Here is a 144,179-nt window from a genome sequence, read left to right as displayed (position 1 = left end):
TTTATTTAAAAAACGTCAGCGCCATGCGCAGCGATTTGGCAGTTTATTTAGAAGGACTAGTCCATCTATGTTCTAAAAAGAGGAGGGGGGAGACGAAAAATTAATGTATGCTGTCTGAAAGCCACTGTAAGCGTGAACAATCAATTAAGACCTGAAATGGTTTATCAAATCTTTCCAATGATTGCTAAGCCAGAATCCATCTTCTCGGTTGAAATTGTCTCTGTGCTTGTATATGTGGATAGCCTCATGAACGAATCTCTCATGGTAGCCAGATGGCTTACAAAGAACCTCTGTCTTGGAAAAGTCAATGTCATGTGAGCCTACTGAATTATAACAATGATCTGCCACGGCCGAGGTGTTGGTCCTACCGTGTTTAAGGTCTGCTTTGTGTTCACGAATGCGGCCCGAGACATGGCGTTTGGTTTCTCCAATGTAACTACTACCACAGAGGCAACTTAGTTTGTAGACACCAGGGTACTGTATGTCCGGAATCACATCTTTTACAGACGGAACCAGATCACGGATTTTACGTAATGTGTTGAAACGGACCTGGATCTTGTGTTTATTCAAGATTTTGGAGATCTTTTTTGTGATCCCCGCAATGTAGGGTAAAGTGATGGTTTTGAAAGGCTCCTCAAGAGGGTCCTTCATGGTTTGAGTGATAGCTTTGCGGATTGTATAGTCGGAGTAACCATTAGCCTTAAGAGCTTGGTGTATGTGCTTGAGTTCACTGCCTATGTGTTCCTGGTCGGATATGCATTGGGCTCTATGATACAGAGTCTTGATGAGATAATTCTTCTGTGATGGATGGTGGTGGGAATCCGGTTTCAGATAAGCATCCGTATGGGTAGCTTTCCTGTAGACAGAGTGGCTCATTGAACCATCAGGTCTCTTTTTAATTAGGACATCCAAAAAAGGTAGCTTGCCATCTTTTTCGACTTCCATGGTAAATCTGATGGCTGTTGTATGGAATTGATGTGGTCGAAGAATTGGTCTAGAGCAGGCCGGCCATGTGGCCAGATGACAAAAGTGTCATCCACGTACCTCTTGCATAAGGTTGGGCGCAGAGTGGCAGTCTGGATGGCGTCAGTCTCAAATTTCTCCATGAAAATGTTAGCTATAACCGGAGATAGGGGGGAGCCCATTGGGGTGCCCTCAGTTTGTTTGTAGAAAGTTCCATTCCAAGTGAAGTATGTATTGGTTAAACAGTGTCTCACCAGGGGGGTACCTCAGTGTTTAGTCCTTGATGAACCAAGTCTTCAATGATTGCGATGGTGTCAGGTACAGGAACCTTGGTGAATAAGGAAACTACATCAAAACTGACAAGCAGGTCGTCTGGGGACAGGGAAATACCCTTGATTGTCGATACCAGGTGAGTAGAATTTTGTACCGCAGAGGTGGTTTTTCCAGTGAAAGGACGCAGGATTTCAGACAAAAAACGAGCCAGTTTGTAGGTGGGGGAGTTGATAGTAGAGACGATGGGACGAAGGGGTGTATCTACTTTATGTATTTTTGGTAAGCCGTATAATCTTGGTGGCCTGGCAGCAGAAGGTTTCAACGAAAACTGTTTAGATTGATCAATTAATGCGGTTGAATCAGAAATTATTTTGTTGGTTTGTGTGACGAGGCTGTTGGTGGGATTTCTTTATTTTTGTATAACTACCATCGTCGAGTAATTCTTTAATTTAGTTTTTGTATTCTATTTTATCATGATGACAGTAGCATTGCCCTTGTCAGCTGAGAGAACTACAATATCATCCCTCTTTTTTAATTTATATAATTCAAAACGCTCATTTTTGCTGAGGTTGCTAGCTGGCATATTAGCGCTTTTGAGGGTTGCAGCGATTTCAGATCTTGCTACGTCTGCAGCGATGTGACCCAGGCCCCTGAGAGCAACGTCTACTTGGGCAATTATATCATTAACTGGTATGTGTTTAGGTGTGACTGCAAAGTTTAGACCTTTAGCTAAAACGGATTTCAGACCATCGGAAATAGAACTGTTACTGCGATTAATTACGACTTTGTTAACGTCTAACTTTTTGGTGTGTGGGTCCGGTCTTTTGTTGAAGAGGAGGTTAAATTTGGAAATCAGGTCCTTACATTTGGTCGACATAGTAGCAGCTGAAGAGGCAGTCATATTGTCTACATGTTCCCAATCCGATGTGGACATTGTTGCCGTCAATGATAAGTGTGATTTGTAGAGTGTCTTGTCTAACTGATCTAGTTCGGTGCGTGTAAGTCTGATTTTTTCTGAGATAAGAGCTAAGCTAGTTTTGAAAAGAATTCGTTTCGCATTAGAAGAAGTTACAGCAGCAGAGGTCAGTGTAAATGCGATTGGTATTACCCCAGAGTCGCGGCATCTCTTCAGAAAGGTGAGAGACTCGATCAGCTGAGCCTTCTTATCCCGGAGTTTGTTGAAGGATCTTAAAGTTATGTGAAAACCCTTCCCGTAGAGGCGGTTAAATTTTGATTTAAAGCTTTCGTGACTGCAGTAATTCATATTCTGAGCTCTTTCGGTAAAGTCACGTTGAAGGGAAACAATAAAATAATAAAATATATTAAAAAAAATTCTCACGACGTTTCGACCATAACACAAACGGTCGTCATCAGGTGTGTCGGTTTGCATAAATGTATTTATTTTTAAGCGGTCTATTTATTTATTTATTTAGAAAAAACGTCAGCACCACGCGCAGCGATTTGACAGTTAATTTAGAAGGACTAGTCCATCTATGTTCTGAAAAGAGGAGGGGGGAGACGAAAAATTAATGTATGCTGTCTGAAAGCCACTGTAAGCGTGAACAATCAATTAAGACCTGAAATGGTTTATCAAATCTTTCCAATGATTGCTAAGCCAGAATCCATCTTCTCGGTTGAAATTGTCTCTGTGCTTGTATATGTGGATAGCCTCATGAACGAATCTCTCATGGTAGCCAGATGGCTTACAAAGAACCTCTGTCTTGGAAAAGTCAATGTCATGTGAGCCTACTGAATTATAACAATGATCTGCCACGGCCGAGGTGTTGGTCCTACCGTGTTTAAGGTCTGCTTTGTGTTCACGAATGCGGTCCGAGACATGGCGTTTGGTTTCTCCAATGTAACTACTACCACAGAGGCAACTTAGTTTGTAGACACCAGGGTACTGTATGTCCGGAATCACATCTTTTACAGACGGAACCAGATCACGGATTTTATGTAATGTGTTGAAACGGACCTGGATCTTGTGTTTATTCAAGATTTTGGAGATCTTTTTTGTGATCCCCGCAATGTAGGGTAAAGTGATGGTTTTGAAAGGCTCCTCAAGAGGGTCCTTCTTCATGGTTTGAGTGATAGCTTTGCGGATTGTATAGTCGGAGTAACCATTAGCCTTAAGAGCTTGGTGTACGTGCTTGAGTTCACTGCCTATGTGTTCCTGGTCGGATATGCATTGGGCTCTATGATACAGAGTCTTGATGAGATAATTCTTCTGTGATGGATGGTGGTGGGAATCCGGTTTCAGATAAGCATCCGTATGGGTAGCTTTCCTGTAGACAGAGTGGCTCATTGAACCATCAGGTCTCTTTTTAATTAGGACATCCAAAAAAGGTAGCTTGCCATCTTTTTCGACTTCCATAGTAAATCTGATGGCTGGGTGTATGGAATTGATGTGGTCGAAGAATTGGTCTAGAGCAGGCCGGCCATGTGGCCAGATGACAAAAGTGTCATCCACGTACCTCTTCCACAAGGTTGAGCGCAGAGTGGCAGTCTGGATGGCGTCAGTCTCAAATTTCTCCATGAAAATGTTAGCTATGACCGGAGATTGTTCACGCTTACAGTGGCTTTCAGACAGCATACATTCATTTTTCGTCTCCCCCCTCCTCTTTTCAGAACATAGATGGACTAGTCCTTCTAAATAAACTGCGAAATCGCTGCGCGTGGCGCTGACGTTTTTTATAAATAAATAAATACACCGTTTAAAAATAAATAAATGTATGCAAACCGACACACCTGATGGCAAATGGTCGAAACGTCGTGAGAATTTTTATTGTTTTATATATATTTTATTGTTTCCCTTCAACGTGACTTTACCGAAAGAGCTAAGAATATGAATTACTGCAGTCACGAAAGCTTTAAATCAAAATTTAAAATACAATCCCTCTAGTGCAGTGTTCTTTATTGCAAGGCCCGTGGGCCACATGTGACCCCCCCCCCCATAATCATCGTGTTTTCAAACCCCCAATGGTTTCAAATGCGTGGCGGCCCTCACACCGATGATGTCTTATCGGCGAAAGTGACCCCCCTCTCGTGCCTGCCCACGAGATGATTTCATCCCTGCATCGACGCCCCGGGCATCCTTTCGGACACGTTCCCTCCTTTGACTGCCACCCTGTTGTTAGTCTCGACCACCGGCCACCCATCGTCCCTTCTGGTGAAGTGTCGTGCCCAATGGCCGGTGCCCACTCACAATTTATTAACAGTCTATGCGGTGTCTCTGACCTGCGTACAGTATATGTTCTCTGATCCATGTTCGGGCAGGCACAAACACTGCCAACTGGGTGAATAATCCGGAGTAAGAAATGAACGCATCGTAAATTGCAAAACGTATAAATAAACGCGCTTTAGTCAAATCGCCGCACATCCGTGAACAAAGTGGGAATTTACGAGAAGTTGCGACTAACCTGGAAGCGTGGTGTGACCATGGGTCACGGACAACTTCCACACCACCCGTTGCTTTATGAGCTCTGTGCAAGCTTCGGTACACAAGTGCAGCAGCAATTACATAGAGCAGCTGCGGTGACATCTTGACAGCAAGGCCAATGTTTGTGCATAGTTACCTAATGAAAGAATAACATGTTTATATTTGAGCTTTTTTCCCACTTTGTGTGGTTTTTTTTTGGTGTGTTATCCGCGTGCCACACGCGAGCACGAGGCGCTGCGCCCAACGTGCGTGGGCATATTGCTGGCCTGGCGTTCCATTCCTGAGGGAGGTTCACTTTGCAAGAGGTAAAGGCGCAGCCCTGCCATTGCTTGCTCACACCACTGCTGACACAAGGGAAGGGCCGTAGAAAGCCCCGCCCGAGGGAATTCCGCCGTTCTCGTCCACGCAAATGAGGAGTTTTGGAAGAGGTTGGGGTATCCACACTTTACCCCATCACGACCTGCTTATCGACTGTGGTGAACCCATTTACAATTGCTAGGTGGACAGCGGCGGTAAGGGGGCGTGGTGGATAGTTAAGGAACTTGCATAATTGCTGCAAATGCCGCTCCGGAAGATTGAACCAACCACCTCTAAATTGCAAGTTCAGTGTGCTAACCATTATGTAATTCTCACATCGTGAACGCCAAAACAAATACGTGATGATGAAATTCGATTTTTTTATTTATTGTATGTTGCTATCAGATTGTTTAAATCCGTGACCACCAATTACTATACACACCTGCTCTTATTTGCATATGTAAGTAAGTACATTTATAAGCGCGCAAATCTTATAACCCAGGTTATCACGATTATGCATAGCTCTTGATGTCCTCAAATCGCTGCTCGCCTGAAAAGCCACGTCAGTCTCGCACACATACAAAGACAAGGATCCTCCACGTAGCGCAGGCAGGCTGTTTAGGCGAGTGCCGTTCGCAAGTACACAAAGAGGTGGGAGCGTGCCAATGTTTACTTACAGCTTCGGGTACTCGTTTAGAGTCAGGTGAGGCCCAAGTCAGGTGAGGCCCAAGATCAGCTCACTAATGTTGGCCGTGAGCGTAAATCGAAGTTGGGTTGCTAGGTTCCGTAGCGCGATGCACTCACCTCAACACACGTATACCCTTTCACACAAACACGTTTCATCGCAGCTTGCATTACTCGGCCGTAAACGTTCACTTCGTGCAATGCAACTTGAATGTTATATGGAAGATGCATTTCACCGTATCTCAGGACCAAAGAGTGAGATCCATTGTTATATCGTGGAAAAGGACAGCATAGCCTTGAAAAAAAAAGTTTAACTGTGGAAAATGTATTATCTGTGAGTCAGCGAAACTGGTGTTTCTGCATTTTGACATCGTGTGCGTCCATCCCAGATGTAAAAAGCAGGTATTTGAAGTTTCTTGCTAATGACATCGTTTTCTTTCACTTTGCTGGATGACTTTTCTTGGTATTTGTGCCTGCATAGATGAGTGAGATAGCAGCGTTGATAGAATTCAATATTGTGCTTTGGAGTTTTTTTCTAATGTGGAATTGGTGGAATACTGAAAAAGATCTATATTTTCCACTGTTTACCAATGAAAAGCTGTAGAGTGCATTTACTCCCACTATGTGATAGAGTGCACTGTGAACCTGGTGACTTCTGCGCTTTAATGGCGAATGAAATCTAAACAGATGGCCAAACACCAATACCTGACAAAGCATGGGGAGCAGGGCCATATTATATAAAGAGCTTACGAAAAAAATATTACCATGTTTTTTTAATTGTATGATAAGTGGTTAAGCTTAAACTATATTAAAACAATATGGTGATTGCCATGCAGTCATCCTATCAGAACATTGAATATGTTCTAATTGAAAATGAACAAGATCCTTTTAAATCTGCGTCATCCGATATGATAATCATAGTAAAAAAAATGTTGAAGAAATGTTCGCTTATAATATGTTTAGGCTTACCTTGTTTATTTTCTCAACAATTTCAAATTAAATCTGTGGCGCACAGCGTGCTCCCATCGAATTAGGGCACAGACTAAATAATGAACGTATCAGTAACGACATCTGTCCAGCGGCTGGATAAAGTACGCGCGAAACAAGCGGAGTGACAGCGGCGGTAGTAACATGGGGCAGCAGTACCAAGTGTAGAAAGTTATCACTGAAGCCTTACGTAACAAAAGTGCCTAGGACCTACAAGAAACTTAATCCGGCCCTGATGGGGAGGACCTCATATAGCAAATAATTGACAAAGGGCTGTACATTATTATTGTAGGAGGTGGTGGAGGGGTTAAAGGGACTTGATGTGTCCGTGACTCCCACTCATCATGTTGACATACTATGTGCATTTACCTGTTAATTTAGTTCAAACTGTGGTTCAATTGTGCTATCGGCATCTTGTAACGAGATGTGCATTTCAATTCGGGAGTCTCAAAAAGGGGCGCATTGCTGTTCGTCAGAGAAGACAGCCAAAAGATGGAGCCACTGAACCACCTGCTGAGCCGAGTTAATGACTGACATTCGTATGCATGCAGAGAATACACGTTGCATTAATTAATTCGTAGAGCTGGAAGAAATACAATTAAGTGAAAAAATCCAATTTAGTTTGACGTTTTTTCCCCATACAATCATTGGTAAGCAGGCTGAAGCTATCAGCAACTCTGCAATTAAGAGCCCAGTTTAATTACACGTGGCTGAAATCTCGATTTTCATGCTGGATCAGCAAATCAAACAAAATCTTAAGAGCCCCATGCAGCTCCAGATGCATAGGATTTCTACATATGTACAGTGAGTCACTTCTGTGACACTATTTTTTGGAGGCAACAACGCTTATTCTACATTATATATCTTACACAATGTTTACACACGGGATAACTAATTACGGGTCAGAGCAGCCAACATGCTGACTGACCCACGACGCCGGAGACGGAGACGTAGCACCTCGGGTTCCATTCCACCTGTAGACAACCCTGATTCAGCCTCGGGGCTTCCCTTTTATGCCCCTCAGCGTGGCCTGGCTCTGCTCTCAGCCACGCCCCCTTCTAGAACCTTCCAGGAGGTCCTGGGTCGACGTCCACATGCCACCTGCCCGGCTCCACCCTTAACCATGCCACCTCCTGGAACCCTCCAGAAGGTCTTGGGCCATGCTCCCTGTGTCCCCTCGGTCACCTTTGCCAGCCGGCCGGGGTGACGTGTCCCCACATGCCCCTCTCCGTCAGCAGCCAGCACCACACCCCCTATTGACCCACTACGTGGCATTACCTGCTGTGCTGGCGGGATAGCTGCTATAACATGCTCTGTAGGACTCATATGCACCTCTCTGCCAGCAGCCAGCACCACGCATCCTAGCGACCCACTGCGTGGGTTATTACATGCTGCGCTGACTGCGATCCCTATATTTTCTTATTCTATTGTACCCAGCGCTACGTGCCGTAGTGATCCATTCTGTCACTACATATGTGTAAAAAAGCAATGCATCAAATATTAGCTCAAATGCATATCCTCATAAATGTAACACTCTAATTGATGTAGCATAGGCGAGTTATCGCTCTCATCTCAGTGCTATCTGCATCTCTCTTTTCTGCATCGAGAATCATCTTTATTTTTTTGTCTATATTTCTCTTATCTTATTCGAAGTTGTCTATATCACTAGGATTTTATAGTTTGAAAGTGGGGGGTGGGGTGGGGGCACCCCAAAAAAATTATGCTCGGCCCACCAATGGGCTAGCACCGTAACTGCTCAGGGAGCTAATCGGGTTCATTCACGTGATTTTAGGCCCCAAAAGCCACCAAACGACATGCTGTGGTGTATGATTGTGATGAGTTTCAAATTACACTCGGATCCAAAAAAACCTGGTTCCGCATATATGTGTTTGGAGTTATGTGTCCTGCAGTGACGATCTCATCCGACCATTTTAAGCCAATTTAAATTGTAAAGACTGCAATCATTTTTGACAACCTACGAGTCAAATAGGTGTTTTGTATCATCGCGATAATGTGTTCCTATTTGTGGTTCTTACCATTAATCTCTCACTCTTCAAATACTCTTCAAAATTGGTAATTATCCTTTTTCCAATTCGGTGGCATTCTTAGCAATTTCATACGATGCGAAAATATGCAGCCGTGTAGGTATTAACTCACTATATGTTTTTAGTTATTTGCCAGGTAAGACTGTTGGGTCACCGCAGTACCCTGGGGAGATGATACAGATGTTCAGCGCAAATGGTAATCATTCTGTCACTCAGACTAACATTTTGGCCGGGTCTTAAATTTATGCCACAAGCTGATCACCAGGCACTTGTCTCAGGGGCGACGGGAGACTTGGCTGTTCCAAAGAATCCCCCAAACTGTCGCCAACCACACCTTGCAAGGGAATTTGGAACACCCGTGCAAGATTGCTAGACCTGACCAAATTGGTGTTGGGGTCTGGGTCATTGCTTGTTATGGGTCTACTTTGGTTCTGATTATTTGCTATAGTTAAGTGTACCCAACTTCCACAATGTTAGTATGGCTGCTTTAACCTTTGTTGGAACACAGTCTCGATTGTTAAAAAGATTGCTTTTAGACCTCCCCACCAGACACAAAACATTTCCTTTTTTAAATGTCACAGTTGTGCGTTTAATCTTACAAGTAGCCCCATAATGTGTACCATACTATAAGTTTCCAAGCCCTTATCCAAGTTTCCAACTTTCTGATTTTCTTTTGTCGTCAAGAGAGTTAACCCAGGTTTGTACATTGTACGTACAACTTGCATACGATGTATTTCTCCATTACACATTTGACCGATGAAATATAAAAAAGAGAGTCAAATTATATGACCGTGGGATACTGTATGTGTTTTTTGTTTATTTCTAACTGCTATGGATACAGCATGAAAAAATCGTCTACAACCCCTTGATTCACATGAAAATGTAGCCTCTGGCTTGTCTCCCTTTCAGCTACTTGTGAAAGAGAACGTGGAGATAATAGGTGCGTTTGTCAGCTCGTGGTGAATTCCCATTGCATGTTGCCCCCAAAGGGAATGTAACATTATTCAAAGCATTATGTCGCGATATGTTTGTTTATAGGGATTTAATTGGCATACAAATGGCATAAAAAAATCTTACGACTGCATGCCAGGATGCATGTCACTAAATGTTATATTTTTGGCGGGTTTTTTAACAATGTGTAATGATCATCGTTTATATATACACGTATAATAGAGGTGACAGTGAGTAGGCAGTTTTCATCTATCTCCCACATCAGTGACGAATGATGCCTGAGGTCATCTGGAGCCCCCCCCCACTTCTCCAACTCACGCTGAGCAGCTTTGGGTGAAGTATGGCCAAACATGACGACACAGCTTAGGGAAGGCTTCACCCACCATTGCATAGCCCAAAGAATGAAAATATGATTTTCACATTGCTTTTCATTATGTATACATGCTCTCTCTTCCCCCCCCCCCCATTACACACACTCCCCCCCCCTACATTCTATTATTCTTAGTGATCACAGAAGGATCGGCACGTTAATAAGAATTTGCTGTGGATTTATTAATGTTTGCAAGGCTGCATCATGCGCAGATATAACGGTATGGTTGTCGGTCTGATCACAGTCTGCACGGTTCTCGTTTAAAAAATCCGTATGGCGGTGGGTTGAACGACACATTTATATTCACGCAATCTACCTCGATTATGGGTCATAAACATTGTATGTAGATGCTGTTTCAATCTAATTTTTGTATTGACGCTTGGCTGGAAAGAGACAGTGAGGGTAAATAAGATATGCGGGGTGTTCTTCATTGCTTCTTCATCTAAACTACAGCCATGGCCATGGCTAGAGGGTGGAGACCACCGGCAGTGTCGGTGTGTTCCGGACCCCTGTGATCTCCCTTCTTCCTGTGCCAAGCCTGTGGCCTGGAACCTGCAACAACATTCAGTATCGGCTGGCAGAAGCGATTGCGACCACACCAAAACGGAACATCGATGCGGACTTTCTGGACTACATTGAGTAAATCCAAACCAGGGGCTGTCTCTGGCGGCGAAAACAATGGACGTGTTTAAATTAAACAGTTGTATGTGGTCCCAAAACAAAAGCTCGCAAGCCTTTTGCTTATTGGTGCTTGCTTACATTCCGTCGTGAACGTCATGCCTGTCGCGTGGTCTCGATGCGAAATGGAATTTTTCGTCGTGCTTTTTTTTTCAATTGGTGAGTCACTGCAAGCTATTTGCTTTACCGATGCGTCTTCTAAATGAAATATTCCGTCAAACATTTCACGTTTTCAGTGACCGCTGCTTGTTCATTGTTAATTGCTGAAATTCAAACACTGCCAGTGGTCTGTCATTCATGATTAATTTCTGGAATTTGAAAGATGCACCAGCGGCAGGGATGATGGTGTATGGAGACACTATGTTCCAAGATGAAAAACGAATGAGCGTGTGTCATACAACAAAAAACTGGTTTGCTGTTGAATAAGCATGAATTCCTGCAAGGCTTCATCTGTGACGTCTGTGGCAGCAGTGAGCACACTTTGGAGCAAATGACAAGTCAAATGCTATTGGTGGGCGAATAAGACATTGAACAATCACCGGCTGTATATTGGTTTTCAAAGTTAGGTTTTATGGCTTAATTGTCTTGGAATATTAGGAGGGACACAAAAAGTATTTTCAAATCAATGTTTTTCCATTGCGTCTTATTTCACGATAGCTGTAGAGTATTGTTATATATGCATACCTCTCAACCCCTTATCAGTGCCTACATTATTACAGACCAATTCAGACCTTAATGGTCACCCCTTGCCATTATAAATCTCAACGTTCATTCTACAAAGTCCCATCACAAGGGAGAAATACAAACAAAGAGGCAAAAAGTAAAATTCCCGTATTGAAACGGCTATACGCCGTATGGACCTGAAAGCTCAATTTCCCTGTACAAGAATACGGGTAAACCGTGTGGGTTGACGAGTGTGTGTATATGTGCTGCTACTATTGGCATTGCTGTTCGAAGAGGCAACCCTGACACGTGCAGTACCAATTAAAGCTTCAAAGGAGAACAAACATTCAAGGAAAATCCCGATATTTCCTGGAAATTAGACGTTAATTACACTTAAAATTGCATTTCTACTTCCAGCACTTTGCACGAATGCATAAGAAATGCAAGACTAGGAATGAGTGCAATTGTTCCGTATGCAGTGCTGTACTTGATTATGTTCACTCGAGGCTTTTTGTTATAAAGTCATTACTACAAATTGTACAGGTGTAGTGTCAAAGGAGCGGGAGACAGGATTCTTGAGGAGGCACCTTCTTTATGTAACACTTTCAGGTTCACTGGTTTCGCTTCTCCCAAGTCGTATAGCCTAGCCTAGACACAACCCTGACTGTGTTACACTGACGGCGCCGACCGAGACAGCCAACAACTATCCGGCTGCGCATTTGTCTAGCGAAGACGGCAGCGACGAAGGCGGTGAAGGCGACAGTGACGACGAGACGAATCCACTCCCAGAACCGGCAGCCGCGAGCTCTCACTCTCTGCTGCTTTTATTTTACTCTGTGCGGCCTGGCTCCGCCCTAGCCGCGCCTCCCTTCTCGAACCCACTAGCGGGTTCCAGGGGCTTCCAGAAGGGGTCTCTGTGACCCTTGACCCCAGTTCCTCCGCCCTGCCGACACACCCGCGTAAGTGGTCCCTGGCGTGTGTACGTCCACCGCAGTTGCCGTTGCTGGATAACAGATGGCGCTATTACACTGCACAGGTAACAGCTCATTTAAAAATACATTTAGAAATGTAACGAAAGGTTTGCATATCCTGACAGTTCTGACCTTCCCTTTACTTACGAAAACATGTTTTTTTTTGTAAATGGAAAAACATGAGGTTTCTACACATATTCTACACAATATATTTAAAGGGTGTTAATAACACGTTGAAGTCAGAGGTCGCGTAGTAGCAGGTAATGGTGCAGCCCTGCAAGTTCTTCCAAATGGCACAGCTCAGAGAAGGGCTTCCAAGAGAGGGAGCACTTAAAAAGCCCCATTTAGAAGGTATTTTGGCCTAATTAAAAGAGGCGAGAGTCTTAAATGAGGTAGGAGTACCCATACTTTAGTGCACCATACGCGACTTTACCGAGTGATTAAATGTGCCATACCAGTTTATACTGCTGGGTGGACAGAGGCTTGGGGGAGTTCTGAAAAAAATATCCATTATTCAACTACAGTGCCAGGACATTGCACCCACCGATCACTTGGGTTGACAGTGTGCGAGCCATTACACTATGGCAGCATCCTTATACATGTTGCAATTGAATGTTGTCATGTTTTATTTTAAACACGATGACTTATGAGCGTGGAATAATATTGCATCAGCCCTTATCTTGTCATTCCTTCCGTTGCTGTCAAGTTTAATTCCGCAAGCTGAATCACTTATTGTAAATCACAAATGTAAAAATTCTGGACATTCACAATTCTCGATGCTATATAGCGACTATCCCGGGGGTGGCTCCGTGAGGCTGGTAATATTATGTGCTCCATGTGTGACACAATGCTATCATGATGTGTGAAATGAGTGTGGTTTTATAGCTGACATCTTTACTTTTACAATTATTTTCGCACATTTAATTATAGGTGTGATTTTCGAATAAAACTGCTGTTCTCACTTTTTTTATTAAAATATGTTATCGCCTAAAATCTCTGTACCACAGACGTTTTTTAAATTATTTTAATCCATGGTCTGTCTTCTCTAACCTTGTAAATATATTTACATCCCTACGTTAATAATAATTTAGATTTATGTGTAAGGTGCCTTTCACTAATGTCTCAAGGCGCCTAATATATGAGAATCTCTTTGTACACACCGCTCTGTGCGTGTTCAGCTGTAGGGAATGGGTTGAGCAGAGTTCGTCCATCGGAAGATCCCCGTGTGGTAGGTTAAATGGTGGGTACTCCCGACCCCTTCCAAGACGTCTGACCATTGGTAGTCTGTGCTCCAATTGAGAAACAGCAACACCACACAAAGTTGCTCCTCAAGCGCTTACTTGGCTAGCAGACCTCGACATTGGCATTTAGCTCCTGAACATATTTCGATAAGCAAAAATCGTGAAGCGTGGAAGGGTAGGTCAATATCCTCTTAGAGTTGCGCTCTAGAGCTTAATCTCGTTAAAAAAAAGCTCCATCTCCAGCGGTGGCATTGAGCAAGTACTTGCAGGGTAGCACCTCAAGCTTTTTTACTGTTCGTAGGGAAATGATTTTCCACCCTCTGAAATACATGGTGTTTGAAAAGGATTGACCCGATTTGAAATCGCTATATCTCTGCAACCATGAACTGCCCATGAATGAAACTCTTACCACTTGAAAGGGCGGGGCATAGAGTTTCAAATGATTACCCCTAGCCTCAGTCAATCGCAAGACGCACTGCCTTAACGTTGGATAGGTCGCACGGAACCCCAAGACTTGGCGCTACACTCTTGGCCCCCAAGATCCCCAGACATCACCACACCCTGCGACTTTTTCTTGTGGGGATATGTCAAAGACCCGTGGTGTTTTTGTGCCACCATTAGCGACTAATCTGGATGACCTAAAAAAACCAGACTCACGGCAGCGGTGGCTTCAGTGGAAGAAGACACTTTAAGAAGCGTTTGGGACGAATTCAACTATCGTCTCGATGTTGTCCGTACAGCAGGTGGAGGGCACATAGAGCATTTATAAAATGGTTAGTAAAACTTAATAACTCATTAAACCGTTTGTAACTTTCGTGTAATTGTAACATGTTGCCATCGTGAAATATACTGCTTTGAAATTGGGTCAATTTTTTTTAAACACCCTGTATGTATCTGGGTGCCCTAGTGCTACGCAATCCACCCAGACATCGTCGAATTTGACCAACCAAAATACATATCGGTACAGTTTTCAAGTTTAAAGTTTGTTTAAATTAACCGGGTGATAACGCAAGAGACGAGCATCGTCTAATTTAGCGAGGGCGACCGTGGTTACCAAGCTGGTGAAATCAATAGCATGCAAACAAAGTAAAACCAGCGGATAGACATGAGGACAAGTGCAGCCAAAACGTCTGTCTCACGCGGTCAGGTACATATGTGTAAGTAAAGCATGTCATGTATTTTGTCAATGCAAGTCAACGTTCTTGACGGGCCTGTTACGTGGAGATAACCTTTCTTGGTTTGCTTGTGTTTTTTGCATTTTTGCGGGGAAAATATGTTCAAAGTGGACCTCATTGGTTCCACGAAACCACACAAGTACATTGACGCATGGGATCAAGAGCATATGGCACTTATCTCTTGTGGCCGCAGCATTTCTCTCCGACTTACACAAAGCAAGCGAGTGCCTCTCTCGTGCAGCTGCAGCTTGAACTGAACTCCGTTACCTTGGTGATGCGTTTGTCATGCCTAGCTGAATGAAGCGCACCTTCCGGAAGGGCCTCGTCGTCTATATCGTCACCTCGCACAGCTGTCATCCATCTTGGGGCCCACGTGCGCGATGCCCTGATTTTGTTGTTGCGTTTCTCCTTGGACGTACCACCGCTCGACCCCCTTTCATATAAACCTGTACACGGGACACAATGCCCCCCCCCGCGCCTCAATTTCCTTCCTAGTCAAGGGCTCATCTTGAAACAGAAAAGGCTGCCACACATGGCGTTAATAATTAATCAGTCCCAAGAGCGAGTGGTTCTGTTGCCATCTCTTGGCTGGTAGAAAAGGTGTGAAGTGTCAGGGAAAAGTAAAAACATTTAAATGTGCTTCATTGTGAAAATTAAGCAAATGTTAAAGTACATTTGTCGATTACTGAGTGTAAAATATCGTTTGTATGCTATTTATGGAGGTGGTACAAATGTTGAAATGTGTTTTCATACACCGGTTAGTTATTATTGCTTTTGTTGTCGGCTTTTAATTTCTCACTGCTAGACAAATTGCCACCCCAATTTGATTACATGCAGATATTTTCTTAGTCGCTCCTGTACAGTAAGCAGCCTCTGAACGCTTTGATGGCATCTCAATGCCACCTCTTCCGCTATCTTGCTCTGCTTCTATTGTCTTCCCTCCGTATCACCCTGCACGGTAGTTAATGTTGCCTCTCATCTCTCGTCAGTTGTACTCACTAACCCTCCTGCCCATTTACGTGTGATTGCTTTAAGAATCGCATCGGTGACTTCCTGCTCTTTTTGTAAGGCGAAAAATTCCTACGCCTACCTCTTCGACTTGCTCCGAACATACTTCTCTCCAGAGATCACACAGCTGAGTAGCGATGGAAAAATTACGAATATCAAAGGGCAGGCGTACAAGCCATCATTCTCCGTGACTCAATCTTACGGACTCACTCATAGGTGAGATAGATTGTGTATGTTTGCTAAATTTGTTGGTGTGGAAAATGTAGAAAACTAATAGATTCGGAGGCTTTAATGCATTTATCTCCAAAGGGACGCTGGTGATTTATTGGAGGTGTTTGTAAAATTTTGGAATTTCTGATTATAGCATAGGTGTGGTATTGCTTTTTACCATCACTTTTACAATTTGATGTGTTACAGCCTATATGCTTGAAAGAAAGAAAAGGCACGCACAAAAAGACAACGCGTCAATGTTACTACGCAGGTGTTCATGATTGTGCTGCATAGCTCTCGATAAAGTTGAATTTAGTTCCTGAAGAAGCTCGCAGCACATGGAGCGAAACATCGGGCATCATGCGGAACAACGTGAAGTGTAAACCGTACGATGCATTGATGTTGTATAAGTGTCAAAGCTAAAATGTATTACGGTCATAAATGGGCCATTGGTGCATATTTCGTTAACATATTGCAGAGGGAGAAAATATATTGTTACAGCAACATACCGCATGTTAAATTGCAATACATACAAACGATTACAAATTTAAACTATTTTATTGAATTCGAGTTTTTTAGCCATAGACCTGCTTTGCAAATGACGAAATGTGCAGTGGACACCTTCGGACTATCTGCAGATGGATCGTGATAACGACAATGATGAGATCTGTTTTGCAAATTGTAAAAAATTCCGACAACACATTCATTGGGAAATACAAATGAATAAAAAATCATTCTAATCCAGCAGTGGAATGTCCCTGGTAAGAGAGCCGTATCATATTCTTTCTCTGGGGTGGTGACACGGCCTAGCATTGGCACGATCACTGTTGTTGCAGAGGTTCACGGTTCAATTCCAGCGACCTCCCTGATTATTACCGTGGGTGTAATCACCATTATGTATACCGTCCGCTTCCCAGTGGACATTACAGATCCCCCGATGTCATTAATAAAAGTAAGTCATTGTGTGCTAGCATCAGGGTCCAATTTCGAAAATGACCAGCAATCTAGATCTGAAGTTTTCGTGACTGCAATGATCTATACGCTTTGGTTCTTTCGGTAAAGTCACGTAGGTATAAAATTAAATAAAATAAAAATTAAATCACGACGTTTCGGGCACAACACAAGCGTCCGTCATCAGGTGGAGACAACCACAGCAAGACACTTGCTGAATAAAAATAAATTAAAGCACGACGTGATTTAATTTATTTTATTTTATTCCTACATGACTTTACCGAAAGAACCAAAGAGTAATGACCAGCAAATTACTCAATCGGGATTATATACTGTAGAGCAATCATCACCCCCTACGAATGCCCGCTTACAGGCCAGATGCTGTGTCACCTTGTGCTCACAGGGACAGCTGCCACCGGGGATGCCGTTTCAAACGTGAGAGATGAGATGGAAATTACTCTGAGACACCCCAGCGTAGAGGACGGCGCTATGTCAAAAACAAATCATCTTACTCAGAAAAGAAACACACACACAGGCCATCTTCGCACATAGGCAGAACCTCTTCCCAAACATCTGGCCAGTGTGCAGGAGTAGGCAAAATACTCTGTATAGAGGGCTCTCTAGAGCTCCCTGAAGGGGAGAGAGGCCCTTCCGCAAATAGTGGCACAAGGAAGCAACTGCAGGGCTGTAACTTTACCTTCACGCCCTCAATGTATTCAAATATATTGCGCATTAACTTTTGCATGTGTAGTGACTGTGAATGTCACTGTGTGGTGCCGGGCTTGCGAGGCCACGGCGGATAATATGTTGTCATGTGCAGCCTGGTTACTGGGCGTAGTAGCAGCCCTAGCGGGGATTGGGTGAGCGCTTGTTAGCACAGAGGCACCACATACAGTGTGCGGTGCGGGCTCCCGGTGAGGGAGCGAGAGAGAGTGTCAGCCAGCCAGGGTTACGCTGGGGCATGTTACGCTGGTTGACCTGCCGACACGTGACCGGATGATATTGGAGGGGGGCCACCGGTGGACGGGGGCCGCTGGGCGGTCACGTGGCATATAGGAGCTCTCGGGAGCCTTCGGGAAAGAGCTCGAGAGATCTAGAAGGTGGGCGGGGCGAGGGGCGGAGCCAGCCCCAGCCCGGGCCGATATAACGGGGGCCCCGTGAGGGTCTCGGGGTTCTTCGGGTTGTTGGTGAAGAAGAGCCACGTTGGGTTGAAGAAGCCTCTAGCCACGCGGTCCAGGACCCAGCTCATGGTCCGGACCGGGATAGCGGAACCGTGTCTAGTTCTGCCGTAGCGTGGTTAGATGGGCGTTCAACACCCAAGTGTAGATTACGTTATGTTCTGTTGAGTTGATGTAATAAATAGTGTTGCTCCCAAGACAATGTCTGCGACTCAGTTCGACGCACTACACATGTACTCAGCGGACTTGATCTCATAGGCAGTCTCAAAGTTTTAACTGAATGGATTATGCGATGTTTACATAAAAAATAACTACATAAATACCTTGAAACCTGTATCTGCTTCACTAAGAACGCACGTGTAAATTAGACCAAGGCTACACGCAGATAACATTATAGGCTGAATGGGGGGCACGAGCATAAGTATGTTCTTAAAGTGTGCGCATTATACTATATGCAATGACTTAGTTGTATAACACGCTATTCAAAGACAATAGTTTGTTCACCATGTTTGTGCTTTCATAGTTTACTGTTATATTAAATTGTATAACCTGCACGCCATTTTAAATTTGACCTTGCCTTGACTTCCTGAAATTAATTTTGCATGCTGAATTTGCATCTCTTCATGGCTGTAAAAGGCCATTTTCACGGTTATTCCCGTAATAGTAAAAATGCTACCAGCCACATTCCCATGATGTTATTTTTTTTAAACCAACTCATGCAAATGTGTAAAATTGCTCAGTGAAAAGTGAAAACTGTCCTATTTGTGGCTGTAGAAAGTATACCGGGATTGAATGTAATGTTGAAATTGTTAAACGGCTTTTGTGGCTTTAAAATATAATATATCTACATCAATTTTAACATTGTTATTATTTATGGGGAGAAAAATGTTGAGTTTAAGTGACGTCATGTATTTCTTACAGTTCACATTCTCTGGCTTATGACAAATGAAGAGGGGTTAATTGATATTGCATATGATTGTTCCGACCATAAACAGATTTTTTTACATTTCTGAAATGACAAAACAAAACCTGTGTGTGTGTATATATATAAAAGAGTGTGTTCCTTGTTGACCACAGCTGTAATTTCAAACAATCACAGAATCAGAATCAGACTCTTTATTTAGAATTGAGGCAGCTGATGAGCTATCAAGCTCTTTTTCGCAGATGTCCAGTACATAGGGGCGGATCTTGCAGGTTTACAGCAACAAACAGTACATAAACTTTATAGGAGTGCAAAATAGAGAAAGGCTAAGCTAGTCACGAGAAAAATACATACACATAATTAAAGTATATAAGCACAAATAGCATAAGCACATATACATGTGCTTATATACATATACATGTGTTTATGCTACATACATGTGCTTATTTGCCGGTTTTCAACACAAAATGCAAGCTTGGGAAAGGCAGCAAAAACAACAGTCCCAGACCACACCAAGACAACAACAAACATTTAAATTGAACTATGGATACACAGGTAAGCATCAAAGTTACACATCACATTTGCAAATTGCACCGTGAGCTTATTAAATTCAGCCTGTGGTCTCAGTGGAACAGTAAAGCGGTTCACAATCAGAAAGTTGTGCGTTAAAATGCTGGTGGGGTGGGGGTTGGTTGACTCAGCCCATCAATCTTCCAGGGTCGATAAAGTGAGTACCACTTTGTGAAGAAGTCAATAGTGGTTGCCCTATGGATAAACTCGTCCCCGTCATACGAATGTGTAATTTACACCGCTCGCTCAGGGGTGTAAACAGGAGCTGACCACTGCCTCAATGCTCATTTGAGCAGAGAATCGTTTAACTTGTATAAGAAACTAAAATAATGGAATGTAATGTATGCATTTTTCCTCTGAACCAATCTGAGCCGACTTTGTTCGTAGGCTACTAAAAAATTTTTTGCAAACACATTACTTGTTAGCTTCAGAATTGGCACAAAGAGCATACATTAATCAATAAATTATGTTTTTACTAACCGTGGTACGTCGATAAAGGGGCAGTGGCATATTTGAGGCAACTACCGTGAGCGCTTCAATATTCAGCATGAAGGGTTTTGTTTGGGTGTTTTTTTTGTTGTTCAAACAGCCCGAATCATTCCACGCTGACCGTAGCCGCATCAGGATGAACAACAGTGACCCCGTGTGGCTTTTGGGAGCACTGACAGCATGACGAGAACTGGAGGGGCCAAGTTGCTGTTAGCGAGCACCGATGAAGGCTGCTAAAGGCACGGCACACGAAGGAGTGGGTGGCCAACACCACTCTCGGAGTGACAAACTTGACACACCGCACTCGGGACTCATTTGAGGCTGAGTCGACCTAGAGGAGGCCCAGGACCGGTTCAGATAATCGTACCGCTCCAATCACCCGCTCACGTAAACGTGTGTGCATGGACCGTACATATCGCACAATACAACCATGAATAGAATATGAGATCAGCTGATTGCCTGGCAAGTCGTATCTGCTTCGCTTCATGGCGATAATTGTCGATCAATTTTCCCGAGCGAATTCCAAACACGTCAAAAATCATTGATTAACCTGCAATCGACCGAGGGGAGGCCCAGGACCGGTTCAGATAATCGTCATTGATGTTGTCCGTGAGCAGGAATCGAACTTGCGTCGCCGTGTTCGTTGCGCAGGGCGGTAACACGCTACACGACCGCTCCCCATGATGATCGGTACACACTCGGGCTGAACGATTAATCGATTACAAATCGAAATCGCAATTTGAAACAATGCGATTAACAAATCGCAAAGGCTGCGATTTTTTGCGATTTCAAAAGTCCTATTACTTTCTTATTGGAAGTTTATTTAATTTAACAATTGTTCTATGTTTGATTGTTCTATTTCAATTAAAACATTTTAATACATACATGTTGGAAGCAATTCATATCTTTTAAGTTCTCATCCTTGCATACACATATATAATAGCCCAGATCTGTCCTTCTGTCATTCTGTGACTGTGATTAACGCGGCACGGATTGGTAGAGCCGTGCTCGGTCCACTGCTGCTCTGAGGCAGAGCCGTGCTCTCCACTGATGTCCGCCTGAGGCTCGCGCTCCCGTGCCAACTAGAGGTGCGGGGGAAGGACAACACTAAAACTCTAATAACAACAAAATCATCACGTTCGTCTTTAATGCGACCTTATACAGTACTATAAAAATAGAACAGGCTCACATATTCATCAATCGCCCCTTTTTTTTACAGCAGATGCATTTACTCACACATGCTTTAAACGTCGGTGACGATTAGGTCCCGAAGCATCGCACCTGAATGCTGAAATATTTGTGCAAATTGAAAAACAGGTGGCGCCGGTAAGTTTTAAGCACAACATTGACCTTGGCCTTGTGGATAAGGTGGTCAGAGCCCTGAGTTATTACTGCCAAGTTCTGGGCTCAAATCTGGATTTCATCTGCCCTTGATGAAACTGGTTTTATCAAGTGCAATTAAACGTTAGATTTAAACTTATTTTGGCAAAACGTTGCCTTTACTTTTGATTTAAAGCTTTCGTGACTGCAGGGATTCACATTCTTGGTTCTTTCGGTAAATATTATTTTATTGTTTCCCTTCTACGTGACTTTACCGAAAGAACCAAGAATATGTTGCCTTTACTGTCATGCGATAAATACCGTTCTGAATGCATTGTGCAAAGATTAAATACAAATCTGCTCTAAGCGGTTTTAGCATTTCCTTGACACGTGGAATCACAATACTTTGAGAGATGTCTGAAAGGATCCTTTGTCTCATTAAAATTTTAACAGCACATTAGGAATACAATTGGGAATATCTTATTTTAGAGACATGCATTTAGTATGCCATCTCCCGGAATTACCGGAAGCATTTCCCAACCACCCCAAGAATATGCGTTGCCTGCAAATTCTCACATTCAGCTGTATGATAAATAAACAGGATATTTATGCTATTTTAAATAACAACATTGGAAATATTTTATGTCGTGGTTCTAGTAATGGTATCTCAATGGTATCTCCTCAGCCAATTACCAAATTACTCGTGATGGGCTCAATGTCGTAAAATCGTGGAAGGTAACCTGGTTTGAGCCTGGATAGCGCTTAGATGGGCGCGTACATGCGTCTGTCACTCAAACTCAAAGCGCCTTCCATCTCATCGCAACCACTTGAATGGGAACCTCCCCAGTGGAATATGTATGTATGAAAGCGCACTAATCGTAGGTTCTTGTGCAGAACACGGTGACTCAGCACGTGGCCTGTGTGTGGGCATTATTCTGCTCGTAGTAGGCGATAATTGCTATGTGGTCATTTTTTTAAATGTACTTGGCAGATGTGGACCATGACGCAGACACACGATGGCATCACTGAATCTTATATATCCATTGCCAAGCGAACAGTGGCAAATCTTACGGTTAATAAAGTGCAGTATAAAGCAGAACAGCCTGCCAGATTTGAACTACGAACACTCTGCAATGAGCGGTAAGCATGCTAGCACTACAGCAGTGTTTTGTACAGCACCTCATGTACAGCACCTCATGACCTCCGGGTGAAAGGCGCTTTAGGAGTGTAAATTATTATTATAGACAATGTAGCAACGGGAGTTAATATTCGGTGTTACAAAAAGAGCAAGTTGACAAGAAGTCTCCTTCTAATACTTATTTCTCCACATACAAAAAAACAAATATTTTTCTGCATATCCATTTGGCCATGCGGAATTCTAGAAACAGTTTTTTTTTCAGCGTATTGGGCCAGTACAAGTAAACTCCGAACCAAATTCAACATTCGCTATCTCATCAGCAGTCAGTCTTGCTTAAAACTGCAACAATGCTCCTGGAAACAAAATACTTAAGTTTGTTTGTAATGTGGAAAGACAAATATGGGGAAAAGGCGATACTGTATTGTCTAAAATGATATGTTGTGCAATAGCAATAACGAGCAGTAGAGGGCAGTGCAGCAATTTCCTTTGGTCTGCCATCCCCCCACCTTTACCAATCAGCACTGACCAATCGTGAAGGACAGGCGCGTCTCGCTTAACGAGCGAGATACGTTCCGCAAAAATGTCACGTTAAGCGAAAATCCGTAAGACGATCATCGTTTTCCCACTGACTGCTCTCGTGATAAAAGCTGAGTTACGTTGTTTCAGCCTCAACACTTTTCACTCTCAAACCTAATTTTTTAACATGATAAATACAAATTATCATTTTAAAATAAAATATTAAAACTTAAAATGTAACACCACGCACACATACGAAGAACCACAGTGCTTGCAGGTACCTGTCCTCACCGTCTGCGATTAATTAGCCCCCCTCCCTTCCCCCACCCATTACAGTGCAACCACGAGGCCCCCCTCCCCCACACGGCGAATCACGTGCGCGTACGCGGCACGGCACAGCTGGTAAACAAACAGCCGTGGGCCGCAGTGTGCCCCCTGCCGCCACGGAACGCATTCGATTGACCAGTCTCCTGCTTGTTACGCGAACATTTGCTCGCTTTGCGAACCAATTGGTCTAAATTGAAATTGCGTGTGATAGCGAATTCTCGTAGAAAGAGCACTTGTTAGGCGACACACGCCTGTGTTGTCAAATATCCCTCGGAGCCTGTAAGACATGGGGAGCCCCACACCGAGTCATGGACTAACAAAACATACTTTATTTGTCCACGTTTTCAGAGAGGTGAATCAAACAATACCTTTCCATTCAGCAGAGGGCACAAGATAGAAGAAGTATTTATGTCGTGACAATTCCACCAGATGTGATTGTGCAGTGGCATTTGCTGTTCCCGTCCAAGTATTCCGTCCTCTCGCTAATCATTGCGAACATCAGAGCATGACCTTTTATCTCGTCCACAGCACATTTACATTTGGCTCGTTGCCCCAATCACTGAATCTATGAAGAACCCTTGACGCGTCACTGTGCAACTGACAGTGTGGTTGGGTCTCGAGATGAACCACTTTTTTTAAACCTTAGCAATAACCCTATCAAGAATGGCCTTACTATCCAGATTATAGGGCGACGTCGGAAAGTAAGATGCACCCCTCTCTCACGCGTGTGTGCCCGATGTAAAGTTATACGAAACTGGTCTCACGCACACACATAACTACTCGATTCTAAGACGCAACCCCCACTTTTTCCTTACAATACAGCAAAAAGAGCGTGTCATTATCCAGATATATATCCAAATGCTACAATGTAAAACTAAAACGACTGCTACTCGTGGACAACATACTGGCACATATTCGCTTTACTGTAACTTGATATTTCGCATTTGTGAACATTTTTATTTTATAACAGCAACAGCAAAACTCATCACATTCGTCATTTGTCAAATCATGTATTTTACACTATTTGATACGTGGCCTCTACTAAGCCTTTTGCAACCAAACCTCAGCTTTTAGAAGTTCCGATTGAAATTATGAGACCTCTTTTGGCACCAGTGGGAGCTGGATTTGTTCAGATTCTGTGCCAGCAGATCACGAGATGTGTGATTGTGTCATCAGGCCCAGCATGCTGGCAGTGCACAAATTACCCCTCCGTGGCTCATACTCAGGCATTTGTTCAGCATTGCCATCAGAGGTGGCGCTAGACATAAGCAAACCGACAACATGCAGCTCCAACGACCACAGATTTACAAAAATAATATCGGGGTGCATGAAATATGAGGTCAAATTCAAATTATAATGAAAGTAACCAGCTAATTAACAGAAGGAAAAAAATGTATCGCTTTTATCTCAAGACATCTCTGTCTACATCTCTCTCGTCTGACTGAGTATACATCTCTTGTCTATATCTACGGTATTGTCATCGTAAATCGTCGCTTTATAAATTGAGCCTCCAATTTTTTTTTATTTATCGAATGCTATTTCACGCAATGTCCCCAAGTCAAAAGACCGGATACATTTGTAATGACTACTTGACACACTTCTCTTGAGATGACACTTTATTGAAGACACGCTCATTTGATATAGGCAGAGACCCCAATGCAACAGCCCTGAGTCTCCCGCGCATCTCCCTTATATACCAACCGAGGCCACGCCCCCCTTCTCGAACTTTCTCGCTGACTCTACCATCCTCTTACGTCACCTGACCACGCTCCCTTCTCGATCATTCCTGAAGCCATCAGTCCCTTCGTGCGCACAACTGACTCCCCTGTCATTACCTCCCGTGGCCAATAGTTCACTCACACCGTATGTAGACTCTACTGTCATTAGACATTTACAAAATGTGTGCCATGGCCTCCTGCTTTCTGCATTCACATAGTGAGCTGTCACGTAGGCCCCATCGATGTTCAGAAGCAGCAACACACTCACAAAAGGTGAGTATCACCACTATACGTCAAACACACTCGGGAAGCACCCAAAAATAAAAACACAGCAAGAACCACTGAAGTCAACGTGTCAGCAGAAGTTCATCTTCAAATACGCAACAGCTTTGGGTCTGCGTCGTTTCTCAGTCTCATGAAACTCCTGGAAATCCCCTCTCGGGATGAGCTGTCAGACAGCAGCCACAGCAGTGGCATGGCAGTGTCCTCCACCTCTCCACACCACTGGCTACCGAGTTTCAACGGTGCAAGTTCATAGTACACGACCCACATGAGGCATGGCTTATTTGGGCAGCGCAAGATCCGTCGTGATATGCCATGGATTTCCTCATCATGCCTGTTACATCCAATAGCATTTAAATATGCAGGATAATGTGGGCATAGCAAAATGCATTGAATGCAACACGAACATTGACGACGAATATATGGAGCAAAAACGGAAAAGTTCACAAACAAGCGTGAAGAGATGCGTGCTGGGAATTGCGTGGTGCCGTGGGAGGCGCCGCTGATCAACAGGCACAAGGCCCGAATAAATCACCCCGGGACTGTGACATCCACCCAGCAAAACCCCCACCTCTCCCACCCTTTTTCCATTATCCAATTGCGGTACATTAGGAATGGACAACTCTTGTAATTATTTGCTCGTGCAGCAAGGGAGTAAAGTGTGCTTTTGTGAAAGTCCTTATTTGCTGTGCAGTACATCAATCCACGTGTGTACACCAGCATGCGATAACGGAGTTGGGCCTGTAGGGGGCTGGCAGGGTTATTGATTAACCGCACTTGAACACCAGTCACGTAGTTAATGGCGACTCTGTTGAGGATTGCTGTGTGTGACACCACGTGCTGTTGAATTTTACAGGTAAAGGACCCAAAGGTTGTTTTTGACCGTTATAGAAATATTATAGGCTTGTTCTAGACTTCAAGCTTGGCTTTGAATTGTTAGTTTGTGATATATTCAATATGAGGAGTTTTAGCACCGTAAAGGATGATGTACTGCAGTTAATACTTGTAATTCTCTAACCCTAATACTGTTTATTCTATAACCATACCCATGCACCCAGAGTATTACTTTGCGTCCATAATTGTTGCTCGATTTGCCACAACACCTGCAAATGAAACAGCTCATAGACACTTCTACACTCCATATTTGTATCCTTTTAAACCCTATCTTCGTCCCATTACTTCACCAGCACTCCTTCCAAACTTCATTCTGCTCTTAAAAATAACACCATCTGCGAGCTGCTGCTATTCGTCCAAGGTTCGCTGCTCTTCATCCTTTCACAGAAAATACTTGTGCAAACTATTAATTCTACTTTTCTTATTTCTGGGTGGTATTGAGCTTCATCCTGGCCCAAATGTAAAGAACTCGTATAATTCTGCAGATTTTTCTGGCAGAAAAGGTGTTGGTGTTCTGCATGTCAACATCAGAGGGCTTGTGACTAGATTAAGTCAACTAAAACTAGAAGTGGCAAATCTTGACCCGGACATTTTTTGCCTAACAGAAACATTTCTCACTCCTGCCGTCAATGACTTGCAGATTACGATTGACAACTACAACCTTTTTCGGCTTGACCGAGGATCTAAAGGAGGTGGAATTGCCATCTATGTTCGTAATACTATTGCATGTTCACCAGATCACTCCTTGTTTAAAAAATGTTGCTTTGAAGGTTTGGCTCTCAGAATAACTCACCCAAATAATCAACAGATATTGGTAGTGTGCTGCTATAGACTGCCTTGTGGGAAGGATGTTGAAGCTGCATCGGCACTGAGAGAGCTTTTTGGGGGCCTCCCTAAAGGTGAAATAGTTTTAGTGGGTGATCTAAATTGGAATTGGCTAAACCCGCCGGTCGTGGCCACAAATTTTACAGATGAATTTAATCTGTTTCAATTAATAAATGTCCCCACAAGACCCAACCTAAAAAATCCGGGACAGTCAACTCTGCTTGACGTCCTATTGACAAATGCCCCTCACAATTTCGCACTGACTGGTGTTCTGGGTAATAACCTTAGTGATCACTCCTTCATTTTTGGGGTGAGATCATCAGCCAGACCCAAAGCCCCCCATAAAATTGTTGAGAAGCACTCTTTGAGGCACTTCAGCACTCAGGCATTTACAAATGATGTGCTTCACTGACTATGGCTTGAGAGACTTTCAGGTACATGTTTCTCCAAATTCTTAACAAACATGCTCCGCTGGTTAGATTTTAAAAAAAGGTAACCGCCCACCATGGTATGATCCTTTGATTACAAAGCTCATGAAAACTAGGGACAAGACTTGGGCATGTGCTCAGAAAAATAATTTGGAAAATGACTGGCTAGAATACAGGATTTTAAGGAATAGATGCGTAAAAAAAATACAGCATGCAAAAAATGCCTACTTTTCCTCCACTCTCCTGGAATCACATGGAAATGCCAGGATTTTTTGGAAAACAATCAAATCTATCGAAAAGGCATCCAAAACAGACAATATGCCCGTTGAGCTTAACCGAAATGGGGAATATTTTTCAGATCCCCAAAAAATAGTTGACAATTTTAACCTTCATTTTTCTGAAGCTGGAAATCTTTTTGATAATGTATTGGGAGTCACCCCTGCTCCTGCAAATTCCTACACCCCTGTCCAAACATTAAACGAATTTAGTTTCCAACCAATCCACGAAAGTAATGTTCTGAAACAACTGTCCTACCTCAAAGGTTCCTCCTCTACCGGAGCAGATAGTTTTCCCGTCTTTCCTCTACTAACTGTTGGTCACCTAATATACAAACCTACAGCCCATATTTTCAACCTGTCCATCAAAGAAGCATCAGTTTCTCTAGAATGGAAACATTCCTATGTCCGTCCACTTCACAAAGGGGGCCCTAAAGATGATTGCAATAACTACCGACCTATCTCAATTTTGTCCCCATTGATGGAAATTTTTGAAAAATTATTGAACTAACAAATTAGCAGTTTGCTGTCCACCAACAATCTACTACATCTAAAACAATCTGCGTTCCGAAAAAACAACAGCACCACATTTGCTGCATTAGACTCTTTGAATCAAATTTACAATAGCCTTGATAATAAGCAGTACTGCGCCTGTCTTTTTCTTGACCTGTCCAAAGCTTTTGATACAGTAGACCACAACACCCTGCTTATTAAACTAAGTTGCCTCGGTTTTTCCGAGAACATAGTACAATGGTTAAAAAATTACCTCTTTTCCCGCACCCAAACTGTATTCACAGATGGTTGGAGGTCAAACAGTGTTAAGATAACAAAAGGGGTTCCACAGGGTTCCATCCTCAGCTCCCTCTTGTTCTCTCTTTATGTCAATGACTTGCGCACTGACCTGGATCATTCCAGGGTTAATCTTTTTGCAGATGACACGATACTGATTACTGCTGGCCACTCTCCGGATGACGTGATTGCTAAGCTCCAGGGTGATTTCAACAAACTACACCATCAGCTAGTTTCTCTTAAACTAGTCTCGAATACCTCCAAAACCAAAGTGCTATGCTTCTCACTGGGACTAAAGCAGGAAGTTATTTTTCCTCAATTACATTCCTTGAATAATTATCAAATAGAGCAAGTTAAGATCTATAAGTATCTTGGGGTCATCCTGGATTCAAAACTTAATTTTGAAGATCACATTGATTATATTGGTAAAAAGACAAAAACAAAATGGGTTTTCTGTATCGACACAAGCACTGCTTCCCCCCCAATGTTCCGTTTGGAATTGATAAAAGCTACCATACTGCCTCTACTTGACTACTGTGACATCGTGTATAAATCAGCCCCAAGTACTGTACTGAAAAATCTTGATTCCATCTATCACTCGGCCTTAAGATTTGCATTGAACTGCCATATAGGACTCACGACTGTGGTCTCTACATTGGGTCTAACTTAACATCTCTTAATGTTCCACGGCTTGTGCGCCAGATCTTATTTATTCACGATGTACTTACAAAAAAATCCGCAGACTACCTACTGGATCTCCTCTCTGTTTCCAAAGAACAAATTTGACCTCAGGTCTTCGCTCATCTCCCAGCTTCACATTCCCTATTGCCGTACAAAAACCGGAGGAAGGGCCTTTGCTATTGATGCCCCCAGGGTCTGGAATGCTATTGCCAATAAACTGCAACTTGAATCACTACCTATGAGATCTTCACTCAAAACTGCTCTAGAGGAGTTGTACACCCCTAGCTGCCACTGCTATTCAGTGGCCTAAAATATGGCTCTAGATTTTGGTGTTATAATTTATTTATGTAGTTTATTGTTAAAAACGTTGTCACAGTCCCTATGACCACTGTTACATTGCATTTATTGCTTTTATTTTGGTGATTTCGAAAACGTTTTTTTTGGCCATGTTTTTGTTTATTGTATACGGAGTTAGACTGATGTCCTTAATCTTAGTTGTCTTGTGGTTGTTGTTGTTATTTTGATTTGCATCCCACTGGGATTTTTTGCACACAGGAATATTTTTGATGTTTTTTTCCCTGGTTTTTCTGTTTGCACAGTCACATAATCACTTTAAGATGTTTTCTTGTTCATGTTTTTTGGTTTGTTGCGGTTGCACCCGATTCAAGAGCCGAATGGCTCACAGGGCTATACCAAATAAATGAACTAAAAATGAACTATGACTACTTGTAATGCTATTGGGAATAGAACACATGTACAGTAATAAGTTGTACAATGGTGACAAGTACAATAGTATACTGTTAACATACAGTCCAGGTAATGGGTGTAAGGTACCGATATAAGTGGATGGTATAGATAGACATACAGCTTAGGGTTAAAGTAATTTTCTAATAGTGAAGTGTAAAGGTTATTGTCAAAGACATAGATGGTTTATCAGTAGTATCATTGGGTTTAAGAGAAACTGTTATTGATTAACCGGACTTGTACACCAGTCACGTGGTTAATGGCGACTCGGTTGAGAATTGCTGTGTGTGACACGTGCTGTTGCATTTTACAGATTGACCACAATAAATGTTTGCCCTCGATTTCGAGCACCTGCCCACGTCCTTCATTTCGAGTGTGCAACATATTTTGGCGAGCCTGGCAGGAGAGTTTCCCAGAGTTCCCAACGAGATGGACCAAGTAAGTGTACAGGCAGCATATGTAAAGACAGTCGTGGAAGGATCTGAACGGTCTTCAATCATGGCACTGGAACAGCTGCAAGACAAGGCCAGTATTGCTTTGAATCAGCTGCAGAAAGCTCAGCTCATGGAAACATGCAGATATTTGAAGTGTTTCCATGATGATAAGAATGGTGACGATAAAAGCAGATGGGCTTTGATTTGTATGGCAGAAAGAGTACTCGATGGAGTTGAAGACCAACAAGAAGGTGATGAGGCCTGTGTATATGTTCAAAACCTGCTACCTTTCATTGAAACAATACAGCAGAAAGACAAAGACAGCAAGGGAACAGGTCAAACACTGCCACCATCAAAACTATCTGAAGATATGGATGGTGAAATACAAGAGTCACAGGAATACAGAAAAACCTTTGAGGAAAAGAAACTGCACAACACTTTTTGTTCCGAGCTATCAAATTAAAGGACAGACTATTATTTGCTTCTAAAGAAAAATGAGCTGATGACCTTTACAATCCAGACTTGGTACGCAGGAAGTTCCTGAGTTCGATTGGCACAGGATTGCTCAGTGACCTTATTAAATTACAAATAAAACCCCATCTGGATGACACCACTGTCACTGATGAAATGCTGATTGAAAAAGTCAATGAAGCAGCCAGCCTGGAACTTGAGAGACAAAATAAGCTCAAACATAATTTTGCTCCAAAAATTAAAAGGATGAATGGACTGCAAGCTGATTTGAAGGGTAGTAGGGAAGGCTGTCAGCAGGACTCACAGGGACCATTTAAGGTGGTTCCATCACCAAATCAACCATCCAAAAACGGAAATGCCAGGACCAAAACAGAATCAGCAACTGAAAGGCCATCTCGAGATGGGATTGAAAAGATGCGAAGCGAGTTAAGGGCTGAAGTTGCAGAGATCAGGAGGAGGTGGCAGGATGATGTCACCCCAGACACCAAGCGAGGATACTGGAAACAGCTAGCCCAAGACAGCGCAATGCGACCAAGATGTTGTAGGTTACACCAAAAGAGTGGAGCAGATGGTACATGTAACCATTGTTTCAAATGTGGCCAGCCGGGACACCTGGCCCATGGATGTCGAGCCTCTCGACAGCAGCAGGGAAACTGGCGATGGTTGCTGCAGGGGGACCAGCAGTAACCTACACGCCAGGGTCCCAAGGGTGTCAGTACTGTTTGTGTGAAGAGAATGATGTTGTAAGACTGCAAAAGTGCCAGGGTTGTCACGCAGTACAGGACTGCTCGAATACCTGCCAAAACAACACTGGCAAGAACACAAGGTACTCTGCAGAACAATCTGTAATGGTTCGACAGAGGCGCACACACTCATATGGAGGCAACACTATTTATTTAACACAACTGCAATACAACTGTAACACACACACTACATATATAAGGTGGTGACCACCGTCCTAATCTCGCTAACACTCGAACACTCGGGTACTACTCAACGTGGCCAAGCCAGGAGGGCTTCTGCTTGGCCACAACGACTTGAGTCTTCATGAGGCGTCTGCATCCCGGACACGAACAACCCCGCTCTGCGTGCGGAGCCCGCTTATATGCGCCTCGGCGTGGCCGGCCACACCCAGGCCACGCCCACCTTCTTGAACCCCTGAGAAGGCTCTGCTCCCTGACCACGTGACCCCCAATGTTCCCCTGGGGCCCCTGGCCCCCACCTTGATCCGGTCACGTGTCCGGTCGGGTTCACTCAAGAGTGCCATTGCCTGACACGACCCCCGTGGCACTCGTCAACAGCCTCCACACTGCCCGACCCGGCAGTGACGTCATTCGTACCGACCCGACATAGCAGTGACATCATGCGAAAAATCCCGACATAGCAGTGACGTCATGTGTGTACAGACCCAACACGGCAGTGACGTTATATGTCACTACAAATCAACACATTACAGAAGGAAACAGAATGTGAAAAGACACCAGAGTGGAGGAACCCAAATATTGGCAAGGTTATCTTTCTGGGGCCTAAATGCAACATCAGACTGTTAAAGTTAATTGGGAAAAGATGCATGGTGAAGTGTTTACTGGACCCCACGTATCAACCTCTGCCCTTTAAGACACAGGAGTACTAGCCAGTGTTATAAATGAAGCATGGCGAAATGAGCATCTACCTAAGTCAAGAGTGAGACCAGTTGAAGAGCTCTTGGGGACTGGTACAATTACCGAAAATGGTAATTAACCAAAGAGAACTACCATTCACAGGATGGATAGAGGTGGCATTCAGATTGAACAGTAATATGGGGACCAGTCAGTGCTTTCTCATTCCAATGCTGGTATCCAGGGACCCCAAGGTTGCAGAAGATCCCATTATTGTTTTTAAAGTCATCGAGGAGGTCATCAATGGGTTTTGTGGAAGGAGGAGAGCCAATTGCGGACCCCATTAAAGTGGGGGTTGTGGGTGCGGCTTTCTCCATCACTCCGGGAGACACAAAGGTCCTCTTCCACCTGTTGTCTTCTGGCAACCGGGACAGTGATGGGGGGGGCAGTCAAGAGAGGCAAACAGAGAGTGGTGCTACCACCAGCTCAAGCCACAATGGTTTCCAAGTCGTGCTCATTTGGAACAGCTGGAGGGAGATGAAGTGATGCTGTTTGTCCCTCAAGAGAAGCCCCAACGGCCAGAGGGTTTACACATCATTGAGGTCCTGGTGACAATGAGTAGAGACAACTCATCCTGCATACCAATCTCAGTGATCAACACAACCAGACACAGCATCATACTTGATCAGCGGGTCACCCTCGGACACTTACAGCCAGTTAAATCTGTATATCCAGCAGCAGGTGATGAAAATCACACGAAAAATTCGTGTTGCCAACATTTTCAACGACGCAGTTCAACGCTGATGTACAGCTCCGATTCTTTAACAATGGGTGATGGAGGGGACCATGAGTGGTGGTGGCTGCTTGGGGTTAGTCCTTCAATCTGGCAGTGGTTTTACTATGGCTGACGATGATGATCGATTTGAATTCCTTGCAACAGAGGTGTATTTACAGTGAGGGAAAAAAGTATTTGATCCCCTACTGATTTTGTACGTTTGCCCACTGACAAAGAAATGATCAGTCTATAATTTTAATGGTAGGTTTATTTGAACAGTGAGAGACAGAATAACAACAAGAAAATCCAGAAAAACGCATGTCAAAAATGTTATAAATTGATTTGCATTTTAATGAGGGAAATAAGTATTTGACCCCTCTGCAAAACATGACTTAGTACTTGGTGGCAAAACCCTTGCTGGCAATGACAGAGGTCAGACGTTTCTTGTAGTTGTGTTTGACCCCCTCTCAATCAGACAGATTTCTGGCTCCCAGATGTCTTTGACACAGGTAACGAGCTGAGATTAGGAGCACACTCTTAAAGGGAGTGCTCCTTATCTCAGCTTGTTACCTGTATAAAAGACACCTGTCCACAGAAGCAATCAATCAATCAGATTCCAAACTCTCCACCATGGCCAAGACCAAAGAGCTCTCCAAGGATGTCAGGGACAAGATTGTAGACCTACACAAAGCTGGAATGGGCTACAAGACCATTGCCAAGCACCTTGGTGAGAAGGTGACAACAGTTGGTGCGATTATTCGCAAATGGAAGAAACACAAAAGAACTGTCAATCTCCCTCGGCCTGGGGCTCCATGCAAGATCTCACCTCGTGGAGTTGCAATGATCATGAGAACGGTGAGGAATCAGCCCAGAACTACACGGGAGGATCTTGGCAATGATCTCAAGGCAGCTGGGACCATAGTCACCAAGAAAACAATTGGTAACACACTACGCCGTGAAAGACTGAAATCCTGCAGCGCGCAAGGTCCCCCTGCTCAAGAAAGCACATATACATGCCCGTGTGAAGTTTGCCAATGAACATCTGAATGATTCAGAGGACAACTGGGTGAAAGTGTTGTGGTCAGATGAGACCAAAATGGAGCTCTTTGGCATCAACTCAACTCGCCGTGTTTGGAGGAGGAATGCTGCCTATGACCCCAAGAACACCATCCTCACCGTCAAACATGGAGGTGGAAACATTATGCTTTGGAGGTGTTTTTCTGCTTAGGGGACAGGACAACTTCACCGCATCAAAGAGACGATGGGTGGGGCCATATACCGTCAAATCTTGGGCGAGAACCTCCTTCCCTCAGCCAGGGCATTGAAAATGGGTCGTGGATGGGTATTCCAGCATGACAATGACCCAAAACACACGGCCAAGGCAACAAAGGAGTGGCTCAAGAAGAAGCACATTAAGGTCCTGGAGTGGCCTAGCCAGTCTCTAGACCTTAATCCCATAGAAAATCTGTGGAGGGAGCTGAAGGTTCGAGTTGCCAAACGTCAGCCTCGAAACCTTAATGACTTGGAGAAGATCTGCAAAGAGGAGCGGGACAAAATCCCTCCTGAGATGTGTGCAAACCTGGTGGCCAACTACAAGAAACGTCTTTCCTCTGTGATTGCCAGCAAAGGGTTTTGCCACCAAGTACTAAGTCATGTTTTGCAGAGGGGTCAAATATTTATTTCCCTCATTAAAATGCAAATCAATTTATAACATTTTTGACATGCGTTTTTCCGTATTTTGTTGTTATTCTGTCTCTCACTGTTCAAATAAACCTACCATTAAAATTATAGACTGATCATTTCTTTGTCAGTGGGCAAACGTACAAAATCAGCAGGGGATCAAATACTTTTTTCCCTCACTGTAAAACCTTCAAAAGTTGTGGTGGGGGGAACAGTCCTGAAATTTCAAGTTTTTCAAACAGGGCCCTTCCTTGATACTAAAAAAAACAACGTACAGTCAGTTCTGTGACAACGCGTGGTATAACGCGATGAACATATTATGGAAGACATTTTTATTTTTTTACAACGCGGATGCGAATTGGATGTAACGCGACTGAGTGAACGGAACTACGTCGCGCGAGTAAGGAATAAGCGGTCGTACGGCTGCCTCGGCGTAGCGTCACACGAGGCATTGGGATGCTGCTGGATGCTCCTAGATGCTCTACCCACCACGCGCCTCAGTCTTTGTTCAGCCTCCATACGCATCTCGCGTGTCATCGCGGACTTTGCTTTACCCTATATTATATATTATAACGCAATTTTTCCTTAACGCTGTGTTCTTTGGCAACGCAACTACCGCGTTATAGGAGAACGGACTGTTAATATAATTTAAAAAAAATCTCGGGTGAGTGAGTGGGGGGGGGGGGCATTGCCCTGTTCTTCTTATAAAAAAAGGCACAGTTGCATTCAGCTCCTCGTTTGAAAAATATCTGCTATTAAATCGTGCCAAATCAGCCAATGTCTGCTTCGGCAACACTAGAAGTTTTACTTACTGTGAACCTTATTGTCTATGCTGTTTAGTCGCTGTTGACGAACGTGTTGAGCCTTTGCTATCTGCGGCTTGTGTACAAACAGCAAAATATAATGGCTTCATCTTCGTACTTAATTTCATCTTATTCTTTTGTTGCTGTCATTCTGCTGATGAAAGTCACCCTTGAAAGTGAGGCTCGTCGTTGTCTCTTTGAGTTTCCACCTCTGATTATTTTCCTGAATCAAAATAAACTTGAAGCGGGAAACCACTGCCAAAGCAATATGATAACTTCGTCTGCGCTCTTAAGACTGCTCGATTATATAGGCGTTGGACGAGTGGTTCCTGAGACATTGTCCCATCACGTTTCACACCCCAGCTATTGGTGAGCCCCAATAAACAAGACAAAGATCTCCCGTATAGCCTTAACAGACTGTTGGGGGAAGTGCAGTTAGGCCAGAACAGCTCACGGGGGGTGGGTGGCCAGCACCACGCCCGGCCGCCTTTGTCTCCCAAGTGGCGATATTTTTAGGCATCGCACCAGTTACTCATTTGAGGCTGAGTCGACGTAGGGGAGGTCCAGGACCGGTTCCGATAATTGTCACTGGTGTTGGCTGTGAGCGGGAATCGAACTCGGGTCGCTGGGTTCTTAGTGCAGCGCGCTAACCGCTACACTGCCGCTCGGTGTACCCCGCACACAGACATACACAGGCACACACAGACATACATGCAAAGTGCATACTTAATGCAGTCGTTTTGGGTAGGCACACAGTCACCAAATTGACAATATGTCAAGATCTACTGCTGATGTTATTTCTCATCTTAACCCTAACACTCTCCCCCACACATTGCTTCTTCCCTTATCTGTATCATCATCATCCCACCCCGATCCCATAATCTCCCAACCCCCGCCCCCTCCCCACAACATGTTTGTTTGCAGATCTGCGCTCATTGCAGTCGCACACTTCGTTTGGATGTTATTACGCCAGCCCAACTGCGCCCATAGCCCATAGTTGCTTTCGACTCCTCTGCACGCGCGCGCCTCCCAAGAAGTCAACGAATGTAACCTTACGCGCGGCACGTGTGGCACGTGCCGTTAATGGGGCTTTCAGGCGGATGCAGAAACGTCGGACATTCGCCTTCGCAGGTGAGCCATTGCAACCTTGCTGCTCACACTCCCCAGTTGTTACGCGTGTACGTTGAACTTGTTTGCCACCGTGCATAGCCGACCGTGCTAATCAGAGGTGCAAATGCCTCCACGTAGTCTAAGCTCCCTCTCAATGGTCTCTTTTGCCAAGTTTCTTGTAGCCATGTATCGATTCACAAAACGTATTAAGTCCTATACATGTTTACCCCTTCAATAAGTGCCGCTTGTTGCTGGCCGTTGAGGGCATTTTGGACCTTTGGGTCTGTGCTCAGCAACAATGTGTCCTGTATGCCTAGCACAGTGGTCCTTAACCTTTCCTGCAGCCTGCACCCCTTTGGTTCTCAATGGTAAAAAAAAAGTGTGAATAAATACATCGGTTTGATGAAACAAGGTAGTTGTATTTCGATTTAAAGCTTTCGTGACTGCAAGGATTCATCTTCTTTGGTTCTTTCGGTAAAGTCACGTAGAATGAGAATAAAATAATAAAATAACACAATACAATTCTCACGACGTTTCGGCCACAACACAAGTGGCCTTCTTCAGGTGAAAGGAACAGACCTATCGGGACGACAGGTCTGACAGAGCTCTGTCGTCCCGACAGGTCTGTTCCTTTCACCTGAAGAAGGCCACTTGTGTTGTGGCCGAAACGTCGTGAGAATTATATTGTGTTATTTTATTTTATAAATTTATTATTTTATTCTCGTTCTACGTGACTTTACCGAAAGAACCAAAGAAGAAGGTAGTTGTACTTACGTGCCCATGCTTAATTTGTGATCTAGCATTATGACTACTGCATTATAAGCGTGGTTAGCAACCGCATTGTCACCTATGGTGGATCACCAACTTCTTATGGTGGTATATCTCAATATTGTATGAAAAAAAGGGGTTTCACATTTAAGGAGGCTTTCCAGATAAGCATATCTCATTACGGTGGCAGAGTATGATTACAAATGTTGTCCGTGCAATGTTTTGCGATGTCTTTGTTCAACTTTCAATCTAATATCATGCTTGCATCATAAATATTAACAAATGTGTTTGTACTGAAAGGTTGTATTACTTCAGATGCAGAGATGTTCACGTTTAAGTTCATACTGTGGGATTTAAAATGAAATGGCGATGTAGTGTAGGGCATTATATTCATCATTCTCAACTATCACCCTGGTTACACTTGGTGATAGGGCAAATGTAGAAAAAGATCTTGTGGTTTTGTTCAAGGTGATCACAGGTGTGGAATCATGCCCACTATTCTGTCATTATCGTGAACGCAATATGTTGCTTTGCCGATGGCAGTATTACAGGTTGTCGATTCAAACGATGTTTCCATTGTCAAAACAAGGCTGTCTGCACACGCGCGTTCACATACGATGTACCATTTATTTATTTGAGTAAGTGGGTAAATTAATTCGTTTCAATTTTTTTAATACGTCCAAAATTGGATCTTGGCTCAATCTTCCGTAGAAATCAGCTGCTAATTTACGTGGAATAAGTGACAGCCTCGGACATTGAAACAGATCTCTAGCGTTTCCATTATACTGGTAGGAACGAAGTTGTAAACTGAGTGTACCAGCCTGCAATAGATAATGTGTCCGTCCGTCCGTCCCCTTTCAATACTTTAACGAAGTGAAATCTCGTGCTATTGGGGTGTAAAAATAAAATTGCGCAAAATTCCAATGTTCCTACCAGCCCACCCTGCAGGGACCTGTTTCAAATGGTAGAGAACGGTTTCTGCGTGGAATTCTGTTGTTTCCCCCCCCCCGCCTTCACTTGTATCCTGATTGTGCTATCAGCGTCAATTACCTGAGATGGATTATCCATTCGAATTGCCCACGGAAGTAGACATCACAGAGCTGCCACTGAGATCCCTTCAAGTGACCTCTGGTCCACACATTAGGAGGGAGCGCTTTTGTGCTCGCTTTGCATACGCGAGCCACGCTCGTTGCATGACAGACCAAATGAAGCGCAGAAACAAATGTTAATGTGATGGGGTTTCTTTATGCAGTGGTGACCGGGCTGAGACCCCCCCCCCCCCCCGCCTGAGAACCTGCTTTAATCACAGATGGCTACCTGGATTCAAACCCAGGATCCGATTCATGTGAGCAGAATCGTGTTGTTTTTTAACATAAAGCAGACCGTTGTGATCACGGATAAGGAGGAACGCAGCCAAACGAGGGCAAGCAGGGCTTGCTCAATCAAAGTTTCGACACACGCTCTCCTTCTTGAGCAACACACTTTTGCACACACGTTGGGGGGGGGGGTGGTCAGTCCTGAACTGGAGTGCATTGCCGCGCATTGTATCGCGTGACAAATATGTGATCATTCTGCCTCTCCTTCACGCTATCTGACCGTTTCACTTGGTAAACGTTAAAGAGATAGAAAACAACAACAACAATGTTGCGAGCACGTGATAGAAACACCACCGCCGACAATAACACGAGTCACGAGTGACGTCGATCAGCCGTGAGCATGATGGTAATGGCATTATTTTTCGTTCCCTTGTTTTGTCAAACCATGCCCAACCCTTCACTCGAAAACCCCTCTGCATTCTTCCCCGCTCGCCGCCGACGTAGGCAGAGGAGAGCCACGTTGAAGCGTGGCAAGCTGGGACGAGATAAAAAGACGCTCAAGGGACGCAAATGCAGACGCCGCCTACCAGACGGAGACGCGACTGATGTGACCTGGTGATCATCCTGCGTCGTCTAAGGCGCGGTGAAGGACATCTGTGACATGGAGTTCATGTGGAGGGTGGTGGCTGTAGCGTGCTTGGTGTTCGGTGAGTCGCGGTCTCATGACCAGTGGCAAAGCCACCGCCGGGTGCTGTGGGTGTCCGGACAACCCCCAACGTCCTTAGATCCGGCTAAGAAACACCCACAACAATCGTTGTTTTTGAGTCTGCGTTTTCATCCCTTCAACACGGTGACGTAAATGATGTTATGCTGATGATGGAACCTTTCAACACACAGCGGCACACGCACAGTTTTGCTGCAGTACTGAGTCAGTAGCAAGTAGTTTAGTAGATTTAGTATCATTTCAGTGCAGTAGAATTCCTCCATCGTGGGCTCTGTAATCTACCCAGTGACCACCGGGAACCGTTCACTGTGGGCCACCCCCTGACTTGGGGAGCCACGGTGGCGTGATGTTAACTCCCTCGCCTGGTATACAGGCGGTCGTGGGTTAGATCCTGGTCCTGACACCTCCTCTATATTTGGAGTTTACATGTTCTCCCCCTGGTCACGTGGATTATGCTCTGGGTCATCCGGTGCTTCCCTCCACATTTAGAATCAACGTGCATTTTGGCTGCTATGAAATTCTGTATAAGCCGCTTTATTGAGCTATCATTTGTGGCCAGGTCGTTTATGACAAAGAGCGACATAGCTCAGTGGGCCTTGCCTGGTAAAATAAAAATAGTTTATAAGTTTTAATTTTTTATATGAAGCCCAACATTAAGTCTACCACCTACCCCCCTTCCCCAGCCACCACACTCACAATGCACTCGCCCCATCCTAGTTGAAGCTCAGATAACACCCTCTGGGTGCCAGTAGCCACATCCTACTGGAGTGTTGCCCCACCGCAGCTTTAGGACATTTGGTTTCACTTGGAGTGGCCATCATCACTTTATGATGCCATATGAAAGAATATGAACACATTCTGGATGAATAGCAGCAACCTTTGCAGTCAGTTTAACACGTAGGCTTTCGCGACCAATATCATCCATAACCTATGCAGTATCAATAATAACTAACGATGATTTAGATAGCCACTTAAAAAATACCAGGTAATAACATTTACTTGCTAAGAATGCTTCTGTTATTCTCATGAATGATTACTTTCATAGCACAAACTAATGCTGAATAAATAGGAATAGGCTTTACCCTTTAAAGCAATACAACAGGTGTCAAGATGTTCAAACACCAAATAAATACCTATTGCAAGGCATGAAGTCTTTCTGTTCCATCATTTTGATACTGGCAAAAAAAAGTCTCTAAGATCACAAACTAAAACTTTGGAGACTGAACGTGGTTCAGCGGCCATCCCGGTCGGAATAGCAACCTCCCGTCAGCACTGTCATCACCACCGCCCCCCCCCCCCCAGCAAGCCGTACAACCGAGCCTCCTCCGGTTACGCAGGTGCCATGCTACGGGTTGCCGTGGCCCGGCATTGCTACCAAAGCATTCCGGATTTGGTTAATTTTTAACTTATCCTCCAATGGGTGTTTTCCATCAGTCTCTTTTCAGCAAAGCTGATGCATTTAACATCAACAACTTGCACCATTTAGCATTGCTAGCTTAAATAAGATATTCAGAGCATGAGATAAATCAACATTTGACCAAGCATTTTGTGAACTTTTCACTCATACGAGATACCCAATCAGGCTTTAGGAAGGAACATTCAACTTGTGCTCGTGTTAATATGGTCGCTCATCTCCTAGAAGCTCTAGATGAGAGGTGTAGGATTAACAATCTTCAATGTAACACGGAGGCTTTCGCGACCAATATCCATAATAAAGCTGGTTTTTTTTTACAAATTGACTGATGACGCTGGTTGTAATCACCAGCGAAACGTCGTACTCAAATTGTAAATGTTGTGCGTTTACAGTCATCATTGACGAACGGATCATCCCACCCTGATGAGAAACCTGAAAGTGCTGCGATTTATAGTTTTCAACCCCAGGAATGGATACATGACTACACGAGGGATAAATCCAAATGTGTCCAGTGGGGTGGAACCATTCGTAATATGGGATGTGTTGAAAGTGGTGTGCCTCAGGGATTTGTTTTGGGCCATCTCTTTTTAAACATCTTTGTTAAAGACTTAAGTTGCGGTCGTCCAGTCGTACAAATTTCATTAATATGCGGATGGCACGGTGTTATACACTTGTGGTCCAAACTTAACGGGGTGTAAGACATGCCTTCAGAATTACTTTTCTCTCCCGCTGCACAGCTCCGGCTGAAAGTGCGCTCACTCTTGTCCATGTGGCCCACGCGTGTGGTACCGCTGAACCCCGTCTGTGCGTCCAGCACCCACGGTGACCTTCCCGACAACGTCCCTCTCACCCGTGACCCTTTATTTCCCATTACGAGGCATGTCGCAAACGAAAGACGTCGCCGCCGTCGTCGCTGCCGCCGCTCTTTTCTGAACCCCGGCAGAGGTCCGCGGCAGCGACGGGGACTGGGTGGCGTCGATCGACCCCAACGAGGTGCGGGTGCCCGTGGGCTCCGACGTGATGGTGCGCTGCACCCTCCTCCCCGCCGCCCCTCCCGGGATGACGGCGCACGACATAGTCTGGGTGTACGGCGCCAGCGAGCTGCCGCAGAGCCACGTGACGGTGCTCAACAACAGGACGTCGGTGGTCACGCTGCGCGACCTCCAGCCGACCGAGCGTGGCGGCGCGGGGTCCCCCGGGGGCCAGCCGATGATGGGCGGGCAGAGGCTCATGTGCTTGCGACGCAAAGCGCCCGGCGACGAGAGGCACAAACTCCTGCGCAGCGCGGACATCACCGTCGGATGTGAGTGCCGACGCGGCTCTTCTTTCCCGGACTGCGACATGCGGAGCCAGTTGTGTTTCACGGGCCGAGGGCATTTGGGAGGGATCCAGACATCGCCTGCCACTCACTTTGACTCTCACCGGCCCCGCGAGCCTCATCCGCGCGAATTCGCCGCACTGCGCAGCGACGCGGCACCACTGCAGTGCGCGTCTTTGGAGCGTCTCAAAATCCGAGGGTATCGTTCTGAAGCCTCAGTAAGTGGGTTGCAAGGACTAGCGTTAGAAGTCAGCTGGCCAGGAGAGTATAATGAACTATGTTCATGGCTTCAAACAGCTACCTCTGATATACACTACCAGCCCTGCTGGTGACGGTGACTACAATCTGTAATCTAAATATGCGTCCTGTTAAACAACACACCAGTTTGTGTGTGCTTTGTGTGTTCAAACCTGTCATGCATGAGTTTCCTTGTCCGCAGCTGCCCTGTGTGTATCTGTCTCTATTACACTGCCCCTGATTCTTCACTATGGGGTATTCAGATGCTCTTTGGTTTTTTCGGTAAAGTCACGTATAAATAAGAAATAATAAAATAACATAATAGCGTACGGCGTTTCGGTTGCAACACAAGCAGCCATCATCAGGTACAGAAGAGCTAAATTATGAGAGAGGGGAGACACATAACTTTAGATGTATATACAGACACCCAAGTAGGGGGAACTCACACAGATACAACAGGGGACACAGAGAGAGAAGCACACCAGACAAACAGGGTTTAGCAAAATTCTTCGAAACCATGTAAAGCAACATAGACGGTCGGTCAAAACACAATTAACGCATAGTCCGGTTGATCACGCTATTTCAAAAGATTGCTAAATTGCAAGTAAAGTATGAAACTCAAAATACAGACCGCACACACACACACAGACAACCAAATAGAGCGAGCCAGCACAGAGACAAGCACACAGTGAAGTCGCCTTAAATAGGCAGAGAAGGTAAGGCTGAGTGACAATGGGACAAAATTAGCATGAGGTATGCATGGAGCAACGTGGGGCGCGGCAGCACACAATGGGACAAATCAGCACGAGGTAAAGTGGGGGTCGGCAGCACCCACTCGGAAGCAACAAGGTCCACACACAGGCAGAGACAGCACAGAGACACAAATCCAAGCCAAGACACAAAGGCAGATACACAAGCAGAGACAACACAAAGACACAGACCTCATACCTCCCCGAAGAGGTGATTTGTCCCATTGTGTGCTGCCGCGCCCCACGTTGCTCCATGCATACCTCATGCTAATTTTGTCCCATTGTCACTCAGCCTTACCTTCTCTGCCTATTTAAGGCGACTTCACTGTGTGCTTGTCTCTGTGCTGGCTCGCTCTACTTGGTTGTCTGTGTGTGTGTGCGGTTTGTATTTTGAGTTTCATACTTTACTTGCAATTTAGCAATCTTTGGAAATAGCGTGATCAACCGGACTATGCGTTAATTGTGTTTTGACCGACCATCTGTGTTGCTTTTCATGGTTTCCAAGAATTTTGCTAAACCCTGTTTGTCTGGTATGCTTCTCTCTCTGTGTCCCCTGTTGTATCTCTGTCAGTTCCCCCTACTTGGGTGTCTGTATATACATCTGAGGTTATGTGTCTCCCCTCTCTCATAATTTAGCTCTTCTGTACCTGATGATGGCTGCTTGTGTTGCATCCGAAACGTCGTACGCTATTATGTTATTTTATTATTTCTTATTTATACGTGACTTTACCGAAAAAAAACAAAGAGTAATCCCTGCAGTCACGAAAGCTTCAAATCAAGTCTATTCAGATGCTGTGTTGTGAACAAGTGCGTGATGCTTCCAGTGTGTAAACTTCGCCACTCGGGAGACAATGGTACCCGGTCGTGGTGCTGGTCACCCACCCCCTCGCTCCCAACTGTATGTGACGGCTATACGGGGATATTTGTCTTCTTTGATGCTTCCAGACGGGAGACTCTTGTCATATTGTGTCCTTCGGCTTACACTATTCCCCCAGGGATGCCCTGCCCGCCTTCCAACTTCACGTGCTACATGTTGGATCAGGCCATCGTCAATTGCTCCTGGCTGCCCGGTGAATGCAGGGGAAGCCACAAGAGCAAGTACAGACTCAAGTACACCTTGTGAGTAAAGCCGGCGTGGAAGTAACGGTCGAGGCGAACGTGAGAGTCCCTGCAATTGCTTTCTCACGCCACTGCTGGCAAACGGCGGACTCCACGAGCGGGGTGCTCCTATTGGCGTATTCTTGAACACTGGCCAGATGCCTTGGAAGAGCTGGGTGTACCCACGCTTGACCCGAGCACCCAGCCATTTAGACGGCTGGGTGGCCAGAGGCGTGGGGGATTTAAGAGACTTTTTTTTCTACTGCCATGCAAGGAGGTCAAACTGGCGACCCCTGGATTGCAAACGCAGTGCGCTGATCATTGCACCACAGCATCGTCGTGAATTTATTAAATGGAAAAATAAATAAAATATGTAACAAAGATTGTATGGATATACATTTTTAAAATGATTGCATTACATATCGAAGCATTTGCTTAGGGGGCGGCGGTAAGTGTGAGGAGAGAGGTGGAATGTTGTCAATTGCTGCTGCGAGTGTGAATACAATGGTGATAATTTTACTGATGTGGAGTATAATTGGTATTATAAAGAACTCAACACGTTTGTCAATACGACTGTGGCCTTGAAAGCAAAAATATATAACAGGTGGCACTTTGTGCAAGGGCCCTTCTTCATAGTACATTGCCAAAAAGTCAACTAGTATATATTTGTACATTTTAAGGAAGATTCGTTGATAAAGGTGTTGAGTTTTTTGTTATTTGTGTTTGTGCATCACTGCCAACGCAGTATTGCCAAATAAGTTCTTGACGTACGTGAAAGAAAAGCCTAATATACATGAGATATACATTTGAAGGTGATACAGTTGTTAACATGCTGCGCTATGAACCTGGCGACGTGAGTTCAATTCATGGCCAAGGATAAGAGTGAAATAACTGATTCTAAACCTCACCCTTTCACCAACCCACACGGGAGAGCATGGGAAATGCACGATCAAACAGCCTCTCTGACTGATACAGCATGGGGAGGCCTTCATCCAGCAGTGGCTAGACAACGTACCGTGATTTATACATTTTAATTATGCTATGTGGGAGTAACTCCCACCTCTTCCAAGACAGTCTGGCCAGCCTGGGTTTATAAGGCCAAGCAATGGCAGGGCTGCGCCTTTATCTCTTGCCAAGTGAACCTCCCTCAGCAATGGAATGCCAGGCCAGCAATATGCCCACGCATTGTTGGGTGCAGCGCCTCGTGCTCGCGTGTGGCACGAGGATAACACACCAATAAAAAAAACCACACAAAGTGGGGAAAAAAGCTCAAATATAAACATGTTTTTCTTTCATTAGGTAACTATGCACAAACATTGGCCTTGCTGTCAAGATGTCACCGCAGCTGCTCTATGTAATTGCTGCTGCACTTGTGTACCGAAGCTTGCACAGAGCTCATAAAGCAACGGGTGGTGTGGAAGTTGTCCGTGACCCATGGTCACACCACGCTTCCAGTTTAGTTCCAACTCTCGTAAATTGGTTCTCAGGCCAAGTTCACCTCCCCCCCCCCCCTCCGATTTCAGTAATTCCCACTTTGTTCACGGATGTGCGGCGATTTGGCTAAAGCGCGTTTGTTTATACATTTTGCAATTTACGACGCATTAATTTCTTACTCGGGTTTATTCACCCAGTTGGCAGTGTTTGTGCCTGCCCGAACATGGATCAGAGAACATATACTGTACGCAGGTCAGAGACACCGCATGGACTGTTAATAAATTGTGAGTGGGCACCGGCCATTGGGCACGACACTTCACCAGAAGGGACGATGGGTGGCCGGTGGTCGAGACTAACAACAGGGTGGCAGTCAAAGGAGGGAACGTGTCCGAAAGGATGCCCGGGGCGTCGATGCAGGGATGAAATCATCTCGTGGGCAGGCACGAGAGCAAGTGTTCTTCGCTAATTTCCAGAGGGGGGCCACTATCGCCAATAAGACATCATCATCAGTGTGAGTGAGGGCCGCCATACATTTGAAACCATTGGAGGCTTGACAGCAGCAGCACGATGGTGATGGTGATGATGGGGGTGTTTTCACCTGTTGTGTATTGTCGGGGGCGGCACATCAGGGACCACACTGACCAGCATCAAACGCTTAAGCCGAAGCACGTTGTGCTGTGCGCCTTGACTTTTTTTTTGCTCGCAGCGTGAATAGATTGTGCAGCGTTCCAGTGCCGTGGGAAAACCTGGCTCGGGACAACGTGAAGACGGTCGATTGCTTGCAGACCGGCGGCTCCGGCGCGTACCACTGCCAGTTCGACCAGCTTCGCGTGTCGCATGCCAACAACTACTGGGTGTGGGTGGAAAGCTCCAGCGAGCTGGGCTCATCCAGCAGCAAGATGCGTTGCATGCACCTCTGGGACATCGGTGGGTGCACGTCGGTATAATACGCCGCAGCGCGCCGGGATTCGGCCCCGTCGGTTCAAATGAGTAAAGATGTATCCCTGCGATTGCTTGCCCGCACGCCACTGCTGGTGGAATTGCCCTCCGCGCTTAAAACAGCTTAAACCGTCACGCAAATTCCGGCCATCCTCACAGCGGCTTTTGTTTTCGCCGTCGAACAAAAGCGGTCACCGCATCGCTCGCTTTCAGATGCGCTTCTGCGGCCGTCTGGAACGCGCTTCCTTCCTGCATCGCTCGCTTTCAGGTGCGCTTCTGCGGCCGTCTGGAACGCGCTTCCTTTCTGCATCGCTCGCTTTCAGGTGCGCTTCTGCGGCCGTCTGGAACGCGCTTCCTTTCTGCATCGCTCGCTTTCAGGTGCGCTTCTGCGGCCGTCTGGAACGCGCTTCCTTTCTGCATCGCTCGCTTTCAGGTGCGCTTCTGCGGCCGTCTGGAACGCGCTTCCTTTCTGCATCGCTCGCTTTCAGGTGCGCTTTTGCGGCCGTCTGGAACGCGCTTCCTTCCAATATTAGGAAGCCAATGGAGCTATACACTTTTAAATCTAGATTGAAAACTGATTTCTTTAGAACTGCTTTCCGTGTTTAGTTTGTTGTCCTTCCAACGCACCTCTGATTAGCACGGTTTGGCTACGTGCAGCGTTAAATAAGTTCAACATACCGTACATACATACATAGAGGGCGCTCTACTTCACTCCTTGAGGGGGTATTTATTTTGGCCTGCTCTTCCATGCTGGCCAGAGAGCACCCACACTTTACCCCACCGCACGTGACCTGTCAATTGACAAACTGCGGTGCACCGATTTATACTGCTGGGTGAGCAGAGACGGTGGAGGGAGGTTTAAGAAACATTCACTGCATCTATCAATGTTTATTTGTTACACGGAAAATCGGGTTCAGCCAGTTACCCCGCTTGTTTGCAAGGGAAATCCGCCATGCATCATCACAGAACAAGAAGAACATAGAAGCGATCCTTACAGAGGAACAGGGAACAATGGAACAGAACGTAGTGCTTAAATAGTGCTTAAAGAATACAAATGTACAAAAAAACACAATAATAGTTCATAATAATCACAGCTTCATAACTGACATAATCTGTGAAGGTGACATCTATAAAAAAAAAATAGCTTCATAGGTCTAATACATGCATAGCACATAGTTGTGCTATGAAGATGTGTCATTGACCGACATATCACCGATTGCATACTTTTACAATATATTGCATTATTTGAATGTGTTGAGATGTTGTGCTTGTTATTTGTGCTCGGGCACCACTGCCAACGCAGCATCACGAAATAATGTAATCGTGGGAATCATTGCGTAAGCTTTCACGAAGTGTTGCACGTGATTAACTCGTGCTTTATGGCATTAGAAAGTGGAAGGACATCTGGATTAGGCACGTCACACCAGTGAGAGGGAACAGCTTCTTTAATGGGGTGGAGGGGGGGGTGAGAAGATTCTTTGGGAAGAGAGGAAGGAAGAGAACAGCGATGCTCGATATTCAGCCAGGAAGGATGTACGGACAGATGAAGCGAGCGGCAGAAGTCCGAGGAGCATGGCGTACGGACAGGACACCCGCAACAAAATGCATCACAGCATACATCACGATTTGGTATTTCAACAAGAAAAGTGCCAAGGCAACTTTGTTTCGGGTTTCCGCGTGTTTTTGACCTACGTGGCCACCGAGTTGTGCAATGTGCACGGACACATCTGGGGTTTTTTTTTTGCATCGCTATGGGAAGGTGCGTGCGTGTGCGTTCTTTTAAACAGCACACACAATGCACAGCGCGGTACGATGTGTTCGTGTCATTGCAGTGAAGCCGAGCCCGCCAGAGAATGTGCTCTTCAGCGTTGTTCAAGCTCCTTCATTTGGGCTAAGCCTGATATGGCAGCCACCAACAGCACTGCCGCACAACATCTACCCCATGCAGTACGAGGTGGAATTCATGGCCAGCGACACCTCAAGTCCGCGAACTGAGGTGCATAAAGCTGTTCGAGCCACAGTGTGCAGACGATGCCAACCGCGTGGGTTTGTTCGGCTCGCGGGGCCAATGTGACCCGATAGGATTCATCGCCATGTCACGTAATGCTGATGATGGACACCTGCCACGGGGTCGGGTGGGGAATTTTTTTCACACAGTCCCGTAGTTTGGTGGAAATGAATTTCAAATGCCAGGAGTTAAACTGATGGGAGAACACTGCAGCCAGATTCAACTGACCCCCTGCAACCACTAAACTTTCGTCTCCATCGCCCGGTTTGAGTGTCTGCAGCAACGCGAGGCTGATTCAAGCTTTCCCTGGGCAGGTCATCTGGTTTAAGATGAATTATATCTCAAACAGCAATTTGCGGATGGGATTGCGAGGTTGCATGACAATAGTTCACAGGGACTCCTCTACTTACGAACAAGTTAGGTTCAAGAGGTCTGTTCATAAGTTAATGTGTCCTTAAGTCCAACTTTACTCCTGTGAATTCCAAATATGCTATGTGGCATGTACACAACACTTTAAAGGTTGTATAATCTCCTGCAGATGTAGTTGCCACCACCACCATCTATTGCGCGGCGGTTGAACTTATGACTCTTGGTCCGAACAGGCAACTGGACAAACAGGTTTGTTCGTATCTTTGAAAGTTTGTAAGTAGAATGTTCGTAAGTAGAGCAGTCCTTGTATACGTAATTAAGCCCTGCCATCTTTGCTATCTGGCCAGCAGGTGTTATAGCCACAATACAGACGCAGGGCACTGTTTGTTTCCATGTGCACAAGTGGGTGGTGACGTAGGCACGTTTGCCTCTCAATGCCAAAGTTCGAGCCAACTGGCCACCCTGGTTAATCCTAAATAGTGCATGCTGTCTGCTTCACAATGAACGTGAAAGACGCGACGTTTTTTGAGAAAATTGTAGTCTATTGCGTCGAATTTGATCAATTACACACAAGGTTAGAAAATTGGGCAAAGCCACACGGCAACAGTGCCCCCTACATGAAGACTCATGCTCATGTTTGCAGCCCAGTGATGTGTCGACCTTGTGCCACAGATGCAATTTGGGGTTTCCACTTGACTAGACTGCAGAGGGGCATTGGAATGGTTAAGATGAGATGTGATCTCAGGCACTTTGAATTTGTGAAGCATTTCGCACCTCCGATTAGCACGTTTGGCTCAGTACGGTGCTCGAAAGAATCTCAACATACATACATGCAAATCTTGACTTAAAGCTTTCGTGACTGCAGGAGTTCATATTCTTTGGGTCTTTCGGTAAAGTTACGTAGATAGGTTCAAAGAAAAAAATGAGAAATTGCTCTGCAACTACAAATCCTTATCCTTTTTGTCGGTTTTCCCTGCGTACTCCGGTTTCCTCCCACATGTTTAAACACTCACTTCATGGAAATGGCAAAACATTCTGAATCTAAGGCAGGGGTTGGCACATTTTTTGACTCGCGGGCCACAATTGGTTCTAAAATTTGATAGAGGGGCCGGGCCAGGAACAGATGGATGGAGTGTTTGTGTGAACTAGTATAAATGACATCTAAAAATAATTACGTGAAAGGATTTGGCCTTTAACAGGTAGCAAAGCATTTATTTGCAAGGCAATTTAACAAATTGCACGAACATGAACAATACAAAAACATGTCGTAACTCCCGGTCAAAGTGCGCCATCTAATGGGGAAATGGGGGCATTACAGGAGAAGGGGAAAATTTAATTTAATAATAATAATAATATTTGGACAAGTTCGCCAGGCCGGATTAAAAAGCCCAAGGGGCCGTATACGGCCCGGGGGCCGTGCTTTGGCCACGTCTGATCTAGGGCCACACCAAACCATGGGCAATCGTTGGCCCCATTTGTGGCTGCCTTCCCCCACTTGTCTGTGCTTCCCCGCACCCCTTCCCCCGCCCCTGCGTGAAAACAAATCATACGAATGCGTTTGTGAGACACGATATGCGTGAATGATGCGATGTGAATAATAGTAATTATCACCGTTGACATTATCCTCGCTGCTTGCAGGTGGTGGCAGTGGGCGACGACACGTGGTACAGGATTGACGGCGTGGAGGAGTGCTCCGTGTACACGGCGCGCGTGCGGGGCCACGGGTACAGGCGCGAGGGCTTCTGGAGCGAGTGGAGCTCGCCGGTGTTGCACGCGGTCGGAGAGCTGAACCGTACGTGAAGCGACGTTTCGGCCACAACACAAGCGGCCTTCGTCAGGTGAAGGGACCAGGCTGTCTCGAGGACAGCGCTGTCCTCGAGACAGCCTGGTCCCTTCACCTGATGAAGGCCGCTTGTGTTGTGGCCGAAACGTCGTGATTTTTGTTGTTTTATTTTTTACCTACGTGACTTTACCGAATAGAACCAAAGAGTATGGATCCTTGCAGTCACGAAAGCTTTAAATCTAGAATTCGTACGTGAAGCAACAACAAAAAGTTGAGATCATCGGGTGGCTCGGCGGGTCAGATCACCGAGCCAATTGTCAGATTGCGAGATGTTAACTATCTTCGCCTGGTATGCAGAAGGTCGTGGCTTCGATCCCGACCCTGACGCCTGTTGGACATTTGGAGTTTTGCGGGTCTCTCTCCCCGTGGTCAAGTGCATTTTTTTCCGGGTCCTCCGGTTTTTCCCTCCACTTTTTGTGCGTAGAGTATCTGGCTGCTATAAATTTCTACGTGATAAGCCACTTCGTTGAGCTATACTATGTGGCCATATATACATTTCAGTGAGCAGTTGTCATAGTCACACCACAAACAATCTGCTTGCTAAAGGTTCAAAAACAAAAATTTCAAAAAATCTCCCATGTAGCCTTGAACAGACTGATGGGTTCAATTCTTATTCAATTCTGTTCATGAGCACCTAATGAAGGCCAACAGGGTACACGAGGGAGTGGGTGGCCAACACCACAGCCTTTGTCTCCGCAGCGTTGATGTTCACACATTGCACCGGGTGCTCATTTAAGTCTACCTCGGAGGAGGCCCAGGACAGCTCAAATATTCACCGCTGTTGTTTTACGTGAGAGAGAATCGAACTCGGATTTCCAGGTTCGTTGGGCTCAGACACACGCGTTCTATACTGGGGTGACAAGCCTGCCCATTATGCGTCTATTTGATGCTGTGTATGATTTGTCCGCAGCTCCAGCGAATGGGCCAGATATTTGGCGAGTTCTTGCTGACAATGAGACTGAGGACAACCGAGAAGTCACCGTGCTCTGGGAGGTAAAATATCAATAATTATAATCACTATTGAATCAAGTACATTTAGTCAGCAAACACAGGCGGTGGATTACACATGTATAATGATAACAAGGTACATTGTACATTTGCTAATCTCTTCTAGCGCAATCACAGACTATGATGCTGGCACACAGTGGATTTTTGTTTCGAATAACGTCAAAGGATCTAGAGCGTCCTTTGTGAACAAGACAGTTTGTCTGATACAGTCAACACGCCTGCAGCGATAACCACGGTGGTCTGCTGACTTCGAACCGCGAACCTCTGAAACTGGCAGCGAATGGTATACCGATTGGCAATGTCACCACCCCAGTGAAATGAACGCGAGAGATGGAAGCAAATCTGGACTACGGCCAATGTAAAGAATAAAAAATAAACATCTCATACAGGATCCTACTATCGAACCTCCTGATTTCAATCTTCCACGCCGCCAATGGTCGACCATCATCCAAATCTGGACCAGGCATGGCCGATGCGGCCCGTGCGGCCACCTGATGCACAAATGGCGCATTTTAGATTACATCGTAAACACCTGCAGGTGTTTGCGATGAACAGACAGTTGAGTGGATAACATATCTAAAATTACATATTTAATCTGCTGCTATTAATCCGAACGAAAGAAAAAGTGACATGGCTTCATATAAAAAAAAAACATGAACTGCTTATTATTTGAGTCATAATTTATAAATAACTGCCCGATAAGTGAAAAAATTGTATCACCAAACACTGAGTGATGGTGCTTCTTTACAATGGTAGTTTATGACATTTTTCGTTCATTAAGCAGTGTTTGGTCAATAAGCCACTTAGTGAGTTTGGTTTTAATGCCATCATTGTGACACAAAAGGATGCCTGCAGCATTGTATTTTCTGCTTGTACTTTTTTCAGGTTTATTAACGCCTTTTGACGTCCTCTGGTCTAACACCATTTTGAGACTAGGCTCAAAAGAAAGCTGTGTCTGGTGTGGACCAATCAGTTTCAAAGACAATGCATATATTATCAGAGTACGTGTATTGTTTGCATTCTGACCACAAGCATGATTCCTTATAAAAGGTTTCAGTTTGGTGTTTTAACAGCTTAACACCTGTTTTGTTGCCAGAAAAAAGGGGAAAAACCTATTCTCAGGATAAATTTAAGTTACTGTGTTCTTGCTTAGTGCACTGGAATATCAAATTTTACATGGTAAAACATATCTCACGCACAAGAATTAAACAGCAAAGTTACAACTAAGCACATGCATGGCAAAAAGAAAGTATAAAGATTACAAAACGAAACTTCTTAAAATTCAAACTGATTTTGCCATTACCAATGAATACACCAGTTTACCGATAAACTTCAATCAATGTCGATCAAACACCTTTATTTTTTACAGTGTACTTCATATCAGTAAAGGTATCTCAAATCACTGGACGTAAAATGTAATCTAAATTAATGCCCAGCACTTCACTGGTTTCAAATTACCAAGCAATGTATCCTATGCAATATCATTTAAAGCTAATAAGCTGAAATCAAGGCGTTACACGATAGAAGCACCTGCAATTAGCACGGTTGACTACGTATGGTGCAAAATAAGTTCAAGATACGTACAAACAAGCAGATATGCGGATCGCTTCGATTAGATTGGGATTACACGTCGCAACATCGCCCCCCCCCGCCCCAAACTCTAAAACTTGGCAGGACCCTCTTGAAAAAGATTTGAGACTCAGTGAGGCTTTACTGGATAAACAAGTGGAGTAATAATCATATGAATACTCTATTATAGATGCACTCAAGAAGTGGTTTATTATTGTTTGCATTTATCGCAACGATCAGCTTCTTGTGCTAATCGGCTGTGCGGGGGAGAAACAACAATTCTAGATATTCTTAGCTCTTTCGGTAAAGTCACGTTGAAGGGAAACAATAAAATAATAAAATATATAAAACAATAAAAATTCTCACTCGTGACTGCAGTAATTAATATTCTTAGCTCTGTTTCCCTTCAACGTGACTTTACCGAAAGAGCTAAGAATATGAATTACTGCAGTCACGAGTGAGAATTTTTATTGTTTTAGATATATTTTATTATTTTATTGTTTCCCTTCAACGTGACTTTACCGAAAGAGCTAAGAATATGAATTACTGCAGTCACGAAAGCTTTAAATAAACAATTCTAGATGTGAAGCTTTCGTGACTGCAAGGATCCATACTCTTTGGTTCTATTCGGTAAAGTCACGTAGGTAAAAAAAGAAAACAACAAAAATCACGACGTTTCGGCCACAACACAAACAACAACCTGAACGTAAAAAAGCAGTTCTAAAGAAAGGCATTTTTATTTATTTAATTTTCTCTGATGTTTGCGAGGAGATGGTTCCATACCAGTGAAGCCAGATAGCTCTAAATGAACACCCACGCCAAAGTAATGCAAGGACTGGCGGTGGGTCTCGAGAACAGCCTTCACAAAAAGCTGGCCACGAGAGATTAATGCGAATATGTTTAGCGGTGAAACAGCCACATCTGAGATAATGCATCAACAAACGTTTTTTTGTTGAAGTCGTTGTGGTTGCTCCACACCAAATCAGAGCTCACATCAGTTGCTACACTCCCATTACACCACGATCGCTGGTTTATTTTCACAGAACTCTTGTTATCTGTTATCTATGTTTAAAACCATATTTTTCCGTGTTTTTTTTTGCTCCGATGAACCAGCCTGTTTAATGTCCTTGTTGCCATTGTTTTGCAAAATAAGTTCAACGTACATACATACATACGATTCTGTTGGTTTTGGCGGTTTGTGCTAGATAGCTCTGATGTTTCGTTGTGTTGTGCCGCGGGTTGTTGGGCAAGTGTTCGCGAGTCGAGTACAATTCCTGGCCACGGTTAACATCAGGAGCGAGTGATGTGTGAACTGGTTCTAAGCCACTCGCTATAACAACCCACACTAGGGCAGCGTAGAGAAACACATTCACACAGCCCCCGAGACTGTTGCGCATTGAAAGGCCTTCATTCAGCAGTGGATTGACAAATGGGCAGTCAATTATTTTAATCGTTGTTGCTGTAAACTAATTGCTTTGCCCACAACTTTGATAAGTACTTTGAATGTAAAAAATATATACGTGAGGAAATGGAATGGCAAAGGTGTACAAATACAAACTCAAGAAAACACACTCTACTTTTGTCATTAACATGACCTTAAAACAGAAAAAAAGACAATACTTGGCTATGATTTTAGCATTGATCTACTCTGTACAGGGCCATGCCATAACTATTAACTGTTATTGTTTTTATTTTATACGTGGAAGGAAAACTGCTGTGCTGTGCAACAACTCATGCATATGAGAAACTAACCACTCTAAAACCCACAGAGATGTCAGCATTACCACTGCCTTAGGTATTTGCGGTTGTATTGTACAGCTTTCCAATGTGCTACTGTAATTCAGTCGCACGGCGTATTGTTCGGCATGATGGCCGACGTTTCACTGCACGTGCTGTGAGCGCCTTTAGGAAACTGAATACAGTCTCTGCTCAGTTTGAAGAAGCTCCAGCACATGTACGCAACAAAATGTTGGGCATCATGCCGAACAACACGCGTTACCGTATTTCTCCACGTTACACACGACGCTCCAGAAAGTAAGACACACCCCAAGCTTGTCCTCGGCGTCAATAACGTCACGCAGATCTGGTCAGGCACACACCATGCGCTCCTGTTGGATTATAAGTTGTGCTTTAAAATTAATGGGGGAAAAAGTGCGTCTTGTAATCCAGAGAATATGGTGCAACCTGGATAAAACTAAACATTTTTTTTGTTTTACTTGGTAAGGCCCACTGAGATATATATTCTTTTTCAGAAGCGACCTGGCCACAAGTGATAGCTCAACGAAGTGGCTTATCGTGTGGAAATTTGCAGCAGTCAAATACCATAAAAGCACGTTGATTCTAAATGTGGAGGGAAAAACCGGAGGGAGAAAAATCCACACGACCACGGGTAGAGAGAGACATGCAAACTCCAAATATATACAGGCGAGGGATTTGACATCTCACCACCGCGGCTGTTGTGTGGGGGGGTTACCATGACAGTGAGATATTGCTAAGGAAAGTTGACGAGGGTGCGCCAAAAGGGACATTTGGTGGTGGAGGGCCCACCCGAGCACGCCTCTAGAGCTGGCCCTGGGAACAACTCCGATTAGTACGGTCGGCTACGTACGGTCCAAAAGAAGTTCACACGTACATACACACGTACAAAAAAAAACACATTGCCGAGCTAGATGTCAGCCAACTTGCGGGGCGTTTATTGAGATTTCCTCCCCCTCGCTTTCCACATTCAAGCTTTGCTCGTCTCCCCGTGCTCTTCCCCCCCCCCACCCTGACCGACAGCCCTTGTCCTGTGCAAATCACCGCTGCTGCGTTCAAGAGTATATCCTATCGATCAACACGAGTGGCAGGGTCAGCGAAATCTTCGTCGGCAACGTCTCGTCGTATCGACTTTCCCTGGGGCCATCGCAGCACCGTGTCACCGTGGCCGCTCGCAATTCCATCGGACGATCCAAGCGGAACATGCTGCTCGTAATCCCAGCACGTTCCCACCAAGGTGCGTGTTATCTGAGCATCTGTGCTGAGGAAATTCTCCCAATCGGAGATTTAGTTGCGAAATGTTCATAATAATTTAATACGTTTGGTATTCATGCCATTATTGTAGTGCTGCGCTGTGTGTCACAGACTGATATAGTAGGGAGCCATGTTGTGATGTTTTATCCCAATTGAGTAATTTGCAAGTAATTTTTCAGCATTGGTATTTTTGACTGATCCCAATTACTTTTTATATGATTTTTTTCCGATGGGAAAAAACTGTAGAACCTGGAGGAAACCCGTCCAGAACAAGGAAAGAACATACAAACTCCATAATAGAGGTTTTTTTGGGTTATATCGTGTAAATATATAAATGTTTCATTAAACCCGCCACCACCCAACATAGCCAATTAGTAAGGTTTGTAACATAAACAGAATATGACAATTCGTTACTAGTACAGCACACAGATGTGTTGCAAGAGCAAAAGCCACAATATTTACAATCTGAGTACGACGTTTCGCCAGTAATTGCAATTAGCTTCATCAGGCGACAGCCAGATTTGTGGATAAATCCTCCGGAGTCAGAAATCGAACCCAGGTCCTTCTTGCTGTGAGGCCCAAATGTTACACTGTGCCATCCTGCCACCCAGATGCAATTTTCAAATGTGTACGTATGCAACCGAAAAATATTGTTGAATAGACTTGTCTTAGGCAATGAGTGCATTCGGATTTCCTCCAGTCTTCTACAACAAGGATCATGCCACGGTGTCATGGTTTGCATGCTGGACCTGCAATCCAGAGGTCGCTGGTTCATCTTCTGGCTCGGTGATAAAAAAAATATAATGGTACAAGTTCATTAAATCTCCTTGCATCTCTCAACCGAGAAGTATAAATGGGTAGGCCACCGTTGTTTGGCAGGTCACGTGTGGTAGGGCAAAGCGTGGGTACTCCCACCTCTTGTGGGACCTTTGACCAGCATGGAATAGGAGGCCTAAATACCGTTGAGAGGGGTTTATCCGCCAATAGTGGCATGAGCAAGACATTTTCAGGGCTTCACTTTTATCTTTTACAACTCATGGAGAGGAAGGGTAATGGCGGCGATAGTCATATACACAGTTTAATTTCCAAGCTGACCCAATGATCGACCTCATCCAGACAAGGTTCGCCACCTGTCCTGGTTTTACCCAGACAATCTGGGAATTGGCATCTGTGTTTGGGTGGCAGCAGGAATTTATTTGTAGCGAGGTCTGGTTCAGGCGTTGTGTTGAACTTTATTACAGACCGAGGCTGACTGAGAATAAATCTGGGTTCGGTCTACAGTGGAATCGGTGGCAACCCTGTTCCAGACGCCTCTCTGCAGACAGATGTGTGAATTTGCATCTTCTATAAGTTGGCATGGGAATTGTGACACGCGATCTGGGTTAGATCACGTAAATATAATTGTGTCAACCCACCACCACCCGACACAGACAATTAGTAAGGTTTGTCACGTACACCAAACATGCCAATTGGTTACTACTTCAGCACACCGGTGTTGTTAGAAAGTAAACATTTAGAATTTGAGCACGATGTTTTGCTGGTGACTACAACCAGCTTCATCGGGCCATTTGCTATAATTATGAAAAAGTGTTCCAGTTTTTTGTCTTAAATAAAATAAGGTGATGTCATCGCTATGTGCCGATCAGGTGCGGAAAAACATGTGGGGGGCGTTACTGTAATCACATAAATTACAATGGATTATGTTCATCTGAGAATACGCAGTACATATTACCGGTTTGGTTAGTGACAGTTAATCAACATACAATGGATTATGTTCACCCGAGATGAACATACCGTACCTGTGAGCAACGTGCTCGATTGTGTTCACCTGAGATCTGAGCATAATCGAATTGCATCGTCGGACATGAACGTAATGAGTTATCTGTTTGAATACTTTATGACAGGGCCGGTACCCTCCCAGGTGTCGGTGCGACCGGATGCGTCGAGGTCCCTGCTGGTCACGTGGGCGGTGCCCGTGCTCGCGGGGCGGCACTCGCCCCCCCAGGGTTACCTGGTCGAGTGGGCCAACGTGTCGGCTCTGGACCTCGGCCGCATCAGGTGGCGCCGTGTGAGCTCCGTCAACACGAGCGCGTTGCTCACAGGTGCGGTGCAACCCACAACAACAAATGACAACAACAAAAAATCAATGTGGAAATAAATTCGAGCGAACCTTGAGGTGCCGAGCAGAAAGGGCGGGTATTTCTACGTTCTCGAAAGAGAGGCAGAGGAAGACGATGGTTACCAGCACCCAGCTATCCATGTTAAGTGCCTGGCACATCTGATGCTGCCACCACCACCACCACCACGGTGGACCGGACGCTGGTAAAACGGCCCCTCGGTCGGAACAACAACCGAAGGAGCTGTCAAAGAAATTTCTTCGAGGCCCCATTAGAAGGCAATAAAAATTAAAAAAGCCCAGCATTCTGTGTGCGCCACCTCAATATGGGAGGCCTCTCGCGCGGCAAAAGAAATAGTTGTGCCCAGGCTCCTGTTGCCATCACGACATTGAGGTGCTGGGTGCGTTCAGAAAGAAAAAAAACTCACCTCAAGGATAGCGAGCATCACTAGAAGGGGTGATAGACGGTGGACAATACTGGTGGTGAATGGCATCCGAAGGAGGGAACGGACCCGAGAGGACTACTGCCCCAGAGATGGGGCAATGAGAGATCAGCCCGCGGTACAGCAGCGGGGGTCGATTGTTGTACCGCGAGGCCACGAGCGATGGTGTCGACATGTGTAGGCTTTCATCCAGTAGCGGATAAATCACGGTTGCTGGTGAGTACATGAAGAGCTTTTATGTCTGACAGTACCAAATTAGATTGTTTTTTCTCACGTTAGACGCAAGTAAAAACACACTCACCATACTATTCATTCACACTGCCCTATAGGAGAAATGAAAATAGGACGCTACCATTTCAGGCAATTGTCCTTCCTCAGATGAGGACGTTGGTATGGAGTCACACGACTAAAATTCTCTCAACAGATAACTTCCAGGACTACGTGCGGTACAAGGTCTCTGTGTACGCAAGCACCCAGCAAGGAGAGGGAAATTGCAGCAGCACCTACACCTACATGAAGCAAGGAGGTGAGACACTCTCCCCGCAACAAACAGAAAACCTCTTCCATCATTAATACCCTAGATCTGTGCGCTTCTCGCTCAGAGCAAAGCATCGCGACTATGAATACCGATCAAAAAAAAAAAAACCGCTCGCTTCTGCTCGTCAGCTCCCGTGGCGGCGCCGAGGAACGTGCTGACGCACAGCTGCTCCGCGAGCGTGTGCGACGTCCGCTGGGACCCGCTGGGCATCGACCACCTGCACGGCTTTCTCACCCACTACGCCATCTACTACCGACCATCTTCTGGAGACATGCAAACGAAACGAGGTGCGGAGTCAGCGCAGCATGGCCATGCTGGTGGTGAGAGTAATGAATGCCATGCTGCAGTCTGCGCAGCATGGCCATGCTGCGCAGACTGCAGCATGGCATTCATTACTCTCACCACCGCCATCAATGTCGTCGTCGTCTTCAGATGGAAATAGATCGAATGTCTTGGATTACGTGATTGCTGAAATGTTGATGATGGTCGCGAGCCATGTGCAGTTCGACACCACACCTTGCGTCGTCGTCACCACAATCGTCAATATCGCTCACAGCGCAGCGGCAGATGCCAACATCTGCAGAAGATGTTCTTCTTTAATCAGTAGCACGGTAGTGTTTAATGTGCAATAAACACTTGATTACAATCACAATCTCCCCTTATCTCGGAGGAATCCGAAGAGCAATGAAGCTCATGCTCACATATATCATATCAATACTTCTTTTCGTCGATTTTTTGCGGCAAACCAACTTCAATGTCCCTATGACTGTGGAGCAGATCACCAATGTGTGTTGGCCGCTTTGTCAAGAATGTGAATACATTGCTCCAACGTGCGTTTTGGCTGCACCGCGCGTTGTTCGGAATGATGTCCGCGGTGTTTCGCTCCTCGCGCTGGGAGCTTCGGCTGCTGGAGAGCGAAATACGTCGCGATGTCGTGTCGAACGACCGTGCGTGGTGCAATCCCGAACACGCCGTTGGCGAGCAATACGGCACGGGTGCGGTAACGATTGAACAGGGCCTCGAGTATTTTAGCTTCGGAGCATGAACACAGCCGTGGACGTTTTAGCAATTTCTCTCACGTCTAAATAACACCACGAGGGACTTTGAAGGAAAACAAATGAATGAAAGCAGGCTGAATATCATTCGCTATCTTGTTTTGAGGCTGTTTTTTTAGCCTAGAGTGCATATACGGATTGCAATGATGGAGATATCCCATTACAAAGGAGGTGCCTGAAGCAAATTACAAAATTAAATATCTAACCTTTGAGTGATGCACAAAATAGTATTGTGTATACAAAACAGGCATGGTATAACAATGTGTTCTCATCTGTGTATGTCCCTGCATTGGAATAATTCCATTTAAAATGACTGAAGATGGAGAATTATGTTTCTAGATAAATTCAAATAACCAATATTTTCTATGAGAGATGTTACTCAACTGCGTTTGCATAATAAAACATACGACCACACCAGTACAGAATTATTCGTAGATTATTTTCTTGATTTAGCCAGAGGAATTGCTATGTTTCTCAAAAGTGAATTGCATTTGCACAATACAGTATTTGTATGAGCTGCAATTTTCAAAGACCAAAGTGTTTATAGCATTATGCACAAATCTCAGTCCTTCCCATAAATATGCATTGTTTGAACCACAGTGCACTTACAATAGCGTATGTATAGTCCAAGACATGTTGGAATGCAAGCTAAATAGAATATTACTCTCCCTGATCATCTATTTGAACATGCAAAAACAATTCTGCACCACCAGCATTCTAACGTGTTTTTATTAAAATCTGTGAATTACAAGAGAAATCTATCATAACAATTAAAAGCACACAAGCACATATATATAATGCAAAAACCAGCCAAATTAAATGGGCCCCGGAGTATCAGAGTGGAAACTCCACATATATATTGTTTCCATAGGCAGTGAGCATTGGTGACGATATGGTGTTGATGAATCCCAATAACAAAGAAACCGGTCCACAGTTATCTCTGTAGCACTACTGCCGTCAGTCAGTCACATTTGCTGAAAGAAATGTTTATGATGACCCTAAAACAAGAGGACCACAATGCACTTCTTCAGAAACTGTTGATGGATTTTGCATAATGCGCAGATGCCGTGTGCTTTTCACATGTTTACATATACTCTATTGGGTGGAAATATTTACCATAATTATCATTAGTCCGCAACGGTTGTAAAATATTTCAAACATGTGCTTCTACACCACTGCCAACGCAGCCCCTGCATTTGTCGTTCAACTTTAACGTTATTTAAATTGGTTAGCTGTAACCAAGGCAATTACCGTGTTTTCCCGCACATAATCCCGCGGGGTATGCCACTTTTTACTAACAAAACAAGACCCTGCGGGGTATATGGTGGTGTGGGCTATCCCAAAAATATTTTACACGTATGACATGTCATAGCTCGTTAAATTGTTTCATGGTAGGACTATCCACTATGCAACACTTACTTTTGACTAAAGCACTCCTGAATAAACCACTCACACTAATATTGCACATGTTATCACGTTTTAAATTATTCGAATTGTTTGTACAATGAAACGACAATGTTTGAAGTGGGTGCGCTTTGTTTACCGTAATACTTTCAGTGGCTGTAGGGGGGTGCGAAAGTTTCAGCTGAGGCTACGGATTGCACAATGGGAAGGGCCTTAACAAGTGTTTACCAGACGCGGAATCATAATTGCTGAGCACCTTAGGCCGCTGCTATTGGCTGAGCACTATACAGTCGCGACCATGAGCTTTGGTTCAAACTTCCAATGCCTTTGTTGCCAGGAGGCAATGGCGTTACCGTAGTGCCGCTATTGTCTGCGCAGTGTGCAATCTACCAGTGCTAAAACTGTACAGGGGTAACTACCGGTCCAGTAGCTGTAATATGATGAGGTCGAATGCTGGTCAGCCTAACAGTACTCTTACTTACTTATCTACCAGTTATGTGTTACTTATTTATTGGATATTTACTTTTGTTACTTATTTACTGTTTTAAGTTCACTCGTTTCCGGTTAGTTTGTTGTCTTTGTGCACGTTATGATTTTAATGTTAACAACTGATAGTGGAATGTATTACAAATGTAAAATTTGTATTAATATGATGGAATTAAGCTGCGGTAACGACGTTAAAGATATGAATACATGCGGGGTATATGGAGGTGCGGGCGATCTGAAATTTGTTTTACACAAAACTCTATTTTTGCGGGGTATATGCGTCTGCGGGTTATATGCGTATGCGGGCTATATGCGGAAAAAATACTTCCTGACTCACTGAAACCTGTAAATCGGCAATGCACAAACAGAACACTCCACCAGACCATTACAAAAAAATATTGGGAGCAATATCTCCTCTAAACGCAGACGACAAGATCCTTACTGAAGCTATCACAATTAAATTACAGAAGCATCCTGCCATTAAATTAAAACAAGACCGGATTTTTTAAGAGCACAATACCAGAACAGTAATTATTGTCATAGGTATTGCGCAACAACATCAATCCATCGCAAATGCTATCACTTTGGAAGCCAGAAAAGTATCAGAAAGAGTTCCAAAAAATGTCAACACATTTGTCAATACCAGCTGCTTGCAAGGAAAAGTTCATAATAGGCGACATTTCGGGCAATTGCCCTACTTCGCAGCACAGAGAGAAGCCTGAGAGGTAGAGTGGATCAGAGTTTGAGACAGAAAACACCAAATAATGAGGTTTTCTCCTGGAGAAATGTTGGTTTGTCCGCCAATTCATACAAACTTGTGAGTTACACTATACCACCCACAAGCCTCAGTTACCACTAATGGCTTAGCATCTTATAATAATTAATCACAATAATTTAGCATATTCGGTATTCATGCCATCCTCACCGTTCAAATCCAGCAATGAATCCTGCGGGTGTATTAACCGTTTTAAAAAAACTACCTGCCATCTGCTTCACAGAGGACGTTTAAAGATCCCGTGAGATATCTTTCGGCAAAGAACAGGCCACTGTGTTACAGCTTCATAGTCCAAATTTGGCAAATTTGGAAATGTAAATGAAAATTACTCCATTGGGTTTATACAGAGCAATGACCCCCCCCCCCCCACCTCCTGGCACATCAAAGAGCTTGAGTAATAATCGGCAGTGTCAGTTTCTGGCGGCCTTCCAGCTTGTTCGTGGCTTCCTGCCCCCATGAGCTAAACGGACCAAAATGGCAAAATTCCCCGTCAGCACAAGCTTACCTGGACATTAGGAACACAATAAATAAATGTGAAAAAAAGGCCATCTGCCACACACGACGACGTTTCTTCATACAGTAACTGCATGAGCCAAGCCCAGTTAACAACATTTCAGGAGTGTATAGCATCCTTGCCGGATAGAATGAGCCCATGAAACCCAGTACAGCTACCATATGCAATGGAATTAGCCCAACCCTTTCTCAGAATGTTCAACTACCGAGATAAAAACTCTACACAACTTGAAATTACACGAGTCCCCCCCTGCCCTGCACCGGTCGAGCAACGTCAGAGCACCCCATTCGTGAGATAAGCATCAACATCTAAAGGTTATCGACCAAATATATGCCCCTTTTACGACAAACCCTCTTCTAGCCTCTCACCCAAAGGATAACTCAACTGAAAAGAAACACCAATGATAACAGCACACCCCACCCTCCACGCCCACCTCCCACCCCTTCGTAACTTCCCCTTGCCAGCCCCTGCCACCTTCGCTTTTTACTAAATGAGAACAGAAAGTTACTTTGTGTATTCAATGAATATGGAGGATAGACAAAAACGACGGATACAGAATATGATGGATAAGAGTTTATTGTTTTCTGCATATGTGTGTGTCTATGTATCTTCCTGCACGTGTCTCTGTGTCTCTGCATGCGTGTTTGTATCTATGTCTGTGTGTGTCTATCTATGTGTGTCTCGTTCTGCATGTAACTCTTTGTATCTGTCTGTCTCCCTGTATCTGTCTAGCATCTGTTTTCATGTCTCTCTGTAAGTGTGTGTGTGCTTATCTATATATCTCTGTGTTTATGTCAGTATTCAAATAATAATTTCTGTAGCAATTCCCACCCGCCTTGCCTCCTCTGCTCCACCTCAATCAGAATCTGTATTTATCCTGGATAAATCCGATGAGCATCGAAGCTATTTTTCACATATGTCCAACCATCATTGACTACCCCCCAAAACACTTCGCCTGCCCCCCACCCCGAAAATAATTTTGTTCCGCTGCCTCTGTTTTCAGTGCTGGTGCCCTGCACATCGCCAGTGGAGGGCACATGCATAAGCAGCCACCGCCTAGAAGGGCTGGAGCCCAACACTGAGTACGAGCTTCAGGTGGCAGCTGTCACTTCAGCCGGAGAGGGCCCACGCAGCCTCACAAGCAAGGCCGTCACAGGTAAGTGAGCACGACAGTGTTCCGGCATTGCAGAGCAGTGCCCTGGGTAGTGCCCTCATGGTATCATTTCAGCCAGGGCTGTCTCTCTGATTTACAGAAATATTTAACTATCTACCATCGGGGAGGATGACAGAGGTGCAGACGGGGTGCGGGGAGGTTTTTGGGTTTGCATTTAGAGTGCCTTGAGAATTTTAACATTGAGTGCACTCAATATCATCATCATCATCATCGTGATCAGTCTGTTAACCGTGAGGTTATGAGGGCCCTGAGAGGAATTGTAGGGGCACCAGTGGTGCGTTTTGCAATAAACTCTCTCCACCGCTTGTACTCTTTCGCGATCTGCACAATTTCTGCCACTGGCCTCACCATCCAAGTCGCTACATTCATTGTTCAGCTGCTTCGTGGCCGACCTCCATTGCTGCACTGCTGACACGGCCAGCTGTCTCACCTTGTTCCTCTTTGCTATCGCCAACAGTGATTCCTGTCTGTACCCCAGTCATTTCAGTTACATCTGCAACTCCAGAACAGGTTGCTAGCATTGGCAATGTGAGCCTTGCAACCATCTGGTGATTCCCATTAGACATCGATCAAAGGAAATGGTGCATGAAAGTTCATGGAGTTTGCTGAACAACCAAATATGGAGTTTGGCCAAACAACCAAATATAAGACAACAGTGCTTGGGCAATTGTTGGCACCAGTTCTAGCCTCCTTACCACTTGATTGTGGTTCCTTTGCCTCAAAATCATTATCTCCCTCTATATATGAACACAAACTGTGCATTACAAATTGTTATATTCTCACTGTCTTATGTAAAACTGACCTGAAATAGTTTCCTCAGTGCCGAGACCTGTGTGTGACTTGTGCAGATGATGATGATCATGGTGATGAAGGAGACGAAGATGGTGATGATGATCATCATGAATTCGGTGGTGGAATTTGTAGTTATATCAATGATGACAATGGTGATACTTAATAATGTGATGATGATGTAGAATATAAGTGATTGTGTGCTGCCATAGCACAGATGAAGAATAACTTTTACATTTAATTTCACTAATAGTAGGTCCTACATTGCTTGATGTAATCATTAAATTCTGGTCAAAGTGCCTTGAGACTCTCTGTGAGTGAAGACAATTTTTTTTGTAAAATGTAAAGCTACGCAGGATGCTGCCATGATGTAACAGTTAGCAATGGACTTGCAATCCAGAGTTTGCCAATTCGATGTGCAACCACAGTGAATTGTCAGGTCGTGTGTCGTGGTGCAAAGTGTAGATAATACCACCTCTTCCAGGACATTTGATTTGCACGGTTGGCTACGTAGGGTGCGAAAGAAGTTCAACGTACATACATAATTTTGCCCAGCATAAAAGGCTTCTCTTCAGCTCACTCTAACAGAAACCCTTCTGGTAGCAGTGAGATGAGCAAGCAATTGGAGTGCTGCTCCTTTACCTTTAAAAGCTTGTCATTCTGAAGATCACAGGAGTGCGATTTTTTGCCTGTATGTTTGTTCTATTGGGCAGGTTTCCGTGAATTCGTTTTCATCATGATGCTCATTGCCGGTCTATTGCTTCTGTCCGGTGGGATCATCACATGCATCTGCATCGTCATCGTCCCAGCCAGGTAACTCGCCAGAGCATTGGATTCGTGTGGGGTTGCCACCTTTCCTGGTTTTCCGAGGAAGTCCCCTTTTTTGAGGAGGCTTTTCTGAGAAATCTGAACGTCTTGCCGGGACATTATAAAAGCCTAATTTGTATTTGTCGATTATGTGTTGATACACCACTCCAGACAATGCATTTACACGTAGTTCTCCCCTCTTCTAGTATTGCAAGATAATCGTTTTCCCATGATATTCCCCAATTCGTTTTACCTCGGAGGTGGCAACACTCGACTCTTAGCAGTTCTTTTCTGAAAAAAAATGCAAGAGCATGTGGCAAAGCAGAATCAATTAATGGAGTGAGTGGAAATAAGAGTTTAAATTCAAGATATAAAAATACAAATTTAGACGGCATACCCAAACCTGCCATATTTATATCACATTGTAGTGATATGTGGTTGGAACATGTCTCTAGATGCAAACATTCCTTCCACAGTGTTTATGAATTCCAGTTTAACACGTAGGCTTTCGCGACCAATATCGTCCATAGAAGTTATTGGGTTAGATCGCGTAAATATATAAATGTGTCGTTAAAACCCGCCACCACCCGACACAGCCAACTAGTAAGGGTTGTCACGTAAACAGAACGTGGCCAATTCGTCACTAGTACAGCAACACCGGTCTGTTGGAGAGCCAAGCCACAACATTTACAATCTGAGTACGACGTTTCGCCAGTAATTACAACTAGCTTAATCAGGCGACAGCCAGATTTGTGGAGAAGTCTTACTGTTTCGTTCCTTATATAGAGGCGTAGATGCGGTGACCACGCTTCTGCGCTCTTGCACAATGTGGGGGGTGGGAGTTACTGAGGCAACGTACATTATAACTGAAGTACTTCAAGAGGGATTACCGTTGGCTATTTTAATACGCACAATAGACAGGAAGGACAAGTTCAAAGGGCTCGCATAATGCACATAATGTACGTTGCCTTAGTAACCCCCCCCCACACTCATTGTGCAAGAGCGCAGGAGGGTGGTCAACAGATTTACGCCTCTATATAAGGAACGAAACAGTTAGACTTCTTCACAAATCTGGCTGTCGCCTGATTAATCTACTTGTAATTACTGGCGAAACGTCGTGCTCAGATTGTAAATGTTGTGGCTTGGCTCTCCAACACACCGGTGTGCTGTGCTAGTGACGAATTGGCATGTCCTGTTTACGTGACAACCCTTACTAGTTGGCTGTGTCGGGTGGTGGCGGGTTTTAACGACACATTAATATATTTACGTGAGCTAACCCAAAAACCTATATTATTTATGGATTCCAATGGTCTCCTTGGTGATTATCAGCCTTTATTAATCAACATATTTCCCAGGACCCCGCTACCCTGTTGTGGGTACATTGGTCTCTTAGAGAGGCTCATTTGATGTCGATAAGCACGGTTAGCTACATACAATTGTCTACGTATGGTGCAAAAGAAGTTCAACATGTATAGCTCATTCTACACCAGGGGTCCCACACCACTAAGCCAGAGACAGCTACCTGAGTCATTATTTCCAGAAAGACCAACTCATTATGTATGTATGTATATGAAAGAATTCAGCTCACACCGTGTTCCGCAAAGGGTCTCTTCATTAGATGACCCACAGTTAACGTCCCCGGTCATACGGCAGGTAACACGCCACGCTTCAGCGCTCCGCACCCCAAGCTCCCTTCTCTTATCTCGCTCTGAATTAGTCAATTCTTGCCCAGGGCTTTGCCCCCAAAGATGACTCACTGGCCAAGCATCTCTGAGTCTAATGATATCTGCCCATGGCTTTTGCCTCAGGTGATGATTTACTGGCCAGGCACCTCTGAGTCCCCAACACATGTATGTATGTTGAACCTATTTCTCGCTGTATGTAGCACAATCGTGCTGATTGGAGGTGCAAGGAAGGACAACAAACTCAACACAAAAAGCAGTTCTAAAGAAATTAGTTTGAAATCTAGATTCAAAAGTTGCATAGCTCCAGTGGCTTCCTAGTATCGGAAGGAAGAGCGTTTCAGATGGCCGCAGAAGCGCATCTGAAAGTGGCCAGAAGCCGCTGCGAGGATGACTGGAGTTTAAATGATGGTTTATGCTTCTTGTTGTTGTATCTCCCACGGTGATAACAGAGGGTAGAAATTGCAAGAAACGAATACAAATTTTTCGCAATGAAATTAAAGTTAGAGACATCGCATTGTTTGTTGTGAGGAGATGTCTCCCTTGACTCCTAAGCAGGAGGTCGTGGGTTCGATCCCCACAAGGACTCGTGTATATTTGTAGTCCGCCTATTTTCTCCCTGTGGTGGTATTGTGGATTTTCCTCCAGTTTTTCCCTCTGCAATGAAAAACATACATTTAAATTTTGATTTAAAGCTTTCGTGACTGCAGGGATTCATATTCTTGGTTCTTTCGGTAAAGTCACCACGTAGAAGGGAAACAATAAAATAATAAAAAATATATTTTTACTTTTCCGAAAGAACCAAGAATAACATGCATTTAGATTACATATTTGGCTGCCACTATAAACTCTCACGTATGATAGATAATAAGCGACTTCGTTTAACTTTCACGTGTCGCCAGATCACCTCTAAAAAAGTAGCTATTCGCTCAGTGGGCTATACCCGGTAAAATAGAAAGTTTCATTTAAATAAATGGAATAAAGTCAGTGGGTTTGGGCAGGACATTCTGCGAGAAGAAATATCGAGCAATGATCGAGCATAACGAATTAATGGCAGTCAAAGGAGGGAACAAGAGAATGCCCATCGCAAAGATAGAGCGATGATGAATGCAGCTCATACAGAGGAGATAGATGGATGATTGCATTGCAAGACTGTGGGAGATGATGACGGCTTATGGAGGCGTTCATCCAGCAGTGGATATATCACGATGGATGATGATGATGATGGATAATGCTCTTTCTGAAATTCTATTTTATCTTCACATTTTTATCTCCCAGGCATGCAATGGAATATAACCGCGTGTGGTTACTTTTCAGTATCGTTTTATGGGACAAAAATAATCCATTCCGAACTTTTTCCGGTTAGCAGTGCACCACATTGTGCTAGAAAACGACCCGACACGATTCAAGTCACAGGCCAATTTCTGATGTCCCTTCGGCAGGCCTTTGCATCCACACAATAGCAGCACACATGGTTCCGTCATTGCATCATCATATTCTACACCTCGCCTCGAATGCAGTACAACAAATGGGGTATTTTAGATAATAGCAAATTAATCACTCAGATCCATAATTGCAAAGAAAATACATTGTGGAAGAGCAATGCAGGCTCGACAATACACCAAGACATGAGAATATTATCCAAGGACAAAACAAGAGCCTGAGAAAGATTTTACATAGTTATTTGTGGTCACCATTTGAAATTAAACATTGCCTCGATTGCCCGTGGATTGCACATTTGTGTTTTCACAGAATGAAGCATGTATTTTTTCACAAAGTTCCGGATCCCAAGAACTGCAGCTGGGCAAGGGACATTGACTTCAGCAAGGTACTGTATTGCACAGTTCAAATGAAACAAATATAGTGCAGTTGGGTATTTTCTAAGTTTTTATAGCATGAGGCGTACATTGGCCTAGCCGCTGTGCTTCATGTTGCTCGATTTCATGCGCTGTTCCAAATCTGGGGGTTGGTCCTATGAAGGCACCTGTTTGGCAAAAGTTCTCGTGTGTTTATTTCTAATGCTTTCCAACTAAGATGGAAAGTGTCCATGCATTAGATTAGCTCTGCCTATCCATCTGCTATGGGGATCGGGGCAGGGGGGGGGGCACTTTAACTCTCGTAATATGATCCAATATGGACACATCTTTAGTATAACGTTGAGTTCCCAACCAGGAAAGTAAACAGCGGTTGTCTTATGGATATACGCACGCCTACTAGAGGAATATAGAATTTCCACCACTGGCTTCACGGCACAGTGCTCCGAGTACTGCATCACCAATCGGCCAATTTAGTTCTCATTTATAGACAATGTGTTGACGATGCCATTATTGCACGAACAGTGTATTGTGCTGTTGTCCACCCGTTAATGTTCATCATTATTTATGCCCCCAGCCCGAGAGCCTGCAAGGATTCCTGAGAATCACTCTATCGTCATCGCCGGACGTCCGCGAGACGGAGACGTTTTCAGAAATCACGGTGGATTGCGGCTGGAAACTGCAAGGGCATCTGCTGGAGAAAGCGCTGGATTTCGACGGCGGTTACACAACCACCGTTCCCGCACATCTGCCCACAAGCCACGGACTTGGCACCAAGGGTGGAGGCGAGACGACCAAAGTGATTCCAGAGGCGCCCTTGCCTTCCCGCGCACTGCCTCTCCCTGCCAAGCTGTTGGCTCTGGAGCAGCTACGCGCAACCGCCGCCAGCGTCGCATCAACACGCACCCAACTGCCGAGCTGGGCACAGTATTCGCAGCACGACGCGATGTCTGACATCGGCGGGGCGCCGGGACCACCGGGAGGCGTGAGGCTCCCGGCCTCAGCGCCGACTCGCTGGGGCCCGGAGATGCACGTCTACGAGAACAGCGATGTCAAGGCTGCGATCAACCCCACCGAGGCCTCGAGTGGCGGTGGGGGCGACGGCGGTGGCCTCGCAAGCTCACTGCCCGCCGGTGCACACCCGTTCACTCTACAGCGGAATAACAACTCGAACGCGTTGCCACAGGGCCGCCCCGCCCTCGACGTTGATGACAGCGGCGGCGCGGGAGTGATGGACGGTGGCGTGAGCGGTGGTGGCCTGGAGGTGCCGGCCACCGTTTGGACTGGGCGTCGTGAAACTCTGCTGCCCTACAACGTTTTTAGTTATCAGCCACAAGACCCTGCCTATCACCTGCCCCCGAATGGCATTTACACCAACGGGCTGCATTGAGCGTGATTTGATTTTTATAACCCCTTGGACAATGCCAAAAGAGGGACGGCAGCATCTGGAACAATTCTGTCACCTTACTGTTTTAAAAAAAAAATAGATAAGACAATACAAACGATAGCAGCTTGCGGTCGTTTTTTTACCTTCATTGACTGACCAGGCGTTTGTGTGGTCTGATGGCAGTTAAGACTGATTTATGTGAACAATGTTACATTCAGGTTGCATAGTGAGCGACGTGTTAGTTGTGAAAACTGTAAATATGGATTTGAGTGCAGGACTTTCGAGTGTAAGTTCAATCACTGGGGACACTGTGATAATGTTAATATAAGTGCTCACCTTTATTAATTTCCAGCACAATTTTGTCTTTTAATAAGAGTATCAGAATTCTATACATATATGTTGTATATAAGAGACTAGTTAATAAACAACATTACAATTGTTTATATTGTCCAAGCACTTGTTGATTTCACATACTTCTAAACTTCACACATACAACAATTTGTAAATAATATTTTTGTTACTTACCTTAAGAGTTGCACACACGATGATAAATATGACTTATCTTTGAAATGAAAGTGCAAGTTGAAGCTTGCACCGAGTATTTTTTAATATATTGTTTGAGATAATTTGTGTAATGTTTTGAGCAGAGTGGAAACATGCATTCTTGTGAGTGTGAAACTGGACGATTTAGTTACATTGTGATTGTATTTCTGTATTTTTCAATATTGCGTCCTGTACCTTCTCTTCCATTTTGGCTCGGATATAATTCGTAATATTTTAACATGTGGTCCATAAATAATTCAGGCTGCTCTTATTGAACAGTTCAATCAAAATGGCAAACAGAACAAAGAAGAGCTGATGGTAATCGGAGAACAACAATGGACATGTGCAAACATTTCTACGAACAATAGCAGAGGGGGAGTTATTTAATCTCTTGAATTGTCTGCACCTGTCCATTTTATTCTCAAATGTTCAACTCAGTGCTTCCCCACGTGGGTTGCAACCTGTCCTGGTTGCAACCCATTGGTTCGAAACAGATGTCACATTTGTTGGTACCACCTGAGGTGGCATTACTTTAACTGGTTCAGTAAATCGTGTGATAATCGTTCGGAGCAACTGAGTTATCAAGTACGTGATTCACTTGTATTAGCCATGAAGACACGTCGGTACGAGGAAAGTCGTGCCACCTTTGGTGGTACCGATTTCTGCTCTGGCCCATGGAAAACATTGCTCATCCTCTTTTTGAGATGTATTTTTTTTAACACAGTTGCTGAGCCCAAAGGCCCAAAATGGCAAGCAGTCATCAACGAACCCCCCCCCCCTCCCCCAGCTGTTTGGGATAATAACACTCAATTAGTAATAGCACTCAACTCACACGTAGTTTTCCCCTCCTCTGGAATCATGATATATACTTCTTCCCATGATATGTACCTCAGAGGTGGTAAGCCTACTTCCCACACACGTAAATATCTTCACACCACATCTGATTATATTTATTTTACAACCCTTATGCATCAGTTTATGCTTTGTGTCAAGAGAGGGATTTTGAACAGTCTTATGTTCATAACATCGTTTTGTTGGGGTTAAATCGCGTAAATAAAAATGTGTCGTTAAACCCACCACCACCCGACACAGCCAATTAGTAAGGGTTGTCACCTAAACAGAATACATGCCAATTCGTTACTAGTACAGTAACGAATTGTTGAAGAGCAAATCTACAACATTCACAAGTACTCAGATTATAAATGTTCCAAGATATCTAATCAGTGTGGAGGAGTAGACCACAATACGCACGAAAGAGGTTTTTTTCTAGAACTCCCTCCAGCAAAGGCCCTTCTACCAGTAGTGGTGACCAAATAATTGCTGTGCTGCACCTTTGCCCTTCTAAATTCAATTGATATAATTTTTTCCGAGACAAATCACATGAAATAATCTCACAATATATACAAGTATATTCACTACTTGCACGAATACCATTGGCTTAGAACATGAAACCATATATATAATAAAAGCTGTCCTTGTGTAAAATGGTTATTTTTGTGAACAGAGAGAGCAGACGTGATCGATTGACTTTCACAATGCAATGTGGAGCCCAGAGAAAATGTGGGACATTTAAAAAAAAAACATTACAGTTAAATAGTTTTTAATTGACAGGTTGAAGTGTTTTCCATTTTAAGAGTATTAGTATTAATTAAGCCCTTTTAAATTAATATGCATTGTTATATACTGTTTAATAAACGCATTTACGTTTCAAATAAAATAACCAAAGGTCATTAAAAAAATTAAATCATGGGAAGTGTCGTACTGCCGTAGATAACATAATTAGGCGACATTTTTTTCTGTATTAATCCATACTCACTGTTATAATTTCAGTCAACTTAACACATCCATCAATAACACTAACCCTAAAAGGAGAAAATAATAATGACCATTCTTGCCCTTTGAAGGGCCATTGCCTGAAATGTCCCTGATCATGGATTTTTCTTTTCATTTTTTCTGTTTGTCCTTTGCACCACTACCAACACAGTTTAAAAAAAATGGTTCTGCCATTACGGATTCCTTCACAGTCACGTGTATAAGGAGCTAATAAATTTAAAGATGTTGGTAAGATATCACTGCTCTAATACATTATAGTATAATGTACGCTGATGTATTTCATCGAGGAGTTCAAAGGCTTGACATCTCGGGCACAAAAATGAGGACATATCATGGGAATAAGAGTCTCGCAGAGAGGAGAACTACATGTCAACGCATTGCCTTGAGTGGTGTGTTATTATTCAGCTGACAAAAAAATCTGGAATTTAAGTGTACTGTTGCCTCAACAAGAGAATGATCTTTTGATTTAAAGCTTTCGTGACTGCAGTAATTCATATTCTTAGCTCTTTCGGTAAAGTCACGTTGAAGGGAAACAATAAAATATATATAAAACAATAAAAATTCTCACGACGTTTCGACCATAACACAAACGGTCGTCATCAGGTGTGAAAAAACCAACGTGACTTTACCGAAAGAGCTAAGAATAAGAGAATAATCCTGTGGAAATAAAGACGTGACAACCCGATGTTTCGATTTAAAGCTTTCGTGACTGCAAGGATTCATCTTCTTTGGTTCTTTCGGTAAAGTCACGTAGAATGAGAATTTATTATTTTATTCTCATTCTACGTGACTTTACCGAAAGAACCAAAGAAGATGAACCCGATGTTTGCCACATAGAAAAGATCTTATCAGGCAGTCACGTTTAATATTTTAAAAGGATGTTGGGCGGAACATATCGCTGAAGGGATGGAGGCCGATGGTCCAGAAGAGTGACGAGCAGCCAAGGAATGGAACTCCTCTGAGAGGGTGTCCACTGAAGACATGGCTTGTGTGCAGGTGCTGGGTGGATGTTTATGCTGGAGGAGGTGGCGGTTTGAGGAGGCCTTCAACCAACAGTGGATTGACCATGGCAGATGATGATGAGGCCGATACTGCTTTTCATCTCCCGACCCATGAAGGAAATCATAACTTGGTTCCAGCACATGGCTTACATATATTTGACACACAGACACACACGCGCGTGACAACACCGCATACAATGCGGTATTGTCACGCGCGCGTGTATCTGGGTTTCTGCACTCTGTCCTGACCTATCGGAGCAGCTGCTCCCAATCGGAGTTCCTCGGAGGTGGTGGTGGTGGGGGGTGCGGTGTTCTCATCGATATAACAGCAGGTACATCATCATCGCCAGCAGTTCGGACTGGGAAGAGAGCTGGCCTTGTGGTTCGTAGGTGCGAGAGACCCACAAAGGCTGGAGCCGCAGAAGGTTAACGCCTCCTCCTTTCTCTTAGGCTTATATGCCACCAGATGATGGGTGTTATCTAACACGACTTGCAAATGGAGCATTGAAGAATGCAGCAGCACAAGCACGGGACGTGTGCCAAGTTGAATACAGCATCGGCTGAGACTCTAAAAACGAAACTTTCTATTTTAATAATAGGGGTTTTCCCCTTTTTTTCTGGCAACAAAACTGAAACTTTTTTTTACAAGGATTCATGTCTGCATTAACCACAATACCTGCAGTCAAAATGCAAACAAAAGAAGGGGGAAAACCCTATTATTACATTTTGGTACTGGCAAAGGAGGTCTAATGATGTAGATTCTCACCCCGAGCCCTCATTACTTTGATAGTGCATTGTCTTTGAGCTGTGTGACGCCTTTTGGCGTCATCTGGTCGAGCACCAATTGGGTCGAGGCTCAAAAGAAAGCCGTCCCTTGGTGTGGACCAATCAGTTTCAAGGACAATGCATATATTACCATAGTATGTTTTTTGTTTGCATTTTGACTGCAGGTATTGTGGTTAATGCAGACATGAATCATCGTAAAAAGGTTTCAGTTTTGTTGCCAGAAAAAAGGGGAAAACCTCTATTATTATATTTTGGTACTGGCAAAAGAAGTCTAATGATATTTCTATTTTATCAGATAAGACCCACTGAGCTACAGTATATAGCTCTTTTTCAGAAGCGACCAGGCCACATATTGTAGCTCAACGAAGTGGCTTATCATGTGGAAATTTCTAGCAGCCAAATACTCTAGACGCATGTTTCTAAATGCAGAGGGAAAAAAAACGCAGGACCCGGAGAGAACACGCAAACTCCAAATACACCGGCGTCAGGGTTTAGAACCCACAACCTCCTCTATACCAGGCGAGGTAGTTAACATCTCGCCACCGTGACTCAAGGCACGAGCAATGACCCAGTCTATCATCGCTAAAATCAACGAGATTATCTGGTCGAGTGCGGCTCGTGTGGTTATGAAAAAAGCAACGAAATATTAAATTGCACGATTTAACCACAAACGTATTATATATCGACGATGCGCACAATATCTTTACGAGTAAATAAGATCAATCTATTTTATAACATTAAGCGTGTGTTTATAGCTGCGGGAATAACGGTGGGGTGTTGAATTACCGGCGTGCGATTGATTTAACAGCCCAGCTAGCACATGTGAGTTAAAATCCGGGTTGCAGGTTGACTCAGCCCCATTATACCTCCAGGGTCGATAAAATAGTATCACTTTGTCTGATGGGGGGGGGGGGGGGAAGAGTGAACATTGGTTGTGCCTCCCCTCCATCCTCCATAGGAATGTGGAATTTCCACCACTTGCCTGAAGGCTGTGAACAGGAGATGCATGAGCGTTGCCTCAACGGACGTTTGAGTGGGAAATGACCCACCATGTTCAACTGATTTACACCACCGGTGACTTCCAGTGCTGATGAACCTCATGAGACGAGCTCGGAGGGGACCTCTAGTGTAATGTGACGCTGTTAAGAGTGATAAGACATTCGTATGTAGCCGGTCGGTGCCACCGCGCTCTGTTAGAAAGGGACCCAACGATACAGCACGTGGAGTTTGACATTCTTACACGATTGAACACATTTGGATATGTATTTTAAACAATATATACATCATATACAGTATTCTGCAGTCCTTAATTAAAGGTTGTTTATTACACCCTGCATAGACGTATTATCCATGTTTTTTTTCCCTTCTGTGTGTGGCAGTAATAGACATACCTGTCCACCCCTTATCAGTGCCTACCTTATTACAGACCAATTCAGACCTTATTGGCCACCCCGTGGCCCTTATACATCTCAACGTATATCCTACAAAGTTCCTTCACAAGGGAGACACACAAACAAATCGAAACAAATGTAGACTGTATTAACGCCGCATATCGTCCTGAAAACTCAGTTCCCCTGCACAATAATACGGGGTAAACCCGTATGAGTTGACAGGTATGAATATATTACGTGGCGTGTGCGGTGTTCACAAGTGACCATACACTACTGATAATACCAATCACACCAATTATATAGGAACTCCACTCTCGAGTCTCAATGCTGCTTTGCACTGGAGCCCTGGAGCATCGTTAAATCCGACGAGGGTTTGAATGTCTCTCGGGGCCGTGTTGTTCGATGCTTGCTTGGCCACACCAGAGTTGTGTTGCGGAGGCGGGGGTGGCGGCGTGGAGGGGTGACCCGGTTAGAGATATACATAATGTTATTACTCCCATTTCTTGTGTTGCTTTGCCTGAAAGTAGACTCGACTTTTGTCGTCGGTACAATATCAAACAATGCACGTGCCGCTGCACCCAATATAGTTAAATTCAACGGTTATCTTTCAATGGTTAAAAAAAGTAACACGCACCGACTAGTTCATCCAGTGTGGCTACTATTCCAGTACATCAGGACCCCCCCACCACCACAACTGGCCTCGCATGAGCAAGCAATATGAATGCATATCATCATCTACTGTGCTCGGGCACACATTCACAGATGGCGAAGACGCTGCTGAAAATGTACGCAGTGAGCTGCTTCCATCTCTGGGCTGCCTTGTGTCTCCTACATTCAGGTAAGCCGTCTTTTTTTCTGTATTACTCCTGCTGCCCATGTTTTCACCGTTGTGCTGTATAGCTCTGACATGTGTTGGGAGCTTCTTAAAGAAGCTGAATGTTCTATAAACTAAACTATAAACTATATGTATTTTATTCGGTAGCTCTCTTTCAGAAGCTACCTGGTCACAAATGATAGCTCAACAAAGTGGCTTATCACGGTGGAATGTATATCAGCTAAATACTTTCAAGGCATATGTCTAAATATGGAGGGGAAACAACCGGAGGACCTGGAGAAATATCCAAGCAACAACAGGGAAAACATGCAAATTCCAAATATACAGCAGGCGTCAGGGTTGGGTTCGAACCCACGACCGTCCTGTTTACCAGGCGAGGTAGTTAACATCTCGCCACCACGGAGCCCGTTCAGGGAGCTTCTGTGCCGCGTGTTGTTCGACATGATGTCCGACTGTTTTGCTCCACCTGCCGAACAAAATACGTGAAAGTACATACCCGACAAGACAGCGGAGTGTCATGGTTTTCCTATCATCACACATTCAGTCGGGGTTTTTCAAAAGTCGCTCTCAGTCGTATTGGTAGGGTTGTCGCAACATTATATTTCGATATTACATTTCGTGATATGACAATTATCGCAATATCAGTTTCCCTCACAATTGTGACATATCAACTGAGCAGTTCAACCTTAGGTCTAACTACACATATGTAAAAATGATTCCTATCTTTGTGGACTCCCTGTACAGCAATGCACGTATTGCGTATGTACGCACGTTGATCTTCTTTCGCACTCTTAAGCTGTACGCCCTGCGCACACTGCCCACACGCTCGCACAGGTCCATCCTACCATACCGGGGCTTGCGCTGTGCGCCCTGGCTCTCAGATGGTGGAGGTCGGGGACAACGTGACGTTCACGAGCACCTTTCACGATGACTCGTCGAGTGGCGACCGCCTCGAGCCACTGCCACTATTCTGGAGCTTCTCCGTGCCCGGCATCCAAAACAGGACCTGGCAGCGGAGATTCGAGAATGGCACCGTCGTTTCCGGGGTCACCTTGGTCAACGTTCAGCCGCCGTGCCAAACGAACATCGGGATCATTCTCTTTAAAAATGGCGAAATGTGTCAAGTTGCCACTCTCAAAGTGAACGGTCCTGAGTTTTTGTAATGCACCTCTCGCGAAATAATATTCACGCCTTTGTCAATACGCTGCCGAACGAAGGCACCTCTCCAGATTGTAGTGGTTTGCATGACTATTCTTCACCGCTTTGGTCAGTGCGGCTTGTTGAACGGATGATCGCCGCTCACGTTAGCTCGGAATAAATCGATCTTGGTTCGTATCGTTACAAAATAGATACGCAAACGATATTTCACCTTCATACAGTGAGGAGAAAAAGTATTTCATCCCCTGCTGATTTTGTACGTTTGCCCACTGACAAAGAAATTATCAGTCTATAATTTTAATGGTAGGTTTATTTGAACAGTGAGAGACAATAACAACAAAAAAATCCAGAAAAACGCATGTCAAAAATGTTATAAATTATATTCTTAGTTCTTTCGGTAAAGTCACGTTGAAGGGAAACAACAAAATAATAAAATATATATAAAACAATAAAAAATTCTCACGACGTTTCGACCATAACACAAACGGTTGTCTTCAGGTGTGTTGGTGAGACACTGTTTAACCAATACATACTTCACTTGGAATGGAACTTTCTACAAACAAACTGAGGGCACCCCAATGGGCTCCCCCCTATCTCCGGTTATAGCTAACATTTTCATGGAGAAATTTGAGACTGACGCCATCCAGACTGCCACTCTGCGCCCAACCTTATGGAAGAGGTACGTGGATGACACTTTTGTCATCTGGCCACATGGCCGGCCTGCTCTAGACCAATTCTTCGACCACATCAATTCCATACACCCAGCCATCAGATTTACCATGGAAGTCGAAATAGATGGCAAGCTACCTTTTTTGGATGTCCTAATTAAAAAGAGACCTGATGGTTCAATGAGCCACTCTGTCTACAGGAAAGCTACCCATACGGATACTTATCTGAAACCGGATTCCCACCACCATCCATCACAGAAGAATTCTCTCATCAAGACTCTGTATCATAGAGCCCAATGCAGATCCGACCAGGAACACATAGACAGTGAACTCAAGCACGTACACCAAGCTCTTAAGGCTAATGGTTACTCCGACTATACAATCCGCAAAGCTATCACTCAAACCATGAAGAAGGACCCTCTTGAGGAGCCTTTCAAAACCATCACTTTACCCTACATTGCGGGGATCACAAAAAAGATCTCCAAAATCTTGAATAAACACAAGATCCAGGTCCGTTTCAACACATTACATAAAATCCGTGATCTGGTTCCGTCTGTAAAAGATGTGATTCCGGACATACAATACCCTGGTGTCTACAAACTAAGTTGCCTCTGTGGTAGTAGTTACATTGGAGAAACCAAACGCCATGTCTCGGACCGCATTCGTGAACACAAAGCAGACCTTAAACACGGTAGGACCAACACCTCGGCGTGGCAGATCATTGTTATAATTCAGTAGGCTCACATGACATTGACTTTTCCAAGACAGAGGTTCTTTGTAAGCCATCTGGCTACCATGAGAGATTCGTTCATGAGGCTATCCACATATACAAGCACACAGACAATTTCAACCGAGAAGATGGATTCTATCTTAGCAATCATTGGAAAGATTTGATAAACCATTTCAGGTCTTTATTGATTGTTCACGCTTACAGTGGCTTTCAGACAACATAAAAAAAATTCGTCTCCCCCCTCCTCTTTTCAGAATATAGATGGACTAGTCCTAAATAAACTGCCAAATCGCTGCGCGTGGCGCTAACGTTTTTTATATATATAAATAAATACACCGTTTATAAATAAATGTATGCAAACCAACACACCTGAAGACGACCGTTTGTGTTATGGTCGAAACGTCGTGAGAATTTTTATTGTTTTATATATTTTTTATTATTTTGTTGTTTCCCTTCAACGTGACTTTACCGAAAGAACTAAGAATATGAATTACTGCAGTCACGAAAGCTTTAAATCAAAATGTTATAAATTGATTTGCATTTTAATGAGGGTAATAAGTATTTGACCCCTCTGCAAAACATGACTTAGTACTTGGTGGCAAAACCCTCGCTGGCAATCACAGAGGTCAGACGTTTCTTGTAGTTGGCCACCAGGTTTGCACACATCTCACGAAGGATTTTATCCCACTCCTCTTTGCAGATCTTCTCCAAGTCATTAAGGTTTCGAGGCTGACGTTTGGCAACTCGAACCTTCAGCTCCCTCCACAGATTTTCTATGGGATTAAGGTCTGGAGACTGGCTAGACCACTCCAGGACCTTAATGTGCTTCTTCTTGAGCCACTCCTTTGTTGCCTTGGCCGTGTGTTTTGGGTCATTGTCATGCTGGAATACCCATCCACGACTCATTTTCAATGCCCTGGCTGAGGGAAGGAGGTTCTCACCGAAGATTTGACGGTACATGGCCCCGTCCATCGTCACTTTGATGCGGTGAAGTTGTCCTGTCCCCTTAGCAGAAAAAACACTCCCAAAGCATAATGTTTCCACCTCCATGTTTGACGGTGGGGATGGTGTTCTTGGGGTCTTAGGCAGCATTCCTCCTCTTCCAAACACGGCGAGTTGAGTTGATGCCAAAGAGCTCCATTTTGGTCTCATCTGACCACAATACTTTCACCCAGTTGTCCTCTGAATCATTCAGATGTTCATTGGCAAACTTCAGACGGGCATGTATATGTGCTTTCTTGAGCAGGAGGACCTTGCGGGCGCAGCAGGATTTTAGTCCTTCACGGTGTAGTGTGTTATCAATTGTTTTCTTGGTGACTATGGTCCCAGCTGCCTTGAGATCATTGACAAGTACCTCCCGTGTAGTTCTGGCCTGATTCCTCACCGTTCTCATGATCATTGCAACTCCAGGGGGTGAGATCTTGCATGGAGCCCCAGGCCGAGGGAGATTGACAGTTCTTTTGTGTTTCTTCCATTTGCGAATAATCGCACCAACTGTTGTCACCTTCTCACCAAGCTGCTTGGCAATGGTCTTGTAGCCCATTCCAGCCTTGTGTAGGTCTACAATCTTGTCCCTGACATCCTTGGAGAGCTCTTTGGCCTTGGCCATGGTGGAGAGTTTGGAATCTGATTGATTGATTGCTTCTGTGGACAGGTGTCTTTTATGCAGGTAACAAGCTGAGATAAGGAGCACTCCCTTTAAGAGTGTGCTCCTAATCTCAGCTCGTTACCTATATAAAAGACACCTGGGAGTCAGAAATCTTTCTGATTGAGAGGGGGTCAAATACTTATTTCCCTCATTAAAATGCAAATCAATTTATAACATTTTTGACATGCGTTTTTATGCATTTTTGTTTTTATTCTGTCTTTCACTGTTCAAATAAACCTACCATTAAAATTATAGACTGATCATTTCTTTGTCAGTGGGCAAACGTACAAAATCAGCAGGGGATCAAATACTTTTTTTCCTTCACTGTATATCCGTCTCTCCCCTGCTGCTGAAATTAAGCGCTCATACAAGGCGGTGGGGCCGGTGGGTTGTGGGTAAAAATACATTTGTTTGTCTTCCGTGGAGAGACAGATATATCAACGAGACATTATTGTCCGATTTTCTATTTTCGATGGATAATGGTTGACAATGACTGCAATGGATGTTCACAAATGGCACAATGCGGTCTGACGCAGTCGTTAACATTCCTGTGATGATGATGATGATGATGCTGACACCGTACAACTCGTGTATCTCCTAGGCACTTTTAAGAGTAATAATGACGGCAAAGGCGAAGTCTTTCCCAAGGAGCAAAGCGTCCGGCAAGGAGACTCCGTCACCTTCAACTGCACAATACCTGCAGATAAATGCCAAACGCTGAACTTAACCTGGAAAATATTACCCACGGGCCAGATGATGTGGCATGAATCGATCGAGTTGCAACGGGGAGAGGGTTTAATATTTTCCACGGTGACTTTCAAGAACGTGCATCGTCCGACCCTTGCCACCAGCTTCATCCGAGTCAACTGCTACTTACATTGGGCACAAAAAGAGCCCACCTTTGTGGCTGCGGCTTTGCTTAAGTTTGTGGATCGAGGTGCAAAAGGTGAACAAACGTTTAATTTGTGCGCACTCGATGCATGGCATTTAGCTGACCGTTGTGGGAAAAGGAACGCCGGTGCAATGTTTGCAAATTAAAATATACTCTTAAGCGTAGGAAACAGAACATTTGCACTTACCGCATTGCTGGTAACTTTTAAATTGTGCCAACTTGTCATACAAGTTGAATTGACAAAAATCAATATTCAAACGGCCTTTAAAGGGGTAATTAACCTGCATATTGGTGGTACGTTAACTTAATACACAGTTTAAAGGTTTTGTGACTGCAAGGATTCATCTTCTTTGGTTCTTTCAGTAAAGTCACATATAATGAGAATAAAATAATGAATTAATGAATTAACACAATAAAATTCTCACGACGTTTCGGCCACAACACAAGCGGCCTTCATCAGGTGAAGGGACGAGACTGTTTGGAGGACAGCGCTGGAGCGAACAAAGCCACGCTCAGATCGCGACCTTTAAGCTGTGTGAGAAGAAACAAAGCGCCTTGACAAAGGAATTAGCATAGATTTTAGCATTGAAATAGCTGTATAAACCTATTACTAACGTTGGTCAATTAAAAAAAGTAAACATAATGCAGACCTGTATCCTGACCACAACGTGTGCAGTTTATCATAGCAGCTGTAACATTGATTGTATGATGCGCTGTGAAATTCAACTGCTATTCTCTGCTAAACTCATCGTGTGAAGAAAATGTGTTTTTCTCTTGCTTGCTTCGCATTGGAGTGAATATGCTTACTCAGCCATCAAAAGCCATTGCATCCAAAGAGACCATCTAATGATTAATTAGCAAAAACATACCCTTCCTAGTGAACAAGCGTTCATTTAGAAACAACTTGATTTTAAGTTTTCGTGACTGCAGGAATCCATACTCTGTGGTTCTTTCGGTAAAGTCACGTAGGTAGAAAAAAAGAAATAATAAATTACGACGTTTCGATCGCAACACAAGCAACCGTCAAGATACAGCCGTAGAACTGCTGAACAAGAAGGCTGTATCTTTCTACCTGATGACGATTGCTTGTGTTGCGATCGAAACGTCGTAATTTATTAGTTATTTTTTTCTACCTACGTGACTTTACCGAAAGAACCAAAGAGTTTAGAAGCAACTTCCTTTATTAACTGTTATTTCACTTCACTCTTTCTAATAACTTTATGAACCATGCAAGATGGCCACATTGAATAGCAGATGAATTAAACTATGGCACTTTGTTATGTGATGGATGACATAAAGTTCAAGACTGACATCCTTGACTCATGTACTTTAAATTGTTTTACACAATCATCATCAGCAGCAGCCATGATCAATCCACTGCTGTATAAAGGCTTCCCAAAGCCACTATCTCTCAATTACAACGTTTAACACATATATAATACATGCTGGGGTGGTGATGGTGCACTGGTTAATGCACTGCACTATGAACCCATTACAATTCGTTTGATTCCTGGTTGTCACTAACATCGGTGGTGAGTGGTGCTGGGCCTTTGCCAATCCACACTTACCAGTGTGGTGAAGTATGGTCCAATAATCCACATGTCTGACAAAGTTTGGAGGTCTTCATCCACCAGTGGATAACAAGGACTTAACATTATTATTATTATTATTATCATACTGTATATTTTTCATTTCAACAGTTCCCTCAAACAAGGTGAAAAATAAGGCAATATAAATTATTGTGTTAAAGATAATATTTGATACATTACTCCATATATCACTTTGGGTGCATTGGAACAATGAATACTGTAGGCTGCAGTGCTGATGGTCATGACCAATTTAAGGACAGTTGATGTTTATATATACAATTCGGGGCTGTCATAGTCTAAATGGTCAGTAGACTGGACTTGCAATCCAGAGACTGCTGATTTGATTCCATCGTCCACCGCAGCAATTGTAATCATGGTCAGGTTTGCCGAATCCCCAGCCTCTGTCCATCCAACACTATAAATAGGTACATAACATACTCTTTGGTTCTTTTGGTAAAAAAATCACGTAGGTATAAAATAAAATAAATCACGAAGTTTCGGGTGCAACACAAGCATCCATCATCAGGTGGGAAAGCGATGGTCTGCTGCTGAGGCAGACTGTTTTTAAAAGGTTTGAAATGGGTGTAGCTCAAGGGTCATAAAGAAATGGCCGGGGCTAGTGATGTTAATGTGAAAAATTAGCATGATGTGAATGTGAGAAATTAGCATGTAACTGTAACATAGGAGGAGAGCGGTCTCCTCAACGAGGGCACGGAAGTGGCTATGCTAATGTAAAGGATTGTCATGCTAATCTCTCACATTAACATAGCCACTTCCGTGCCCTCGTCGAGGAGGCCGCTCTCCTATCTTACAGTTACATTCTAATTTCTCACATTAACATCACTAGCCCCAGCCACTTCTTTATAATCCTTGAGATACACCCGTTTCGAATCTTTTAAAACAGTCTGCCTCAGTAGCAGACCATGCTTTCCCACCTGATAATGGACGCTTGTGTTACACCCGAAACATCGTATTAGATTTTATACCTACGTGACTTTACCAAAAGAACCAAAGAGTATGGATTCCTGCAGTCATGAAAGCTTCAAATCAAGATTAGGTACATAACAGTATAAAAAAATAAGAATAAGTTTAACTCTCTCTGGCAATAAAACAGGCGTTACATTGTTCAAACACCAAATAGATTCCTTTTGCAAGGAATCTAGTCTGCACTAACCACACGTACTTGTGTTAAACATGCAAACAAAACATGCTCAGATAATGTGTAATGTAGCACTCAGAGACGCTGTCTTGCTTAAGTTTTACATTTTTTTACAGTCCACCCGACTCAATGACATGTTATCATGTGGATGCAGGTTGACTATATACAACTGGGTGACTCTACGTAGCTGCTACACGACTGATTATATAGGAGCCGTCGATGTAGTAGCAACGGCGAAGATATATAACTCCCTTCCCAGCCTTCCAAGATGATGAGGGCGATCCACAGCGATGACGATGACGGTCCAGACCCCGAATCCCCATGGCAGCCACGAGCCCCGCTCCACGCTCCCTTATGTCTCACTTTGGCTCGGCCATGCTCCTTTTCCCGAACTCTCTTCTGTCGGAGATATTCCTAGCCTCACTAACACCTCGTCGGTTCCACCCTCCCCCCGCGGTGACTCCTCACCCAGTTACCTCACTTGACCCTGCGTGTCCTCATCGCTGCAATCATTATTTGCGGCCACTAGGCCACGTGCTGTCCTTACATATACATTGTCTTTAAAACTGATTGGCCAATCTGTCTGATTAACGTGAATGAATAGACCATATACACTCCCGAGTTCGCTCTAGTGCTAGCAGTGGTGTGGCCAAGCAGTTGCTAGGCCGTACTTTCATTTTTTTTTTCATACAATGTACAGCCCTTTGTCAATTCATTGGTAGATCGTCTCCCATACTTCACCAAGGTCGCAAACTTAGGTATCTGGGATTCATAGCGCAGTGTGCGAACGACTTCATATGAGGGTACATTTTGTGGCGTGTGTGCGGCAGAGTATGTTTACCTAGGAGAGCAGACCGAAGTCAATCTGATCTGAATTTGAATTTTAAAGTAACATACCAATGCCACTATGAAATAACGTTTTGTTCATCCATGTGTAGTGTAGCACAAGTCGGAGACGAGGTAGTTGCAAGAGGCACCTTCTTTATTAACACTCTTTAGGTTGAACAGGTTCGCCTCGTTCCTTCTCGCTGTCGTACATCCCAGCCTGGACACAACGCTAACCGCGTTACACTGACGGCGTCGACCGAGACAGCAAGCGACTATCCGGCCGCGCAATTATCGAGTGAAGGCGGCGAAGATGACAGCCACGACGAGATGAGTCCACTCCCAGAACCGGCAGCCCGGAGCTCTTGCTCTCCACTGCTTTTATCCTACTCTGCGCAGCCTGGCTCCGTCCTGGCCGCGTCTGCCTTCTCGAACTCACTCGCGGGTTCCAGGGGCTTCCCGATGAAGTCTTCTGTGGCCCTTGCCCCAGTTCCTCCGCACTGCCGGCACACCTGTGTATATGCTCAACGGCGTGTACGCTAACTGTCCAGCACAGTTGCCGCTGCTAGACAGCAGTCGACGTTATGTCACTACACGTGTAGTGGCCTTATTGACGCCGGAGACTGTTGACTTGAGGCAACACGTATTTATTACAGATACTTCAATTACAGTAGCGACCCTGGCACTCGAAGAGGTAATGGCCTCTTCACCCGTGGTCTATAGAGGGAAGTGTTCCCCGAGCTTAAGCCCACGCTAGCTCCCTACTTCCCTCTATCCCAGTCCTCTCTCGGGAGGCTATCTGACCTGGCCCAGCTTCGGCGCAGGTCTCGATCACCAGCCACACGAGTCCGGCCCTCAGAAGGACATTGGCCCTCGCGGCTCTGGTGTCGCACCCTGGCTTGCTTTGCCCGGCCCTCAAAAGGACAGCAGGCCAAAGGAGTTTCAGGGTCTGGCTAGTCGGTCTTCTTTCTTCGCTGGGTCGAACTGCCTCTCAGCTCTCCGGATCCCACATTTTATACTGTTTCTCACTGAGGGGCGGGGCTGGGAGGGATCACAGCATCCCCCACAACCCCCCAGGGTGGTGGCCTTAACGGATGTGTTTGTGACCACCGTTATATAACCGCGTGTCACCCTTCCGTAACACCCCTACACATGAATGTCACCTGCTATGATATAGCCAAGAAACGACAAGGTTTCTGTGCTACATATCGTGCTGGGAATTACATTGAGAGAAAAAAGGAGCACGTGTATCAGCGAAGATATGCAGGTTCATGACATCCATTGTTCAATCTGTAAAGAAAAGTGCATGGGTTCGGCCCAGACACGTCACTAGAAGGGATGATGCCAGATGGTCAAGAATAATAATACTGAAGGGGGGCAGCCAAGGAATGTAATGCATTTGAGATGACTACCAAGGAAATTGGGCAATACAATTATTTAATGTACAGGTGGTAGATTGATTACGACATTGCACATTCCTGGCAGGTGATTCGCCGATTGATGATGATGATGATGTTGAATAATAATATTTTGCATTTCTGCAGAACATCATTGGAAGGAAGCTGTCATCACTTTGTCATGCTGCTTGGTGCTTGGCGTCTTCATCTACAGCTGCATAATTATCATCAAATATAGGCAAATGCTCCTTTATAAAATGCATATTAATACGTTGGCATACATATGTAGTGGTTGATTTCACTTGGACAACTTTTGTCTTTCTTCCAACACCACTTTATTTACAGTCCTCCACATGCCCTCAATACTTCACAGTTCCCCTGCTTGCCACGGCTCGCTCGCCGCACCTTGCTCGTCTCACTCGCCGTCTGTGCCTCTCCTTATCTCTGTTTCTCCGTCATCTCCGCTATCACTGCTTCTCTGTCATCTCCGCTATCACTGCTTCTCCGTCATCTCCGCTATCACTGCTTCTCCGTCATCTCCGCTATCACTGCTTCTCCGTCATCTCCGCTATCACTGCTTCTCCGTCATCTCCGCTATCACTGCTTCTCCGTCATCTCCGCTATCACTGCTTCTCCGTCATCTCCGCTATCACTGATTCTCCGTCATCTCCGCTATCACTGCTTCTCCGTCATCTCCGCTATCACTGCTTCTCCGTCATCTCCGCTATCACTGCTTCTCCGTCATCTCCGCTATCACTGCTTCTCCGTCATCTCCGCTATCACTGCTTCTCCGTCATCTCCGCTATCACTGCTTCTCCGTCATCTCCGCTATCACTGCTTCTCCATCATCTCCGCTATCACTGCTTCTCCGTCATCTCCGCTATCACTGCTTCTCCGTCATCTCCGCTATCACTGCTTCTCCGTCATCTCCGCTATCACTGATTCTCCGTCATCTCCGCTATCACTGCTTCTCCGTCATCTCCACTATCACTGTGCTCTCTCCACTGCTGGCTGCTTCATCTCTGCTCTCCGCTCTCACTGTGCTCTCTCCATTGCTGAGTGCTTCGTCTCTGCTTTCCTCTCTCTACTGCTGACTGTCTCCACTTCAGCTCCGCTTTCCTCTCTCTACTGCTGGCTGTCTTCACTTCAGCTCCGCTTTCCTCTCTCTACTGCTGGTTGCCTTCCCTTCAGCTCCGCTCCATGTCTTGCTTCGTCCAGTCCCCGAATCCAAGCGTCTCCCCAATTTATCCCCGTTCTCATTATTCCCCAATTAATTAGCCCGCGTCCCACCGATTCTCTGCGTCCTCGTGCACCTGTTCCTTGCCCAGACATTAAGACGCCACTTCGACCCTGACAACAACACCAGCCAATCACAGCCGTCTCTGTCCTTCCCCCGCGCGATCTCACCATTTACCCCCATGCGCGTATTTACTCCACTACATCTATACACATTTGTAATTATTTTCACAAAATAGACTATTGTTAGGGCTTTGATTTTGTCATGGTAATCTTGAATAACATTCACAGATTTCTACAATGTCTTTCAGATTTTATTCATATTCACGATATACATGATCACTGTGACCTCCATGACAAGATTTTAGCAATTTTTATTGTTATTACTGCAATAATGCCATGTTAATATGATTGCCACCGTCGCTTGTGTTACAATTTTCAGATTCGTTTGTCCAGATATCCCAGACCCTAAAAACTGCAGTTGGGCCAAAGGTATTGATTTTAGCAAGGTATGACTTTGTTTTCCTTGCAAACATTGGTCAAACAACATTCTTCACAAAATGTACCATTTTGTTCTGACACATATATGCAAGGCCATTGTTTGGAAATAATAATGTGATGCCAAAGGATACCTCAATTATTGATTTTATCTTTACCAGGTAAAGAGTCACTTTTTCATTGTGGAATATTCTCAGGGGTAGAATGTGCATATATATACGTACATACATACTGTAAACTGTATTGGCATATGCGTATAAAGGTCGACTCGGCCTCAAATGAGTACCTGGTGCGGTGTGTAAAACATCAACATTTGGCTGTCCACCCACCACCTCGTGTACCGCGCCAGCATAAATAGGTGCTCGCGAACGGTTCTTGTCCCAGCAGTCTTTTAAAGATCATATGGGGGGGGGGGGGGGGGTCTTTGTGTTTGGTTATACTGTATTGTAAAAGACAAAAGCCTGCAGTAACAAAATAACAGTGTGGATCCCAGGTGGTGCAATAAGCCAGTCATCTCGATCAGTCAACTTAGGGGGATGGCTGCTGTTGTCATATTGTACAATAGTTAGATTGTCAGAGTTTTGAGGACTATAACTGTTGAAGCAAAACTAATGCGGAAGGGAAAATTGCGGTCACGTGTTTCACCCATGTGTTTTTTTTTAACCCACAGGACAAGTTATAACAAATCCCTTTGTGTTTCATTTACAGCCCGGTAACTCAAACGATTGGTGGAATTTCCAACTGCCTGCAACGAAAACAGAGTCATTCGTGCCAATAACAGAGGCATATTATACATCGGTGCACAACATTGAAATTAATGTCGATGGAGACCTGAGTTGTATTACTCAATGTAGGGATGTAGCAGATAGCACCACGCATGCAGCGTTGCCGCAGAGTGTTATCTATACGCTCGTGGTCTCTGCCAATGGTTCTTTGCTCAGCGAAGATGAGCCAGAATTGTTGGGCAATGAACTGTGTAAAACTGGCAGCGAAGTTAATGATGTACCGGCGTGTAGCAACTTTATAATCCCAAGCTACCTGAAGCAAAATTTGGATGAAATAATAACATGAATGAAACGAATTGTTAATAGATTCATAGTTAATTTATTTCTAAACAGCAGCATGGCTGCCCTGATGATGTCATGGGGATCTACTTACGGGCCTGATGATGCTGGCCGTTATTTCCAGCGAAACATCACGTAAAAAATTGTCAAGACTTTGCTTGCTTTTGAAAATTCCTCCTCTGAATTGCTGATAACATGATTTGATTGGCTCTGTCGGGTGGTGGACGGTAAGAGTTTTAAATTGTACTCAAGCAATCTAGCCCAAAGGAAACCAATTCTGAATCATAATATTGATCATTATAGCCTTCGAATAAAAAATATTTGAATACAACTTTGAATACAAAGTGAGGGTGATGTGGAATCGTATGTAGTACTATCCTGTGAAAAAAATGTTATGAAAATAATTCTGGACAATCCACAAGGTCAACCTTAATTCACACTTGCATTTGACGGCCTGTAACAAAAGGCTGGCAAACACACAGACAGCATGTATAACGTGACATCTCCTATGATTGTGTAGCCCTTACTAAAAATGAAATAAACATTTTACCGCCCTTTGTCAAGCAATCCAATATTGGAAAGAGCCCTCGAATGCCGTGTCTGGCAAGATGGATGTTTCGCCATACTTTACCACACTTGTTGGTGTGCATTGATGAAGAGGGAAGGCCCAGGAATGATTTAAATATCACTCTCCACTAATGTGATTCTTCATTAGAAATCAAACTCCGGTCGCCGGGTTCGTACAACGGTGTTGGGTCGGGTGCCCGTGGGCCACCTGCCAAGCGGGTTAGAATAGGTTCTGGTCGTTATGAAACCACTGGTTTTTTTACTTGCGGGTTCTGGTAACGTTCGTCACGTGGGTAACCCACGATTAGAACTCTCTGTATATTGTTCATGGGCCAGAGCCCACACCTGCTCAGCACCTACTCAGAGCCAAGGTGAACACGCAGTCGAGTGAGAAGTCGAGAAGGGAGACTAGGACTGTATTTCGAACTTTTTTGTTACATCAAACACATGGTGGGAGATGGGGGTTTACATCGTGTGAAGGACAATGGTGCAAAAGGTACAATTGAAATTTGACAAGAGCAACAAAATGTTTCGCTCATTGCTGCATAACAGCCACTGTGCAGAATGTAATAAGCAGAGTAAACAATGTGTGACTTGCATCGTTAAATGTTGAGCAGAATTCGAATTTAGAAGCAGAGTCATTTTAAATGTAATGTCAGTTAGTGCTTTAACACCGCGTGAACCAAATAGAATCCAAATAAAAAGGGATATTATTGAAAGAAATAATATGAGGGACTGGGTGGCGGGTGTAAATCATTCGACCCACATAATTATTCTATACCCATTAGTCCTGGGACCACAGGTTAGGAAGCACTCTTAATTCGAGTTAAATATCCATAATATATTTTTTGGGGTTAGATCGCGTAAATATCAATGTGTAGTTAAACCAGCCACCACCCGACACGGTCAGTAAGGTTTGTCACGTAAACAGAACGTGGCCAATTCGTTACTAGTACAGCACACCGGTGTGTTGGAGAGCAAATCCACAACATTTACAATCTGAGTATGACGTTTCGCCATTAATTACAACTAGCTTCATCAGGAGACAGACAGATTTGTGGAAAAATCCTCCTATTTCGAGTATGTCAGTTTTTTTAATACGTGGGCTTTTGCAACCAATATTTTTTTTATGTATATGTCAGTCTTCTTCTTCCGTATGGCTGATGTAAATGCATAGTAACAATTACAATTTCACATTCAAGTTGGTCAAGTCAGATAACCGTGTCAGAAGCAGCAGTGTATCTTCGCTGTGATGTCTCCTACGTATTTTGTGGATCGGGGCATTGCGTCATTATACATTGTACGGTCTGTTCTGGATGACCACAGTCGCACACTGCTGGAGAGTTTTTCATTTTAATTTTCCATTTGATGCATTAGGTATTCGCGTCTGCCGTTGTTTGTGCGCATGCGTTTTTAGAGCTTCGTGGAAGATCAAACCAAAGGAGATATTTTTGCTTTGGATTCTTTTAAACTCCATCAATTCAGCTCTACCAGCTTCAACGGGGAATGGGTCAGTAGGTGGCGCTCTGAGAGTGTCTTTAATTGTGATGGGAGAGAGACGCCGTTCGAGGCAAGGTGTACAGCGCCCTCGTGCGGACTCGGGCGACTGCGTCATTGTACTATTCACATGATAGTACATAATACAACGATCATGGATTTTAATTAACCCGGTTTTCAACATTACCTGGCGGTCCCGGGCCGATCCGGCGAAACCGGAAAAACCGCTCCAAATACGATCGGTACCATGTAGCGTGACACTAAAGATAGCTACGCTTGATTGCAGTGCCCAATTATATTATACACCCCCTAGCAGTGCCGGATTATCCTAGTAGCAAAAGTAGCTACATAAGCTACGGGCCCCGCGCTAAATGCTTTTAAGCTATAAATTCCGGTTCAGTGATTCTGCACTTGCTCTATTACTATAGTACTATACTGCCTTCAACTTTTACGAACGACTGGGTGTTTAACGTTAGCGATTTGTCGTATTATCTAGCTGTATAGCAAATGAAAAAATACTTTACCATGCAAGTTAAACATTTGTGTTTTAATATGTACGTGTTTTTTGTTTATTTAGGGCCCCTTTAGAAAACATGCTACAGGCCCTGCACTAGCTTAACCCGGCACTGCTTCCCAGCATCCCATGCAGAGTCTTCGAGATTGGAGTGTGAAGTACGGACACTGAATACTGTAACGTTTTACAGTGGGGTATACATTTTGTCTATTTGTGTGTTTATTTATGCCAATTTCACATATTAAACATTTAAAACGCAAAAAAAAATATACACAACACCTAAAAAACACAAAAAATATTCTTGATTATCTGGCGTTTTTTTGTAATCCGGTGCCGCCTCCCACCCCCCAAAGCCGCCGGATAATCGAAGATCTACCGAATGCTGTGACTCAATTTTAACCACGGAATTGTAGGGGATGCAATGAGGTTGATGGTTATGATGATGGTGGTGTGATAATGGGCAATTGGTCGTGTCGGGAGATGACGAGAGTATGCTGTTCCGCAAGCCAAGCATCCAATAATAATGTTTGTGGCATATGTGTGAGCGTTTATGCCACGATATGTGTTGCTATGCTTGATTATGTTTGATTTATATCAATATATTCCATAAATACGCCTGTAATTTAGCCTCAATCACCGACATGTTAAATAATGTCACGTTTTGTCTTCAATTGACGATGTAAATACTGTATTGAAATGCGGCATGTTTGTATAAAGTATGTTTGTTAATCGAACGTCTTTAATAAACGTTTACTTTTAATTTCTCCTACGCTGGTCAGAGATCTTATCAATAGGTACCCTCGCTTTAACCCACCACATACGACCTGCCACAAGCATGCGGTATACCCATGTACAGGGTTTATATTTCAGAGAGAATGATGAGAATGATTTCCCCTTTGGGCAGGGTGTCTTTGCGATGTTATTTCTTCACAGTCCTGATTACATTTCTAACAAAGCCGGGTAATTTGAGCCCTCGAGCTGAATAAAACACTCAGGTATGCAGTCCTGTATTGTGTACATAAACAAAAGATACTTCAATGGTAGTTGGAAACCAAATTATATTTGTAGTTAAAAAGCTGGCGGCCTACACAAACAAAGCCACATTGAGAAAACTATTTTGCCTTGACTCGCACATATCAAAAGAGTGATGCACATCAATGATGTATTATAGTTATATCTATTGTTACTTGGTGACTAAGTTTGAGTAAGCAGATGCATTGAATATTTTACTTGTCACGGCAGGTTATGTGATCGTCATCGGGAGGAGTGTGGAAACTGATGCCAGTCACACTCCTCCATCACTCTGTGATTAGTTGCTCGCTCCCAGTGACCCAACCAGTTTCTCCAGGTTGTTACCCCGTGTTCTCCAGCCAGTCTCTCAAGCTCATATCTATCTGTATTTGGTCGAAAATCGCATGGTCTTCTGCCGGATGGATTCCACTTGTATATTAACTTTGCCAGTCTATGTGCCGTCCTTAATACATGCTAAGCCCACGTCATGCTTCTCTTCCTGATGACACTCCTCATCTGTGGTTGCTTACTTAGACTCAGTTGCCTGATGGTAGTGTGTGCGTCTGTGTTTGTATAAAGTCTGTAATATTCACCGCAGCTGTTTGCTTTCACACGAATCCAAGAATGTTTGAATGGTTGTCCATGATTCAAGGCCTTATACTGGTAGGAACGAAGTTGTAAACTGAGTGTACCAGCCTGCAATAGATTAATGTGTCCGTCCGTCCCTCCCCTTTCAATACTTTAACGAAGTGAAATCTCGTGCTGTTGGGTGTAAAATCAGCAATAGACAGCGCAGAGACTTGTCCTACCAGCCCACCCTGCAGGGACCTGTTATTGTATTATTTTCTTGCGTATGGTAATATGTTCAGGAACTAAATGCCAATGTCAACGTCTGCTAGCTACAATAAGAGGGTTTCGGGAGAGAGTTGGTTTAGGTGTGCTGTTGCTCCTGCTATTACTCCTCCGTTGGCCATGATTGCAAGACTGAGGCTTGTCTCAAATTTTCCATTTTGAAGGAGATGTGGACAGCAGCCTACAAAAGTGTCTTCGAGGAAGGATTGTGAAAGCCAGGAGTTGTAATGTTTGGGTCTCAAATGAGATGTGTATTCTGGACGTATTCAGAGTTGTATAGCTTGCTTCACATCATGTTGCTTGAAAACATGTATCCCAAAATTCGATTTAAAAACTACACTTGATTACAAATTTACAATTTGTGTAAATCCACAACATTTACAATTTGTGGATTTACTCTCCAACACACCGGTGGGCTGAATTAATTGGCGCGTTGTTCACGTGGCAAACCTTACCAGCTGTGTCGGGTGGTGGAGGTTTACGCATTGATACTGACGCGATCTAACCCAAAAACCTTTAGCATATGTAGCTACTTTTGCTACTAGGATAATCCGGCACTGTATAAACCTATTACTAACGTTGGTCAATTAAAAAAAATAAACATAATGCAGACCTGTATCCTGACCACAACGTGTGCAGTTTATCATAGCAGCTGTAACATTGACTGTATGATGCCGTAGCATCACATAAAGACACAATGGTTAAGGTAACAGGATGGAGGCATGGGATCGGGTGGGATGGATGAAGATTAGGTCAAAGGTGTGCTCGAGAGCATAAAACTCATGAAGAAATAAGAAGGGGGATTTAGCTACGTGTAACCATTTTTAAATATGAGGCTATTTATCAAAAAAGCGTAGGACCAAATTAACCAGATTTGGGAGGCTAAACAAAAAGTGCTTGGATGGGCATCCACCATGCATAACAGGTGTTGTAGGTGGTGGGGCTAGCATGGTGAAGTATTGTTAAATATCCCACACACCTTGGGGAGGTCCACATCCAGCAATGGATAGACCAAAGCGCTTTACATGTGCAATCAGGAATACTGCTATGAAAGTGCATACCCTTTTATGGACACGAATGGCAGTGGGCTGTAAAAAACAACAATACCATTTGGAAAATTTGAAGTTTTTCAACTTATATAAATGAAAAAGGGACAATTTTAGTATGTTCCAATTTTTTTTCCTAGCATTTTATGTCTTTTTTCTTTACGTATTGTTTGGTCTACAGAACAGTGCGACCCTGTGAGTCCCAACATTGGCAGAAATAGCCTTACATTTGCCTTTTTATATTTACACATCAGGGCGTAAACTTTACCATATGAAGTGTCGCATATATATTATGTAATGTGTAAAGCCAAAATTTGAATTACTGGATTTTAGCCAGATCTAGTTAAAAATACATTTTATGATCGGGTTTTTTATGCAGTCATGAGATTATTAACTTGCTAATCCTGATAGTCGAGGTTTTTTTTACAGGTGCCTGATATCTGGTTTAGAGTCCAAGGTCTCAACATGCAAGCCGTGCCGTTTCTCATTACTTGATATTCAACGTCTAAACCACGCACACGCTTGTTAATAGTGGTTACAGTAGTTAGATGGTGATGTGGATCTCTTGGATCACAGACTGGATCAGTTTTGGAACGAAGATGATGCCAAAAATGGTACCCATCTGAGACAAGATTAAAGTCTGACTCCGATGCCTAGGACACCGTAAACAGAAAGGTAAACCACATAGATGAAAAAGGTGATGAATATGGAAGCACCAGGGCATAACCCGAGAGGTAGGCCCGGAGAAAGAGGTGGTTTGAAGTTAATTCCATCTGGTCTGTTTGGGCTGCAGGGGTGGCACCCCCTTTAATAAAAAAATATATATTTTATTAACATTTTATACACACAGAAGTATATTTATTTTGGCAAAAATGTAATACAAGTGGCTAATTCTAGTACTCTTATTTTTTTTACGTTTTTTTCAATGACATTGATTTTTTAATTGATCCAGCATGATTATTTTTTCCATTGGTAAGCTATATATTTTAGGGTTTCGTTGGCTGATTCAATCCACGTTCTCCGTTCATAAATACCGTCGTGTATTTATCATACTGTATTAATCGATTGGGGAAGTTGCCGGCAAGATTTAAAAACTATTTGCGTAAATACACCGCGTATGCAATTAGAGCCTCCCTCGACCTCAGTGGTCAGCTTGACTTTTCATGGGTCGGTGAGGAAATTATTAAAGATGATTGCAGTAGTGAGGCTATCCATAATGAAGGTGGTGATGTTGAAGACAGGTATGAGTAGACTTTTGAAGATGGACATTGGATGTCTGGTGGTGACGGTGGGTGGTGAGATGATTAATATTTGAGATGAAGATGGTTTAGTTAATTATCGCGTAAGTAGTTGTGTGTAAACATCGCGACTGGGGATACAAAGGCGGCCGGGCGTGGTTGTTGGCCATCTACCTCCTCGTGTGCCTTGCCGGCCTTCATAAGTGCTCGCTAACAGCACTTGTCCTAACAGTCTGTTAAGGCTATATGGGCGATCTTTGTATTTGATGGTAATTATACCATTGATGCTGTGGATGTTGATGTTTGTTGTGCTGAGGGTGATTTCGACGTTTATTAAGGATGTTGATATGAATAATGTTGAAATTTGACCCACAGGAATTATGATTTCATATGGCCAATATAGAGAAGCGATTAGAAATTCAGTTCCAAGTGATTTAGCGATTTGTTTTGTCGGAGAGTTAGTGGTGAATTGCAGATCCACCCACTCACCCAGGGATAGAATACACGTTAAACAAAAACAATCTTCCTCCATAAGTGCGTTCATAAATGTATAACATTTGCAAGTCCCTTTGATCACGATGTGTCTGAAGCACGTCTCTAATCGCATTGAAAAGAGAATTGGGAATGTAAAGTGGAAAAACCGTATGGTTTCATTTACCTCCCAGCAGTAGTTCTTGCCTTATTTGCAACATTTTATAATTCTCCGTGTAATACAAATGAGTTTGTACTAATACGGTTTTGCCTTTAAAAGGATTTGTCTGATACTCGTTAGCTATGAAAAGGTTCATACTCCGTTTAAACACGTGATCGGGAAACATGTTTTAAATTTAATTATATTCATACCCCATGGTGCATAGTGCAGTCTCCGACTCGAATACACTATATCTCCGGCCTGTCATGCATGAAGAAAGGATCATTGCCCGAAACGTCGCCTATTGTATATAATGTTTTATTTTAAGTTAAGTGCTATTGACGAATGTGTTTGAGCTGTTGGTGAGATATATTGCCCCATGGTTCGTAAACCTGGTTTTCCCCGGTTTTAGGGGCCGCCCATAAATGACGTCACGCACCTAGTGGGGGGAGGGGGGTCAGACATTTGTGACGATGTGTGACGAGGGGGGGGGGTGAGAAATGTGACGTCACATCGAAAAGCGCAACTTTAAATAAATATAGACAACACGTTCTACTTAATTAAATAGACTTTTTTTAAATAAATGTTTTCTCCTACAACATCAGAGTGCAGCGCCACATTAAATACGCACTACAATGACAATAGTTTAAAGAGATTTGAAGCATATTTTATTTTCAAAATGTAAATATGGTTTTGGGGGGGGGGGCAGAACTTTGTGACGTCATATTTGAAGGGGGGGGTCTGACTTTTTGTGACGCCGTGTGACGAAGGGGGGGGGGGAAATCGTCCAAAATCGCGTGACGTCATTTATGGACGGCCCCTTTAAGCCACACACACACATGCAAATGCTCTCCAATGCCCCTTTGTAATTATCGCACAACCCGACCAATTCGAATCGGCCCCATGTCAATCCGCCTTCCACGTCACGCAGGGCCGGCCCAAGCCCATAACCCCCTCCTCACCACACCCCCCCCCCCCCGTAGTCAATTAATGTGGTGGAGTCCAAGCAGCAAAGCGTGCAAAGCTAACTGGGACGCTTCCAACTCGCCAGGTCATAGGGGGGGTTGGGGGGAGGTTGTGCATGGCTTCCGTGTACTTTTTCAACGGGCTATTGTGGGCGTATATCGACGGCTATTTTGTTTTAGCTTCAGTTGCAACAGTGTTTGGTTTGTGTGCGCTGCACTGCGCGCGTGTGTGTGTTGGTTGGTTAGCGCTGGTTATGCAATGAGACGCTCCCCACGTACTGCAACGAGTGCTCCCTGGACAACGTTCAAAACGCGCTCTTAATTTTGCCTCGTGTTCATTTCTCAGAATCCTTTTTATTATTTCGTCGCCATCTCGTCCAGCGTTCTTACGTCGTGAGACATTTATAAAAGGTGTAATTTTTTTTATTAAATCTAACGTTTTTTTTGTTAGAGGGGGAGGGGGGGGGCGGTGGTGGTGGTCGCAAGTAACGGTATGCGGTGTCATCGGTCATTGGTTAAAAATTATTATTTATTTTATTTTTATTTCAGACGTGGATAAATTAACGGGGCATCGTCTTGCGCTGAGCTGGGGCCTACCGGACAAGGCTTCGCAGTTCGTTATTGTAACCTCTTGTTAAAATTAAAGATACTTGTACCCAGCCGTCGATTCGTGTAAATTGTTATCTCGCAGTTTGACGTGTAAATATTGCGTAGCGTACAAAAAAAAACAAATGCGCTCTTAATTTTTTTTTTCATTTTTACGCTGTTTATATCTACACCCGTCTTCATTGTGTAACTACTTACTGTGTTTAAGGTTTTATACGTAAGTACAATGTCGAAAACGTAACATTTTGTTTCGGTAATTCTCAGTACAGTACGTGGTGTACAGTGTATTATTCAAAGCAGTAAAGTAAGCCATTGTGCATTGTAGAATTTATAGTGTTGTTAATCGTGGAGGGGGTTGGGGGTTTGTCTTAAAATACATAACCTAGCAACCATATAACATAATAACGAAGCTTATTTACATCTTAACTAGTGTAGGGACATACCGTTGCCTCTGTTTCTTTTTTTAAATATATCTGTGGGTTTTAAACAGCAACCGCGCTTTGTACTGTATGCGTCGTAGGGTATAGAGATTGTGTACAGTCGCATATTTAATGCGTGTTAGAAGCTGTCGTTTTGAACGAAGCTATATGTATATAGTTGTACCAGTTTAAGAATCGTAACTACTAACAACGGCGCGTTATTAATCGTCGCCCGTGGCAGTGGAGACTCGTGGTAAGAGTAGCCCTGAGTGTGACGTGTTCGCCTTGTTTTAAGTGTTGCTTGTGCAATTATATTAATGATTAGTCCTGGGATTTATATAGTTCCGAGTACCAGTAGGTTAAAGGTAAGCGTCTATGCAAGAACAGTGTCTGGGTTACTAACATCTGCTACAATTGTGTTGGTAACAAAATACTATTGACAAATAAGATTCTAAGTCCGACATTTGTGCTAAGTGGGGTTGTATTTAAAACTGTGCCGTTTCGTAATGTAACGCATATTGTATGTATATAATTCAGCAGTGTAGGTTCACGGTTGTATTAAGGCTAGTAACCACTCCCAATGAGCTTTGTATGTCTTAATACAACTTGTTAAAGGTAGGTGTAATACTCTCTATAGGCAGAAACTATAGATAGTAATTCCATTGGTCTTTATTTAAACGTATTACAAGTCCAACTTCTGGCATCAGCGGTTTGACTTTAATGTTAAGTAGCCTGCAATACAGTCGTGCGTAAATTCCAAACGTCACAAGTTACACACCATCAGGAATCATCGGTAGGCAACCCGCGAACAGTTACGCAACTTACGCGGTATTCATAAAAACCCTGTATTCGCCATTGACTTCCTGGAAGACGAGAAGGCGCACAGTTTCATGCTATTAAGATGTGGGGCCACAACATGTCGCTGGGGAGGGCCCTGGAGTTGGCCAGTAAGCTGGTCGTGGCCCTGTGTGCCCTGCACTTCTTCATCATGCTGGCGCTCTACCTGGACGTGCACACTCACACCATGCACGCCCTGCGGCGAGCCGGCGTGGCCAACGTACCGGCCGCTGGTGCCGCTGTATGGGCGCCAAGGAGTGGCGGTGGTCGGGAGACCCTGGCCTCGAACGGCAGCGTGGGGGCCGCTTTCTCAGAGGGAGCTGCTGGGCCCATGGGCCCTGGCAAGACACCTTTGGAGCCGTGTCCTGACTCGCCCAAGGGCCTCCGTGAGTACTCTCTGCCTTCTTTAATGTTTTGTCCCGTGCGTCTTGGAACACGGGCGGGCCCCCATGGGTTTTGGTACCTGTCACCCTAACTTTTGTAGCGATCGAAACCAGGCCAGAAATGAGTTGCTCAAATATGCTGATGGATAATATTGGTTCTGGCAGATGGACTAAAATATTTTGGATTTATATGAGGAGATACAGAACGAGGTTCTGCTTATTTGCCCAACTTTGGGACAGAGGGGGAGTGGGAGTGGAAGCCATGTGATGTGCCACGTCATTAGCCGTTTTGTACATGTATGCATGGCCCCATTTGTGAATTTACTTATGGAAATGTACTTCCCCACGCCGAGTGGGTCGTGGGTGTTAATTTACTGGACCGGACCACGTTAGTCATTACGGATTTGCTAAAGGGAAGCGTCATAGATGTGAGGTCGCAAAAGTACAGTACATCACATCAATTGATTTTGCTGCATTGCTGTCCGCTGCCCACACGGGTAGGCCCCCTGCACATCTATGTTTTAACCTGGTTGTACATGGTGGTCGGCCATCAAAACACTCTCCTTGCTCAAGTTCTGGTTAGCTCCTGAGATTTGGTGCATTCTTGGTGATTTGATCATTGGCAATTAGCCCTTTTAGGCCCCAAAACTACTTGACATTTGCCCCCCCCCCCTTGTCTTATTTGACATGGTCTCCCATGGCGCCTAGTGCTCCCACGCCACCACAAAATTATTCCCATGCCTCTGTTTTACCCAGATCTTTTAACATAATTCATAATAGCCGTGTGTTTACTCATGGAGTGTCGACTCGGTTTACAAGAGGGACCCAATTGGAATGAAAGCACATCACGAATGTGCTCATTGTTTGAGCTGTGCCTTGAGACTCTTCTCTTACGTGCTCGTATAAAACTTAATGAAGACACTATGATAGCAAATGAGTGTAGCACTGTATTTTTACGTGTGTGGTAAACTAAACATTGCACTGGAAGAAAATATTGCACAGGAAGGCATAAATCGTACATGGAAAGCATCATTTCTGAATTTTGTTATTTTTACATTTAATCCTAATAAAACTTTTTATGCAAATTATTTTAGTCTTCGGAGAATGTTAGATTGTATTCCACATTTTGTGTGCTAAAATATAAAAAAGACAATTAGTGGAAGGAGACTTCTATATACTGCATGATAGTAGAACACAGCACATTGGGGAATACGTCATGGGCCATGGCATGACATAAAAGGTTTCCTCCTGACACAGTTTGTAGACTACTACACTCTTAAAAGTGCAGATGAGTGGTTCACATTGCCCTTGGTATTGGGAGCTAATTTGTAGATGTGCTATATGTCGGTGAGCAAGGATGTGGACATGCAGCCACATCCTTGTCGTGTCTCCTGCAAGTACGGTCAAATCATCGACTTACGACCTGGTTCCGTTCTCATACCCGTTCGTAAGTCGAGCGGTTCGTTAGTCGAAACACGATCATGTACTGTATTTAAATGCCCATACAGTCAGTGTTACGGTTCAACAAAAAAGGGAAGGATTGTTAAACTCATAATTAATCAACATTGTACATTTGCATGTAATGCTGTAATAAATACTGGTTAGTAAATAAAAATAAAATAAAGTAATATGAATAGGAAAAAAAATCGGTTTTATTTTCACTTACCTTGGGTCCTAATGCTGGCTTGTTTGTCGGAAGGGCGTAATGAGTCCCCACAATTGCGTGCACACACACGGAGGCATGCACGCACTCAAGACAAATATCTCCTGTATAGCCTTAATAGACTGTTGTGGCAAGTGATGTTAGCGAGTACCTATGAAGCCGGCACAGCACACGATGCGGTGGGTGGTCAGAATTACGGCTGGCTGCCTGTGTCTTCCCAGTGGCGATGTTTACATACTGCACCAGGTACTCATTTGAGGCCGAATCGACCTAGTGGAGGCTCAGAACCCATTCAGATAATCATCACTGGTGTTGGTCATGAGTGGAAATGGTACTCGGTTTGCCGGGTTTGTCGCGCAACACGCGAAGCGTTACATTACCACTCCCCACACACACACGAGGGCATGTGCACACACACATGCTCACTTTGACACACAACCACTCTCAGCGGGCTGATGTGAGTGATTACTTTGCGAAGGATAGCTTTGTTGAACAAAATAGTTATGCAGTTCATTCAGAAGTACGAGTTTGAAAATCGATATCTCATGGAAGCTGGTTTGTAAGTGCGGATGTTCGTAAGTTGGGTGTTCATAAGTTGAGGACTGCCTGTACCCAGCTATGTCCAGAGTAACCAAAGCTACAGCTAGCTGGACGAATCATCATGATCCTGGCCAACACATGACGACATTTACACCTTTGCCAACAGCCTCATGTTTCAGGGCAATGGAGCCAGCGCTCCGTGTTCTTCAGCCCAATGTGAAAGGACTATCTTGCGGCTAAATGTGATGTATTTTATGAATTACCCAGTTCACACAATATCGACAATCTACAGGAGATCCATATTTTAATTGACCAGGAAGGGCATTTCCAGATACCTGGACATGGATATATCTTTTATTCACTTCATTCAAAATATGGCCGTGCAACGTATGTGACATATGACCTGGTTGACGTCGAGCCGCTGCCACCCTCTGTTGTCTTCGATGCTGTACGCATCGGCGTTTCTACAGTCTGTAGTGTATACAAACCACAAAATTACTCGTGGGGTGTACCAGACAACCTACCCAACTTTCACCATCCAGCAATGTATGCCGGAGATTTTGACAGCTACCATACAGAGAACCTTGTAGAGTGGGCATCACAGTGTGATATTAACCTGGTGCACCACTCCAAACGGTGAGGCACCTTTCCGCTTAGCCAGGTAGAATCGTGAATATTCACTGAACCTCTGCTGGATCAGTGCAGCTCGTGGCAATCAAATGCCAGTGTCATGCACTGTTCTGAACAACTTCCCCCGGAGTCGGCACTGCCCATCATTACTCGACATCGGACTTACAGCTACCCATCATCACGAGCACCTTAAAACCATGGAACTTTCACAAGACGCAGTGGACAGACTACACTTCAGCGATTGAGTGTGGCATTGTCTTTATCCTGAGAACCATCTCAATAGGTGTAGCACCCTCGTGCTTTATGGGAGCACTGATAAAAGCAGCCACAAAGACCATACCACGTGGTGTTTATTCCATCTATACCCCCTGCCTTGATGCTGAGTGTGCCGAGCTACTTGGAAAATATGAGCAGTCTGGTGACCCGGAGGTAAACTCATCTGATTGACAGCCTTGACATTGTGTGGCGTGCCCCTTGGAAGGAACTAGTCGCCAATGCAGACTTCTGTAAATCAAGCGGAAGAGCCTGAGCAACCTGTCCATAAATTCAGTGCCATCCAGCGACCTCCAGCACGCAACCGTCTCCCGGTTACACCAAATGAAGCTGCGAGTTACCTAGTGCAGGTCACCAAAACCAGCCGGGCCAAGGTACATGAACGTCATGTACGCCACGAGTGGCAGAAATAGGTGCAGTGTTCCTGGACCTTACAGCAGCACGATACAGTCTGGCACTCTGAACTGCTGCTAAGCTGTAACTTCTCAAAAATCGTTGCTTCCAAGTGTACATGAACAACAAGGTCAGCTGCAAAAGAATGGACTGTCTCGGGATTCTGTTTTTGCCCCAACACTTTTCAACATTTACATCGACAATTTTTCTACACTGATGATAACTGCATCACAACCAAATCCTGTGACCTTAGCAACCTGGAAAACACCATCAACATTGACCTAGCCATGGTAGCAGATAACTGCAGCACATGTCGATTCTAGCCAAGCACTAGCAAGACAGTTTTCAGTGTGTTTCATCTGCACAATGTCAGAGCCCCCTACAAGCTCAAAGTGCACCTAAATGGCCAGTTGATAAAACACGTGATGAAACTATTGGAGATTTTAAAAGCGCTTTATAGCGCTTTGGATTCCTCCAGTATAAAGAAATATTCAGATTCTAACCCAAAGCCAGTGTTCTTTGGAGTGACATTGGACGGGAGTTTGATGTACTGGCCACACCTGGAGAGACGGTAGGCTCACGTAACTGTCTGTTGGCCCGGCTGGCTGGCTTAATGTGGGGGGCTGGTGCCCGGTCGCAACGTACAGCGAGCTTCTCCCTGTGGACTACTCTGTAGCAGAATACTCACGAAATTGGTAGACATTCAGCTGAATGTCACCATGAGAACCCTCTCTGGTGCAATTAGGACAATCCTACTACCGTGGCTGGCAGTACTTTGCAACATCCCCCCACCAAAATGTACCACCAAACTGCAGTGGCCAAGATGCTGGACAAGGTACATGCTTCACCGGAGATGCCCCTTCACGTTGATATCTTCAAGCCTCCACCCGTGCGACCTGAGGTCCTCGCACCCAGTGTGGGTATTACCACAGCCCAAAGACTTGGATATGCGGGATACCCGCACTGCCTGGGGTGAGGAAAGGAGATTCATGGATGTGCCAAACAAGGACCTCATCAGTGATCCATCTATCTAGATACCTGGTTTTGACTTCCTAAGGCACCAATGGCTTCAGTTGAACCACTTTCGCTGTGACCACGGGGTGTATACCACCTCCAAACATCGATGGCATACGGGACAGCCCGCTGTGCTAATGCAGGAAGTAGGAAATTATGGTGCACATCCTCTCCGGTTATCAAGTGCGTCCGGGCATGCCAGACGGACTGGTTGTCATGCACATGCTGGAGGAGGAGGCTGTCGCCAAGCTACGTGGCTGTGTGGGCTGAAGTCCAAACACAGAACATTGAGATATATGTATTTAATTATTTATATTTTCGTGTATCTGGTGCTCTGTGTGAAAGTCACGTGTAAAAGCATTCACTTAATAAATGTTGGTGTGTCATCTTGGGTAATTACTAGAGGACCTGGACACAATCATTTCAGTCATTGTGGAGCATATAAATTAAAAAAAGACCAAATAATGTCTCTTTTTTTCCATGTCCACATGCAAGTAATAAACTGTTTCTTATACAACCTTATCGGTTCTTTGCCGTTCTGAACATGCATAATTTCAACAGCATTGCTTCGGTATAATAAAATTCTAGACCAGCTTTGACATTAATAATGTGTCTTATCAACAGTCAGGCTTGCTAGATACACTATTGGCTTTCGATGGTGTGCCAACAGCCACCCGTTCATAAAAAGATGTTGGGCTCACGTTGGCTCTTGAGCATGATGTAAATGGAAGTAAGTTAACAGTTTTGAACGTGTGTAGTTTATAGCAATATTAAGTTGCTACATTTACCTACCCCATATGGTGGGAGCAATGGTAAAGTGGTTAGCGCACTGAACCTTGGTACCTCCGTTCAATTTGCATATGCCCAGGTAACACCCTAAGTTTGGTTACACTTTAACAGGTCATTTACAACTTAAGTAATTTCCAAACTGCATCAAATGTGTAAACGCTACCATATGTATATTATCTGAGTTTACAATACGTTTTCACTTATTCACAGTGTTTTGTGAGACTTCCATCAAAGTTACTTTATAAATGCAATGTTGTAACACTGAAATGTCTTTTAGCATTCAATGTAATATAAAATTAACCCGAAATAAAATGTCCACTTAAAGTAACAAAAGTCCACACGAATGTCATGCAAGTCACAAAAATCAAATTAACCCTAGCGAGGTCCTGCACGGTGCACCGCTCCTCCAGGAGCCGACAGTCCTTGGGCCAAACCAGATATCGGTACCACCCAAGGTGGCAAAACTTCAATGGTGCGATTTTATTTGTTAGACCAACAGAAGTAAAATAATACGTGATAACCTTTCCAAATGAGCAGCTGTTGAATTTTTCTCGCAGGAAATCTTGTTTTTGCACCTATCGCAATCACGCCTATTTTCCCGAACGTTACAAATGAAACATTCCAACACCTCTGCTGTTAAGACAAATAATTTACAAAATGGATGTTTGTCCCCAAGACGTGTATTTCATACATATTCTTGCATTTATTCACGCTTGTTCTTCAATTTCGGTGACTTAGTTAAGTCCGGAATAGATTGGCGCTATCTATTTCCCTTCTGTTTCTAGCAGCTTGTTTGCTCATGATCATTTACTGGCAGGTGAGGCAAGTACTGGTGGTTCTGTATTATTTCTGTTCAGTAAAGATATCTGAAGTGCAAACTTTACCCTAAATGTATTGTTAATGTACCTGTTAAGATTATTAGCTAAGGCCAGGTACTACAGGCAAAGATAATGATTTTTGTTCAGTTTGTCAATTTTTATATATTTTTCTTCTATAAATTGAAAATTTTCATAACATAACTTTGTTATTGGTAATAATTGATGATTAAAATCATAAAACGAACTTATTTATATTTGATAACTTTCTATTTTATAAATACGTTTTTACGATTTTATACAAACTTCGCCAAGTAAATAAAAGCTTACATTAGTGTTTTTTAGCATCTTTCATCGCAATTTGTCTCCGCATTTTAAGAAATAACGTAGTTGAATTGCATATAATTGAAAAGCTTATTCTCTGGAGCAGATGTCTAGCTTAGTTATATATGGCTATTTACTTTGCTCTCAAATCTCATTTCTACTAGCATCAGAATGCCACAACTGGCATTGCGATTTTCTCAAAATCACATTTTGAATGTTTCATAATAGGTAAAGCCACACAAAGCCACACAATTTTACATACTGCTTCCTACTTGTAATAGCTAGAAATGTTCAGAGGGATTTCTTGATATATTTTGTCATTTTTATTTTATGTGGTATTATATCTAAAATAGGTGAAAATATTGTTTTTTTAACATGTATCAAGTGTATTTTAACATAATTAACTGAAAGAATAATATTTTGACAAAAGCCTCTGTAGATTACCAACCAATTAGTTATTGATCACATTAAAACAAAACCAAAAAGTGATGTTTTCATCTACTTAGTCAATATTGTGTTTTACATAATATGCAAATTTTGTGCATATTTAATGTGATAACACATCATATGCATAAATGAATGGGGGGAAGTCACAGTACAAAAACTTATATTTTTGTGTATATTCATCTGGTAATTTTTCATTCTGATAAAAGGACAGGAATTTGTTTTGCCTATTCACCTGTAGTACCTCCCCTTAATTTTACCCTTCATCAATGTTAGTTTTGGTTTCGGGTTGTAACTCTCTGCTGCCGTCAATGTGTAACCAAAGTACCAACAGATTAATTCAGATTTTGCATCAAAGTAATGATGATTTCTGATTGTACTGTATTGTGTAGGTGAAAACTGACCGGGATATGAGTGACTGAATATACTACTATGCCCAGATGTCTCTGCTACCCATCACACACCCAATGTGTACACGGAATTCATGGAAGGAGGCTTATCAGTACAACTGGGCTCCATCAATCCCTTTGGCCGAATCCCTGTTGACCAAGCTATAGAAGAAATGGTGAACAAAGATACCCAGACAGCTGGAGGGACAAAGGGATTCAGCTTGAAGCCAGGAGCCATAACCAAATATTACCTAACAGCTGAGTACAGAAGCATGTACCTCAGACAGCTGAGATACCTGATAGGTCAAGGCAAGTTCAAACTGTCCCATCCAGATCTACAAGGTCCAAGGATCAATAGAGATGAAGCCGATGCCCAGTCCTTCATTGACCTTATGGAGAATAACTGGATAAATCCTATGTCCCCTGATGAGACAGATCAGGTTAGTTCCACTGGCACCATGGCTCCACCTGATCTGACCAGGGATCTCTTGAGATAGGAGAAGAGATGCCTACCAGGTATTCAAGCAAACAAGATGAGCTGAGGACCCACCATCTGTAAAATTCCACAAGATGACCAAGCAAAGTCTGGAGACATTCTCCAACATCAGCACAAAAACAGCACATGGAAAGAAAGCACAGGATGTGGTTCTGAAGGCAGATAGAAACCTGTTCAGCCACGTGATCCTGGTGGCTGAAAGCAGGAAGGTGAATATGAAGGATCAAGTTTCTGGTGGAAGAGTGGAAACTCCCACGATACAGAGAGATGCTGCATGGTGAGGTGTTGTACATGATCTGTGAGGAAATCTGCTACAAGTTGACAGAAGATGAGTGTGAGCAAGTAGCAGAGCTGCACTCCACGCATGGAGAAGCTGACACCCGTCTTCTCCTGCATGCATTGCATGCAGCAAATGTTGGCTCAAAGGCAGTTATCATCACAGTTGAGGACACTGTCATGGTGCTTTGTCTTGGCTTCCAGAAGGACATCACTTGTCCCATCTACCAGAAGTATCGGACGCAGAACCGCACACGGTTTGTCGATATCAGCAAACTGGCAAGGTCACTTGGAGCCAGCATCTGTGACAGCCTAATTGGCTTACACGCCTTCACAGGCTGCGACACTGTCAGTGCATTTGCCGGTCGAGGGAAGCTGAATGCCCTGAAGATGGTGAGAAATGACACTTCCTGCCAAGAGACTTTGTCGACTGGGGCAGTTATGAAATGTGAGTGATGAGCTGTTCCAGAAAATTGAGCAGTCCACCTGTCGCATATATGATGCTAATAGCAGCAATTGGTGAGGTGAACGAACTGCGCTACCAGCTCTTCTGCACCAAAAGGGGAGAAGTCGAGTCCAGCCAGCTGCCACCATGTAGACACTTCTCTTCATGCATGTTCAATGAGCCAACTATCAGGCAGCAATCTGGAAGTGCTGCCCACAGGCTAACCCTGTGGTACCAAGTCCTACGGAGTATGGATGGACAGACGATGGCAAGCTGGCCATTTACTGAATGCGCTCCCCACCCGCACCAGATGTGGTCTTGGAGCTGCTAGCATGCACATGTGTGCATTCATGCAAAATGCCAAGCGGCACGTGCCTGTCAAATAGACTGACATGCACAGACATGTGCCGGTTACAGACCTGCAGTAACCAAAATCTGCAGGATGATCCAAAACCTGACTTTGAACTCGAGGAGTCAGATGATGAGATAGACTAGCAGTTTGACACAGTGTGGTGATTCTGATGGTATTACTGTGGTAGTAGTAGTATACATTGATGCAGTGTGGTGATTCTGATGGTATTACTGTGGTAGTAGTAGTATACATTGATGCTGTGTGGTGATTCTGATGGTATTACTGTGGTAGTAGTAGTAAACATTGATGCAGTGTGGTGATTCTGATGGTATTACTGTGGTAGTAGTAGTATACATTGATGCAGTGTGGTGATTCTGATGGTATTACTGTGGTAGTAGTAGTATACATTGATGCAGTGTGGTGATTCTGATGGTATTACTGTGGTAGTAGTAGTATACATTGATGCAGTGTGGTGATTCTGATGGTATTACTGTGGTAGTAGTAGTATACATTGATGCACAGTGTGGTGATTCTGGACTTGGTTACCCTTGTTAACACCATCTAAGTACACACAGAGCTTGATAACAATAATGTAACCTTCACATATACCCATCACTAGCGACATATATAGGATTACATGTATCGCTGACTAAGTATATGCGAATGTCAATGTTAATAATATTCAAGAAATTCCTTACCTCACTATGGTATTCCTTATTATCCTGTGTTTACATTGTGAGTTTAAACCAATAAAGACCAGTTTGTGACCTAACTGGCTTTGGTCTAGGTATTTTTTCAGTCAAACGGCAAATGTGTTTTGATTTAAAGCTTTCGTGACTGCAGGGATTCATATTCTTGGTTCTTTTGGTAAAGTCACCACGTAGAAGGGAAACAATAAAATAATAAAAATATTAAACAATACAATTCTCACGACGTTTCGACTGCAACACAAGCAATCATCATCAGGTGTGAAAACCACAGCAAGAAAATTTGCTGTGGTTTTCACAGCAGTCGAAACGTCGTGAAAATTGTATTTTTTTTGTTTCCCTTCTACATGACTTTACCGAAAGAACCAAGAATATGGCAAATGTGTTGTAAACTCTTAGTTGCTTAATATTTGATTTAAGTACTCTGTCTGTGGCGCTGTCTTGACAGTGGGTCCGTTAAAGGTGGATTTCACAAAGACTCCAACTCTGGAGGAGGTGCAGAAGTCGAACCCGAATGTGGAGCTGGGTGGCCGGTTCCGCCCCAAGGATTGTCTGTCCAGCCAGAAGGTGGCCATCATCATCCCCTTCCGGCACCGAGATGAACACCTCAAGCACTGGCTCTACTACCTGCACCCTGTGCTTCAGCGACAACGCGTAGAGTACGGGGTCTACGTCCTTAACCAGGTTATGTGCAACGCAGTTCACCAGGTCAGCCAGAGCATGCATGTCAAATGCAGTCATCAGATGCCACCTTGAGAGTTGTTTTACATCTAATTGCTTTACGCATACAACTTAACGTAATGTCCACTTTAACATCACCTAAGTCATGTCACAGGGATGTAAAATTTTACATGTGTGTTCACACGGCTTCGGTTGTAGAAAGCCTTCGATCAAATCGCACCTCCGATTAGCACGGTTGGCTATGTGCGGTGTAAAATAATTTGAACATGCATACAAATCACCCAGAATGGGGCCTGAACTTGACAAATCTCGGACACTAAGTAGGGTTGAGCATGGTTTGTGCTTGTATGGGCGATCACCATGCATAACACATTTTATTCAATGCTGTGGGATCATCTCATGGGTAGCAGAGGCTCGCGCTATAAGAGTAAGTGCTGTACTACTTTGCTCCCCAGATTGACCAACCAGCGCCCGCCAGCCGTGTTGAAATTTGATCAATTAACTCCAGTGACCCGCACGACTTTGGAGGCCTTCAAGACTTTGGAGGCCTTCGTCTCGGAGTGTTGACAAAGGGTTTGTCCATGTATACATGACCTTTAGAACTTAACAGTAAATATGTGAATCGGCAGCCAGTGAAGGGAATCAGTGGAGCCAAGGGCTCTGAAGGTTTTAAAGTAGCAATCGCGTGATGATTAGTTATTAGTTGGCATATGCCAGGTGAACTTAACTTTAATGTTAGGTCGGTTCATTTGTGTGATGTGAACACGTTTTATATCACGTAGAACAAGTAGCGCTGCCTTAACAGGTCACAATTCCTTGTGAACCTACCGTAAACCATGATGACAATTCAGCTTTTATTGTATTGAATTACAGAAATTTATTCTTGACATTTTGGGTCGACGCAACATTTAACTTCAAGAGCATTTTGTAAAAAAACATAATTGCACATCTAATATTCACAGTCATACGTACAAATGTTTAACAGTTTGCTGGCAACCTTAAGCACATGTCATTTAAAGTTCGTGAAGATCTGTTTGCTTAGCTTGTAGAATGTTTAAAAATATTATTTTAAGTCCCCTGGCAATATTTGCCAAGCTAAATAAAAAAAATAAACGCTACTGCCATTTTACCACAATGTTTCATTGAGTACTTAAGCTGATGACTCATGTAGGCAGCAAATGTCTACATTTTACGTGAACAATAAATCACATTTCAAAATAGGATATTTTTCTTTCATTTTAGACGAGGGGGGGGGGGTTGAGAATTCATGGGTAAAGTATTTGCCGTGTGAAAGATGCTTGAACAAAAAAAACATAAAATGTTTACATATGCCCAGCAAGGTTGCTGACACTACATAGTATTCGTTTCCTCAGCTGACACATTTCCTGCATTCTGCTCTCTTCCGGAGTGATAGCAAAGTGGAAAAATAGTCGAGTGGGGAAGTGGAAAAGTCGGCACACTACGTAATGAATTCGTAATGAATTCGGCGGACGAGTGATGTCTGTGAGCCGTTTTTGAGTTCCCCCGTTCACCAAGCCTGTCTTAGGGTACCACAGTTCCCTCACCCCCCGCCCCCACGACAGTGCTGTAATGTATTCCCTAAATGCATGTATTACAATTTCCACATGTTTAACACTACTCACAATGTAATACATTCTAGTGCATTTCTGTTTTATATTAGCTAATGCGTTCTAAAGTATAAAGTATGTACATTCTTCTGTTAGCTTAAAAAAATGCATTTCATTAGGAATCATATTCCTTAGATGACTTGGTGCAGCTAAATGCGAAGTATGGCGAGCTGGAGTTTTACAGTATTTTGAAAGTCTGGTAGTTGGAATGCTCGCCACAGCCAAATTACAATGATTGAGTCAGCAATTTGATTACTGCAGCAACCCAGCCATATCTGCTATGATTTCGCAAATTTTAAATTTACCAGGTACTAAATAACTGTGGCACGAAATAATGATGATTAATTAACTGTCCACGTGTGCTGTTTACAACTTAACTACCTCGCCTGGTATACAGGAGATCGTGGGTTCAATCCCGATCCTGACACCCGTATATTTGGAGTTTGCATGTTCTCCCCGTAGTCGTGTGGATTTTTCTCCCGGGTCCTCAGGTTTTCCCCTCCAGATATAGGAGCATGCGTTTAGATTATTTAGCAGCTGTAAATTTGCACATGATTAGCCACTTCATTGAGCCATCATTTGTGGCCAGGTCGCTTCTGAAAAATAGCTAAATAGCTCGGTGGGCCTTACCTGATAAAATAAAAAATAGTTTAAATGGTTGAGTTTATATATCCACCGCATATTTGATCGGTGCGTTGGTTTACTGTTTAGCTCACTGTGCTATGAACCCAAACAGCCTGAGGTCCACTCGTGGTCATTTCTAGCTTCAGTGGCGAGCAATATCTTTCCTGGTCCTGAGCCCTCCTTCCCCCCGTTATCAATCCGCACAGGCCAGAATGGAGAAGTATAGCTTAACTCCATTGATCGTGATGATATGGGGATGAGGGAGACCTTCATCCAGCAGTGGATTGACAAAGGGCTGAGTAAAATTATATATATTAAAGACCCTGGAAACATAATTTAAAAAATCACTTGAGTATAGACCCTTGTGTGACAAAAATAGGCAACTCTTGCATTGTTATAATGCGTATTCAGTCTTTCTTGGGTGAACTAATGCAATGATCATATTCACTCGTTTATTTTATTCATGTACAATTAGCACTTGGCATGTAAGCAAAACAATGTAAGTACAGTATATATATTCCACACATGAGGCTTTTTTTTACTTTGGGCAAAAACTATTCACTTGACTATTATTTATTCAGAAGACATCCACTGAAAGGTACTGCACAGCCTTGTAAATAGTGTTTCTTCTCTCCAGCCCAGAAGAGATTAATTATTCTGTCGTCTGATTCTATTTACTATATGTACTGGTTGGAACTAGTTCTTTTCCATTAATATTGTGTTTTACAAGGGCGTGACATGGTACAGTCTGTATGCGGTATATATGTGCATGCAAATACAGTATATTCATATTTGTTATTTGTTCAGATTTGTGTTTTTAATTTTTGTATTACTTGCTGGTTGTTTTGTCGTTTGTGTAAAGAAACCTTGCCCATGGCCAAATCACCCGGAATATACCCGATCTCATCAGATCTCGAGCTAAGGATAGATTTAGGGTGGGTAGCAATTGCATTGGCAACCAGCATGCATCATGTAATCGGTTGTTGTAGGCTGCTGTGGGGCTGCGATGCGTGCAGCAAAAACTTCACAAATTCCATTGTTGTACTGTACTATGTTTCCATATCTATGCTCCTCTGCATCAGCAATCCACACGATGACCAATGGTGAATTATGGCCAAATAACTGACGACCCACACGACGTCGATTGACATGTAAAAAAAACATAACCCTTACAAAGTACTGTATTACGACTATACACTTTATATAAAAAGAACAAACAGTATCATTTTATTTGGATTGCTAATGTGTGACCTTTTAAGAAAATATTGTTACGTAACTGACTTGCCTTTAATGTTATGTAACTGAATTGCCTTGGACACTATCTGATATTACTTGAAGCAAAAGAAAATAAATTCCACAATGGACAAGATTCTGAGGGCTGATTAGGATATATGTCACTTGTCTGTCCTTTCTTGCTTTGAGGCTTTCGTGACTGCAGGAATCCATACTCTTTGGTTCTTTCGGTAAAGTCACGTAGATAGAAAATTTTAATAGATCACGACGTTTACATAACAACACAAGTGACCGTCTTCAGGTGAGGGAGAGACGGCTACTGAAACAAGGTCTTACGTAGGCTTGAGATTGGTGCAGCCTCAGGGTAAGAGGGCGGGACTTATAATTTTTCTATCTATGTGACTTTACCGAAAAATGTCCGTGTTTGAATGTTCCCGCCCATTACAATCTGTATTGTGTAACATGTTTTTTTTAAGAACATGGAACATTCTGCTTGCTTTTCAACATTCCAGTTTTATAAAAAAAAAACCTGATCAACTGGCACATTTGATCACGTGACAGCTTAATTTGATGGACTGTATAGGGTCGTGGAATGTACAGTCAAATTTGCATTATATAACCACAAATAAACTTAATTGTGTTATTTTAGTTTTAATATGTACGAACATGTTATGAGCTATTTTTTACATTTGACATTTTTCACTCCAGTGTTAAATCAGTTTTGAGAAACATTAGTGTTTGATATTTTACAAGCCTTCACCGATTATTATCAAGTGTTTGTTATTTTGATGCTGCTTTTTTCTTGAGAAATCTTGTATTTTACTACTTCCCTAACCCTGGTCGTGCGTCACGTTATGGTGTTGCTGTTTCCATAATGTTGATGCATGGTAATACTCCTCTCTTAATTGTATATCCGTTGAACACTGGCATTTAACCATGAACGTATAAGCCAGTTGACCAGATTCTAACTTATCTTTATTACATTGTTACATATAATTAATATTTTAACCTTATGGCAGTACCCTGAGGTACCATAGTACCCCGGCTCTCACATAATGTCCGTGATGCAGTCATTTTTAGTCACATGATGGTCGGCGATGCGGCAATCGACTCATCTCGACGAGCTGTACACGATGCACCACGGTGCGTACGAGCGTTCAGGGTTTCGGCGCAATCGTCCTCGCTGTGTTTCGACATCGCGGAGTAGCACTGATTTCGGATTGATTGGTACCCCAGTCGCGAAGTGAAGTACACCCCTGGAAAAAAATAGTGTCCCAGAAATAACATATTTAATTTTCTCGGCCATTTTGTATTCTTTGCAACTCAGGGGTACCGTCATAAGGATCGTTTGATCTTTTATTCGCTCTCCATTTCTAGATCTCTTCTTCAGTGTGCAATTTGAGGTTTCATAAAAAAAAAGATCATAAAGAATGATAATATAAATTTGGAAACACAGCATGTTTATTGAATGTCATACCCAGCAATGGGAGCATACTAACAGGAAAAGAAAGTTCGTGATTGGCACTGACAGTCCTGGCTACGAGTCCTGTATCAATTCCCATGGGTCTGGTGTCAGAAATACCAATGGTTCCCTCATCCTTGATATGAGACTCATAGGTTCCTGGTATCAGCATCCTCACCTGCACTCCTGGATATTCAGTAAAATATATTGTTCATATGCCTGTAAATAGCTGTTGGAAATCCATAGAATGGCAGAGCTTTCCAAAATGTTGAGTTCTTAAACACAGACTATGGGCTTGTTCTTGACTCGTGGTTCATTTGAAGTTCACGAGGATTCCGAGATCTGGTCCTTCTCGACTTGATCTTGAGAAGCTGAAGGATGAATAGGTATCCAATAGGATTACTGTGGCAGCCTCAACCCAGTTTAAGGAGCTCAGTTTCCTGAAAGATCTTGGGCGACCATGTTGGTGGTTGCTCAAAGCTTATTGGGAATCAGGGACAGGGCAAGAAAGACCTGGGTTCCGAGGAGACAGTTCAGAGGAGTTGTGCAGCCAGGTTGGACAACAACAAAATATGGCCTGCACAGGAAAGTCACGTAGAAGGGAAATAATAAAATAATAAAAACAAAACGTCAAATCAAATTCTCACGACGTTTCGGCCACAACGCAAGCAGCCGTTCTCAGGTGAAGAACAGAGCTGTCGGAAAGACAGCTGAGGACGGCTGCTTGCGTTGTGGCCGAAACGTCTTGAGAATTTTATTTTATTATGTTTTATTTTTTATTATTTCCCTTCTACGTGACTTTACCGAAAGAACAATGATGTGAATCCCTGCAGTCACGGAAGCTTTAAATCGAAATTCTGTGCCATCAGGTCAAATTCTCTGTGAGGAGGGACAAAGTGTGTTGGGTTCAAGATATATTGTTGGTGAGGTTGTGAGCCACTGTTGGTCGAATGAGTCTCCCTGCTTTTCAAGCCCTCAGTCCTCCAACGCCCATACTTCAGGGAACTTTTAGTAGAGCAGCTCATGGTAGGTTATTTTCTGGTCCTCATCACCATAGGACCTACTGGGCCTGAGTACTTTGAGCAGCTCTCTGTCTGCTACTGTTTCTTCGATGGGCTACTGCTCTACCGATATGATTGCTCCGCCAAAAAGTGAGCAGATTGAAAAGAGGAAAAGCTGCTCAAATCTGTTTTTTTCTGGAAAATTTCTGAAGGCGGGTGGTAATGACATGATCATGGGCTCGCATACAGTTGTACAAGTGTGACATCTGGCAGTTTGGTATAATTCTGGCTGACTAGCCCATAATTTAATTCTGCATATCCAGAGATGAACTTTTGGCTCCAACATTGTGCAGAGATGGCTTCCGTGAGAGCCTGAGTTCGAATTAGGGCAGTAGTTGCCTGTGATGAAATAAAGGTCTCAAGCATAGAGATATGATGATTGGTCTAAGCCTGGCCACCAATGACTGTACAGAAAAATCATTACATTACATGTGGTTTTGCTCTTAATTTGACGTTCAGCTCTGAGAATAAAATATATCGATTTGACTGCCATGTGACAAACATATTGCGCTCACGATAGAGCCGATGGGAGAGTTCTGCCCTCTACTGTGTAGACCGGGCCACTCAAAGGAATCTCAGAGGCAGCTCTGTAATACCTGCTTTCTTTGACTTCAATAACATGAACGGTTGCACCGCTCTGCGAGATATTTCAACGGATACCTTGTGTTACGCCATGACACTAATAGTAAATTTGAGATAAAAGTGGGGATGAGGACAATTTTAAACTATTTCGCATTCTGCAACTACATGTTTTGAGTGGGTTTTTATTTAAATAGATTGTTTGCTTTTTCTTATGAAAATGTCAAGAGTGTAACCTCACTTCCGCCCGAATCTGGCATGACCCTCCCATTATTTTATTCATTATAGGCCCTTACGGTCAACTCTCCTAACTAATGTGGCTTTTGTCAAAGGATGTCTCAAAAGTGATGTGTACAATATCAGCACTGTCATTTTTATTGGAGGGTATTTTTTATTGCAGGATGCTGTACAAAGGTATGTTTGCTCTTTAAAGGAATTTGTACAAAGGGCTCTGTTTTATTGCATTGTAAAGTGGTACTGTTACATTAGGGCAGACAATGTGACACTAACTGCAGTGTGTGAAAAGTCTTGTGCTTCGTAATTTGTCATTTTCTTCGTCCCATTATATTGTCTGAGCAGGGGTTTGTTTAGTGGACATACTGTTGCTGAATGCTTTCATCCATAAAAAAGCAACCCAACTGCTTCTCAATGCACGTTAATTAGAACTATGTCACATTTTTAAAACCACCGCCTTTTACATAACCTACTGCTTTTGGCTGCTTTTGAGAACTGCTGATGTAACTCTTTGCATGCCTTTTTCTCTGTCTGAAACAATAATGTCCCTGGGATTATCTATTTAATGGGGTGGTGGCGCTCACCTGTAATCCAACACTGTCGAAGTAAGGGTTGGTGGACCACAATTATTGTCACTCCACCATTCCGTGGGGCATCGAGGAGGTGCCAAACCCCGGAAGAAGCAAACGTGGACTCCGCCTGTTCCATATTTATGGGAAAGTGCAGCGGTCGGCAACTAAAATAGCAAGAAGAAGCATTTTTTTTAAACGGAATATTTCAAGAGCTTAAATTCACATGACTAACGCCATGAAGCAGTCCTTAAAGAGCCGCAAGCGGCACCGGAGCTGCAGGTTGCCGACCCCTGGGATGGTGTTACCCCCTCGCATGCGTGGGTTTTTCCCCCGGGTGCTGCAGCTTCTTCCCGCATTTAAACACTCAGTCGTTGACTGATAACACCTGCATATATATAGAGGACGGCAGAGCTTGGAGAGGAATTTGGTGCCGGTACGCTGTGCGGCAGCCCGCTATACGTTGAAATTCTTAGTTATGAACAAAATAAAAGATAACAAAAGACTGCACCACAGCGTGCAGAAAATTTGAAAGTGAATAAAAAGTGTATGTATTTGCAATGGGAGTAGTTTTTACTGTGTGAAATTAGTATTCTTGTTAGAAATGTTTGAATAGGGGGGACTTTTATTCATTTTTCTGCAGTTATTCTAGACTAAAATGAAATGCCACAGTTTTAGAGCTCTGTTAAATATAAGAAACCACATGCTCTGTGCGAGCGTGCAACAGCCCTACACTGGATTTAAACCACATTTCAAATGAGGAGATATGTCATGCTTGAAGGCTAAACACAATCTAGTCTCCAGTAGAAAGGCTTCGACCATTGTTACTGCCAGATATGATGCGATGGATAAAATACTTCATAATATACGGATAAAATACATCACTACCAAAGGAAATGGTGGAAAAAATATAAGCCCTGTAAAAGCATATTGCAATAAGGATGTTACATTTGAAGAGACACGAGGTTAAATAAGCATACATATCTAAGCACAAATGTACATTTGAGACCTCGCACTCTGTTAATAAAAAGCACAAAGGTTTGGGATACCAGGAATAAAAATAAAACATTACAGAATGAAAACATTCGAGAGAACACTGCATATACATGTGGACAGTGTTTAACTTATGTGTGTGATGCTTATAATCTCGCGTGGTTGGTGATGGTTGAGCTAGATATTTGCATCGGGGATCATGGAGTGCATCACTGTGATTGCCTTCTTCGTATTTGTGAATTGGGCATTTAGTCGTTTTATGTTCCATGGTCTGTTCTGGGTGACCACAGTCGCATACCGGAGAGATGTACATCTTCCATGCGTGCATCAAGTATTTGCATCTGCCATGGTTTATGCGGATGCAGTTGAGGGGATTTTCTGCGCCGGGTCTTTCACGAGGTGTTTGTCACTTCTCATGGACTCGATTCGGCTATCCAAGTGGCATCAGGGTTGGAGTTGCTTTTTTTTTGGGTCCATATTTGACACGGATGCACGAGTCGTATTCAAAATTTGCTCCCATTTCAAAGTTGTCTATTGTTAGTAGTAATGAATGACCAAACAAATATTATATAGCTTTGTTTGTATGAAACATGTGCATTCGTTGTTTTTTTTGTAATTCGAGAAGTGTCACCCCAAAGGTACAGTTTACTCTTGAAATACTAAGCTAATTTAGGAGTGGGGTCCACTGTCTTTTTTTTATTCCATTATTTTCATGAAGACCAAATTTTGCCCATTTACAACTTATAATGGAATTGATATTGCTATTTATATAATAGAGAAATAAATACCTATATGAAAGAAAGGTTTATTTAAAAAAAATGGAATTCACGAGCCAATTCTGAAACACTAACGTGCGTAACAGTAATAACTGTACTAGACTGGAACTGTTGATAATGTGACATTTCCATGCAACCATGGAGACGTTCTATTTTTGAGCTTCAGGTGTGCAATTAATTACATCTCCCAATTTTTTTTTTCAAAATTTCTTCGGTCGCCCAAACAACCCCATTTCTTATGGAGCATAATTCCTCTCATTATTTTTGAGGACACTAATTTGCAAGATCGGGCACTGCACCTGTGATCTATGGATCGTAAAAACTGCCTTTGCAGTCTTCCGTTCAAAAATGTTCTTCTATCAAGGTGGAGAACCAAGCAATTAATGAAGTCAGAAAAATAAAAAAAAATCCACCAGTTGTTGCGAGTGCTTGGGCATAAAGGGGCATTCCTATTGTTAAACATAGAATGCTTACTGCAGCTGATGTTTTTATTTAGTAGAAATGGTCATGACATGTCACGTTAGATTGTTTTGTCTGGAAAGAAGGGCTCTCCATTTAATTGCATCTTGGATGTGTTGGGGTATAAGCCAAGTTTGGCAATATCCGCAAAACGCAGCCATCTGCAAAGTTTTACAAAAACATTAACATGATGCCGGCATCACTATTGGCAACCTCCAGAAAACACGAGCCAGATTTTCTACAATGCTAAGAGCCACAGGCAAAATAATGGTCAACTAACAGCCTATGAAATGTATATAGCGTTGCCTTTGTTAAGAAAAGGCGTGACACTAGAACATTTCACAACCATGCATGGCACACCTGCTAATGTAAAGCAAGTAGCAAGAGATGTGAAATGAGAGAAGGCGACAGGTTAGTGATGGAGGTGTAGTGAGGCGAGAAAGAAAAGAGGATGGAGATATGTCGTGAGTTGTGAAGAAAAAACCCTAAAGCAGATAAAGTTGTATTAAGGTGAGAGAAGCCCTGTAGATAAGAGATCCAGATGTAGTGAAACATTGAAGTGATTGAATAGAGTTATCGTGAAGTGAGATAAGAGAAGGGCATTTAAGGCGGTGTTATTGACGAATGTGAGTTATTTATCATTTTGCACCACTGGCAACGCAGTATCCTTGTCGCCAATTAGTTTGTTTAATTTTACAGAGGTGCATATGAGGGAGATGTAAGATGATAATTTTATAAGAAACAGACCAATAGAGGACAGTGCAGTGAGGTGAACACTTCATAGATTTATTCTGGCAAGACAGAAATCATATTTGGTTTTGCAGGCGGTAGTTTGGTCAGCTGTGGCATAGAGTGTGGTCTGAAAGTAAAGGTTCTTGCCAGTTTCATAATTATACCATTGGCTCATGGCATGACAAAATATATGGTAAGTCTTTCCATTATGGTAAGTCTTTCCATTACGTTGCCTCCCTGGAGTCCCTGGAGTCCCTGGAGTCCCACACTCAAACACTCTCTCGCCCTTGGCAAATAAAATGCAGTTGATTGCCATTCGAAAAGACATTTAGTTTAGATTTCTACATCCTTATTTGGGTGGTGACATGGCTTACACCATTTAGTTTAAAATTGTCATCTTATTTACTATCATGCATTAAAACTCCAACCATTGGCTTTTCGATTTACGTTAATCCTATTTAAGTGGAGATGTTAAATCATATAGTGCCTGAATCTAAGAATAATACGACTGTACCTGACTCATTTTCAGGATAACGTTAAACAAGCAGGGTATTGGGTCGTAATTATCAGATCTACATTCTTTATTTTTATCAGATTGGGAGCATATTCCGTTTCATTACTCATTTTGCATGGGAGTCCCAAATACCCTTTGCAAATGGATAATATTTTTCAAATTTTTTTTACACAACTCCACCGAGCGCTTATCAAATGATCGAGATGTGATGCTGGGCGTATAATTGTTACACAGAAGCATATCGTTCCTATTGAACTATGCCACCTGTACGTCACATTTAAACTGGAAAGCCCAGAAATTATCTCTGCCCTCCAAAAAAATCTGGAGTTACGAGTTGCCATGTTACAACCATCATTAATTGAACGACATGCTTTATAAACTGATCTTTTTAATGTAATATATAATTTGATCTTCATTATTATCACAGTCAACCTCAATTTGGTTCGTCAGATCGTGGGAAAGAAACGGCACTAGGTTGCAATGGAACATAGCCAAAAAAATGTCAAGTCTCCCTGAAAGTGGAAAAACACAACAACTGTGCCATTGTTATTTGGCTCATTGCCCTGAAAATGCACTGCCTTACGCCTGCATGCACTTTGGAGTATTTTAAATATGCCATAATATTCGTATCATGGGCTAAGTTTTGTGGGCAAGAAGGGAGAGTGCAGCAAAATCCATTGTACTGTAATATGCTCCCAACCACTGGTCCCTGCCTTCTCCAACCTGCACTCACAAGCGTGGTCAAGTATGGTCAAACAACTCCCATGACTGGAATGATGTGGACAGGCCCTCTTCAACCAGCTGTACAAGAGCTGTACACGTACCTTAATTATATTGTATTAACATTTAACAAATATATCATTGGGAAATGCCCAGTAACTTTATTTGCTTGATTTACATGCACCTCCCTCACTGTGTTGAAGGAGAGCCAAACTTAACATTTCCTTTTAGTATCATTAAAAATGCATGGACGTAGAATACAGATAAAGTACAAGTACCCATTAACTACGTTTAGTTATTAAGGAACTTTTCCTCATTGTTAAACATCTCCAGGACAACTTTGGTTGCCACCTGTCTAAATTTGAGTTAGCTATTTCTAGAAATTAATATATAACTCTCCAGATGTCCCGTTTTTTTGTCTTTTGCGTGATAATACACCAATGTAGTTTTCCCCTATTCTAGTAATGTGAAATGATTTTTGTTACATGATACGTCTTGTATTTTTAATATACTTCAAAAGTATTCTTCTTTTATATGGCTGATGTAGATGTAGAGCAACAACTACACTTTAACATTCAGGTGTTCAAGCCAGCTAACAGCATCAGGAGTAGCGGGATTGTATCGCTGTAATCTCTCGTTCGTATTTGTGGATTTGGTATTGCATCGTTATATGTTGTACTGCCTGTTCTGGATGACCACAGTCGCACACTGGAGAGTTTTCAATTTTCAATGTGTGCGTCAGGTATCCACATCTGCCAAGGTTTGTGTGGATGTGGTTTAGGGTGGACCATGAGCTTCGTGGAAGATCAAACCCAGGCATCTCTTGCGTTGGGTCTTTCACATCAGAGATGGCAACCCTATATTTGAATTGGAATTTGAAAGTCACACATACTTTGGCTTGTGTGTGTGGTGGCTGCAGTTTGGAGAGGGCATGTTCAACCGAGCCAAGCTTATGAACATCGGCTACGTGGAGGCGCTCAAGGACGCCCCCTACGACTGTTTCATCTTCAGCGACGTCGACCTGGTGCCCATGGACGACCGCAACCTCTACCGCTGCTACGACAACCCCCGGCACTTCTCCGTCGCCATGGACAAGTTCAGCTTCCGGTACGGGGTTGTTCGTGCCAGTGTCGAACCAATTTCGAGCCCCTGTGAGGAACGTCTTCTAAGTTTGTCATTATTTTTCTATCCACATGACTTTACCGAAAGACCCAAAGAGTATAAATTCCTGCAGTCACGAAAGCTTTAAGTCAAGATTAAAGTTTGTCATTGTAGCTGCATTTATACAAGCATTTGCAAGCACATGCACAGCCCTTTTGTGTGCGTCACGGAAGCCATTGACTATACCCGCACCTTCAATTAGCACGGTTGGCTACGTACCGTGCAAAATAAGTTCAATATGCATAAATACGACACTCTGGTCAGGTTTTGGAATTCAGAGAGCATTGACATGGGAGGATAGAAAATACAGACCGACAGTTGATTTTGTCACACTACCCTCTTCTGCCCACAGTGTAGCACCGCCGTCAATCGTTTTACATTTCCAGCTCTGACAAAGAGAAGTCTTTGTTTGATTGCCATGTGATGAATATCTGTATAGCAAGAAGTATGGAAAAGTGCGCTGCCTATTATACGAATTAAAAAAGGTAACTTGAATGGATGTTTAGAAGTAATTCTTTGACATCTTACTCAGACAATTGACTGATAGGTCTTTGTCTTATGACATTATACTCATGGTATAATTGGAATAACTTGGGCTTAAAACCATAAGAGTTTAAATTAAAATTCCGTACACTTTTTATTATTTTTCTATCTACGTGGCTTTACCGAAAGACCCAAAGAATACACTTTTCTTTTGTTTGAAAATTTGTTTTACGAGAACCTGGTTTTCTCTCGGATGCTCAATATTTTAAGCACAGTCTTTTTGATAGTAAAAGTGCTAACGTTGGTAATGGAAAATCACAATGTGACTAAATTCATGCCGATTGCTAAACATAATCGGTATTAAAGCTGGCTACAGTGCCGAAGCTGGGTACAGTGCCTGCACAGATTGCCAAGTGTTATTTATTTGCCCTTAAAGGGCATATTTAATGTATTTATTTCTTTGAACTCTCTGCACCCTGCCAGTTCTTAAAAGGAGCAATGCCTCTGTTGAAAGCACCCCAATTGAATGTGCGTTCCAAATGCACATTTATTCTTATACGTAGTTGGTTTTAAGTCACATTCCTGCAGGTATACAGGCCCCATTGCAGCACGTGACAGATTGTAAATGGTTTCCAGCGAAGAGGGTAAAAAAAGCCATGATGTGAAACTATTCCGACTTAAAACTTTCGTGACTGCAGGAATTCATATTATTGGTTCTTTCGGTAAAGTCACGTAGATGGAAATAAAATTAAAAATAATAAAAGCAAGGCGACTGGCTGTCAACAAAGATTTGTTCACGAAGCCATACTTATATACAGGCACAGACACAATTTCAACCGAGACGATGGTTATAAACACATCAATCATTTGAAAGACATCAACCACTTTGGGTCATGACTTGATTTATGTTTTCTTGTCAGCCTCTACCGTCAGCAGTGGATGTGTGTAGCGAGGTGCAATGCCGCCCCCTCCCCCATCTCTACCCCCTCTCTCTCTCCCCCTATCTCTACCTCCTTCCTCCCCCCATTGTCTACTCCTACATTAGCACTGGCTGACGTATGCGCCACACAGCTCTTCCCGCAACTGTCGTCCCCCGCCCACTCACTTTGAAAACCCTTGTAAGCAGGTTGCATTTGGAGGCTTGCCCCCTCTTTTCTCTCCGCCTGTTGTGATCGAAACGTCGTGGGTTTTCTGCTTTTTATTAATTTTATTTTTTTATTTCTTATCTACGTGGCTTTACCGAAAGAACCAAGAATATAAATGTGAAACTATTCAACAATAATGGCTGTGACACAAAGAAGCTCGTGTTGTTACTCCAGTGTGGAGCTTCGTCAATGGGAGTGCGTGTGACTAACCATGTGAGCAGCATTTTTTGTTTGTTCAGCGGTATGTTCAAACATGCTTGTGGTTCCATTTCCTTGAGGTTACTTTTCATATCGGTGGTTCTCAAACCTTTTTTGGTACCGCCTTGCCTGACCCAATATGTTCCTGAAAAATGAACATCAATATTCTAACCAATTGTCCATTTTGTGAGGTATCCTATTAATTATCCTATTAATTATCCTATTATGAAACTCGTTAACTGCAAGCGAAATAAAAAAAAATCAACGGACACTCTGCACGCGTGACGCAATTTGTTCGCGCTCACTGGTGAGTCATGGAAACCACATTGTTTACCATCAATGAGTTTAGAAAGGTCTTTTATATCCTTCTAGGTTACCGTATGGATTTAAACACTTTCATAGTTACAGGAAATCCTCGGTTTACGCGCCTTTGCTGTACGCCATTTTGGAATAAGGCGCACTTTGTATTTAGACCTTTCATTGACGTACGCGAGGACATTTTTGGAATAACGTCGTACGCCACCCCTAGCCTGGCACCGCGACCCAATGGCGTTGCCAGCAGCCAGTGCGGTACGATAACTAGTGTGAAGGAATAGTTAAGAACGCAAGCGGCCAGATGTCGAGCATCCGGAGAGGAAAGGGCACGGGTGGTGAAGGGATAATTCATGAGAGTGTACTGTAGCAAGAGAATACAGGTGAAATTTTGATTGAAAGCTTTCGTGACTGCAGGGATTCATGTTGTTGGTTCTTTCGGTAAAGTCACGTAGAAGGGAAACATGACTTTTACCGAAAGAACCAAGAATAAGAATACAGGTGGTTAAGAATTAAGGGCCGAGTATTATATTGTGTGTATTGTATTGATATAGGCTAGGATAATATATGGGAAAATTGCTTTTGGCATACATGTGTATGTCAAGAAGTGCCTGCATTTTATATTGGCAGATTGATACATGATTATTCGCCAATGACTCGCGTGTATGATATGTCACACATTTATAAATCACCTCACGTACCCTCTGGGACATTGCAAACCTACACCCAGGGGTCACCATACGCCCGGTTGAGTGAGAACCATTGTTTTATAGTGGAAAGGTTTGTTAGGTGTGGTTTTACACCCATGGCAAAGTGACACACACAAATCAAAATTGACACATACACTTTCATATTTTTAAGGCACTCTTCATAGGAACAAGTATAGCGTTTCCTTGAAAAAGGAATAGCGCTTGCCCACCGCGGGGCTTACGGCATGGTACCTGGCTATTTTTTTTTACGTAAACCCCACCGTGGGAGAGTCAAGCACGCGACCACAGACAAACCCGCACACAAACCCACAAACCCACACACAATTTTGGACTTTCTTATATATATAGGTGTCTGGTTTACAAGTTCAAAATAGGTATTTGAGGCGCGTTTTTTATTGACACCCTCATTGCCCTGCAATTGGATATATTATCGTGATTTTTTATGTCACTATGTCGGTCAAGATTCTTTTGTTTTTGGTCTCATTTGTACTCGCCTGTTTGCATTTTTGCTGCGTCTGCTTATATGCTGTGTCACGACCTTTTTGCTTCTGTCAAACTGAAGATGGTATTTGCAAAACATTTCAATTCGCCTACAGATACTATTTGTATATAATAACAGATCAGACTTATATCACACCTGTGTCAGGTATTACAGAGCGCTGTACACAATGATCATAAAATAACACGATGAGCATAACAACCCTTGGTTATAAAAAAAATATGTATAAAAAAAGAAAGCCGAATGATAAAATCAAGTATTGAACAGGAAGGTTTTAAGTCGAGCCTTGATAATCCCAATTGAAGCAGAATCCCTGATGTAAATATAATCTGCATTTATCATGAGTAATCGATTCTCAAATAATCATTCAATGTGTGTACCACATTGTAACAATCAACTCTGATCAGGCTTTTATGTGTACGTGTTTGGGTGATTTGTTTCCCGTGTACTTTGCACTACTGTTTGTTGTTTTAACGTTATTACCCGCCCCTACTGGATATCTGTGAAAAGAGCTTAATTGCTCATCGGATTTCTCCAGTATAAATAAATATTATGATTCTGATTTTCGTAGATAGTTACATGCTTCGTATTTACGATGAATCCTAGAATACCGTTTGGTTTAAATTTCGATTTAAAGCTTTCGTGACTGCAAGGATTCATCTTCTTTAGTTCTTTCGGTAAAGTCACGTAGAATGAGAATAAAATAATAAATTGATAAAATAAAATAACACAATAAAATTTGTGTTGTGGCCGAAACGTCGTGAGAATTTTATTGTGTTCTTTTATTTTATCAATTTATTATTTTATTCTCATTCTACGTGACTTTACCGTTTGGTTTACCACCTGCATCAAAGAGAGCAAGCACTTCTGGCAATCATTGCCTGTGTTGTTCCATCTCGTTCCACCAGGCTGCCGTACAACTCGTACTTCGGTGGAGTGTCGGGCCTCTCCAAGGCACAGTACCTGAAGATAAATGGATTTCCCAATGAATACTGGGGATGGGGTGGCGAGGACGATGACATTTACAACAGGTACGGCACAGTGATGGCTAATACGTATGCATTACTGTTCTTTTCATTGTTCTTTTCATTGTATTTTGTTTGTTACGTATCTTAAAGCACATTTTTTTATAGAATTAGCTATCGTTGGAAGAAATAATATTTAAAATTAAATGACAGACAACTTTGAGACAATTAGTTGTCTAAGTATAATGATATACTAAATACGTTGCATGTCGTATGAATGATTACCTGTAAACAAAAATTGCAGCTGATTTCCACCCACCTATAAAATGTTTCAATCTAAACAGAAAAGGTTGGAGCAGGGATTATATTTATTCTTGCTTCATCTATAAAACCAACAGGTCAAAGTACCAACATTTATCACAAAAACGTAAAAGGAATTGCTTCTTACCTCTACTGTACACTATTGATTTTTGAAGTTCACTGATGCTGACAGTTACTCATGTCATGACATTAAGCGGTGTGCTATTCAAATTCCTTTTACACTGTTAAGTACGACTAGCAGGTCATGCGCAAGTTTACTGATATGTTCCCTTGGTATGTCGTGACAATGATCACAACCGTTTCAACAGGTCTCCATAAAATGGCGTACGTACATTTAATTTCAGTTTTTGAATAAAAAATTTGGAAACGTATTTGAAGACGTGTAGTTTTTTTTGTAACCAGTGAAATGCCTTGCAGGCATTAATGATTTAAAGTTGCAGAAATCTAGTGATGGTAGGTTGCATTGCCCTTTTAATCTGATGACTCGGACATTTGGTAATCCCTCCTGGTCAACTCATCCATATGGCGTCACATCTGATATTCAATTTACTGAAATGCAGAACATAATAAATTCAAGTACAATAACTTTGAAACAATCTTTAAAAATCGTAGTATTCATTTGCAGCCCTTTGTAAATCCACTACTGAATGAGAGCCTCTCAACACTCAAGTCATGGGGGTTGTTTGGTCATGCCTCACTGGCACTCAATGCGGGTTGGTGAAGAGTGGCCCTAGATCAGTTCACATATCACTCGCCACTGGTGTTAGCCAGGGCCAAGAATAGAACTCAGGTTGCCGAGGCCAAAGTGCAATGTGCCCACTGTGCCATCTACCCAACCATTTATTTGCAAACTGAGTGAACACTCATGAGCCTAAATTGTTGTACAAGAGTGCTCGGGAAGTAAAAAAAACTGAGATGGCAGAGACCAATTGCCAGACATACTGATAGGTTTAAAAAAAAATTCTACATTTGTTATAATCAAAGTTTATTAAAACAAAAAATTACGCTTGCAATGGGGCTATTTTTACTGACTTTTTTTTAAACTGTTACATGCAGCCACTTTTTGTTGTATTCTGCAGAGGTGTAGTTCTTGAGCTTGCATTAGCTTTGGCTAATGGATAGATTTATTTGCAGGGTTGTTGTTCAGGGAATGAGGCTGTCTCGACCCGACGGAAGTCTGGGACGCTACAGAATGGTAAAGCATGCAAGAGATGCCAAAAATGAGCCCAATCCCAAGCGGTAAGTCACTAGGTTGGGCACCCATATTTTAACAAATTGTGTGTATGTAAATCTTCTCCCTTTTCCAGCTGAATTCATGACCCACACAGCATAAGCATTCTTTTCCTATACCTGCGCACACACCATGTGGTGGCATCTAAGATCTAAGAGGGTGTAGGGCTCATCACACCCTCTTAGATCTTAGTTTTCACAAAACATTCAAGTATTTACACACTGTATTACTTATGAGTATATCACCTACGCAAAGCCTAGCATGCGTGAAACCTGACTGGCTTCAGGCATGACAAGAGACGAGATGTTAAAGAAGCCGATTCAACCTTAAATTCTTTATCTACAATCTTGTTAGTGTTTTAATTCAACACTGGGCATGCGTTGCCCACATTACGTTGCGACCAACCGCATCATCGCACGTGTGCTCGGTAATTTTCCATAAATTGGCATGACGATGTTCCTGTAGGTCTACAGCAAGCGATTGACAGGAACAGAATAAGGGAGGAGTGGAAGACGTTTGTCTAGCCTCGTCGTCGGCTGCCATGTGACGGCTGACGGAAAATTGGCAAAGAAGTTTTTCTTGCAGAATCTGGTCTGCGGACCGGAGAGCTAGTGGCAGCCGCTGGATTCGAACCATGAACCTTCGGCAACAAGTGGTGAATACACTACCTCTAGGCCATGTCACCACCCTCTCGTCAGATCTCACCTGGTCAACAAATGTAACGTTACCTATATACCTCATACGTAACTTTACTTATATACCTCATACCCTTAGCCTTGATGACAACATAACTGGGGTGGGAGGGGGGGTACTTGGAATGCCAGGACTTTTACTGCAAAACCTTTTGGACACAGACAATGCAGTCGCTTCACCAACAAGTGACTCCTGGCCCCACCAGGACTGACCAGGGCAAGGTGTTCGTCACTGGAACATGGTCATGCCACTCTCCTCATTGGCCTTAAAGATACTTCATCTGCTAGGCACAGTGGAGGCATTCCCTTGGGCGAGAGACCACATTTCGTCCCCTCCATTTGAACCTCACCTAACATTGGTTTATGTCCTCCCAAGATGGCAATGCCCTATTTCGTTTGCAGACAGCCTGCCACCTGTCAGGGTGGGACAACCTTCTCTAGGGCTCTCTCTTTGGGTTTGTTGATCCACAGTTTTCGTTTACTGTCATTTCATCATTGGAACGATGGGGCAGAGAGTGCAGAGTGGCAGTGCAGGGCCTCCAAACCAAAGAGGAGAGAGACTAAGTTTGATAAGTTGGCTAGAGCTGAGGAAGGTCCATCTTATCCTCCAGGCTCTACCAATCAGTCTTGTGCAGTCTTGGTTAAACAAAACTAATCGGATAAATTCCAATGGGTAAATACAATCTAGTTTTGTAAAATAAATATTTACATTGAAGAAATGTCATTCTTTTTTCAATAATGATACACATATTAATGAGCTATTTTAACATCTCCTCTGTAATGCACACTTGCCAGTGAAAAAAACCTGTTTTGTGGAGCTTCATGCATGTTGACGTATGTCGATAAAATTACGTTCAGGGGTTGTATAGCGCCCTCGACAAATTTGTACACAGATGTTTTCCACATTAAGGAAGAGATAATTAAAACAAAACATCGTACAAGGAAAATATTTGTAAAAAAAATATGTATTGAAAACAGTAAAATTACAATGTGACAACGTAAAAAAAAAATTCAGTTTCATTCTATTTATTTTTTGAGTAAAAACTCGCCCCCCACTAAAGAGGGCATCGCAATACTTTACCATATAAAATGTAGAGCTTAATAAAAAAAAATCCGAATAAGATTTGGTTTCATATCCTTGGTTATTTCAGTAAAGTCACGTGACTTACCGAAAAAACCAAGAATATGAATCCCTGCAGTCACGAAAGCTTCAAATCAAAATTTAGATTTGGTTTGCCAAGTACAAAAAAGAGTTTTCAACTCTTGAAGGAAATTTGCGATGAATAGCTTGCACATGCCTTCAAATGAATGCACAGGCTTTCAAATTAATGCACATGCTTTCAAATTAATGGCACTTGTTAGGTAAACATGCCGTGCCCTGCCCGTGGGCACATAATTGCAATCGGACACACATCCCACTAAATTTTGATTTAAAGCTTTCGTGACTGCAGGGGATTCATATTTTGATTTAAAGCTTTCGTGACTGCAGTAATTCATATTCTTAGTTCTTTCGGTAAAGTCACGTTGAAGGGAAACAACAAAATAATAAAATATATATGTTTTATATATTATATATATTTTATTATTTTGTTGTTTTATATTTGTATTATTTTATTGTTTCCCTTCTACGTGACTTTACCGAAAGAACCAAGAATACACATCCCACTAGTTTACAGCTTAATGTAATTCACTTGTGATCAGGTCCAAAATCATTTGTGCCATGTTTTCCCGTAAAACTACAGTTCTGGGCACTGACGTTGGTGAGCTACGGTGTCATGTTTGTTGTGCGTTTGCATACAGATTCACGCAGATCAAGAACACCAGACATAACATGGGAAGGGATGGCATCAACACCCTCAAGTACAGACACGTGGAGACAGTGAGGCAACCTCTCTACACCAATGTCACCGTGGACGTTGGCAAAATGCCAGCACGACACGTAGCTTAAAGTGTCCAGAGCTGTGGAAGTAAGAATTTGAAGAACGGGAATCGCATTGCCTGCTGTTTCACGGTTCAGTCATTACTTTGAATGACTGGCTTGTGCTGGTGTCACAAAGGGAAGTTACAAAGTGTGGCATCGCCGAAAGAAGAAAAGAAAATTGGTGGAAAGAACGTTGACAATATTTTGGAAGTAAACACTATTCAAGTAAATAGCGTGTTAGGGCTGGCTTTCCAAAGTGTGAAAGGTGAGGGGAGAGTAATGTCCCGTGGACAGTTATGACTGAGAATGGTGTGCAGTTGCATTGTTGCAAGCCATGCACGCTGTTTTGGCAAACAGGCAAAATATATGGCTGATGTTTGTTTTTTCACTCGGATGCTTGTTGTTTTGTTATATTATGTATTGATGTCGACGTGCTTTATTTCGAGATTTAAATTTTTGATTTCAAAATATATATGTGAAGGAAGATCAGTTATTTTGGGCATATTTTTTTTATATTGTGCATGTACATTGGCTCCATTTTGCATACTTTTATCATTCATGCTTTCATTCAAAATAGTATTTGCAGTTTGTAGACTATTTTACAGCTTTAATGTTTTAATTTGTACTTAATGACACTTTAAACATATTCTTTAGGTTGCTTATTTTCAGCAACCAGGCAATAATTGTAAAGCTAATAATGTGGGTGACGTAGCCCTGCATTACGTCAAGTTTGCTTTTGCACAGTGAATATAATACAAGCGTAGATGTCGAATTTTTGCTCTCCGAGTAAAGCATATACTGTCTATCAATTATAGCTAGCTCACACTTAATGGGCCAGTGCTTGCATTAGTACTGTTTACAGTTTTATTGACACATTATAAACACGTGCCTTGTGGCTGAAACATGACTGTGATGTGTCATGTCAATCTATTTCACCATTATGATTGGCTTTTTCATACACATGTAACAATCGACTATTTATTCACCTTAACGCTTTGAACAAAGTACAATGCTGTGTTATCATTAAACCAGGTAAAGTACTGCTTTTCATTAAACGATGTGCAGAAATACTCTACAAATGTCACATTTGCATGTATGTAAAAAACACAATTGGGATAAATAATTATCAGAGATTACACTCGTAAGCCTAAGAGTATTATATTTTGAGGATAATTCGGAAAGTAGCATGTGACGGGTTGCCTTTGATTTTATTAGTGTGTGCACTGGTCATGTCCAAGCGCGCTAGGCCAGCTAATGCTGCATTTCACACTGTGTAATCTTTATTTCACTTCTTGGTTTTAACTAATTAAACAACATTAACATTTCATGCTTGGGTTTCCGTGTGTCATTTGTTTTCACCAAGGCACAACTGATCTTCCCCGTGTATATTCTTATCACGGGTTACATATATATTTCTCACAAACATTTTTCACTTGAAACTTTGCAAGTGCTGCCTAATCTGTTATACGATTACTATTGCAGCTTTTTCAACCTCTGATATTTGTAGTCTGTGCCTACGCATAACCTCTACAACATGGGACAATTCAGGAACTAAGTGCTTTCACCTGTGAAGCCACAGTCTTTTGACATGACAGGAATGTTTTGTACGGAGGCTACCGGTCTCCTTAAGAAGGGAGGTGTGAAGTGTGTCTTTAAGAGTAACAATAATGGCACAACATGCTGAGTGAAGGTTAAGATGAAGTTGGCAAAGCACCACTGAGGTATGGTATTATGTATGATTGTGGGGAGTACCGGTTGGCAAATTGTGCTTTTTATCCATAAACCTGTATTCAACTCCTGGTCATGACTGATATCTGAATGAGTGATACCCGATTCGGTCCTGTATACCCCCTTCAACCCACACTGAGCAGCATGGTGAAGTATGGTCAAACAGCCCTCATGATTGGAACGGTGTGGGAGAGAGACCTTCATCCAGCAGTGGATTTACAAAGGGCTGTACGTTTATTATCATTTGGATATAATCTCCCACACAACTGTACGCACCTAAGAAAATAGTACTCCACCAATGTATAGAATAACTGTAAAATAGAAACGTGAATGCAACCGCATGCAATGTCTCCACAGCACCAGTGGCAAGCTGTGACTTGAATGTAAAAAGGCTGACTTGCAGAATTAAATGGTGTGTTTGGACAGGCAGTTTCAACGAATTTCGGCTTACGTTTCAGACGCTTCAAAGATGTTTAATTGTCACTAAAAGCATTACGCGGGCTTAGTATGTCAGCCAATGTCATGGAATTCAACAACATAGAAATAACTTGTTCACCTTTTGAGGGAATATTTGTCAATGCCGTGGTGCCGGACGTATTCGGACAAAATTTAATCCATGCTGGATTGCATTCATTTTTACATCAAACTATTGACTTATTCCATAAATACGCTGATGGTGATTACTTTCAAAATGATACCTCCATATAATATTAGTATTATACATTTTGACTGAAGTTGCCTCATTTGTAGAACTGCCTGATAACAATGTTAGATATTCATTAGTCAAGTACTAAGTATATAAAGTTAATTAGCCACCCACGCATTGGAAAGCGGTTTGCAAGCATAAGAAGGCAATTTTAATAAATGATTACAAAGAAATGGCATGGTTTGATGTCTCCTTTTAGTTTAAACCCGCTGAGATTCAATTCAAAGCTAAATTTGAATAACCATTTGCAATGGCACACTTATTTCATAATGATACTTAATTTCTACCATTATTTCTCATCAATGTGGATTATGGCATTAACACACTGGTTATTTATTCAGTGGCTACGAGACGCTCCAGTTATGCATATTTACAACATCCCCAGTGCCCAGCATTTGAGGAACTTAGCAAATGCATAACATTTGTATATGAAAAACAAAAATTGGCTTTACCCTTTCTGGCAGTAAAACAGGTGTTCAGATGTTCAAACACTAAATATATCCCTATTGCAAAGAATCAAGTTACTGCATTAAGCACACCTTGTGGTGAACATCCAAACAAACATGCTCTCTGATAAGAGATGCATTGTGTTTGAAACTGATTGGTCCACAACAGAGACAGCCTTCTTTATGGCATCGATTCATAACATTTGCATGATAAACAGTGCCGGATTAAGCCAGTGCGGGGCCTGTAGCATATGTAATAAAGGGGCCCTAATAAAAGTAAAACAAATGTTTAACTTGCATAGTAAAGTAATTGTATTTTTTCATTTTCTATACATCCATATAATACGGCAAATCGCTAACATTAAACACCCAGTCGTTCGTAAAAGTTGAAGGCAGTACAGTACTATAGTAATAGAGAGTGCAGAATCACTGAACCGGAGTTGGTAGCTTGGAAACATTTAGCGCGGGGCCTTTGAAAGTGCGGGGCCCGCAGTATTTGTAGCTAATTTTGCTACGAGGATAATCCGGCACTGATGACATATATACAGTACTCGCGGTTAGTACCCGGCGTTGCCCCGGCGAAAAAGGCAGACACACACATGGACTTACACACAGACATGGACCCACACACGTAGAAACCCATCGACTTACACGCACGCAAACACATATAGACTCACACACACACACAGACATCGACTTTAGGGACACACGTAGTTACAGTCCAGACATGGGCAAAGCACGGCCCCCGGGCCGCATACGGCCCGTTGGGCTTTTTAATCCGGCCCGCCGAACTTGTCCAAATATTAAATTAAATTTACCTTTCTCCTGTAATGCCCCCATTTCCCCATTAGATGGCGAACTTTGACCGGGAGTTACGACGTGTTTTTGTATTGTTCATGTTCGTGCAATTTGTTAAATTGCCTTGCAAATAAATGCTTTGCTACCTGTTAAAGGCCAAATCCTTTCATGTAATGATTTTACATGTCATTTATATTAGTTCAAACAAACACTCCGTCCATCTGTTCCTGGCCCGGCCCCTCTGTCAAATTGTAGAACCCATTGTGGCCCGCGAGTCAAAAAATTTGCCCACCCCTGAGTTACACAAATCGACTCGCACTTAATGAGTAATTCATGGCCATGACGTCCCGCGTCCCATCGCTCAGTGTTATAATGTTTACTGCTCAGGGGACTACGGGAATTTTTGTTGTCGGCTTGCCTGGAAAGCTGCTGGCTAGCGAGTAGTCAACGATTTAACGGGATAGTTGTGCAAATTGAGCAAGTGTGTGATGAAGACACGAGGAGTATAGGAAGAAGAAGAAGAAGAAAACATTTGTAACAGGGAAACGTTTCTCAGCAGCAATGTATTATTATCGGAGGGTGGGAAATCGCCGTTTATTTCACGAATTAAGGTGGGGGGAGGGCATAAAATCCACGATTAATTCGGCACTTTAAACATGTAGGCTTCCGCGACCATTTACAATTTGAGTAACAACGTTTCTCTGGTGATTGCAACCAGCTCCGTCACAATTCTGGCAAATCGCCTGACGAAGCCTATCGTAAACGCCAGCAAAACGTCGGCGCTCAAGTTACGCGCGTTTACTCTCCAACACACCGGTGTGCCACAGTAGTCACCAATTGGCACGTTTTGCTTACGTGACGACCCTTACTAATTGGCTGTGTCCGATGGTTTTGCGTGTTAACGACGCGTGAATATTTACGCGATCTAACCTCGCAAAAAAAAACAACCCCTTTTACATTGATATAATTAAGCACAACTGTCGGTGCGGGAGACGATTGCTTAATGAACACAGACACGCATGGTGCGCAGAGTTTCTAAGAGTTTTGGCGACTGGAAACCGTGGTCGACGTCGACGACAGCTGCGCATGTAAAGGGGATCCTGAGGTTCCAGCGGCGCTTTTTAAGCAGTCCACGGGTGGAAAGAGCGCAACGTCGTAGACCCCTCATCCCCCAGGTGGACAGTCCCAGCATGACAGGAGCATCAGTGGAAGGGGTCTGTGACCCGAAGCGGCGTCCGTGGTGGTGGTGGTGGTGGGTGAACAACTCTGTAAGCCAGTGGTTCTCACCCGAGGGTTACCTACCCTCCACTGGGGTCCAGTGGAGGGTACGTAAGGTGATTTATAAATGTGAAATTATATCACACGTGAGAGTCCTTGGTGAATAATCACGTATGAATCTGCCCAATATAAAATAACCACGATTACATTTACATCCATATGGTAAGCTAGAACGGGATAATACCTTTCTAAAACTCATTGATCGTTCAACAATGTTGTTTCCAAGAGTAACCAGCGAGAGTGAATAAGTTACGTCATGCATGCAGTGTCCGTTGATTTATTTTTAACGAGCTAGTTAGGACACTCTTGATTTGAAGCTTTCGTGACTGCAGGAATCCATACTCTTTGGTTCTTTCGGTAAAGTAACGTAGGTAGAAAATAATATCTATTATTTTTTGTTTTATTTTATTTTTCTACCTCCGTTACTTTACCGAAATAACAAAAGAGTATAGTTCGGACACCTCAATATTGGCATTTGGTGAAAATATTGATGTTCATTATTAGTACATTTATTTTTCCACTACGGTATTATGTTGGGTCAGGCAAAGGTGGTGGGTGGGGGTGGATACTCTGTTGAAACTAAATAATTAAACAAGTGGTTATAGTGCAGTGGCCAAACAAAGGTTGAGAAGCACCGCTGTGAAAGGGCCCGCGATGACCTCCACCGGGGTCCAGACGGCCACTCCCCTGCGTGCCACTGGAGCCACCCACAGCAAATCTCGCCTGCCTCATCCGAGTCAACGCCACGGTTATGGTTACGTGGCGTTGACAGGTGGTGTATATTGTTGAGTTAAGAAAAGGGGGAAGAAGACGAACAATAAAAAAGGTGGGTGTTTTGTTGTGTTACTCCCCGGTGTCCGGTTTATTTGTTTTGTGAGCCACCTCCGATTTGCGGCTTTTGTTCGTCGCTAAGGAAATGGCTGTGGGGTGACCACACGAGTGGGGGACCCATCCCATAGGCCCGAGAGTGAAGGGCGAGCGGGGTGGGGGGAGAACTCCCCTCTCCACACGCTGCCTGTAAAAGTACTAATTAAATGCACGGTAGATGTATAGTTTTAGATGCGAATTTAATGCATAAGCTGAGTTGCCCCAAGTGCTGGACGTTGGAATGGTGCTGCAATTATATGATCCGAGGGTGTCAATGGCCACTTATGAAAACCAGATTTAACATGATTACAGTATTACAATTTATGAGAATCGGGTTTTCCCCTTTTATCTGGATAGAAGGTGTTAAGTTGTTAAAACACCAAACTGAAACCTTTTACAAGGAATCATGTCTGCATTAACCACAATACTTGTGGTCAAAATGCAAACAAAAAACACTGATATGTGGCATTGTCTTGGAAACTGATTGGTCCACACCAGAGACAGCTTTCTTTTGAACCTCGTCTCAAACGGTGTTAGACCAGAGGACGCCAAAAGGCGTACAGCACAAAGACAATGCACTATCAGAGTAATGTAGATGCCATATATTTTTTTCACTTGATGAAGAATTCTTGTGTTGCGATCCAAACGTCGTGATACTTTTATTATTTTTCTATCTTCGTGGCTTTACCGAAAGACCCAAAGAATATGAATTCCTGCAGTCACGAAAGCTTTAAGTCAAGATTCAGTATGTTTTTTGTTTGCATTTTGACCACAAGTATTGTGGTGAATGCAGACATGATTCCTTGTAAAAGGTTTCAGTTTGATGTTTTAACAACTCAACACCTGTTTTGTTGCCAGATAAAATGGGAAAAATCTATTCTCATATTTTGGTACTGGCAAAGAAGGTCCCGTGATATTACAATTTAGTTTTACATTTCTGGGGGGTAACCGGGGGGGTTATTCGGATGCAACTGACAGCATATGGATAATACGCTTCCACGATAATACGGACGCTCATGAAATGTTTTTAAGTCACAGCAGATGGTTCACTGGTTTTTTTTTCTCACACACTTTCCTGGATAGAATTTGGACTGTGGACTTTGTGCAAACGTGCCCAATGGTGAACTTTTGATGATCTTTTCAAAATGATTTTGCACCGGGCTGGAAAAATCACTCACGATCTTGTACATCTTTGCCTGGTATGACCAAGGATATCCGCCGTGTTTGTGTACAATTGACGATATTGAATCTGCACTGTGCCCACTACGATCTGGTTGGCTGAAGAGCAATAATTCAAGTGTTCTGAATGCGCAATATCGATGTAAATTCAAACATTCACACGCTCAGCGATTTGATATGGAGGTCGAACCCGTAATTACTCGTACGGTGAAGGCTCATTTAATGGTGTGAGTGTAATTCACAGAATTATATCGTTGGTAAACATTGTGTATTATCATGTATTCAGCCTGCTTACGCTTTGCTGTCCGAGAGTTGATTACTGTGCACCAGTCCAATTACCTAACCGTTATTAATGTTGCAATAAGTAGACCCAGTAGCGATGGATGTGTTGAGTGATTTGCAATACGTTAACATCTTATACAGTACACCTTCCATTTAGTATTTGTGGTAAATTATTCACAGGCATAAATACGTCAGGCATTGTCAACAATAATACGAATTACTTGACATTTAAATAAAAGCACGCTTGTGTCCAAACAGTAGTGCATTGTATACACTTTTTTTTTACTAATGATGCTTTGTTGTTGAAATGCCAAGTACTTATAATTGAGGGCGAAAGATAGCCTTCACCAATAAAATGGGTATCCAACTCAGTTCTGTAATTATACATAGTACCGCCACCAACGAGATACCACAATTCAATACATCTTTTACTTGCCAGAGGCAGTGACTCCAAAGGAGGAATGAAAGCTGCAATGACTTTGTTCTACTGAGTTTCATATGACCTCATAGAAGTTTTTTGTGTCACTTAGACTACTTGGTATTTTGGTGGTGAACACGCGTTTTACCATCTGGAAGAGCATTTGTATAAATCTATCATGATGGGGCTTTATTGATATTTGTCCACTACAAATAACGTGAGCTGTTGGGAAGATAAATCACTTGCGCTTTGTTATCACAACCCTAGAGACGTGCAGGTTTGTGCATAGAGTGTAAACATCTGTTAAGACTGCCAATATTGTTATTCTATAATAGTAAACGTACGAAGCCATTTATATGAGTGTGAAGTTCTTCTTACATTTGTTTCCGGCTTTAGAATTACTTGTGTAACCCAGCCATGACGTAACCTTTCAACCTGGTGTGTATTTTTAAATGAATGCCGGAATCATCTATGTTTTCTCACCTGTTGTGTATATATATATGCAAAAGTCTCTATTCAAATCAGGTACTGGTTGAGATTGCCATGTTACAAAGGTAAAATCCCTGAAGCTGTATGGCTTTGGGTTGCTGGCATTCATGTGTTTCACCGCAATTTACATGCCTTCAACCGATTCACACTGGATCAATTATCCAAATTAGTTCCAGTACGTGCAACTGAATCGCTTACATGTGGGTGCCTTTGAAACCAGTTGCAATGAGTTGCACAACCAGTTTCTCGAAGTACATTAGTCTACTTTGAGTATACTTTGAAGAAATCTGCTCACTGACTTGTTTCAAAGTTTTCCATCATGTGAGCATTGGCGAACTGTGCTTGGTTAAAATCCTGAATGTCCTGTTTAACGTTACACGCTGCGAAACTTCTCACTCGGATGTGGATAAAGCAGCTGCGGGCCGATTTGGTTTCGCAGATGATTACCGAGGTGTGGTCGCGGGCTTGGTGCTCACACCGGAGCCAATTCACACGTGGCACAATTTACGAAGTACCAAGCATCGCGTCTTAACACTTGTGGGCATATTTAATAGTCCAGGGGGCCTTTGTCATCCACTGTGGGAATGTGCCCGTTGCCATAGCCATGTAGCGCTAAACATTCAAAAACTTAGCGTGGCCAGGAAAGACGCGCACCCAAAAGCTTAAACCACTTTTGCGTGTGGCCCATTGCCAATGCAAATCTTAAACGAAATTTAACTGAAAGAATGTCTTGATTTGAGGAGTTCGTGACTGCAGGAATCCATACTCTTTGGTTCTTTCGGCAAAGTCACGTGGGTATTATTATTTTTATTTAGTTGTATTTTTCTACCTACGTGACTTTACCGAAAGAACCAAAGAGTATGAATAAATGTGTTTAGCGATTGACCATGCAGTCACTATGCAACAGTCTGCTCGGGCGCCCAGACGCGTGTAGATTTGATTTTGTTCCTCAGTAAAAACTCTAAATGCATACAATGTAACAGAAAACATTCTCACTTTTTTTTTGAGGGGCGTCGGGGGGGGGGGGGGTAATGGTCTGGGTCCATGGTCTGGGTCCAATTGTCACCTTTACAAAATTACTATGAGCAATTAGTTAAAGCTGATTAAGTACAATCTATGATACGGGCCTAATTGATGCAGAGTTGTGCGTTTATATATATTTTGAAAGAGTAGAGCACCCGCAACCGGTTTGCGATGATCACTGCACAAAGGGTCGGGTTACATAGTGGGGTTCATTGTGCATTTATTATTTATGCACAAATTGCAGAACGCACACTCGAGCTGGCTGGCGCCTTCGTTTCGGCAGTCACAGGGTCAAGGAATCAAGACTTGATACGTTGCAGGCTCCTTCCGCAAACGCACTCGCAGCGATGTTGCACCACGCAATTTTTTTTTTAAGTTTGCGAGATTCTGGCACAGAGTTGGCCGAGTTCAAACCCTAATTCACGCATGGGGTGAAAAAAGAAATCGCTCCCATCGGGCCCGTGGCGATCAATTTGCGGCCACAGTACATAAGGTTTGCCAGAGTACCCCACATCGGTTAAATAAAAAAAACCGTCTCGTCATTTATTTATTTTTTTGGGGGGGGGCTCTCGTAGCTTGGCGGTCTCTGTAAAGTTGTACAGTACCCCCAACCAACCCCCTTCTCGTGAGACCTGGATTACCACCCGAGTTGGCAAACGTTTAGCAGTACCGATTTATTTAGACCTCCAGTGGGTTTCTTTGCACGTCGGGCACGGTTATAGCCCTTCAAAAATCAACGAGAAAGGTTTTCCACCTCGCGTTGTACGACTCGGAGACCTTCCATTTAGTATTTGTTTGTGGTAAATTATTCACAGGCATAAATACGTCAGACGTTGTCAACAATAATACGAATTACTTGACATTTAAATAAAAGCACGCTTGTGTCCAAACAGTAGTGCATTGTATACACTTTTTTTTACTAATGATGCTTTGTTGTTGAAATGCCAAGTACTTATAATTGAGGGCGAAAGATAGCCTTCACCGATAAAATGGGTATCCAACTCAGTTCTGTAATTATACATAGTACCGCCACCAACGAGATACCACAATTCAATACATCTTTTACTTGCCAGAGGCAGTGACTCCAAAGGAGGAATGAAAGCTGCAATGACTTTGTTCTACTGAGTTTCATATGACCTCATAGAAGTTTTTTGTGTCACTTAGACTACTTGGCATTTTGGTGGTGAACACGCGTTTTACCATCTGGAAGAGCATTTGTATAAATCTATCATGATGGAGCTTTATTGATATTTGTCCACTACAAATAACGTGAGCTGTTGGGAAGATAAATCACTTGCGCTTTGTTATCACAACCCTAGAGACGTGCAGGTTTGTGCATAGAGTGTAAACATCTGTTAAGACTGCCAATATTGTTATTCTATAATAGTAAACGTACGAAGCCTTTTATATGAGTGGGGGGGGTCTCTCGTAGCTTTCCGATCTCTGTAAAGTTGTACAGTATCCCCAACCAACCCCCTTCTCGTAAGACCTGGATTACCACCCGAGTTGGCAAACGTTTAGCAGTACCGATTTATTTAGACCTCCAGTGGTTTTCTTTGCACGTCAGGCACGGTTATAGCCCTTCAAAAAACAACGAAAAAGGTTTTTCACCTCGTGTTGTACGACCCGGAGACCTTTGTCGTGATCCAGTAAAGCCCTGTCCAGCTTCGCAATCCCGACGCATATGTCCGCACCCAGCGCACCACATCCATTGTACCCCTCTCTCTGAAGCGGTGGCTACACGTCACGTTTCACCTGCTGGCCTATCAGCAACCTGGAAAATATTAAGCGAGAAATGAATCCTGAGCAAGAAGAGTATCCGACTCCAGAGAGTCTTACTTCGAAACTGGATCAACTATCCTGTCATGTGCCGTCCCACTGCTTGTACGGTCTCAACCAAGCTGTGCCTTGTATGTCGACAGTATGTTTACACTGGGGCAAATGTGTTTTTTTTCATAGTACAATAAAATGACAGCTGTGTTACAATATTCACCGCGGCAAACGTCTGTGTCATTTAATGTGCACGCAGATAA

General features: G+C 43.3%; 2 protein-coding genes and 2 long non-coding RNA genes across 4 annotated transcripts; all 4 read left to right on the top strand.

Moving 5' to 3' along the window:
* The first annotated feature begins 36,684 nt into the window (after positions 1–36,684).
* Positions 36,685–74,721, top strand: LOC116948921 (interleukin-31 receptor subunit alpha-like). Its single transcript, XM_032966187.2, has 16 exons — positions 36,685–36,894; positions 39,462–39,664; positions 42,039–42,398; positions 44,395–44,518; positions 46,638–46,858; positions 48,703–48,866; positions 50,886–51,039; positions 52,001–52,083; positions 56,446–56,659; positions 58,581–58,778; positions 59,660–59,761; positions 59,902–60,060; positions 65,011–65,163; positions 66,684–66,783; positions 70,212–70,287; positions 70,851–74,721. The coding sequence occupies exons 2-16, from the start codon at positions 39,619–39,621 to the stop codon at positions 71,661–71,663; spliced, it is 2,967 nt and encodes a 988-aa protein (XP_032822078.1). The 5' UTR covers positions 36,685–36,894; positions 39,462–39,618; the 3' UTR covers positions 71,664–74,721.
* Positions 74,722–77,492: 2,771 nt separating this feature from the next.
* LOC142929833 (uncharacterized) lies at positions 77,493–84,450 on the top strand. Its single transcript, XR_012945985.1, has 3 exons — positions 77,493–78,052; positions 78,884–79,195; positions 82,855–84,450. It is a non-coding gene; the product is annotated as an uncharacterized LOC142929833 (long non-coding RNA).
* A 4,539-nt stretch (positions 84,451–88,989) lies between these two features.
* LOC142929831 (uncharacterized) lies at positions 88,990–94,255 on the top strand. The gene is made up of 2 exons (XR_012945984.1): positions 88,990–89,860; positions 90,558–94,255. It is a non-coding gene; the product is annotated as an uncharacterized LOC142929831 (long non-coding RNA).
* Positions 94,256–99,353: 5,098 nt separating this feature from the next.
* Positions 99,354–134,257, top strand: LOC116948920 (beta-1,4-galactosyltransferase 2-like). The gene is made up of 6 exons (XM_032966186.2): positions 99,354–101,482; positions 111,478–111,713; positions 124,214–124,401; positions 128,711–128,833; positions 130,223–130,327; positions 132,812–134,257. Exons 1-6 carry the CDS (start codon positions 101,161–101,163, stop codon positions 132,957–132,959), a joined length of 1,122 nt encoding a protein of 373 aa, XP_032822077.2. The 5' UTR covers positions 99,354–101,160; the 3' UTR covers positions 132,960–134,257.
* The last annotated feature ends 9,922 nt before the right edge of the window (positions 134,258–144,179 follow it).

The sequence above is a fragment of the Petromyzon marinus genome, chromosome 35 (genome assembly GCF_048934315.1).
Source record: "Petromyzon marinus isolate PM22_M1 ecotype Great Lakes invasive population chromosome 35, UKy_Petmar_22M1.pri1.0, whole genome shotgun sequence".
Lineage (NCBI taxonomy): Eukaryota > Metazoa > Chordata > Hyperoartia > Petromyzontiformes > Petromyzontidae > Petromyzon > Petromyzon marinus.
Note: the sequence above shows the minus strand (reverse complement) of the source record. Positions and strands in the feature narration are given on the sequence as shown.

Excerpts from the sequence above, each read along its gene's own strand:
- LOC116948921 (XM_032966187.2), top strand. The coding sequence starts at position 39,619 with ATGGAGTTCATGTGGAGGGTGGTGGCTGTAGCGTGCTTGGTGTTCG. Across the intron at positions 42,399-44,394 it reads CGCGGACATCACCGTCGGAT|GGATGCCCTGCCCGCCTTCC; the intron begins GTGAGTGCCGAC and ends CTATTCCCCCAG. Across the intron at positions 44,519-46,637 it reads TACAGACTCAAGTACACCTT|CGTGAATAGATTGTGCAGCG; the intron begins GTGAGTAAAGCC and ends TTTTGCTCGCAG.
- LOC116948920 (XM_032966186.2), top strand. The coding sequence starts at position 101,161 with ATGTGGGGCCACAACATGTCGCTGGGGAGGGCCCTGGAGTTGGCCAGT. Across the intron at positions 111,714-124,213 it reads GGGTCTACGTCCTTAACCAG|TTTGGAGAGGGCATGTTCAA; the intron begins GTTATGTGCAAC and ends TGGTGGCTGCAG. Across the intron at positions 130,328-132,811 it reads AATGAGCCCAATCCCAAGCG|ATTCACGCAGATCAAGAACA; the intron begins GTAAGTCACTAG and ends GTTTGCATACAG.